This window comes from Peromyscus californicus, unplaced genomic scaffold (assembly GCF_007827085.1).
Source record: "Peromyscus californicus insignis strain IS unplaced genomic scaffold, ASM782708v3 Scaffold_23__1_contigs__length_62951481, whole genome shotgun sequence".
NCBI classification, from domain to species: Eukaryota; Metazoa; Chordata; class Mammalia; order Rodentia; family Cricetidae; genus Peromyscus; species Peromyscus californicus.
The window spans coordinates 55,918,402-56,062,580 of record NW_026294534.1 but is presented as its reverse complement, the minus strand read 5'-3'; the positions used below and the strand labels follow the sequence as shown (position 1 = coordinate 56,062,580).

Below are 144,179 nucleotides of genomic sequence, written 5' to 3'. Positions count from 1 at the left end.
GGTCAAAGAAAATGTTAAATATAAGAAAATCCTGGCACAAAATATCAGGAAATCTGGGATACTATGAAAGACCAAATCTATGAATAATAGAGATAGAAGAAGGGGAAGAAGATCAAGTCAAAGGCCCAGAAAATATTTTCAATAAAATCATAGAAGAAAAATTTCCTAACCTAAAGAAGGAGATGTCTATCAAGGTACAAGAAGCATACAAAACACTAAACAGATTGGACCAGAAAAGAAAGTCCCCTTGACACATAATAATCAAAATAATAAACAAACACAACAAAGAAAAAAATTTACAAACTGCAAAGGAAAAAGACCAAGTAACATAAAACAACAAACCTATTAGAACACCTGACTTATCCATGGAGGCTTTAAAAGCCAGTAGGGCCTGAACAGATAGATGCTCTTCAGACACAAAGAGATTACAGATGCAATTAGCCCCACTTACTTTATCCAGCAAAATCTTCAATTATAATAGATGGAAAAAAATAAAACATTCCATGATAAAACTAAATTTAAGCAATATCTATCTAGAAATTCAGCCTTACAGAAGGCACTAGGAGGAAAACTTCAATCTAACATGGTTAACCAAATCCAGGAAATTGTAAAGAATAAATAATCCCAGACCAGCAATCAAAAGAGGGAACACACACACACACACACACACACACACACACACACACACACACGAGTGCACATGCATCATAACAACAAAATAACAGGAATCTACAAACACTGCTCAGTAATATCTCTCAACACTATCATCTCAGTTCCCCAGTAAACAGACACAGACTGAGAGAACAGATGCAAAAATAGTATCCATCCTTCTTCTGCATGCAAAAAGACAGACATCACCTCAGAATAAAAGGATGGACAAAGATAGCCTAAGCAAATGGACCTAAGAAGCAAGCTGGTGTAGCTATTTTAATATCTGACAAAATAGACTTCAAACTAATCGGAAGAGATAGGGAAGAACACTACATATTCATCAACGGAAAAATGACATTGCAACTCTTACCATCTATGCTCCAAACACAAGGGCACCCAAGTTCATGAAAGAAACACTACTACAGCTTAAAAAGTATACTACAGCATGTTGACCCTCACACTGATAGTGGGGGACTTCAATTCCCTGCTCTCACCAATAGACTGATGAGAGCGATACTTGCTGAGAGAGTAAAGACTATATAATGGTTTGGCTCCAAAATGTTGCCAAAAGGCTCTATGGTCAAGACATGGTCACCAGAATATAGCATAACTGGAGGTGGCAGAACTCTGGAGGCAGAGCCCCCTTGAGGAAGCAGGTCCTTGGAATCACACCTTTCAGTCTATGACTTGTCCTGAAGATCTCTCCATCCCTTTCTTCCTCTCTCCTAGTCTACAGAGCTTTGTTCTACCATGCCCTCCATGATGTTGAATTTTGGCACTAGCTTGAAAAAACAGAACCAAGCAACCACCAACTACTACCTCAAAAACCACAAGCTAAGTTAACCCTTTCCTTCCCTGTGTTACCTTTCTCGGATATTTTGTCACAGTGATGCGGAATTAACACCCAGGAGGAAAATAGGAGCTAGAGAAAGTCTCTAGGTAATTTTTTTTCTCTTGGAAAGAAAAGTGGGCAGGGGATGGGGGGTGGTGAGAAAGTCTGGTATGTTTTTTTAAGCGTGATGATACAGAGTTACTTTGCCAACTACCGTGTAAATAGTAATGTGTTGAGGGAATGGTGCTGTGAAAGATGCCAACAAAATTAGCAACGAATGAGTGTAGTAGGTCCACCAAGACTGGTTAAAACTCTTATACAAGACTGGTTATAATCTTACATGGGAGAAAGGGCAGACTCTTGTGTGGTGGTATTTTACTTGTACTGAAATGTGATTTTAATTGTATGTTAATAAATAAAGTTGTCTGGGGGTCAGAGCTATTAGAGTCATAGCAAGTGCGTGGCGGCGGTGGCGCACGCCTTTAAGGACCTGGAGGGCGGTACATTCAGGCAGTGACGAGGCAGTCACATGTTTGGGTTTACAACCAATGAGAAGGCAGAACAGGAAGACTTTAAAGACAGACACACAGGAAGTAGGTTTTTTTGGAGAGCTCTCTTGGCTGGAGAGGATCCCTGAATCAGGAAGGGTGAGGCTCTTAGCTCTGACCTCTTGGCTTTCTTCTCTGAATTGGCTCTGTGTTTCTTATTTTACAAGACCGTTGGTTACATCTACACTCTTGTAGCAAGAGTTGATGGGTAATAGAATTTGCATAATCAAGAAGTCTTGTTGATTTGCTGAATGTGGTAGTAAAGACAAAGGACTGAAGGACAGCATTTCCTCATATTACCCTGGGCCGATCCATCTATATCCATGCCTTGGATGGATCTGAACATCAGCACATGGAGCTATTAAGTCAAAGGACTTGGAGAGAGTGAGTTCAGTGAGATGAGGGGGAAATATCAAAGCTAGCCACATGAAGTTTGGGAAAGCAAGGAGAGAATTATCTGGGCACCTATTTTCAGCTTAAAGTCTTTTCACTCATGAAACCAGCATCTTGGGGTCCTAATGAATCCAGCACTAACCTCCTTCCTTGAGTCTTGTGAGGAAGCTCAGGAGGAAAACTCTAGAATGATCCTCCTGCTAGAAAAACAAAACAAGGCCCCTGGCATTGTCTTAAACACAGTTCCCCAAAGCAGCCTAAAGTAGATGTTACAGAAAAGGTGCAAACTGCTCCTTCCTCCTGCTGGCCTTCCATTGACTTGTCCCATGTGGAAGATGATGAGTATCTCACCAACACTGGCCTCTTTTGTCTCCCAGGTCTCTCAGATTTACTGGCAATCAAAGACAATTACATACAAAGCAAATCAGCACTTGGAGCATTTTTTTCCTGTAACTCCTTCAATTTGATCATTTTGGTTTAATTATCCCTTGGATTGGTGTTGCTCACAAATCTGCACTCAAACAGAGGTCAAAAATCCAAATTAAGGCTCTTTTTGATACAGGAAAACAGTTTGTTACTCTGAACATATAAAATGTTTTGTTTTCCTTGAAACTATCTTTTGTCAGTGTCATAGTTTGAATGTAATTGGCCTCCATAGGTTCATAGGGAGTGGCATTATTAGGAGGTGTGGCTTTGTTGAAGTAGGCGTGGCATTGTTGGAGGAAGTATGTCACTGTTAGGGTGAGCTTTGAGGTTTCCTTTGCTCAAGCTTCACTCAATATGACACTCAGACCATTTCCTGTTGCCTGCAGGTCAAGATATAGAACTCTCAGCTCCTTCTTCAGCACCATGTCTGCCTACACGCCACCACATCACACCATGATGATAATGGGCTAAATCTCTGAAAATGTAAACCACTCTCAATTAAATGTTTTTCCTTTCTAAGAGTTGCCATGGTCATGGTGTCTCTTCACAGCAATAGAAAGCCTGACTAAGACAGTCAGTCTTCTTTTATTCATTGATGGGTTGATATCTCTCTCTCTCTCTCTCTCTCTCTCTCCTCTCTCTCTCTCTCTCTCTCTCTCTCTCTCTCTCTCTCAATAGGGTCTTTCTGTGTAGACCTGGGTGGCCTGAAACTCTCTATATAAACCTGACTGGCCTCAAACTGATAGAGATCCATCTACCTCTGTCTTCTGAGTGCTGGGATTAAAGGTGTATACCACCTCTGTGACTGGCTTGGATTAATTATTTTATTAATATTAAGCAGGGTTACAAAAGGCCATTTTGATGAGTATATACTGTGTTTTGAGTATATTCCCCTCTCTAATTCCTCCTTGCCCTTCTACCCATTAGTCTTTTGCCCCTGGACAGTTTCTCTTCTACTTTAAAAAAAAATGTTATAGCATTTTATCTCGTTCATTGTGCATGTGTATGTGGGGTGCATATGGAGGTCAGAGAACAACTTTCAGGAATTGGATCTCTCCTTGCACAGGTGGGACCCTGGACCCTGGGACTGAACTCAGATTCAAACACCTTTAAGTGCTAAGCCATCCTCCTGGCCTTTGCTTCTACTTTCATGTCCTCTGTACATATATGAGTTTATGTGTGCCCCTAAAAAATCTAGGACACATAAATTAGAGAAAACATGAAATTTGTCTCATTCAAGACTGACTTTATTCAGTTGTGATCTCTAGCTACATCCATTTTCCTGCAAATGACGTAACTTCGTTGATGTTTGGAAACAATCCCATTGTGTATGTAAGCCCCATTTCCTTTATCCATTCCTCTGCTGACAATTAAGTTGCTTCCGATGACTTAGCTATAGCGCCACTCTTACAAAATGATGAAAATATTTTAAATGTTTTTAAATTTATTTTTAAAACAAAATCAAAATATTCTATTTTATTCACCCAATAAAATTCAAATTTATTATCTCCAAATAAGTTGAATCTCTAGTTAATAAACTGACTGATAGACTTGAGAGAAGACTTTAAAATTAGTATTTCTTCCCTCTAGCGAATCAGTTTTGAAGAAGTAAGTACACAGAAAAGTTTACATTATACAGAAGCAACTACTATGTATCATTAGTTATCAGGCCCCCTGAAAGTCTCGTGGCCTGTAGGAGGTTGATCTGAAAGAGGAGGTGGAGAATGAAAGTGGAGACTGGGCCATCTTTGCAAGTCACCAATCTTGGCAGCAAGTACCTTTACCTACTGAACCTTATCACTGGCCCCATTAATCTAATTTTTAAGGTATTATTTGATGTGCAGTGCTAGAGACTGATCCTAAAACCTTGCTCATGTCAGGTAAGTCTGTGCCAAGGTCTTACACTCCTACCTATAACATTTAGTTTTATGGACTCTGTACAGTTACTCACGATAACTTTCCTGATTTGCATTCCTACCCACAATATGCAGGCCTTACCTTTCCTCCACTTCCTTAGTGACATATATCTTTCACTTTTCAGTAATGGCTTTACTGACTGGTGGATATTATGGGGGACCCCAAAACAGCTTGATAACACAGCTGCCATGACAGGCTTAGAGGCCCAGACACAGCTTCTGGCAGGCAACACCTGGACCCAGGAAGAGCCATGTGCTGACCCTACCCAAAAAGGGCCTGTATCTAAGAAGAAATACCTGACATCCCAAACATTTCTTATACCCCTAGACAAATGTCAGCCAATCAGGGTCCTGAACCCTGGAAATCCCCTCACCCCAACCTCTCTATGATCAAAACTGACGGGAGCCATAAGCCTAAGTGACCTTGACACACGTGCTGCCATATTTGGGTTTCTCTGCTCTTTTCTTAGATCTAGACTTTGCTTAAGTCTCCATAGCACCAGAACGTCTTCCCACAGATACCAGAACCTCTTCTCAGATATCAGGTGAATGAGCTGCAGTTAAGCAATTAGGCAGTTAGACAAGGGTAGATAGATATCCTTCAGAGCAACATTTCCTGCTGGCCGAACAGCCCACAATTAAGTCCCTTCCTGCTTGCAACCCCCATAGTTAAGTCCCTTCCTGCTTGCAGCCCCCATTACTAAGTCCCTTCCTGCTTGCAACCCCCATAATTAAGTCTCTTCCTGCTCACAACCCCCTTTGCCTACCTACATATGCCTTGTGAGAAAAATAAAATTTTGGAGCTTGATCAGACGTCCTGTCTTGCTCTCATTCTTTGTGTCTCTTGTCCCTCTCATTCGCCGGCCCTCCCTTTCGGTTCCCATTGAGAACTCCACTGGCCGGGGCACAAAACCCCACCCTGCCTAGGCTCTGGGCTCTCTGCTCTCACGGCTGTGTCAGACAGACAGAGAGACCAAGCTCAGAGCTTGAAAACAAAGGCTCTTTGTTTTTACATAAGGGATTCAGTCTCCATGGTGGTCTTTTGGGAGGCCCCGTGATCTGGGCATAACAGATATCACACAACATCTTCTTATGGCTTAAATTTACTTTTCACAAACAGTTATTTCCGAAGAGCTGTTGTTCACTCTTGGTCATTCAGGTATCTTTTTAAAGACAAATGTGTATTCAGAGTCACAGGATTCTTTTCCCTCATCTTGCCTCCTTTCTCCCTTCTCTGCAGATGAATTATCAGATATCTTTATAGTCTGTGGTAATTAACTGTTTAGTGGACATATACCTTGCCAATATTTTGTTCCATTCCCTGAAGATGAATTATCCGATGTCTTTATAGCCTGTGGTAATTAATCCTTTAGTGGACATATACCTTGTCAATATTTTGTTCCAACTATGGGCTGTCTCTGAGCAATTTTGTCCTTTGAAGAAGTTTTCACTTAGATGTGGTCACATTTCTCTGTGCTTACTTTTTGTTTACTTACTATACATTTTGATTCAAATTTTAATAAAAGAAAAGAAAATAATATTTTGTCCAGACCAAATAGCATGTAGTAATTCCACTATGCTTTCTTCTGATAGGTTTACAGTTTTCGACTTTATGTTCAAATATTTAATTGATATTTGTTTTCACTAAAAAACAAAGTCTAATTCCATTATTCTGCATGTGTACACTGATAATGTTTTGAAGAAATTGCTCTTTTGCTATATACTCTTGGCAACTTTGCCAAAACTCCGTTGAATGTCGCTGTATACATTCAGTGCTTCATTCCTGCACTTTCCTGTTTTCCATCTGTTGGTGTGACTGTTTTATCAGTATTCAGATGTCTGAATTACTATAATTACTATTTAATGACATTTTGGAATATTTTGAAATCAGTCACTATAGCTTTGAAACCAACATTGTTTTTGTTTGTTGTCTGTGTTCATGACACACTTGGACATTTAGAAATTGTTTTTATTTGTGATTTCCTATGTAGGGTTTTCTCATTTCTATGAAAATTCATATTGCAATTTTAATTGTGGTGACATTAAATCTGTGGCTCACTTTGGACAGTATGGACATTTTAACCTTTATTCCTTCACATCACAAGTGTGGGATCTCTTGCCATTTCCCTTCAACTTCTTCCCTTCAGTTTCTCTTCAAGAAACAAGCTTCCATATTCCAGGTTAACTTCACTACTAAACAGTTTGTTTTAGTCTGTGGTTAGTGCAAACTGAATTTCTGTCTTTAGGAAGTTCATTCTCATTGTTTAGCAGTCCTACCAACTTGTGTGTGTTTATTTTGTGTCCTGAAACTTAGTTTCATTTGTGTATTATTTCTATCAGATTTACAGTGAGCTACTTAGGGCTTTGTGCACCTAAGATTATATATACTATCAGCAACCGGATCAACTTCACTTTTTCACATCCTCGGTGGATGTCCTTCATTTGTTTCCCTGTCTGGGCGCTGCCACAGAGACTTACAGTATGACCCATGGAAGTCCTACAGTTCCTGTGGAGGAGCACTTCAATCAGTAGCAGATTGCACATATGATGTTGGCCCCATCAGTTAGACTTCCCAGTGACCTTGTCACCATCTTTGTGTAGGCCATTCAGTCATGACCACTCAAAGGCAAAATCACTCAGTGGGGCTTTTCCCAGTACACCTTCATCAGTGCTGTGCCCAGATTGCGACTCCTAGAGAGACCACCGAAGATGAGCATACCAGAATGCAAAAGCAAGGTTTTAATTTGGGATATCCACAATCAATACAAGCCTAGGCAGGGACTTTGTCCAAATCACCCAACAAAGTGGAGGCTGGAGGAAGTGCCCTTCTCTCTGTAAGCTCAGTTTTTAAAGGCAAAAGCCACAAGGTTACATCATTTAGGGGTGCTACTATGGGTACAATTATGATTGGCTCACTTCTAGGGACTTTCTAGAAATCATGGCCTAATCTTACTTCTAAGATGGTGGTTGCCCATCACCATTTCTCATTGGCTGCCCTCAAATGGGGACATTTCTGTGGTCAGTTACCCTGGAAACCAGGGTTGGAACATTCCTTGGTTAAACAGTCATCACTGAATGAATACTTTGTGACCCTGTACTTTGCACTTTCTAATTTCTGGAATCTGGGTTGACTGGTTCCAGTAACTCAAGGCCTATACCTAAAATGGAGAAAGCTTAGGCCTTACATCTAAGAAGCATTTTGTTCTCATTTTGGTCTCACAATCAGTAGCATGCACATATCTATACCATGTTGAATAAAAATGGCAAAAATTGGCATCCTTGCCTTGCTAAAATCTTAGGAGACCTTCAGTTTTTCAGCATTGAGTATAATGAATGCTAGCCTTGGATTTCTTATATTTGGCCTCTTTTTTGTTGAGATACATTCTGTTTATATACAATTTTTTTGTGAGTGTTTTCACTGTAAAAAAGATGCTGAATTTTGCCAAAGGCTTTTTTTCCTTTTGTTTTGTTTCTGTATACAATGAAATGATCCTGTGGGGTATTTGTCTTTTTGTTGTGTTAAAGGTTAAATCATGTTGCTTAATTTGCATGCATCCTCATATCTCAGGGATGAATAAACATACCACTTTATTTAATTATTTTAGTATTTTTTGTTGGGGAATTTTGCATCTGTTTTTATCAAAAACAACTGGCCTATAATTTTCCTTCTCTTGAAGTATTCTTGTTTGCCTTTGATATCAAATGTATACTGGCTTTGGAAAAGAATAGAAATATTTCTTCCTCTTTAACTTTTGAAAGTCTAAAAATAATTGCTGTATGTTCTTCAATGTTTGATAGAATACAGTGGAATGTAAAGCAGTTTGGGGGCTTTTTTATGGGAGAATATTATTTTGTCTTGTTTCATTTTGTTGGAGACAAGGTACCTAGGCTAAACTCAAATGCACTCAGTAACTCTTGCTAACCTCAAACCCACAACCTGACGGACTCAACCTCTTCGGTGCTGGGATCACAGAGATGTCACACCACAAAATAGCAAAGTACAAGAATCACTCGCTGGCTCCAGCTCCTGCCTCGTTCTTTTATTTAGCTTTGCTATTCCTTCGTGGATCCAAGAATCAGCCCATTTTTTTCCCAAGGTGCCTGTCCAATTTATTGGTGTGTAAGTGCTGAGACTACTTTATTACAGTCTTTATTTCCTTGGCATAAGTTATGTATCCTCTTTATCTGTCTGAGTTCTCACTTTTTTTCTAATTCAGGCTCAAAGTTTGTTATTTTTTCTCAAAATTTCAATTTTTTTCATTAGGTGGATCTTCTCCAATGCCTTTCTAGTCTCCACTTGGTGTCTAATCACTAATATTCCTGTCATTCGGCTAATTTCAGACTTAGTTTCTTCTTCTGGTTCCTTAATGCTTAAAATTGGGACGTAGACTAAGCTCTTTCCTCCTTTTGATACAGATTGTAACGGACATGAACTTTCCTCTTAGCATTGCTCTTGTTAGTGGAGCATGGGGGTTCACACTGCCAGCACTGAAGAGACTGAGGAAAAAGATTTCCAAGTTTGAGTTTATCCTGAGCTACATAGTTCCAAGGAAGCCAGCACTATGTAACACCTGATAAGCCTCTGCGCTGACGCAGCAATCCAAATCAGACCGAATCAGAAAAGCCCTGGTTTAATGGGGAAGAGAGACCTGAAAACCAGGGTCTGTTTTCTGGGATGCAGCTTATATACCCTGTGGGAGTGATCTTGAGCCTCTCTGGGGAAGGAGCTGTGTTTGGTGGGCTTTGAAGGGGTGGGTTTAGGGAAAGAGATAGGGGAGGGGAGTTAAGGTAGATCCTCCACCCAGAACATTCCAGACTCTTTGGGTACAAGATGCCAGGGTGCCAGGGGCTGAGGTGGAGCTCCCATCCAAACATTCCCGACTCTTTGGGTATAGGGGCGCCAGTTCAAGTCTGGCTACTTCCTGTGGTCTTGGGATGGCGTGGGGAAGTGGGGTGGAGTCAGGAGTTGGTGGGTTCACATTCAGCAGGATGTGTGAGTGGAGGAGCATCCTGTCTCACAAAATCAGAGACAAATATAGAGGCAGGAAAAGGGAGAAGAATGGAGAAGGGGTCGTTTCTATATCCCATGATTTCACTTGTGTTTCTGTTTTTATTTCTTTGACTTTTAAATATCCTCAAAACTGTGGCTCCCAGGAACCCTCCGGATCTGAGGTTGCACCAGCTCCAGAGAGGGTGAGGAGCCTCACTGCTCTGCTTACCCTTCTATTGCAGATCTCAGTTACTTCACAGACCATCCGAAGGCTGGAGAGTGTGCCAGTTTTTCAGGCATCCCTGTCTGCAGCTGGCTGCTGCTGGAGTTGGGGACTTTCTCTTCACTCTCTATAACATGTTACTGCTCTCACTTCCATTTTCAAAAAAAGAGCCTTCACTGAACCTAGCCTGTTTGAACACAGTCGTCTGTCCAGGGAAAACAAAGAAACCTCAGAACCCACCTTTATGGGCTAGAGAACTGGCTCAGCAGTTATGAACAAATACTGCTCCCCCAGGAGGATCTTAACTGAGTTCCCAGTGCCCACACCAGACGACGTAACTACCTTTAACTCCAGCACCAAGGGATACAATGCCCACTTCTGTCCCTGGAGGGCATTGCACAGACACACGTGGGTACATCCTTAAAAACAAATCCTTAAAATTGAAAACCAGTAAGTGCCCTCACTTAGCTTTTGTTTGGGTTTCTCATTGTTTACCACATTTCTTGCCAGCTTCTGAGAAGTGATTTCGAGCAAATCTGCAGTTCTGACCTGTCTGGCTCTGCAGGACAGAGAGGATAGAGAGACTCCTTCCGGAGTGCATTCCTCGGGGCTTTATTCACTCTGCAGGCTGTGACTTGAAACTCGGTTTCTTCTTCTTTCATCTATGACAGGGTGAACTTGGAAAGAAAATGACTTGTATCTTTCTGGTTATTTCTCTCTAGAGCCTTGCTTTCAATGTACAACGCAAATAGAAGAGTGGAAAAGTTATGCAGCTGAATTAGGGAGAAGGCTCAGTGGGTAAGGCTTCTGCCTTCACAAAGCCCGGCAGCCTCAGTTCCGTGCCCAGAACCCTCCGGAAGTGGAAGGAGACAAGTGACCACCTAACTTTGTCCTCTGACTCCACGTGTGCACCATGGCACATGTGGCCATACCCATTATACACTATCACAGGATAATAGTGAACATTGAAAATTTTTAAATTAAAAAAAAAAAAGCTGCATGATTTCTTATATACTAGAAGGTCCAACCATTGTAAGCCTAACCTACAATAATTTAAATTTTAAAATGACTCAACTATTTACAACTTTATATTTCTTCTTCCTTGTCAAAATTCTAGCTCAATGAAGTCTTTGTCAACTAGTCTGCCAACAAAACAACAGCTGGTCCTCTTTGTCTGAACTCCGGAAGTTGTGACTTTTATAGCTTTCGTGTATTTACTTGGAGTTTTTCTCTAATCATTTCTTAGCTGTTTGTTTACAAAGAGATTGTAACTTGAATTTTAGGTTTTTTGTCAAGCGATTTGCTCAGGACAACAATTTAATAAGCTCCTTTGACGTATGAATGAACATGTGGTTTAGATAGCAGTTTCTACTGCTGCCAAATTTGGTGTCCTTAGCATTTTTTAGAAGCATATTTTTAATGAAATTGATGCTGTTGGAGGGTCTGGGGAAATTGCTCATTGATAAAGTGTCTGCCATGCAAGTGTAAGAACCTGAGTTCAGAAACACAGCACCCATGTATAAAAATCTGGGTGTGGTGGCACATACCTGTAAACCCAGTGCTTGGAAGGCACATGGAGGAGGCCAGCCAGTCTTGCAAACATGTTCAGTGAGAGAGAGAGAGAGAGAGAGAGAGAGAGAGAGAGAGAGAGAGAGAGAGGACTTTTAAAAAAAAGTAAGATAGAGAAGGTTGTAGAGATATCTATAATAGCTAATTGCCCAGCATTTTGTTATATTTCATACATGTGGTTTCATTTTGTTATGGAAAAGACAGGTACAAAAGATACTGATGTTTTTACTCTGACAATTACTCGTCTGTACTGCAGTGGCAAGGATGGACATTTTTATTTAAGGAGATTTATCTGGCCTACCTTCCAAGCTCGTTGGTTTATTAGCCAGAGTTATAATGAAAGACCACTAAGAAACAATTCGAACAGAATGGAGATTAACTGTTTCCCTTTCTGGATAATGTCAGCGTGAGGGCTCCTATCAGAATGCTGGAGAATGCATGTTCCAATTTAAATAGTGATCACTTGGGACTTGTGAAAATCCTGGTGATTTGGTATAAATAACCAGGAAAGCTTGTGTATAAAATAAATCCACTTTAATCATATCCTCAGCTCAACAGAATGTGCAGCATTTCTTCATAGGTTGGAAAATTCCATGTCTCAGAAAGCCAAACAACACAAAAGGCGGCAGTTGGAATTTTCATCAGGCTCAATACGAATCTTTCTTTATTCTGATATTATTCAAAGTTACATTCTCACAGTACTATAGGGAGATTCCTCGGAGACATGGCTACCCCTCCCTTTTAATCACTAGTTTGCAGAGTCCCTGTGGCTATTCCTGGCATATACTGTTGCATAATGGGAAGCTCTTCGGGGTAGCTGCTCCTGAGGTTCATATTTGAGCCATGGGATCTGGATGGAGATAAAAGCTAATGTAGGTCTCAACTCTGCAATTTGCTAGCTGTGTGAGCACTGGAAAATTATTCACTATGAGCCGCAGCTAAGAATAGCTCTTAGATAATAGCATTCTAATAAGTATCGAGAAACTCTCTATTAAATTGCAGTTAGAATACCCAATGTATAGTCTTGAATGCTTACTAAATGTTACCAATAATTAAACTACCGAGTAGAAATTGGAGAAAAACAAGAATAATTACACGCTGAAGTTTATAGCTTTTGAACCTGTTCTCTGTTATTCTTAACTCAAATCTGTGCTCAATATTTAATATTAAACATATACTCTGAATATTCTTTCTCATGTTATCTCCGGACTTTATTAGACAGCCTTTTATAGTGCTACAAAGTTCTGTCAGAAATAGTTATTTTTCTTAGGAACTTCTTTGGTTTGCAGACAGAATCTAGTAAGACAACAAGTCCACTGGCTGGCAATTTTGTTTTATCATTCCCACAAAAGGAAGCACTAAGAGGAAAGGAAAGTAAATTGTCCTCCTTTGTCTAGAGGTAGGCATGGGTGAGGCTGAAGTGTGTCCACTTGCTATGGTCAGACTGTGCCCAAAGCTGGCTCCTCGAACCTGACCCTTCGGTCTGGGAGTCCAGGAACACCGGGCTCTCATTGCAATTTTCCATCTCGGTCACAGAGTTCTTCTTTCTGCCTTGGGTTTAGATAGTCCTGCAGAAATGACTGGACTTCAATTCAAACAAGAGTGACCTCACTTTAGCCTAAGATCGCAGCACATGTTGTAAACAAGCTTTTACCCGAGAGCCCTGCACTGGCTCAGCCACTTAAAAAACTGGTTCCCATATTGCTATTAGTTTGCTACAATTTGTTCCATTAGCCAGGGCCTGGGAGAGGATAAAAATCTTTAATAAAGTAAAAGCACAAAGCACAATAGTGTTCCTGGGTCTTTCATCATCATCATCATTACTGTTACTGTGCCTCCCAAGAGTCTCTTCAGATATATTTTTTCCTAATCTCTTGCCATGAAATTTCAATACACCAAATATGGTGTGTGTATGATCATTGTATTAGATGTATATTATACAAGAATATTCTCCCTTCCAAAAATCCAGGTTTACATCTTCAGGAGCAACACTGCCCTTTGATAATGCTTGAGGCATAGAAACAGGACTTTATAGACAAGTAGCACATCGGGAGCCTTTGCTTGTGTCTCATTGCATTATCACACACTTGTTTGAAGGGGAAAAAACATCAGGAAAACATTTTCTCTGCATACATCATAACCTGCATACACTGACATTTTTATTTTGTAGATAGCCTCTTTGGAATTTCTGAGAAATCATGGTATCTGAAGTCACTTGACCTTGATCTAGGAAAGCTCATGTCATTATTGTCCAAAATTTTCATTGACACTGCTTAGAACCAAGGGAGGATCATGGAGGTCACAGGAGGAAAAGGGAATGAAAGGGAGGACACCAGACTATACACATGGTGAATTCTAAGTTTCCCAGTAGCCGTTTTTTTCCCCAAAGCATTAGCCAACCACTTACCCTTGTTTTTCCTTAAAAGCCCTACATTGAAGGTTGGCTCTCTAGAATGATCTTCCATTTTCCCAGTCTCGATGATTAAAATCTCCCACAATTTCCAAAACACAAAAATTCTGTTTAGATGTCAAACCACTAAATTCAATATAACAGCATCATCTATGTTTTAAAACAATAGTTTCTAGGGCTGAAGAGATGGCCCCACTATGAGAGTACTTGCTGCTCTTGCAGAGGACCAGAGCTCAGTCACTGGACCCCAGTGAAAGAAGAGGGGACACCCTGTTCTGGCCTCTGTGAGTGTGCATGCATACACACACACACACACACACACACACACACACACACACACACACATACACATTAATGAAATGAATCTTTAAAAATATTTAAAAGAAAATAAGAAATGCTAAAGGTTTGTATAAGCCTATATTTTTCAGTTAGCCATGAGTTTTTTTCTCTTTTGATTAACCAAGAAATGTCTATAATTAAAGCAACACACATGCCTGTTTCATTGATGTTTTGGTTAATTATGCTTCATGTGAATAACAAAGTGAACTAATAAAATTAACTATGGGGATCATAAACCACCATGTGATATATCCTTTTTTTAAAATTCTTCTTCTCTCATACATTTCATCATGACTGCAGTTTTCCCTCCACCCACTCCTCCCAGGCTCTACCTGCCCCCCAACACACTTCCCAACTCCTCTGTTTCCCTTTCAAAAAAAGAGCAGTTCCCTCAGCGATATTAAACACACACAACATAACAACTTACAATAAAACTGGGCACAAACCCTCATATCAAGACTGGATGAGGTAATGCAGGAGGAAAAGGGTCCCTGGTGGGAATGTCATTCTGTATGCTGTGAATGTGTGTTGATAAATAAAATGCTGATTGGCCAGTAGCCAGGCAGGAAGTATAGGCAGGATAAGCAGACAAGGAGAATTCTAGGAAGAGGAAGGCTGAGTCAGGAGATGCCAGCCTGCTGTCCAGGAAGCAGCATGTAATGGCACACAGGTAAAGCTATGGAAAATGTGATGACATATAGACGAACAGAAATCAGCTGAGTTTGTGCAAGAGCTAGTCAGTAGTAAGTCTGTGTTTACTTGGGTCTGAGCGACTGTGGACTGGGCGGGACACAGGAAAACTTCTGTCTACAAATGGCACCAAAATATGGGGCAAGGGTTTCCACCTAAAACCTGAGAAAGCCTTAAAAAAAAAAAAAGATTCTAAAATGGAGCTAAAAACAACTTCCTAGTTGTCTCTCTCAGGCCAGTCGCAGCCTGCGGGCTTGGGCTACTCTATGGCAGGTTTGTGGCATGCGGGCTTGACCTGCAGCATGGCTGCAGATTCCCGCCAGGGTACACAGTGGTGTCTCCAAGCCAAACAGAGCACTGTGTGACAGATTTAGCTTTTGCTAGTTAAAAAAAAAAGAAAGTTTTCTGGGCTACACACTGCTTTAATGGAGGCATAGACCCACTGTAAGAATGATAAGCAGTACTGGTTACTGGCACTGGTTACTGCACTGAAACGTCATGGCCATGACAAAACCCAGTATCAGTATCAGAGCTGTATTAGGAGGAAGCAGGGGCAGAAGAAGCAGGCCTGGGGGAGATGCACATGCAGAGAGCAGAGAGAGAGAGAGAGAGAAAGATGATGGGGGGAAGAGAGAACAGAATAGAGAGAGGAGGTGGGGTCTGTGTTCGACTCTTTAAGGCACAGGTGGGCTTACAGAGCTACACCACACATGCGCAGATTGCATGACCACACCATGCACACATAATCACCAGCGCACACTGATGACGTAAGACCCAAGACCCCTTGCCTAGCTCCTGAACTGCGCATCTACGGTCATGCATTTGGAGCATGGCAGAATCCTAACACCCACTGCTTCTGAGAGTTGGTGGTACACATGGCTCCCAGAGCCAGAGCTGGAAGTAAATACACTACCGCCATGTTTGAAAGCTGAGGTGGGCAGAGCCAGCAAGCAAAGCTACTATTTCAATCCTAGAAATACTGCAGTTTAAAGCAATAGATTCACAATAAGACAGATGCAGATGAAATAAACCTCTAAATGGTTTACACTATGTGTAAAAATATACGTAGGCTTGAAAGAGAGAGAAAAAGGAATATAGACAGTTATATTAAAGAAATAGAAAATTTTAAAATATAAAGTCTTTAAAGAGAAAATAAAAGTAATATAAAAAATAAGCCATGTAAAGATGGATATTACACAGAGAATCTGGATTGTGTTGTCTTTGGTATTTTTAACTGCAGAAAAACATTTGTAAAGGCTGCTCAATATGTAAATTTTACATATGTATATTGATAAAGGTATCTTGACTTCAAAATTTGGATCTAAGGATATGTTGCTTTGGAAAGGAGGCTCTGCTTTTGTTTCAACAGGAAGCAAGAGGCTATGGATTTGTTCTAGGTTAAAAGATGGATCAGGTTTGACAGCTAAGATCCCCCTGAAAGGTCTCTGATGACACCATGGCCCGGATCATCCAACATCCAAAATCAACTTCAAGGCAACTGGCTCAGACAATACAGCCTTATAAACTACTCCAGTCAGTACTTGACCATAATTCTGAAATTTTTTTTGTGTCTCCATAAGATTACCAGCACCCTCTATCAGCAGGAAGTAGCCTAGAAAACTACACCCACATTCCCCCCACCCCAAATGGATTATAGATGTTTGTCTTTGTTTAGATTGTTGGTTGCAAATTGTTATTGGGCATAGTCAAACTCTTTCTAAAACAAGAAAGGGAGATATGATATAGAAATGTAGGATATAGATATGATAGGGTGAAAGGGTAGATTATTGAGCCTACTTTTAAAGAGTAACAACTTGTTTAAAAATGTTTTACATTGCTATAGATTTTAGTTTATTGATACAAATTTGAAGTTAATTTTGTTATACTTTATATATATTTATACTCTCATTTAAGGTATCATATTTATGTAACTCATTTAAATTGTAATGGATAATTAAGAAATACAGATTAATTAATAGTCTTCTATGACAGTCAAGTTTATAGTCATGTTAAGTTTTCTAGGTATACATAGATATAATTCAATTAGGTAGTTAATCTTCAAACACTTCAAAGACCTACAGAATATGGCATTTAAAATGTTTTAAGAACTTTGACTTTCTAGACATTGAGACATGTCTGCTCCTGGCAGCACCAATATACTTCAGAGAAGATAATGGGCATTGAAGAAACTCATTATGGAGTTTGCTTTATTTGTGGCAAAAGTTAGCCACTGGGCAAAAAAAACTGCCCTTGCATTGACTGCTTGATGATATGTTGTATAAACTAGACATGCAAGACACATAGGAAGATGACCACTGAACTGTGCAAGGCAAAATGGTCCTTCAGTTTCCTGCTTTGCAGAAGAATCTACCAGACATTCTATAGGACACAGAGAAAAGTGACTGAGAGACTCTAGGCCTGTGGGCTGAAGATGGATGCCCTAACGTTGCAGAGAAACTTTGGGTGACTGTCCAAGCAGCCAGCTCTCTCTGTCATTCTAGATTCTTGGAAGTTGCTTACAATGCTCTTTCTGTTTATTTAGGTAATATTATATCCTTCTGGGGTCTTTGATATAGTTGAAGACTAGATAGTTATAATTTTCTTTGGTTATGATAAAAGATAAATTAGAAATGAAACTTTAGACTCATAAATATGGGATAAATAGAATATTTTCTTTAATTTTACAAAATACAAATAGACTAGATATTGTAACTGCAATTCTTGCTTGATAACTGTTCTATTATACGTAATTTTACTATATTGAAGTTAAAACCTCCCTTTTGAATAGAAAAAAAAGGGAAATGATGGGAATGTCATTCTGTATGCTGTGAATGTGTGTTGATAAATAAAATGCTGATTGGCCAGTAGCCAGGCAGGAAGTATAGGCAGGATAAGCAAACAAGGAGAATTCTGAGAAGAGGAAGGCTGAGTCAGGAGACCTCAGCCTGCTGTCCAGGAAGCAGCATGTAATGGCACACAGGTAAAGCTACAGAAAACGTGGCAACATATAGATTAACAGAAATCGGCTGAGTTTAAGTGCAAGTGCTAGTCAGCAGTAAGCCTGAGCTATTGGCCAAGCAGTTTTAATTAATATAAGCCTCTGTGTGTTTACTTGGGTCTGAGTGGCTGTGGACCAGGAAAGACACAGGAAAACTTCTGGTTACAGGTCCCAAGAGCCAACAAAAGAGTCAGAACTATCCCTACTCCCACTATTAGGGGTCCCACTGGAACACCAAACTGCACAACCATAACATATATACAGAGGGCCTAGCACAGTCCCATGCAGGCTCCATGATTGTTGATTAAGTCTCTGTGATCCCCTATCAGCTCTTCTTAGTTGATTCTGTGATCCAGTGTTCTTGTGGTGTACTTGACCCCTCTGGCTCCTAAAATCCTTCTTCCTCTGGCTCCGCCTAGTGTTTGACAATGAGTCTCTGCATCTGCTCTCATCAGTTGTTGGGATTATAGGTCTATTTAAATTGTTTATCTGATCTTGATTTAACTTTGGTAAGTAGTATGTGGTGATATTTTATCTGTGTCCCCCAGTAAAGTTTATCTGAGGATCAGAGGAAAAAGCCAGCCACTATAGTAAACATAGAAGTCAGGCAGTGGTAGCATAAGCCTTTAATCCTATCACTCAGGAGGCAGGCATCTGTCTGGATCTCTGTGAGTTCAAGGCCACACTGGGAACAGAGCCAGGCATGGTGACACAAGCCTTAAATTCCAACACTAGTTAACCATAAAGGTCTGGAGGTCTGTACAGATAGACAGGAAGTGACAGAGCTGGTCTGGAAGAGGAAGTGATGTAGCTGGGTGGAGAGAGGAAACAAGTTAGCAGAACAGAAAGGAATATAGGCATGAGTATACAGGAAGTAGGTCTCTTTGGAGACTGAAGGCCGGTGAGGTGAGGTTGGCTTGTGGCTTGTCCTATTCCTCTGATCTTTCAGCTTTAACCCCAATTTCTGGCTCCATGATTTTTATTAATAAGACCACTTAGCAATTCATCTACAGTGGTATCTATTTAGAAAATGATTCATTTCTTTTAGATTTTCCAATTTTGTGGAGTACAAGTTTTTAAAGTATGACCTAATAAATCCCTGGATTTCCTCAGTGTCTGTTGTTATATCCCCATTTTTGCTTCTGATTTTGTTAATTTGAATGTTCTCTCTTCATCATTTAGTTAGTTTGGATAACGGTTTATCTGTCTTGTTGATTTTCTCAAAGAATCAATTCTTTTATGAATTTATTCTTTGTATTGTTTTCTTTGTTTTTATTTTATTGATTTCAGGTTCTCAGTTTGATTATTTCCTCCCATCTACTCCTATTGGGTGATCTTGCTTCTTTTTGTTCTAGAGCTCTCAAGTATGCTGTTAAGTTGCTAGTGTGAGATCTCTCCAATTTCTTTATGAAGAAATTTAGTGCTATGAACTTTCCTCTTAGCATTGCTTTCATTGTGCCCCTTAAGTTTGAGTATGTTGTGTATTGATTTTCACTGGATTCTAGAAAGTCTTTAATTTCTTTCTTTATTTCTGCCTTGACCCAGTGGTAATTCAGTAGAGAGTTGTTTAGTTTTCACAAGTTTGTAGGCTTTCTGTTGTTGTTGAAATACAGCTTTAATCCATGGTGGTCTGAGAGGATGCAGGGGTTCATTTTAATTTTATTGTATCTGTTGAGACTTGCTTTGTGACCAAGTATGTAGTCAGTTTTGGAGAATATTCCATGAGGTGCTGAGAGGGAAGTGTATTCTTTCATGTTTGGGTGAAATGTTCTGTAGATATCTGTTAGCTCCATTATTTCTTTGTTTATTAAAAGTCTGAATGATCTGTCCACTGGTGAAAGCAGGGTAGTGAAGTCTCCCACTCTCAATGTGTGAGGGTTGATGTATCATTTCAGCTTTAGTAATATTTTCTTTGCAAATGTAGGAGCCCTTGCATTTGGAGCATACATGTTAAGAATTGAAAGATCATCTTGGTGGATTTTTTCCTTTGATGAATATGAGGTGTCCTTCCCTGTCTCTTTTGGTTAATTTTTGTTTGAAGTCTAGTTTGCTAGATATTAAAATGGCTACACCAACTGGTTACTTAGGTCCATTTGCTTGGAAAATCTTTTTCCAACCATTTACTGTAAGGTGATGTCTATCTTTGAAGTGTGTTTCTTGTATGTAGCAGAAGGATGGATCCTGTTTTCACATCATTCTGTTAGTCTGTGTCTTTTTAATGGGGAATTGTGTCCATTGATATTGAGAGATATCAATGACTAATAATGGTTAATTCCTGTTATTTTGTTGTTGGTGATGGTGATAGTATGTGTGTGTGTGGTGTGTGTGTGTGTGTGTGTGTGTGTGTGTGTGTGTGTGTGTGTGTGTTTCCCTTCTTTTGGTTTTGCTGGTGTGAGGTTATTTACTTCCTGTGTTTTCATGGGTGTAGTTAACCTCTTTGGGTTGGAATTTTCCTTCTAGTACCTTCTGTAGGGCTGGATTGTGGATAGAGATTGTTGAATTTTACTTTATCATGGAATTGTCTTCTCCATCTATGGTGATTGACAGTTTTGCTGGGTATAGTAGTCTGGGCTGGCATCTGTCGTCTCTTGGAGTCTGCAGGACACCCTTCTGCCTTTTAGAGTCTCCACTGAGAAGTCAGGTGTAATTCTAATAGGTCTGTCTTTATATGTTATTTGTTCTTTTTCCCTTGCAGATGTTGATATTCTTTCTCTGTTCTGTATGTTTAGTGTTTTGATTGTTATGTGGCAAGGGGACTTTCTTTTCTGGTCCAATCTATTTGGTATTCTGTGAGCTTTTTTTACCTTTATATGAATGTCCTTTTTTTTTTTTTTAAGATTTATTTATTTATCTGCATGTACACTTTTATTCCAGAAGAGGGCATCAGATCCCATTACAAATGATTGTGAGCCACCATGTGGTTGCTGGGAATTGAACTCAGGACCTCTGGAAGAGCAGCCAGTACCTTTAACTGCTGAGCCATCTCTGTGGGCCTGAGGCATGTCCTTCTTTAGGTTAGGGAAAATTTTTTTTATGATTTTGTGAAAAACATTTTCTGGGCCTTTGAGGTGAGATTCTTCTCTGTCTTCTACTCCTATTATTCTTACATTTGGTCTTTTCATAATGTCTCAGATTTCTTAAGCATTTTATGTCAGGAAATTTTTAGATTTGACATTTTATTTGACTGATGAATCTATTTCTTCTATCGTATCTTCAACACCTCAGATTCTCTCTTCCATCTCTTGTACTCTGTGGGTGATTCTTGTTTGTGTCTGTAGTTCCTGTTTGCTTTCCTAGGTTTTCCATTTCCATGATTCCCTCAGTTTGTAGGGGTTCTCTTGTTGTTTGTTTGTTTTGTTGTTGTTGTTGTGAGTTTTTTTTTGCTTCAATTTCCATTTTCAGGTATTGAACAGTTTTGCTTCCTTTAACTGTTCATTTGTTTGTTTGTTTTTTCCTTGGCTTCTTGCCTTTCTTTAAGGAATTTATTCATTTCCTCCTATTTTTTGTTTGTATTTTTCTTAATTTCTTTAAGGGATTTATTCACTTCTTCTTTAAGGATTTCTATTATCTTCATAAAGTTGTTTTTAAGGTAGTTTTACTGGTACTTCAACTGTGTTGGGGTATTTAGGGCTTGCCATACTATGATATCTGGGCTCTGGTGGTGACATATTGCCCTGGCTGTTGTTGACTGTGTTCTGACACTGGCATCTAGGTATCTGTGTTTGGGGGTAATTATAGATCTAGATGCTGATTTCTGAGTTTGTCTTTGTTGGATGGATGTTTTGTTCCATGGTTTCATTTTTCCTCTCTGGTCTTCTGGCAGGAGTGGCCTGTGATTGAATAGAGGGTCTCTATTGCCCCAAGTTGTGGGACAAATTTCTGATAGCCTGTGTGGCCTCTGGTTAAGCAGGGTGTTTCAGCAATAGGGGCAGGAGTTCTTGCAACTAGTGTGGCCTCTAGTCCAGCAGGGGGTCTTCCCCAGGAATTGGTCAATTGGAGGAGTGGGGCAATTGGAGGAAGGCTAGGTGGGCAATGAGTGGACAGTGATTGGGCTGGCAGGCTACCTGGGGTTCTGGTGGCTGCTGTGGCCTCCTCTGCTGGAGATGGTGGGTGGGATACTGTGACAATGAGGGAAGGGCCAGTGTGGGGTGGGCTGGGCAGACACTGAGAAAATCCTGGCATTCTGGAGGCCTGCTTGGCCTCCAGTGGAGCAGGGGGCCTCCACCAGAGTTGTGGGCCTGCATATGGCGATGAGGAGAGCAAGGGCTGTTGGGGGTAGGCTGGGCAGGCACTAAGGGAGTGTTGGTGGTCTGTGGGTGTGGGGAGGTGCTTATCTGGGGTTCTGGGTGCCAGCATGGCCTCTGGCAGACAAGGGGTTATGTGAGATACTCTTAAGGTTTATCCAGTCCAAATAACGCGGACAACACTACACTGCCTAATTTGTTCTGTTATTCATCCATTCATTCAACAGTTATTCGATGTGACCTTTGGATTCTTTCTCTTTTTTTTTTTTTTTTTTTTTGGTTTTTCGAGACAGGGTTTCTCTGTGTAGCTTTGCGCCTCTCCTGGAACTCACTTGGTAGCCCAGGCTGGTCTCGAACTCACAGAGATCCACCTGGCTCTGCCTCCCGAGTGCTGGGATTAAAGGCGTGCGCCACCACCGCCCGGCTTGGATTCTTTCTCTTTTAGGTTAGCTCGTTATGAAAGAAGAATTAGTGTCCCACCTCTACCCCCATTAGTGTCTTTTACTGGACCCAGGACAGTTTTCTGTTTTCTCCTTTCTCTTCCCATATCTAGCTGTGTCTTGACAACAAATTAAAACTTCCTATCTGTACTTTTGCATTTGAAAGCATTTTTGTTTTCATTAAACCAAGTCAAGCTACCTAGAGGAACAGGGTACTTTCCTTCTTCTTTTGGCAAACTGTAAAAACAGTCTTGCCAGGCATGAGAGAATACAGTCAGACTAACCTACATTCACATACAACTCAAGAATAGTTCTCTTTTCTCGTTCCCGTCGACCTTTGCGTTATTTGTGACAACACAGACTCCATAAGAAACTCATGCCACAAATCAACTCAAGGTGAACTACTTAATTTCATGCTTTAAAATACAAATATAATCTGGCTTGGCTACACTGAAATGATGACCCATAGCGGTCACTTATTTATGTGGAGGAAGAAGAAATAAATCATTTCAATTCATCTAGGGAGAAAAAAGTAACCTGACAATACAGCTAATGATTGCTCATGAGTTATTGGATAAAGTGATGTAGAGAAAGCATTCAGGTGCTTATGAGAAGAGAGAATAATGCAGCTCTGTCTTGCAGAACTTAGAAAGGCATAGTGGGACAGCGTTCTGTGAACTCCACTGCTGGAAGTCTTCTATAAGAAGCTAAAACCCATCTTCATTTTAACAGAAAGGTATTTCTCAGAATCACCTCACACACTGCATATGTTTATTATTTTTGTCCTTGACAAGTTGTAGAGGAATCTATAACAGGCTCAGGTCTGAATGGACAACAACACATATCTGGTCTTCTGATTCCACGTGCAATGAAAATTATTCCAACACCGTATTTTTTTTTTCAGTGTCTAGGTGTAATTTGGGCATTGCTTTTGCCCTTTCTTACTGCAAATGTAATGTGCGCAGCATCCTCCCTGTTTTCTATAGACACAGTGATGGTTAATTTGGTGTGCAAAAATGCTGCAGGAATGCCGGCCTTACCGCTCTTGCCACCAGCCACTGCATGCAGCATTTAACTTGAAGAGTGAAGGGGAAGGGTCTGTCCTCTTGCTGGTCTACACTTTGACACTGCAGCCCAAGTCGAGTGTCTGTGTTTCAGTGTTCCTTCTGGAATAAAGAGATGGATCTGAAGCTGCCTTTCAGTTTTGCTTTGGGTTTTGCCTGGCTGTTTGCATCAGTCAGACTCAAGTTTAGACTTTCGGAGCACACCGCTGGTGGGCTTTCGCCACTTCAGAACACAGATGTTTACATTTGCAGTCGTAGAAACTGACCATCACCATCTCTGGACAGAGCTGGCTCAGCAGGTCAGCTCAGAGAGCAGCCTGCTGTACAGGCCTGGAACCTGGCTCCCATCTGAGAGACTCACTTAAAGGTGGAAGGAAGTAGCCGACTCCATGGGGTTGTCCTTTGACCTCCATATGTGTATGCACATTAAAATTTTTCTACAGAACTACAATCTCACGGGCTCAAATCACATTCAGAAAAACAGATCAAAGCCTTATATTAACTTGTAGAGCCGACTGAGTCCACTTCTCCCTCGACCGTAACTAGGACTTACATTCCATTTTCAGTTATCGACAGAAAAACATCTTAAGGTTATCCCCAGAAATTACTTTCTGAAGGCTCCTCACAAAACTCCTTTATCTAAATTGATGTGGAAAAAGAGTCTGGACATCGTTGATGGCACGGCTGTCTGCCAAAGTGTCTCCAAAGTGGCAAGGGCCAGATCCATTCTTCTACATGTAACACTGTCCCGATGATAAACAAAGAGATGCATCCCAGCCAAGCAAGAAAGGAAGGGGTGCAAGAGAGAAGTAGATGGCGCTCTGGTTTGGTTTTCTGATGCTGTGATAAAAGCAACTGGGCGCGGGTGGTTATTTCATCTTACTGGTTACAGTTCACTGAGGGAGGGGAGGGCAGGAATTCAAGCAGAAACCTGGAGCAGAGGCCATGGAGGACCGCTGCTTGCTCACACACACCCACTCAGGCAGCCCACCTGCCTAGGGATGATAGCAACCACAGTAGACTGAAGCCTCCTCCCTCAATTAGCAATCACAAAAATGCTCCCAAAGGCATGCCTCCAGGGCTGTCTAATGGAGGTAACACTTCAGTTGAGGTTGTTCCCTTTCCTCTTGTATGTCACAGTTGACAACCAAGATTAGCCATCACAGACAGTGAGTGACTTGCTCGGGTGGTTGGGGACTCATATAAAACCTTTAATTCAGAGAGTGACTCCTAAAATGCTGGAAAAGAGGCCAGTTTTCCACTTTAACCACTGCTATTCACTCCCAACCCGAAAACACAATGTAAAAGGAAAACGCAGTCTTTATTGTTTTTCCATTTTGCTTTGTTTGGAATCGGGTGCCTAAGGCTCAGGCAGCTGGAAAGATGGAGTTACTAACCATGAGAGCAGACACTTCTACTAAAGCAAATTTTAAACGGGAGTTTCTGGTTCTGTTTCGGGCATGGCAAGTCCTCTGTTACAAATCTAAATAAAGATGCCTGGATTTAAGAGATGTATGGAACAGAGAGATGTGCCCCCAGAACTGGGGGCTGGGGAGATGCCTCCGAGGGCAAAACACTTTGCTGTGCAAGCCGGATGACCTGAGTTTGGGTGCCGCAACCCATGTAAGGCCAGCTGCACACAGCAGCTTGATAATCTGGAAGCAGGTGTAAAAATTTTCAGAGACTTAAATGTCTCATCGATCCTATAGAGATGTTAAATCAGTTCAGATCTCTGAGGTTCGCAAATGTCACTCACGAGCTTGACAAAAGCTGTCTCTGTAACCAGTGGGGAGCAAAGGCCTCAGTGGCATAAACTACAGAGAACGTGGCAGAGACAACTGAAGACAAGGCTCACAAGGATGGTTGAAGTAGAATATTTTAGCAAAACAGAACAGAGACGTGGGGACAGCGGCTGGCAAAGAGGGCCAAAAGTAAGACTTTAAAAAATATTAACATGAGAGGTGATTTTCCAATAAAGGAAACATGATAATGTTTGGGGAGCAGAAGGAAAATTATTGGAGTTATTGGTATGGTATACCAACCTAGATTTCTAGTGTGAGTCCTAGGTGGCAGTGTTTCATCTTTTGAAAAACATACCCTGGGTTCATGTTGTTAATTCACCATACTCTGTAGAATTTTTATGTCTATACTGCTAAGGGAAATAAACCTGTAATTTCGCTTTCTTAATAGTGTCTTAGTCAGATTTTAGTATAAGTTATACTGATCTCATAAATAAAATTTTCTTTGTCTAGTTTCTGGTAAATTTTACATGAAATTGAATATTTACTCTTAAAATGCTTAAAATTTCTGTGTGAAGCTATCTGGCCCTAAAAGTCTCTGTGGCAAAGGTTTCTTGTTGCTGTTGCTTCTGCTTAATAATTAAGGGGCCTCTCTGACATTTTGTTTCTTCGTGTGCCCATTTTCATATTCAGGTTTTATAGAAATTTGATATTCTGAAAAACATATTAGCATGAAGGATTTTGAGGGCTAATATTTGCTTATATCCACATATACAGAATTATGGTTATTTTAACTATATGGATATGTTTGTCATGTATATTTTCTCATAGCGTCATCAATTTTAAAAAATAGAAATACTGGAAGCAACTGCATGAAAGAGTACCCATTTCACTGCTACTCTATAACGTTCAAAACTGTTCAAGCTAGAGAATAACCATTTCTGCTGTTTCTGCCAAACTCAGCATGAATGTCATTTATCATCTATTTGTTGACCATTTACCATGCTGAAAGAGTATTCTTTTTAATTAACATTTTTCCAAAAGTTCTGACAAGATGGACATTTCTGGCAAATTCTGACTGAACAAGTGGCTTTGATTAGCACCCTATAGGTTACATGTTGTACTTACTTGTTGTTTGTTTACCTGTGGTAACAGGGATTGAACACAGGGCCTTGCTTGGTGTTGCTACTAGGTGGCACTATTCTTTCTTATTTAAAATAGTACAAGTTGCATCGTTTTAATGTACATAAATGCAACAGAAATTCAAATGTTGTCATTTACAGACTGTTCCCTACTAATTGCTTAATGAGCCATTTTGAAAGTAAAACAAAAGATTACATGTTTGCCAAATTATCAACTAAATTGATGTCATCATTATGACCCCAAATTGTTTCTTAAAGCAAAATTATCTTTTCTAAAATAATAAAAAATTAAGAAACAATAGATTCATTCAATGCAACAGACCTTAGAAATCTAAACAGTCACTGAAAATATTCAAAATTAATTCCTCAAATTACACAACACATGAACAGACATATCATGACCAGTGTTTGATATTGGAGCTGGGTAACATTATTGCCTGTATATTTATTCATGCCTACATAAGTTTATATGCATCACATACATGCAGGTGTCTGTGGAGTCAAAAAGAAGGTGTAGGTTCCTCTGGGGCTGGAGTTACATAGATGGTTGATATAGGTGCTGAAAAACAAACCCAGGTTGTTTGCAAGAGCAGCAAGTACTTATAAACACTGAGCAATCTCTCCAGCCCCACCCCATCCCGTAATCTTAAAACAATATTCAATATTGCTTTTTGTTTGACATCAGTTTTGAAACTAATTTAGAACTAATTTTTTAAAAACTCAATTTCCAACTAATTGCTTTAATATGTACCATAATGTTATAAAGTACTAGATCAATAATGTAGATAGATAATACTGATAGATAGATAATAGATAGATAGATAGATAGATAGATAGATAGATAGATAGATAGACAGATGATGATAGATAAGTGTATAGGAACAAAATTCTTAGAAATGTGAAGCTTAACTACCAAATTCCTATCACAAGAGCCTTATTATGGAGTCCTGAGAGAAACAGGTAAAAATGCAAGTGACTCAAGAGAAAATAATATCAATGAATTGTCTTTGAACTATTTAAAGTGTGTGAGCTCTATCAGAGTATGTGGATGTTAAGTATGTGCTAATAAGTTTCTCATACAACTCACTAGCAGTCATGTCTCCTTTCAAACATATTTAATGGTTATTTTCCCAGTCTTTGCTGTAACACTTCTGCTATCATTCAATTCTGACTCCTGAAAATCTTGTATTTCACCATTGTTTGTAAGGCATCCTAGAACACTGATTGCAAGATCAGAACCCTAGATCACACAACTCCATGTTCAAGATGATGTCATCAGTTACAACCGCAGAGCCTTTCATCTCTATAGGTCCCTGTTTTCTTTTTTGTAAGGTACTAATTAATTTCCTACCTTGCAAAATTATTGGGATGATTAAAATAAGACTTGTGCAAAATATATCCCTTTCTTAAGAAGGATGCCTTACCCAGTAACTCAAACCCTAAGCCTGAAGGTCCTTTTATGTTTCTTCCTTCTCACACCCCTCAACTCCTGTCATCCCCATCACTTCATCTTAACCATGTGGTCAGTCTTCACCAGCGCCTTCTATAAGGCCTTTGTCAATCATTTCTGATGGAGCTCTCTTTATTTTGTCCTTTCCCCATGATTCTCTAGGAGAGTTACATTTCTAGGCCATGGAGTAAAACCTGTCAACAACCCAGTGTGGCTCCAAGTGAGGCTCTTCATTCCCTCAGGATAAATTCCAACTGCTCAGCAGGGCTCCCCAGAGGTCCTTGCCAATGTGGCTTTAATTCTTTCCAACTTCAGGTATTTGTTTCTTGTATTCCATCTTCAAACTCTCTTATTCCAGCCATCCTTGTTTGTTTAGAAATTTAAAGAGCTTTTTTTTTGTTTCCTTTTATTTACTTACATATTTACTTGCTTGTTTGTTTATTTTTTATTGAGACAAGCTTAACTATGTATCCCAGGTAGGTACTGAACTCACAGTTAGCCCTGCCTTCTCCTCTTTCCATCTCTATACAAGTTAGAACTCTCACTTCTAGTTCCCACTATAGTTGGCACAAACGTTTATATTGTATGATAGCACCTGGTGTCCTTTTGTGTGTAATTCCTACTACTGAACTCTAGGATTTGTACCCTAGCATCAGACAATGATGACAAAACAATATTCTTTGAATCAAGGAGGTGACAGTTCGAGGGTGCTCTAAACCACCTGTACTAGAGTGACTTGTTAAAAGAAACATTAGCCACAAAGTATGTGTACTCCTCCAGTGGTTGCTCCAAGAGATGTACAGATTTGTTCTTTTAATATTTCTTTTTTGTATTTTTATAAGTAAATCTAGTGCACTGCCCCCAGAGTCTTCCTCATCCTGAAGCTATTGTACAAAGTAGAGAAAACCCAGAGGGAAAAGCAAATCTCTTGGAATGCATCATCTTATCCTTTAAACTCCCCCAGAAACCTGATGTATATATAGCATCCGTAATTCTTCACCAACTGTAAAGGTCAGTGCTCTAGATGGCATCATTAAAGGTCAGCTGTCCCAGAGGTGTCCTTACAACAAATACAGCAGCTTGGGTAGTCTTACAGGGAATATCAACCTAAAGAATTGAAAACCTTTCAGACTTTCATCTTCCTTAAGTAAAGAGTTTGGTGGCCTTGTTTTGACAGAGACCAACTGTGGTGGTTGTAAGGATTAGGTCCTTAATTGCATCATCAGCCTGCGCAATGGTGTCCCAGCCTAAAAAGCAGGTAGGCCCTCTGTGCGTCCCTCTCTTTCCTTTCTGCTCTCTCCTTCTGTCTGCCCCCCCCCTCTCTCTCTCCCTCTCCCTCTCTTCCCCCCCTCTCCCAATAAAGCTCTAAAAAGGTAACCATGGCCTTGTGATTCTTCTGATCAGCACTCTCCTCCACCGGCATGGCCACCGCGGGCGTCGGCCAGTCACGAGCAGCACACCGTTTAACTAACATTGGTGCTGTGACTCGGATATACCACCGAGCACCGAGGACCTGCTGTGCCCGCTGCTGCCTGCCACCTCCTCCCCATTCAGCGAGACCACCTGCGAGACCGCTAGACCGCGCACGTCCCTCGCCTCTGCTGGACCCCCACACAGCTACCGCTGTCATCACCATAGTGAGTCTGCCGTTCTCGTGGCTGTAGTCTGAGCTATATTCTTTGCGACAGACACCCCGGGGTTGTCCTCGGGCTGTGCTGGCAACAGCAGGCACACTTTCACTCCTGACTAGGGGGTAAATGCTGTCTAGGGTCCAACGGTGGACCAACTGCAGTGCAGCCACAGCCCTCACGATTCCTTGACGAAGAGGACCCGTGACTTGAGCTGATTCATAGATCTCTCTCCAATCTTTGGGGACACCCAAGATTGTAGTCACGGCACCAATGTTGGTTAAACGGCGCACTGCTCATGGCTGGCCGCCACCTGCGGCGGCCATGCTGGCAGAGGAGAATGCTGATCAGAAGAATCATAGCCATGGTTACCTTTTTAGAGCTTTATGGGGGGGGAGACAGAGAGAGAGAGAGAGAGAGAGAGAGAGAGAGAGAGAGAGAGAGAGGACAGATAGAAGGAAGGAGCAGAAAGGGAAGAGAGGAAGGGGGGGCACACAGAGGGCCCACCTGCTTTTTAGGCTGGGACGCCCGTCTCAGGCTAATGACATAGTTAAGGACCGAATTCTTATAGTGGTATGAATGAGAATGGTCACAAAAGACCCATTTGTTTGAATGTTAGTGGACTATTAGGAAGGATCAGCATGTGTGACCTTGTTGGAGGAGTTGTGTCAGTGGGGGATAGGCTTTGAAGTTTCAACATTTAGCTCCCTCTCTCTCTCTCAACCCCTCCCTCCTTCCCTCTCTCCCTCCTTCCCACTCTCTCTCTCTCTCTCTCTTCTCTCTCTTTTCCTGTCCTTTTCCTTCCCCCGCACTCTCTGGCTCTAACTTTCAGATCAGGATGTTTACAGCTGTTAGCTACTTCTCCAGTGCCATGCCTCCCTGCCTGCTGCCATGATGCTCATGAACTCACCCACTAAAACTGTTAAGTCCCCAAATAAATACTTCCTTTTATAAGTTGCCTTGGTTGTGGTGTTTTAACATAGAAATAGAATAGTCACTAAGACATCATCTGAATTCTTTTCAAGCAAAGTTTACTATGATAAGGGTAAAAAAACCACATTGACTATGTTTTTCTAAGATATGATTTCTATGTCAGAGTCAATAAAGTCCTCTCAGAACCAGTCCCAGCCCATGGCATTAAGCACAGTGTGAGAAAATATAACATTGACCACAAAAGAGCTGAGGGGAGAATAGTGGGTCCCAGAGGCCAGTCAGGGCTAAGGTGGAAGGACAGGCTGGCCACCTTTACCTGGATTATAGACTGGAGCCTGAAGTTCTGTATGGAGTACCCAGGGGTCCCAGGGTTTAGCTGTGTCTGTCGTCGGATATCGGAGGGAAAAAAAAAAATCTATGTACACTATGTTCTTACGTCTGTTAACTTTATTCCTCTAAGACAAAATTCTATCAGTACAGCTATAGCTCCTTCAGGCATTCAGGGTAGGAATAACTCTAGACATACCAAGCTCTATACCCATCTACTTTTTCTGGGATGAAATCCTGTCTCCATAACTACAGTTCCATCCAGTTCCCTAGCTCATAGCCTTGCTAATGACTAAACTCCTGTTTTCGGCCTCATCTTCTTCATGTCCACTACTCTCTACTCAGAAAACTCTACCCGAGATCTGCTTACCCTCTGTGGAACCTCTGTCATCCTCTCTTCTCTCTTACCATGCTGTTCTGTCTGTTTCTACAGAAAATGCTTGCCCTTTCTTTTCCTGGGCACATGGTTTTCTGCCTCTTCAGGAATGTTGTTTTACCTCTCACCTTGATATGTAAAAACCTCTTTTTTTCTCAGTTAAAATGCTCTGGAGAACCACTAGGCCTTCTCAAGGCCAGAGGATGGTCAGAGCTTCACTAGCACAAGAAACAAAGCTATGTGTCTCCTGCCAGCTTGTCTCCTAAACTCAGCAGGGGAGTTAGTAACTTAGAAGTTCAGCAGGTCTAGGGAGCTGAACTGTTTGCCAATTGGTCCGGGCATGCAAGGACTTCATAGCAGAAGACAGCTGGAATTTTTTTTTTAAATGTTGCATTCTTTTCTTTTTTCTTTTTTTCTTAAAGATTTATTTATTTATTATATATACAGAAGAGGGCGCCAGATCTCATTACAGATGATTGTGAGCCACCATGTGGTTGCTGGGAATTGAACTCAGGATCTCTGGAAGAACAGTCAATGCTCTTAACCTCTGAGCCATTTCTCCAGCCTGACAGCTGGAATATTAAAGGCTGGTTATCACCAAATATTCATAATAAATGGCTTGCCTTTTGACAGACCCTTGGCCGGTCAAAGTATAGCTTTAATACACAGCTGAATCTCTATAATATACTCTTGAGGCCTGCAAGAGTTCTGGAGTGCTTATAGGTAACTATTATTACTGTATATTGTGAGAAGGGAAGCAGAAAGAATCCCAAACATTTTCATCTTAAAGAAATAATAAATGTGTAAGGAGACAGTCTGAATCAAATCCAGCCATTACACAAAGTATAAATGGGTTGATATAGCACCCTGTGCCCTGTAAATATGTACAACTTTCATATGTAATTTAAAAGCAAATTTAAACATTCAAAAGAGTAGAAAAGAAGGAAAAGGAAAACAAGGAGACAGTGAAACCATTTTCCATTGGTCTAAGCTAGTTTTGAGAAACAACTGACCTGATTGCTATACTAAAATAGGCTTATGATGCCCTAGAAATAAATACCTTCCAGTCGTTAAATAGACAGCCACCCATGGTGGTAATGTTCTGGAATCTGCACATGTTAAGTTCTACACTTAGAAACACAAAGGAGACTCCTAGGGGTGACAGTCAGCAAGTGATGTCTAGAAAGCGAGTTCAGTGGCTGTCTAGGGCTAGGCATAGATATTCACGAATAGTGCTGGCCCTGGAGGAGACGCCAGAATTGGTCCTTCCTTGTGACGCACGTCATATTTACAGGCAAAATTTAAACTTTTTGTGCTGTATGTCCACACTGGGTGTAGCCATGGTGTCCTATCAAGTCCAAATAGCTTCATGTAAAAAGGTTTGCCTAGAAGTTGTGTTGGCTAGCACAATTGAATACACTTTTTTTGTACAGAAAATCTGCCTATATTACTTTCCCAGAATACATGCTCTGCAACTGTGTGAGTTACATATAATCGTGAAGGTCTCTGGGAAGAGCTGTTCTCAGAGATGCTGTGTGTAGTTTGCCACTGTCAATCAAACTTGACCCTGCCTGTAACCACGTTAATGCTATGCTTGGAGATCCTTCACAGCTAAGCATTCTGCTTCCATGCTGTGAACTCAGTCTGTTTAGAATGAACTTTTATGAAAACCAATGTAATCGATCCTACTACATTTTGGACTCCCAATGTTACTAACACCAAGCTGAAATCATAGCTTTGATCTCATAGCTTGTTCTTCATGTCTGACTCAGAGCAACACATCTGTGTGTAAAGACGTGCTGACCATTTACTCAAAGTACCAAGTGGCAATACCCTTCCCCACTCATAATTTTGAAAACAACCTGTGGGCATAGGTTGATAATATTTGCTTATGGCTTTGTGTGCTGTTGTGAGTTGATATGGTAACAACAATCTCCTCCCTTGGGAAATTCCTGTAAGACTCATTAAGACAAAATTTCCTCATTCCTTTTCCATATTGTTTGTATTTTCTGGGTTATTCCATAGAGAAGATGCCTTCGCTCAGATCAGATCAGAGCAATCAGAACGCTTCTAAACAACCAGGCTCACTCTTGAGTCAATGACACCAAGGGTTAATTTCTTTTTATGTGGTAGCACTTCATACATCATCTACCTCAAAGTCACCACACATTGGCCAATCAAGCTCAAGAGAGATGCCTCACTCTGCCCTCCTCTCCATTTCTGTTCTTCTAGAAACTTCCCTGATTTCCCTTACTCTGAATCTTTTCTATTCCTCCCTCCCTCCCTCCCTCCCTCCCTCCCTCCCTCCCTCTCTCCCTTCTTTCATCTGTAAATGTCCAACAGACTTTGGAAACTTGCATGAATTTCATCCTTTACTACAGTCTGCCTGGGATAAATTCTGAGCAGTAGAGAAAGACAACTAAATGTATGGAGCTGAAGCTTTGTTTCTTATCCTCTCTCTTCTGAAAACAAGTTGAGCCACAGACCTTGTCTTCTGCAAACTTTGCAATACATGGATTTAAAGGAGTTTCTAGAAGATTGGGTAACAAAGGCCATAAGTTTGGACATATGGACTCCACCAAAGAATAGTCATTGCCTGGGATCTAATAATTATCTTCATAGCAGGATGAGGCATCTCTGAGATACACATCTGTTTTAATTACTGTTCCATTGCCATGAAAAGGATGCCATGACTAAGGCAACTCTTAGAAGAGAAATCATTTAATTGGAAGTTTGCTTACATCTCTGAAGGCAGAGAGGGAGAGAGAGGAGGAGAGAAAGATCCAATAAAGTTATACCTACCCCAACAAGGGCACATCTCCTAATCCTTCCCAAACATTTCTACTAACTAGGACCCAAGCATTCAAACATATGAGCCCATGAGGGCCATTCTCATTCAAATTAGCACCTTTCCATGAATTTCTGCCAACCATCCTGATAGCACTTTCCAATGTGCTGTGGGGCATTGGGATAGGGAATGTTCTATGAAGAAAAATATATACAGAAAGCAATATACCTCCGGAACCTATACATTGGGTTGAACCCTATGCAACTGCCACCTTGTAGCCAGTTTTGGCTCAAAATTAACAGTACTGGAATACATTAACAAAATTAAGGCCTTCAGCTATTTTCTTCTCTTCTTAAATCCATTTCTGCCCCAAACTTGTGAACTGAATTCATTTGAACCTGTATTGTTACCAACAAATATACCAACAATTATACGTCAAAATCCAAAGCGTTAAAATTATCTACATCGAATGAATCATACACTGAGGCAGTTTCCATAATTGAGTCTGATGGTGCCAAATCATGTCTGGAACAAAACACTGCATGATACATCATCAAACAGATATTTTCAAGAGCTGTTACAGGGGGAAAGAACAAATGTCCCCCAGCACTTCTTAATGTCATAGGAGCACACCATAAAAGCTTTAGAGGTATGCTAACAGGTTTTGTCCAATGACTGGCAATTAGGACCAAGAACATTTTAATCCATCTCTACCATCGCCACACTACAGACTGCCACCATCTACTTACCAAATTTCAATGGACAGTACCTGCTAATAGATTCTATCCCTTTGTATCTGTTCTAGTTGTTATCTTTGGGGTCATACCTTTTGTTAGAAAAAAAACACTTGGCTCCTCTCTCCTCAATATAAACAAAAGCTTTTACCACACGAACAAGGTCAATTTATTCTATTTGGGGGTAATGAGATGAACTGTAAGGTATTGCAGTGCAAAATGTACCCGCCTTTCATCAACCTTACAAAAGAGGACTGAGAGGCAACGAACAACTGAGCAGTATGTCATGGTGAGGCTTTTCAGACTAGCTTTCAAAAAACAAGCACACATAGCAGCATAGAAATACAGAACACACAATGGTATTTTGTTACATTTGCAAAAAAAGAATATTTTTCTTACTTTTAATTACATTATTCCTTTACCGATACACAAATTCGCACCTTGTTTCCAGGACACTAAGTAGCTAATTCACTACACAATTTAGGTACATAGTGCAGACAGTAAAAAATGTCATCTGATGCGATTCCTGCTAGAAGCTTATAACAAGTATCTGCTAGAAAATACTGAGGAGGTAATACCCAACTTTGGTTTCAACTATAGTATGTTCTTAACATCCTAGGTTCCAACTGAATAGAATGTCTGTTGTATGCTAACATAGTCACATACCTAAGGATCAGAAAAGTAATCAAAACAAGCAGAGTACTGGCACTCTAATGGCCGCAAAGGACACTGCTGTGTGCTTTCCTTTAGAACCCTGAAAGAATTAAGCCATAAATAGCTCAGCTTGAACAGTACCCAACAAGTTTTTGCAAGATTTTCGGTATTTCACATTTTCAGACCAGACTGCATTGAGTTTCACTCTCTCTCGCATGTGTGTGTGTGTGTGTGTGTGTGTGTGTGTGTGTGTGTGTGTGTTTTCTCTGATGTCAAACAAGCAGTGTCTGAGCATATATTTTAGAAGGGCTCATTGTGTAAATATGTAGATTAATTCATTCATTCTGCAAATGTCAAGTTTTGACTTTTAAGGACTCTTATTTCAGAAGGCATTAACTTACTGTCCCTAGCACATCATTATAGCAGTACATGACTACTTTAAAGAAGTTCTAAGCACCCGAGTATGTAATGATAGCACTCCATGTGAAGAATTTGCTCAATTTTGGGACCTTGGCTAAGGGAAATGGAAGAACACAGGAAAAAGCTGTTACTTCTCTCAGTTTATACTCCCCAACTTTAGTCATGTGTAGGTGAGAGAGACTAGAGTGGAAACTCAACAATGGGAAGTTGTGTAAAAGAACAGAAATATCAAAACCAAACCCATTAAAATGTAAAAATCCATAAAACCAAATAAAAAAACCAGCCATTACTGTTGGAACATAAATCACTATGATACAATTTGATAACATGATGCCTGAGCTTGTGTCTTCTCAAAACAACACAGGGCTTGAAAATGCTGCTTACATGAAGTAAACCCTTTAAACACTGGGGCCTTAACCCCTTATTTTAGAAGTTAAAATGACAACACTCAGATTCTCATTAAACGGTGTTTATTAGCAAAAACAGTAACACATAAGGGTAACGAATAAAAAGCATCTTAAGTGGGGAGTACAGAGTAGAAAAGAAGAAATACTGCTCCTGGACGTTTCTGTTCCTTCTCCACTTAGCACTGGTAATGAGGAACCATTACTAAACATCTCACCACATAGTGACATGGACACATTTTGAAACTTTGTCACTTTTGTCAAATGTTCTGCTATGGTCTGACTGTCCCCTCCAAACTCATGCTGAAATTTGCTATTGGAACAGTACTAGTAAGTGGGATTTTTAAAGATGGGCTTAAGACTATGGCATGACGTGGTATGATAACAAAAGACCCCATCCTCCCCAGTTGCCTTCTGTGATGAAACAGCAAGAACGCCCTTGCCAACTATTGACCCCGATGCTGGGCTTTCAGGACTCCGGAACTGTGAGGCATTCATTTGGTTTGATATGAATTACCCAGTCTGGGGCATCCCATCATAGCAGTCCACCGTCAAATAAGGCATGTCCCTCAGTAAATTTTCAAAGTTTTTTATTCCAGATGTTCAAAAGGCAGCCTCACCCACTTCTTTCAATATACATGTTCAAAACTCTAAGTTTGTGGATGTCAAAAGAGGCCAGAAGGCGGCATCAGTTTCCCTAGAGAACCAAGGCATAAGAGTTCCAGTTGGTTGTGAGCAGCAAACATGGTTCTGGTCCAAACTCTGGTCCTCTAGAAGAACAACAAGTGATAGCCACTAATCTTTCCAGACCTCCACACCCATTTCTAATCAGTGCACATCTGATTACTATGAATTGCACTATCTTTTTTTCTAAAACAAAATTGAGCTTAATAAACATAGTAGCTTAGTCAGCAACAGTCCATTCTATATTTATTAACTATAGACTGCAGATATAATTAGCTGCATGAAACACTGACTATCCTGATTTAGTGCAGGAAAAAAAATAAGGATTTTCTATTTGAAGTAAGAAATAATACATTTACTTTTTCAGGTTGGAGTTTAGATATAGGGCCAAGGTGATTTTGAATGTACTCTATTAAAGTGAGGATAACAATCCTGCAACATTTCTCTCTTCCAAAAGGCCGTTTGTCTGTTAGTCTGTGTATTGCTTCAAAATCAACAGACTGAATTGCTGTGGGATGGTCTGTATGTCAAATGTGTTGCTGATTGGTCAATGAATAAATCACTGATTGGCAGTGGCCAGGCAGGAAGTATAGGCGGGACTAACAGAGAGGAAAATTGAGAGAACAGGAAGCTGGTGGGGGAGACACTGCCAGCCGCCATCAGGATAAGGAAGATGTAAAGTACCGGTAAGCCACAAGCCACGTGGCAAGGTATAGATTAATAGAAATGGATTAATTTAAGCTGTAAGAACAGTTAGCAAGAAGCCTGCCACGGCCATACAGTTTGTAACCAATATAAGTCTCTGTGTTTATTTGATCGGGTTTGAGCAGCTTGGGACTGGCGGGTGAGAGAGATTTGCCCTGACTGTGGGCCAGGCAGGAAAACTCCAGCTACAAATGGCGTCCAACGTGGTGGCAAGAGTTTCCACCTAAAACCTGAGAAAAAAGATTCTAAAACGGAGCGAAAAACAGCTTCCTAATTGTCTCTCTCAAATGAGCGGCAGCTGCCGGTTTGAGCTACTGGCAGGTTGCTGGCGTGCGCGCTCGACCTGCAGTATGGCAGGAATGAGGCCTCTGCAAGTGGCACATTAAGCTACATTGTGGATTTAGCCTTTGCTAGTACAAAACAAAAAAAGAGGTTTCTGGGCTACACGCTGCTTGGATAAAAGCATAGACCCACGCTAGCTCCCAGAGCTGGTGGTAAAGTACCACGCCATGTTGGGAAGCTGCGGTGGGCGGAGCCAGCAGCCACAGCTGCTGCAGCTTAAAGCAATAGATTCACAATAAGACAGATTCAGATGTAATAGTTTAAAATGTGTGTAAAATATACGTAGGCTTGAAAGAGACAAAAAAGGTGACATATACAGTATAGAAACAAATACATGGTTTTAAAAAATAAAGTCTTTAAAGAGACAGTAAAATTAATATAAAAAATAAGCCACGTAGAGATGACTATTACACAGAGAGTCTGGATTGTGTTGTCTTTGGGATTCTTAACTACAGAGAGATGTTTGATTGTAAAGGAAGCTGAGTTAAACCAGTACGTATATTTTAAAGATACTTTGACTTCAAAATTTGGATGTAAGGATATGTTGCTTTGGAAAAGAGTCTCTTTTGTTTCCACAGAAAGCAAGAGGCTATGGATTTGTTCCAGAGTAAGATACATCACGTTTGACCAGCCAAGACCCCCTGAAAGGTCTCCGATGACACCATGACCCAGATGATCCAACATCCAGAACCGTTTCAAGACAACTGGCTCAGATGATACAGCCTCACGGACTACTCCATGATCCTAAAATTTTCTTTGGTTCCCCAGAAGATACAGCGCCCCCCTCCAGCAGGAAGTAGTAAGAGAAGCTACGCCCAAATTCCCAAATATACCAAGCTGACTTTGGAGATGTGTAAAGGTTAAAACCTTCCTTTTTAAGAAAAGAAAAGGGGAGGTGCTGTGGGATGGTCTGTATGTCAAATGTGTTGCTGATTGGTCAATGAATAAATCACTGATTGGCAGTGGCCAGGCAGGAAGTATAGGCGGGACTAACAGAGAGGAAAATTGAGAGAACAGGAAGCTGGTGGGGGAGACACTGCCAGCCGCCATCAGGATAAGGAAGATGTAAAGTACCGGTAAGCCACAAGCCACATGGCAAGGTATAGATTAATAGAAATGGATTAATTTAAGCTGTAAGAACAGTTAGCAAGAAGCCTGCCACGGCCATACAGTTTGTAACCAATATAAGTCTCTGTGTTTATTTGATCGGGTTTGAGCAGCTTGGGACTGGCGGGTGAGAGAGATTTGCCCTGACTGTGGGCCAGGCAGGAAAACTCCAGCTACACTGAATAATTTATAAACAATACAAATTAATGATTTTAGTTCTGGATGCTGGAAAATGCAGCATCTTCTCTGATGTTTGTCCATTTCTGCTCCAAAGGCAGTACTTGTTCCCAGCTCTTCCAAGGGAAGAGACGTACTCCCCACACATTAGAGGATTAGAAGAGTTAGAGGCCCAAAGCAGTCTCCTCCAGCCACATTCCACGGCATGCATCCACTGACAGGTAGCTTCTTTCATGAAGAATCACGTCTAAAAGGCCCCACAACCTTAATACCACCCACAGCTAATTGTATCTAACCACTCATATTGGAAGAACAGTAAAACCATTTTTTTTTTTTTTTTTTTTGGTTCCACTCCAAAGATGAAGAGTTGATTACAAAACAAACTCTTCAAGGAAATAATCCTCAGATGCCAATCCATACTTAAATGCTAAAGATATAGAATTTGTAGCTAGTTTTTCTCACTGGTACAACCTCACCTCCATGCTACCCAAACAAGTTCACTCAAGTTTAAGTGCATTGTCAAGAAAACTATAGTAATGTGTTTGCCCTGAAATACTTTCAGATTAAGATTAAATTCTGTGCCAGACTAGTATGTACTCTTAACTGCTGAGCCATCTCTCCAGCCCAAATACAATCTATCAACCAGAAACACTCTACAAACCAGACATACATACTACCAACTATAAAGATCATTCCTAAAAAAAACTTCTGAGAATGATGAAGAAACTCCAACGTAATAAAGTTGACATACACACTTTCACAGAAACTAAGAAATAAAGTTTCATGCCAAGGCAGAGCTCTGCAGCTGTCTACTACAAATGCTGCAGCTGTCTCAGTCTGTAGGGAGCAAAGTGGGACCTTGATGCAAACAGCTGACAAGCTTGGAATAAGTGATCTGCAAATTCCCCATGTGCTGCACAAACACAGTATTGTCTGGGAATGAAGGATCAGGAAGCACCAATTGAGTAGAAGGTACTGAGAAAGAAGAAAAACCTGGATTCAGCCACTGTAACAGGTAACCGGCCTCTGTTAAATTAGAGCCTCTACTGAGCACACAGGCCTCTCAATAAATGGGAGTGGAGAGACTTTGCTGAAAGCCTACTTAAGATCCCAAATTCCTTGATTACTCTTTGTAGCTAGAGTTTTCCTGCCTGGCCCACAGTCAGGACAAATCTCTCTCACCTGCCAGTCCCACAGCCACTCAGACCCGACCAAGTAAACACAGAGACTTATATTGGTTACAAACTGTATGGCCGTGGCAGGCTTCTTGCTAACTGTTCTTTCAGCTTAAATTAATCCATTTCTATAAATCTATACCTTGCCACATGGCTCGTGGCTTACCGGCATCTTCACATGCTGTTTGTCATCGTGGCGGCTGGCAGTGTCTCTCTGACTTAGCCTTCCACTTCCCAGCTTTATTCTCCTCCTTGTCCCGCCTATACTTCCTGCCTAGCCAATGGCCAATCAGTGATTTATTTATTGACCAATCAGCAACACACTTGACATACAGACCATCCCACAGCAACTCTTAGCGTTTACACCAATGCTGGAAAACAACACTCATTTAGTTAAAAACTTTAAATTCATTTGGTCATTCAATATGCATTTATTAGATATTTCACCCATGACAGATACTGGAGAGACCAGGAAGGCACATTTTATATATATATATATATATATATATATATATATATATATACATACATACACACACACACACACACACACACACACACACACACCCACACCTCTTAATGTTCAAGTGACTCAACAGTAAAGCTTTCGACGTATGTGTAAGTAATGAAGACCTACAGAGCCAATGTGTTTGTCAACACAGAGTTAATACTAAGCAGCGAGGTAGAGCTTCTGCCTATAGTGTCTTCCTCCTTCACACTTGTAACTTGCTTAAAGAAATTAAGTTTAAAAAATTCTTACACTCATAATTAATTCCAAAAGTGTCAAGTTTATAAAAAATACTTTATTTTAAAGACTCTTAGTAGGACTTCAACATCTATCTTTAAGATTATACTAAAGACAATCAGTGTTCGGCATATTATAGAGGCGTATTTAACAGCCACAACAAAATCTGCTCCATAACCACTACTGTGCATGTTGTTTATTGGATGGGGGTAGTGGAGGACATGATTCAACATTGTACTTAAATGTTACATAAATTGGATTTTTCTCTAAGAATGAGATTAACTGTCCCTATGAATACTATCTCATAAACATTACAAATATATATGAACTTACAACTGAGTTATTTAAAATATATATGAACATACAACTGAGTTCTTTCATTTAGTATTTTACAATGTTTTTTAAAAAAATCTAGCTCCATAATAGATTTTCTTTAAAAAAAATTCTTTAACATATAATCTGAACAGTTCATATTTTTCTGAAATACAAGCACATATCTAATAATAAGGCCCAAAATGAGAAGAATTATTCTCTCCAGGAGAGGGAGGGGGAGGGGGTGGTGGAGGGGGTGGTGGGGGCAGGGAGTATGGTAAATTAAGCAAGGGATGAGAGGCCATGTTAGGTGGAGCCCACCCCATGCTTACAGATGGGGGTGGGGGTGGAGGAGGGAGTGAAAAGTTATGCATATCAAACATGGGAGGGGGATAGGGATAGTGGGGCAGGACAGGATTATCTTGTCTCTGAGGTGGAAATCCCAAAGTCTTTTGAGATGCCATATGATCTGAGTTATACAACTGCTGAGGTGGAGGCCTGCTGTGGCTTCCACGGGAAAATCGACCCCTGGGAAAGCCTCTGGTAAATTCTCTGTTGTGATACCCCTTTGAGTACTCTGAAGAAGAGCCATAAGCATTCCAATTCTGATGCACTTCCCCACAGTCTTCACCTTTGAGGGAAGAAACACATAAAAGCACAATTAAAATTTGGTTTATAGATCCAGATCATTGTTAAAAAATGATTTCTACTCTTTAAGTTACTAACATGACAGAAAACTCAATTTTAAATGAATTAAAAAGGCACAACTTAATGCTTAAGGATTAGGAAAGCCCAGCAAGACAGAAAATATTTACCAATAACTGCATCCAAACACCACAAAAAACCCACAGCACCATTCCCACTCACACTCAAGGCTGAGAAAGAAGGCTGCATTCCTGCTTAGCATTTGTTCCAGAGAAATGAAAATTTATTAAAAAAAAAAAAAAACACCAAGCCGGGTGGTGGTGGTGCACGCCTTTCTCAGCACTCGGGAGGCAGAGGCAGGCGGATCTTTCTGAGTTCGAGGCCAGCCTGGTCTACAGAGCGAGATCCAGGAAAGGCGCAAAGCTACACAGAGAAACCCTGTCTCGGGAAAAAAAAAACAAAAACAAAAAAAAAACTGTACAAACATATTTATAGATGATTTATTTCTGAGAAAAAAATGGAAATAAGCCAGATGTTCCTTAGTGGATAAGCAGTTAAACAATGTGTGGTCTAATCAGCCCACAGGACAGGACTCTGTAATGAAAGAAACAATCTACACGTCTAGAAACCTGGATGGATTTCCAAGAAAGCATGATCAGCAGCAAAGCAAATGTGTGATTTTAAACACTCGTGTGATACACTACGTGTGTTTCATTTCTGTAACACTCCTGGAACGATCACAGTAAAGAAATGGAGAGCAGCACTGACAGTGAAACCCGGCAGAGTACTTGCACATGCAAGGCCATGAATGTGATCTCTAGCATTACAAGATAGACGAAGGGGAGGGGAAGCAGAAACACAGACAGACAGACAGACAGACAGACAGACAGACGCTTGTCATGCTGAGGTGAAAAAGACGTAAACAGTCACAACTAGAAAGCAAATGAAGGACTAAGGAACATTCTGTTCTGGTCACAGAAATATTAAGCCTTGAGGATAATAATTCCAGATGTAAGACATCAAGTTGCAATTGAAAGAAATAGGGTGAAGGGTATATAATAAACATATGTGAATCTACAATTATCTCAAAAAGTTTAATTTTAAAAAAAGAAAACAGATTATAAAAGGGAAAGTCAAAATAAACAATGTGATTTGGGTGCCACACTACTGAATTCTAAACATGAGCAAATCTTTTTTTTTTTTTTTGGTTTTTCGAGACAGGGTTTCTCTGTGTAGCTTTTGCAGCCTGTTCTAGAACTCACTTTGTAGACCAGGCTGGCCTGATATTCACCTGCCTCTGCCTCCTGAGTGCTGGGACTAAAGACGTGCACCAGCACCGCCTGGCTGCAAACCTATTTCTTAAGAAAACCACTATGTAAGCACAGCTGCCTCTAACTGTTGGTTAGGCTGGTTACCCTACAAGACAACTTCAGATCATCAAATAACCCAAGTATTCCTGGATACTTCTTGTGTAATGCCTCCAACAGGAGGGGCATCCAGAGATAAACAGAGAGAACCCAGATGTTTTCTTTTACTTTTGCTTACATATTTGTAGATGCAAGTCAAAAATGACTATACAGAAACAATATACTCACTTGACTCATTCAATTCTGATTTGAGTTTTTTCCGCCCTTGAATCTGAGATTTCTTCCTCTGTTTGGCTTCTTTTTCTTTTTCATCATCACTGAAATCCAAGGCCTTTCAGATAAAAGTAGAAATTCAAGTTTCACTTGTTTGCCAATGAAACAGTAGGCGCTTGCAGGTGAGGCTCAAACTGCTACTTGCCCACTAACCGTAAGAAAAGGTTGCTCACTTCAACTAATACTTCCTATTAATTAATTAATATGTGGATTCACATCTACAGTAGTAATAGAAAAAAAAATCAACTAGGTTGTTTGTTTTTAATCCCTAATGAGTTTAATAAAGCTAGATACTCAAAATTTACCTCTAAAAATTTGCCTATTTAATTCCTAGAAAGCTTCAGATAGATAAATAACTTTAAAATGCCAAAAAAAAAAAAAAAAAAAAAATCAGCAATCTTGAGCTATGGAATACACATTCCCTGGCCTGAAGTCTAACTTCCTGTTTAGGTTTAAGATTGATCACCATGCCAGCTGCCAAAGAAAACAGTAATGAAAACTAAGCTGTTTTTATACGCACAGACATCATTCCATGATTTGTTCACTCAAAATCAGACACACATCTTGTCCATCAATCTTGTCATAATCTCAAATTTCATTCTTTACAACAAGCAATACAACAACCAAATACCATGACTTCGTGCTAAGAGGAGTGTGGGGCTGGGTAAGGAGAAAGCAGAAAAGGAAGACTTCTTGGCAGAACAGGGAAGAACATGCAGAGTATACAAAAGAAAAATGCTCTGTACGGCAAAGCACGGCCTCTCTTCCCTACGGCAGAATCACAACACTGCAGTGTGAGGGAACGACCTTCTCAAGAGGGAGAGGAAGAAAGTCATGGAAGCAGCTTTAGAGAATGCTTTCAGTAAATTTTGCTATCATCCCTTAAAATCATTTTTCTTATACAAATTCAATTTTGATTCATGGAATATTTAAGTCAACTATAAAGTTTTCACATATACATTAAAAGTGTAGATAAAGGTGAGATTTAAATTAAGAAATCTTTAAGTCTTTTATGCGTGCCCAGCATTTTGTCATGGGGTAAAATTAGAGAATTCTTATATTTTTGGTTGTGAGCCTAGCCTTTAACGGCTGAGCTATCCCCCCAGCCCATTCAGCCGGGCGGTGGTGGCGCACGCCTTTAATCCCAGCACTTGGGAGGCAGAGCCAGGTGGATCTCTGTGAGTTCGAGGCCAGCCTGGGCTACCAAGCGAGTCCCAGGAAAGGCGCAAAGCTACACAGAGAAACCCTGTCTCGAAAAATGAAAAAAAAAAAAAAAATTAGAGAATTCTTCTGGACTGTAAAATGTCATTAACAACTATATAAAATTAAACTCCAACATTTTTCATGAGGTAGTCTGCCACCAACTCCTGCCCCGACTCCACCTCAAAATACCCATAATCACACAGCATGTGGGATTTAATTCTGTAAAAACTAAATCAAATCAAACTAATGTCACAAGAACTTAACATTACCAAAATTATTAACTTTAATCCTCAGGCTTAAAATGGGGTTTAACAATTGACCAATTTTAATAATGACCAATTTTAAGATCTGCACATGAATGTCCAAACATTTCAAAACGTGCAATTTCATTATGAAGATGCTCTAAGCATAACAGCTTAACAGAATGTGAGTAGTTATCAATATCAACATCACTAGCTAACATTTCAGTAGATACCAAGACAGACTACTCCCTGAGCTAAGAGATTCGTGCCCGTAAAATCTCCTTAAGTGGGCATAAACCTGACTCACACCAGGATTTTCAGCACTGTTTGAGATATCTTAAGTATTCAGAAATTAAATCTTCAATTAAACCAAAGCCACAACACTAAAATCTTTAGAACAACCAACTCTACATCACTTGGAGTGGGAACAAATAATCCTGACACATTTGTGTGCAATTCCCACATGAATTACACAGCTCCAGACAGATTCAATTAATTAGCCTACCTTAGGAGATAAAAGTTAGGCCCCAGTGACATGAACACAAACATAAAATCAAGAGATGGAGTTTCAGAAGAGTAAGTCTGTTACACAAACCTTAGAAGTAGAGTCGGCAGCAGCTCATGACTCTACCCCACCCCCCAAAGGACAGCATACTAAAGGCATCACAGTCATCAGGTACCACTGACATTCACTAAACTTAAGAATAAACTCAATATTAAGCAATACCATTTTGTCTATCAACAAAGCTGATAAAAATGAGAATGACAAGGTAAATAAGTTGTAATCAGTTAACAGTGTGTATGATTAAGGCATGTGTTGCTCTGTGAAAGTGGAAATAAAAAAAGGCTCATACTAACTTCTGGAGGTGGTTCCTGATCATTCTTCCAAGAGGCATCCGATCCCCTGTCCCTAGGAAAGATTAGACTTTGTTAAGTGCTTATAGAACCTAACACAATGGGAAATTAGATGTGCTCAACCTGCACTTGTATATGGAAACAGGAATAAACTAAAAGACTAGCTTTTGTGTCCTTTACTGATTTCAGATAATGTGGGCATCTTACAAGACACAAAAAACCTGGGCACACATGTGTCAGCACTGGGAAGTGAGAGGAGAAGGCTCCACTGCGCCAAGTGGTTTTGCACTTTTGGTTCTCACTTTCAAGATGCCTGACCTTTGGATAAAATTTTGTTCCATACCCACGTAAGAGAAACAAGAAAAACAATAGAACAATTCCCTTTCTAGGGCTTCAGGGAACAGGCAGAGGCAAAGACACAAGTTCTTGTTCCTCACCTCACCTAAGAAATACCAACAATTCTCTGTGAGTGATTCTCGAATCAAAAGATTTGTAAAAGAAAGACTGATGAGTTTAGGGTGGAGGAGGAGGAGGAACACTGAATATTCTAAAGGATGGTGTAGTGTATCAGACGCCCATATGAAATGAGTCATTAGAGATGAATTTAGTAACTTTTGGTGGGAAGTTTTATAATGTGAAAAAAAAAATAAGTATCAGAGTAAAATTTCAATTTCTGAAACCTCATTTTTAAATCTGTTTAATCTTAACCATTTCATGGTTTCAGCCATCTTTGTTACTCAACTATATTAATACAAATTATTCTGACCAGATGTCCTCACTACTTTAAATTAGATCTTAAAAATAAGTGAGATTCTCTGGAATTAATGCCACTAAAATCAGTATGACAATGATACCAAGTTGTCACAAAATGAAAACTAAATTGCTTTAAATTTTTCACTGCGATATTTGACAATGAATATTTTATCATCTGGTCAGCGGTTATTAACATGTTCACCTCACATCAACCCAGTGTTCCTTTTTCATATACTCAGTATTAAGAAATGATGTGTAAGATCCTTAGACTAGAGTTTACAGAGATACCAGGAAAGTTCCTTAGCTGGTGTGTCCACTGCAAAAAACCTAAATTTGCCAAGGAAAAAACAAGCAACAAGACAGGAAGTGGGCTCCAGGAGTCCAATCGATGAGAGAGGGAGGGATTCTATGAGTAAGGGACATGGAGATCATGATGGGAAAACATACAGAGACAGCCAGCCAAACTAGTGGAAACGCATGAACTGTGGACCAATAGCTGAGGAGCCCCCATGGTACTGGACCAGGCCCTCTGGATAGGCGAGACAGTTGTTTACCTTGAACTGGCTAGAGGGGAACCCCAGGCAGTGGGATCAGGATATGTCCCTGGTGCATGAACAGGTTTTTTGGAGCCCAATGCCTATGGTGGGACACCTTGCGCAGCCTTGGTGCAAGGGGGAGGGGCTTGGACCTGCCTCCACTGAATGTACCAGGCTCTGTAAACTCCCCATGGGAGACCTTGCCTTGGAGGAGGTGGAAATGGAGGGTGGGTTGGGGAGGAAGGCTGGGGGTGGGAAGGAGGAGAGGGGGATCTGTGGTTGGTGTGTAAAATGAATAGAAAATTTCTCAATAATAAAAAAAAAAAAAAAAAAAGATGTCACACAGGCTAGCAGTAGCCCTCAAGAGTCACAGTGTCGAAAAAGAAAAAAAAGACAGCAAATGTACAGAAAGCTAACTAAACCAGTCTTGCCAAGGGGCTGACCCACTCTACTCCAAAGCCAAGTTCTGCACACAGGCAGGCATAAGGAGACATCAAAATGAATGGATGCTACTTCTCAGGTTTCTTCATAGAATTGAAAATCAAGAATAAAAAGCTGTTTTTGTTTAACTATTTTGTAAGCATTTTCAGAAAACCTTTTTGGGAATCTGTTAAAGGTTATGTATGGGGCACATATACTGGGTACCATCTTAATATTCAAGAAAGAATGAAATGGCCATTGCTTAAGCATTATCTAAAATATAAAACCTTTATGACTTATGACTTAGTATCTATTTAATTCACTCATCCTGTTACGAATTCATGTAGGAAAATTAACCATACACAGCTGGAAAAATAATTAAGGCCAAATGGTTCTACTTTAGATTCTTAAACATGACTTATCCATTATGAAGACCAAAACTTTTACCTCTGAAATAGTAAATGAAGTTTAGAACCCTGATTTAATATAAAAAATGGTAGAGAACTTCTTCCATGGTGCAGCTAGTATGTTTTATAAGGCTAGACACAGTGGAACAAATTTGTGAACTCAGCACTTGGGAGATGGAGGCCAAAGGATCAGGAATATGAATATACCCAGCTAGGGTACATGACACCCTGCCTTAAACCAAAACAAACCAAACAAAAACAGTTCTTTAAACTCTTAAGTTTATTAGAAGTAATTTTTCCTATGTAGTAATACTAATATTGAAGTAGTTTGGATAATAATATATGTGATAGAAAAAAAACCCAATGAACTAAAGAATTCAAAAAGCTTATAAGTTCTTCCAAATGCTGTGATCCTAGTGGCTTATTTGGGTAAAGTATAAAAATACAGAAGGTCTACCTGTTAATACTAATGACAAATCATAGCTCTCAAAGATGTTCATAGAAAGAAAAATGAGCTCTCTGGAATACAGCCACCATTTAACTATAAGAAACTAGCATCTATGGCAGTGGCTCTCAACCTTCCTAATGCTGCGACCATTTAATACAGTTCCTCACATTGTGGTGGCCCCCGACCACAAAATTATTTCCTTGCTACTTCATAACTGTAATTTTGCTACTGTTATGAATTGTAATGTAAATATGTGATGTGACCCCCAAAGGGTCAGATTCTTCAAATAGAGATGACTGACACATGAAGGACATAGCAGTGACGCACTTACTGTTTGAGTTTTTCTGTGAATATGTACTGAGTGAAGTCTTTCATTGATGGAGCAAAATACATAGTGTCCTTTATTTTGATACCTTTACTCTCAATGTGATCTGAAGAATTAAACCGTAACACATAAAACGGATGGGCAACAGGTCCAAATATCTCAAATATCTACAAAACAGAAGACACAGAACATGTATCTTTCAATAGTGATTTGAAAAGTCGCAAGATTTTTTTAAACCACTGATAATTGCTAAAAACAAGGCAATTTTATATGTTACAGCAATAAATTATTTTCCTTTTTACACTCGAAGTTCTCATATTTTGATTACAAATGCAAAAGCTTTATTACAAACTTTTTTCAAATAAAATAGTATGCTTTTTTGCCAATTCAAATAATTTTGGTGGTACATGCTAGATGCAAACAATGAATTTTTCTCTCCATGTTCATGACTTATATGCTACACAGAACTATAGGACGTAGTCAAAAATTGGAATATGATGGAAAATATAAGAGCAAGCTTCTGAATCAAAAGATAAAGGGTCAATTAATGTTGTTTTCATAAAATGCTGGCACTTCCAAGTGAAGCCCTGGCTTTACTTTGTTTCAAAGGCAGAGCAGCTGGCCCAGTGCTGCCAGTCAGAAGGCAGTCTAGACTCTTCTCCACAGCTGGTGAGTGGACACATAATCCTCCTTTGTGACCGAGCATACTTCATTAACTTGTACTAGTTAAGGCAGTTTCAAATTTGTTCAGTATCATACGTGATACCATGATGGAATTTTGGAAGAGCACGATGATTAAAGAATCTCCATTGTTTCTTTACCAAGTTACCGTTGGGTACTTGATTTTGGTAAGTGTTCTCATTTTGCAATTCAATCTTATATTCACCATCATTAAAGAGCAAAACTGCTAACCTAGCAAGGTAAGACTATTCTTACGTTTATGAATAAAAATAAGCAGTTGTAATTAAAGTAATAAAAATGAAAACGTTCTGAAATATGCTAATGCTTCTTTTAATTTAAAAAATAAAACCAACTTAACAAAATAGCAAGATAAAGCTTTGAAAAGGTTTAGAAAAACAGCAGACTTCTTCCAATGAGCGCTGCGCGGGATGAAAGGACTGTCAGCACTGCCACTCTCACTGGCTTATACTATGTGTGTCTTGAGTAATTCATCATCTTACCTTCTTCAGCAATTAAAACACAACTTCCTGGATAAACATGTTTAAGACAGTGATAATCTACATCATGAAAGAAAATTCCCATGACTCCAGTAATATATGGTAACCACTGTACTATATGGTACCATGTAATAATACATGGTACGTAAGGCTCACTCATCTCCAGGGTCTTATTCCCTGGATAGTGTGGTTCCATTTTTTTCCTTAATTGTGGATTCCTATGACAACTTCAGGCCTATGCAGAGCTTGGTTTGCACTATAACTGCAACACTGAAATTCTTGCACACATTTCAAGTAACCATTTCCTTGGGATCTGAAGTGTTTGTGCTTCACAGCTACAAGTAAACCATTAGGAAGTTTTAAGTAAAAAAAGTATCACCTGGCAAGTGCAAGGAAGAGTATGACAGATTTAGCATGCACAAGTACTGGTAGGCATTCATGGTCCAACCTAAATCACAGGAAAACTTGGCTGAGTTCAAATTAAGCAATTTACCTAATCGGGATTATTTAAAAGAAGGATGTAGGAACATTGTTTTACAAAAAAACCCTTATGATCCTCAGAGTGTAGCTCTGAAGCTAAGCAACATCTGGGGGTGAAAGTGAAGAGCAACCTCTGGGTAATGCACCTTCTCACACAGTTTCCTGTGAGTTCTCTGCACCTGTGCTAACAGTCTACTCAACTTCAGAAAGTTTGTAACTGCACATCACCTAGCATGAAATTACAACAAAGGGCCTTTACTGTGAGAAAAGCACAAAAAGCCAAGTTTAGAGGAGTAAGAACAGACATTTACTTTGAGCCACCTAGAAGCATCTTTCTACAGAGAATCTGTGAGGAAACAACTGAGGAGCAGTAACAGTGTGCAGTCCCTAAATTCTCCTCTCCCAGCCTTGCAGAATGCAGCATGGCAAAGATTCTAGTGGAGGGTGAGCTACACCACCCCTTCTAGTCACTCAAGAGGTCAGAGTTCGTCCACGCTTTCTCCAAACAGAAATCTACCAGGAAATAGACCTACAATAGCTTATACTTCCTATTCTGGCCACTGGTTTGTTTCACAAATATCTAGACTCTCTTCCGCTCCAACCCATTTTGGAGGACAGGTGTTCAAATCTCTAACTACATTCTATTTCCTTCTATGTCTGAGTAGGATCTTACTCAGTTCTGTTCAGACTGTTGAAGGCTGGGCTTACCTTCCCCTTTTCAAGTTGACAAAGTTCTCGAGGGAAAATTTAAACATAGATGGCATTTTTGCTCCATGCACAACTTTCATCTAATGCCTATTAACGTTTATTAGTCTCACTTGTAAGTCTGAAAATTCACATATACATGGGGCACAAAAATACCATTTTTTTTAAAGATTGAATTAGCAAAGCATGTATTCTGAAATTAAAATTACACAAAGAAGTCTATCTTGAGAAAAAATCAGATGTCATGAAAATCATAATAAGAACTAGAGAAACCATCACTTTTCATAATTTTATTTCAGGTTAAAAGAAAAATCAAGTAACGAATTTCCCTTCCTTTTCCCTCTCTATTCTGTTCCACTTCCTTGTGGACACCAACAAGCATTCTGTTTTTGTTAGGGCAAAACTGGTTTCTTCTGAAACAGTGCAGCGGGCATGGAGAGCTACCCACAGCACAGTCATGTGGCCTCTCCCACTGCTTTCCTCTCTGCAGCCTAAGGTTGTTTTCTCCCCAAGTGTATGGCGATTTGCACTGGCACCAAGAATGTCCAGCCTAAGTTTTCCAAGAAGGAAAAGCACAGCATCCTCCTCCACACACCAATCTCCTCCCCCACAGCCTTTCCCCCAAATAAAAACAGTTCTCAATGGCAGTAAGTTCTGCCACTGACTGCTTTGTAATGCCTGCGGGAAACTAGCCAGCCAAATTAAACATAATGTAGGTGGTCAAAGGTGGCAGGACTTGGTAAAACTTGATCCTTTCTAAGCTGTTTTAAAATTAAAACAGTATGGAAAGCAGAGAACTGAAAAAGGTATGTAAGTTCACCCAAGAATAGTTCCTTCTTCCTGACTGAGTGTAACTCACTTTGATCTCCTGAAACAAAAAAAGTTCATCTGGGAAGAACTAAATTCCAAAAGCATGTTGCAGAGAAGAACCTAAAATGTGAAGAATTTCAAAGTCACTAATGTACAAAACAAAAATGATAGCTATTACTACCCTGTACTCAGCTCTGAGTACCTGTGGGGAGAACAGCAATGTCATATTCAGGGTTTAGAACCTCTGCCCTTGAAGTCTCTGACAAACACGGAAGAACAAAAATCTTCACATGTGAATTCACTGATCCATGCAGCAGAGAATTCTAGGGGACAGTAAGGCAATTTACAACACACACGAAGAACTGAGAATGACTTAAAACTTGATGACTTTTCTACTTAAACTCTTAAGACAAACAGGAGAAAACAACACAGAAACAACAATTTGTATGATGAGTTTTCACAAACCTTCCCTGCTGCTTGTCGATCACTTTTGAAAACGACAGTATCCTCATTAACTGGAGGTATGTTAGTCAGGGACTCAATTATTACTGAAAAACAGACAAAGAACAGGTTACGGCTTACAAAGAAGATATGCCATCATTTAGTCACAAAACTTCCATCATAGAGCACTGGAATTCGTTCCTATCAACTTTTGCTTGTTACTGACAAACAGAGATTCATGATTCATGACGCATCTTCCTCTGAATAAATGAAAGGAAGGTGACAACAGGCCCACTGTCCTTTCTCTTACAGACCTCTCTTCGAAAGAAGCAAACGAATAGGATGCCAAGGGTTTAGTTAGCATAATCCCCAATTCTTGTAAATGATACAGATTTTAAATTGGTCTACACAGCAATATGCAATACACATACACCACAGTAACACAGAATATCATACTATACAGATAATGCCATGGTCACTGGAAAGGGAAGCTCATATTATTAAGAGTAACTCAATTTTTTTCTTTTGTATCTCAATTTAGTGCTGCAATTAGTAGTTCTAAGTTCTAAATATAAATCCATGTCAAATTCAGGAGACCTCACAATTCACATATATACACATAGTAAATAAATAAAATATAAAGAAATATATATCATGGAGCAAATGTAAATGCAGTAAATGTAGCAATAGGAGTAAGTTTTAGAATTATCTTTATAATAAAGGCTTTTACTCTAGTCAAAATTTAAATTAAAATATTACAAAATTATGGTAAATACGAATTTTTTAAAATATTGATACAGCTATTGTTTAGAAAAGGGTCAAAAAGAAAAGTTTCATTTCAACCACTTATACAACTGATCAGGAGTAAGACTTGAATTCTGTGTTATGTAGGTTCTCTATAAATTAAGAGGGCTTGTAATTTAGTTGCTTTCCCAAAATTCCAAAACGCTATAGCTTTCTCAGCTCCTAACTGTAGTCTTAGGTTTATCTCATTGTAAGAGTTAGTGGTTGTTCTTGGTTGATTACCATAACTTTCCCATCACTAGATCCAATTGCCAAAGACTCTACATACTATGGTTGCAGGACAGAAAAATTAAGCCATATTCTGTGGGTTGTGGAAGGGAAAAGCTCTTGGTCCAGGGCCTTGTAGGGTCAATCGCTTTATCCTTTGGTTGTTCATCTTTCTATGAAAATCTGTCCTCAGCAAATCCAGGGTTAATGGGAGTGGATGGAGTTCATATTCTTGAAGGCAAATCTCTATATTCCCCACACATAATATGTGCCTAGAAAGAAGTACCAGTTTCCATGCTTTCTCATAGCTTTGCAAAGAGAAGAAGCATGATGTGAGGTGCTTCCTCGTGATCAGGAGATACTACTGATTCTACTGTCTTGGCTGATTGTGTATTGAACCTTTCCAAGGGATAGGCAAAAACAGATGTAATGATGGTGAAAGGATCACACAGAGGATAAATTCCTGGCTCTAACAATGAAGAAGCCAGTGGTGTTGGCACAAGTCTTTGATTTGATCCCAGCATTCCAGAGACAGAAGCAGGTGAATCTCCGAGTTTGTGCGGCAGCCCAGCTAGGAGACCGGGTCCCACATTTTATGATAAGGTACTCTTGAGGAGTGAGGGATAAGAGATATTAGATAGAATAGAGGGGAGAGAAACAGAAACACAGGATAGCCTTGGGAGGGCCTGAATCATTATCCACCAGCCCCTTCTGTCTCTTCTAAAGGGCTATTTATAGGAATGCCAAGGGGTGGAGCAAAAGACCTCCCCCTAGCTCAGCCAAGTGCAGACCCTTTCCAATCACTTGGTAACTACACATGTAGTCAAGCAATCCTCTAATGCAGCATTGCTGGGTAAAGCAAGCTCAGATCAGAAACCTATGTGGACCTCCACAAGTTTGAGGCCAGCCTGGTCTACAGAGAGAGTTCCAGAAGAGGGCTACACAGAGGCCATGTCTCAAAAAACCAAAGAAGAATGAAGAATAGAGACATGAGACAGGAAACATGTAAGTTGAGTCTAGAAACCAAAAAGCAACAAAAAAGGAGATCCTCCAAAGAGTCTAAGAATAGGGCTCAGCATTCTTGGATATCTGATTTTAGCTTAGGACCAGACCTGTATCAGACTGCAAGTTCACAAAGATGTTATATAGGAAATTTGTGCTGTTTTATGTCATGAAACTTTTGTCAACTTGTTACAGACAATAAAGCAAACCAAATCAGAGAAAATTCTTAAAACATGCCAGCAAAGACAAAAAAAAAAAAAAATTAACTAAAAACTCAGTATTATACAAATGACTAAGATTCGTTTCAAAGAAAATTTACTACATCAAGTCCTTGACCTATTGTTAGTGCATGCCTGGACACAGATTTTGTTAATAAAAGTTACTTACACACCTAATTGTTCAATAATGCTTGAAACCTTCCCAAGAGGTTTTAGTTCAATGTCTTCTGGCAGAATAACAGTGAGTTCTTCAACAGATGGCAGTTCCTATAACACAGGGAAAAGCATTAATCATTGTCCAGCTTCAGTAACTTAAAAAAAGAGAAATATTTTCCATTTAAAGTGTGACACAGATTGTTAAAGATGTAACATTAAGGGCTTAAGGCATTCCTTTGATGTTTCCTATGCATAGCTGATTGAACTTCTGATTACATTTCTGCCACTTACGTGGCTCAGTAACTCTAAAATATAAATCCAATGAGATGAAGAATGTAGACTTAAGTACTATCAATCACACTTGACAAGATGACCTCCTTAAAGAAAAGCTTATTAAGGAATCCAGAGACATCCCAATTGAAGAGTTCTACTAAGAACTACAATTCTTCCACAGCAGGAGAGCTCTCTTTGAGCTGTTTTGTTAATTTGTCTAATTAATTAATGTGACTTTAATTATAGTAGAATAAACCACTAGCAATCTTTCCTGTCACTATGTGAAGAGTATAAGTCTGACAATAACATCAATCAAATACAGAATTCTTGGAAACACATGTGGCCTGTAAAAGCTGAGAAGGTGGTGTTACTGCATACCTTCTCTTCACACGTTAAAAAGTTTCTTTACACACACAGATTTCTTTTTTGACCCAACTGTAAAGCATACCTCAGTTGTTATAGAAATTAAATGCTGAACTAGAGGAAGCAAACGCTAAGAATAAAACTGACACTAGCTTTCCTATTAACTAAACAGCCTTTTGCTCTTGACCCTTAACCGATGATAATCACTCCCAAAGGAAACTGGAAAGCGCAAAGGCCCTGGCAGTGACATCAGTGGCTATTGGTGGGATAATGTTTGGAGAAATGTTGAGATAGATGACAAAAATCTAAATAATACAAAGTATAACGCAAATGAGTAGATTATGGATAATAATTTTTCCCTGCAGGAACTTAAGTTTTTAAAAGAAAGAATCATTATAGCAGCTTTATTCATAATAGCCAGAAACTGGAAACAACCTAGATGTTCCTCAACCAAAGAATGGACAAAGAAAATGTGGTACATTTACACAATGGAGTTGTGTAAACTCAGCTGTTAAAAAATTTAAAATTTACATTATTAAATTTGCAGGCAAATGGATGGAAGTAGAAAAAAAAAAAATCACCCTGAGTGAGGTAACCAGAAAAGACAAATATGGTATGTACTCACTTATAAGTGGATATTAACTGTTAATTAAAGGATAATCATGCTATAATCCACAGACCCAGAAAGGGTAAGTAACAAAGAGGGCTTAGGGGGGATGCAAGGATCTCCCCAGGAAGGGGAAACAGAAGAGATTTCACAGGTGGACAGGGGTGGGTGGGAATGGGAACCGGAAGGATAGGGGTGGGGAGAATGGAAGGAGAGTGTACTGAGATTGGGGGAAGGGGCATTCTGGGGGTGATGTGGAAACCTAGTGCAATGGAAACCTCCTGGAATCTGACTCAGTAATGGGGGGTATAGAGCCATCTTCTCTAACCAGGCAAGGCTTCCAGTGCTGGGACTGGGGCATCAAGCCAGTCACAAAACCTTCGACCTACAATTTGTCCTGCCTGGCAAGATGTGCTAGGTTAATAGTGGCACAGAACTTGAGGGAGATGCCAACCAATGACTGATCCAGGTTGAGATCTATGCCACGAGAGGAAGCCCATCCCTGACACTGCCTGGAGGGCCAGGAACCGGAGTCTGAATAACCCAGAGACCTAAGATAGAACCAAACAAGACTGGTTTTAAAATATAAATAAATAAAAATAAAAAGTCAATCAAATGATTCTGAATGATACTCTGCTACACTCATAAACTAGAGCCTAGCCCAAGAGCCATTAGAGAGGCTTCATCCAGCAACTGATGGGAGCAGATGCAGAGACCCACAGCCAAACATTAGGTGGAGCTTGGGAAATAGTATGGAAGAGGGGAGGAAGAATTGTAAGAGCCAGAGGGGTGGAGGACACCACAAGAACACATCCCACGGATCAACTAAGCAGGGCTCATAGAGCTCACAGAGACTATAAAGCAACAATCAAGGAGTCTGTATGGGCCTCTGCTCTAGGTCAAGTGCAGATACATAACAGTTGTGTAGTTTAGTGTTCTTACGGGATACCTAACAGTAGGAGTGGAGAGTGTCCTTGACTCTTTTGCCTGCTCTTAGGACTCCTTTCCTAGTGGGTTGCCTCGCCCAGCCTTGATATGAGGGTGTGTGCCTAGTCTAATTGTAATTTGCTGTGCTGTGGTGCATATGCAGTTGATATCCCTGGGAGGGCTGCTCTTTTCTGAAGGGAAACAGAGGAGAGGTGGGAAAGGGAGTGGGAGAAGTGGAGGGAGGAGAAATTGCAGTGGGGATGTAATATGAGAAAAGAATAAATACATTAGAAAAAAAGGAATCATTTTAACCATTTATCTAAAATACACTTTCCTTCTGGGATATGTTATTTTTTTTCTAACTCAAAGATTACTTACAAAGACATACACTAAGAGTTGCAGCCAACTCAACACAACAATTTGCCTCAGCATGGTTAAAACATGCCTAGGGTTAGAGGAAATAATTTTGTTTCAACTGTCAGATTTCTTCTGAATATTTTTTGGGAGGACAACCACCTGCTATTTTTGAAATTTACTATTTTTTTTGAGTATGCATTTTCCCTACATGTATGTCTATGTACCACGTGAATGCTTGGTGCCCGAGGAGACCAGAAGTGGGCATGAAATCCCTGGAACATGAGTTACAGATGGTAATGAGTCACCAAGTGGGTGCTGGGAGTTGAACCTCTCTCTTAAGGGCTGAGCAATCATTCCAGCCCCCACTCGCCATTTTAACACAATAAAGACAGAAGAAGGTTTTCTGGTAAGATCCTGCTTTGAAGGTGTTAGCATATATATCAGACACCAACGTCTTTCAAAGTAAGTTCTAATTGTAAAATATAGGTTCGTGTTAAAAAACAAACAAAAAACACTCTTTAGTAGTACAGAATACAAAGCAAAAAACAATTCCTGATCTTATCCTTGCCAACAAGCCACACCAGTTACTATCATATCACAAGCCTGTGTTTCCTTCACATACATTCACTATGCAGATACAAGCTTTATCTAACTTGATACATTTCACTCTCCTGAAATACCCCTGCTGCACACCAGCATTTCCTTTAAAGTCTGCATATTTTCCTACACTAAAATAAGTATCTACCCAATTGTACTTAACACCTACTGCATGGTCTGCAGAGGTGTGCCATAATCTACCACAGTAATCATGTAATTATTTATCTCCTCTCAAAAAATCTTTGTCACACATGTTTTTACATGACTTTTGTGGTAAATAGACCTCTCATATTAAAAAAGAAGTATTTTATATTTTGACACAGACTTGCTAAATTTATTCTAAAAAAACACTATCAATTCACACTTCCTACACTGTGCCATTACTGAGAAGCAAACTAAAAATCACTGCCAGTTGATATAAAATAAAATAGTATCTTGCTTTAAAACTGTTTTCTTTTGAACTTGACACTGAATATCCTTACCATATTTCTTGGTGATCTGCATGTGCTTATGAACTGCACATGTAATTTATGCAGTCTTCTTCTGGAGGATTTCTGTTATTGACTTTTATGAGCACTGTGGATATCTAAGAACACTTTCCTTGTTCCAAATACCCAGGAAATATGCTCCCCTTGGCCCTAGCAGTTTGTTTGGTACACATCTGGCACTTCTGAGTTGTATTAAAAACCCACTGGCATTTTCTTCACTTCTCTAGTTTCAGGAGTCAATTATTTGTTTATCTGACCCATTCATTATTTTATCCTTGTATAAAAGTAAAGCAGGGATTGGCTTTATCTTCACCTAAAATACTAGCCAGCAATCCCCACAGGTTATATCTTCCAGACTGACTGGCAAAACAGTCTTTATCATACTAAATACACTTATCCTTGCACAGCTTTTTACCAAAAATCTCAATTTAGTTCCACTGATCTGTGACACTGTCAGTATTACATTATTTTAACAACTGTGGCTTTCATAACATATTGTAGTATTCAAAAGGAGCTAATTCCCTACCAATTCCATCAACATTTTCCCCAATGACATTTTCCTAACTGCTCTTACATGTTTATTTTACTAGGTAAACTTCAGAACTGTCATATTAGTAATGACTGGGATCACAGTTCAGTAGTTTTGATATCTACATAGGCACTTAGGCTTGTTATAAGCTACTTCACTCATTACTTGCTATCATAAATTTCTAGTATTTAGCCTGCCTACCCCTCCCCAACGTGCTCTCTTCTCTTCCCTCCCTCCCCCCTTTGGAGACAGGGTCTCACTACACAGCCCTGGCATTCCTAGAACTCGCTTTGTAGACCAGGCTGGCTTTGAACTCAGAGCAGCCTACCTTTGCCTCCCAAGTGCTGGGATTGACGTGTGTGCCATTATGCCTGGCTTTCTCTGATTCTTTACAGGAACATAACTGACACACTACTTTGCATTATGTTTTCAGATTCTTTAGAGTCAAGTAAGTATAATAGTGGGCATGATGCCTAATTCTAGGAATATTACAAATGTTAAGAATAATTACATATTGATATGTATCTTGGTAAGGTTAAGAAAATTTGTAACTATTCCTCTAAGGTTAATCAACAGAAGCCCAATGAGTCTTCTGTCTTTTCATCACTTTGACATCATACACACATTTTTTATAGGCTAAGTTTGCTGAGTCTACAGCGTGATGAAGTCCTAATACCCTACTCTAAGGAAGGAGTACCTGCAGGGGAGAAAATAAAATACATAGCCCCAGACTTTTCTAAGGCAAGTGTTAGTCTTGTTGTCAGAAGGGAGTCTAGCAGGTCTCTTACCGCCTTGTTTCAATGAAAAGTTCCAACTGAACATGTGCAAGACATCTGATTTCATGTAGAAACACAGGGAAAAAATAGTGATATTTGTAGTTGTCACCACACTTCCACTTTCAGTTGAGTAATCCTGAGGAGCCTGCAACATGAGAATGTATATTTCCTCAGCTTACACTGAAGGCATTAAATCACTTTCATTCATTCATTAATTTCTGTGTGTGTGTGTGTGTGTGTGTGTGTGTGTGTGTGTGTGTGTGTGTGTGTTTGTGCAGGCATGTGTGGAAGCCAGGGGTTGACACAGTATCCTCTAACATTCTCCCTTTGTTTTTGGAGACAGGGTATCTGAATCTGAAGCTCACTGTTTTGGCTACACTGACTGGTCTGTAAGTTCCAGCCCTGTAGTCACACCCTCCCTACCCAGTGCTGGAGTTACAGAACCACTGCACCCTTTATAGCCTAATACCTCCCTATGAAGTACAGTAAATAAAGTCTCAATTCTAAATACTCTACAGAACACAGAGCATACACAGAGCAAGAGATAAGTAATGGAACTAGGACCACACAGTTCCAATTTGAAGGCTTCGTACAAAGCATGCCTTGGAAAGTCAGCTAAATTCAGCTGCACATAGTTACTTTCAGAATAGCAGACATTTTTTCAGACAAAAACCAAGGGATGATGGATGTTTATTTGTTTCAAATAAACAGACTAGGAGACAGAAAAGAGGGGAAAAAATATTTCAAGTTCTATCAGCTAGAATTCATCCAACAGATATTCTTCCCATGAAAATTCTTAGTGGTCCAAGAAAGCAGAACTTAGAAAGGGTCGCATGGGATAGGTCTCTGGATAATTCCAAAGGTAAGTTCTTTGGATTGCCATATCCAATAGAGCACTATTAAGATCCTGACTTGATGGATGGATTCCAAGTGTCACCATCTCTCCCCTAACTACTGGATCTAAAGAACTATACTACTACCAAGGCTAGTTATTCTTCACCAGATTACTCCTTTTCCTCCTTCACAACATACTAATATTTTATCCTTATTTTTCACAAGCCCAATGAGAAAATAAACCCAGTATCTAGGACTTAATCAGCTGGAGCATGCAGAATGATGACCAGCACATTCATTATATATTAAGTGAACTGATCCATGTTACCACTCCAATCTAATCAAAGATCTCAGAAGTCAAGGTTCATTTTAGTCAGAGGAAAAATCAGAAAATGAAAATATAATTTAATACACAACCCTCAAGGAAGGAAAAACACCTGAACCCAACCACCTCAAAATAAAATAAAGCTGCCTAGGAAAGCTGACTGCCAAGAATGATGCATAGATACCTCTAGCTTGCAACAGCAAGCATTACTACAATTAGATTAGCACCTGGCTTCCCTGATAACAAAGCAGCTGCCCTAGTCAGACAATACGTAAATCTCCTCAGAGGCATATTATCCTCATTAAAGGAAACAGAAGCCAATCACTGTATTTTTTTTTGGGGGGGGTGGGTAGGCAGTAAAAAGGTATACAGTACCAAGAAATAAAAACACACTAACATCAATAATGGGGGGGGGGGATACATATTGATGGATATAGGGCTATTTTAATTACATACAGAATTTAAATAATTGGAAAGGATCTCTGCATCAGATAATGTAGAGATAATGAAAGGAAAACAGGACAGAAAGACCTTCAACAAGTAATGAACAAAATTCCAGGACACTGAAAAGGCAAGAGCACGTAACTGCAGATTAGGAAAATTAAATGAGCTGAGATCAGCCTTCATCCACTTCGGAACAACTATAAGCAATCCCTTTCATTTCACATATCCAAATAGGAAGAAATTGGTTAAGTTTAAATGTAACTGATTTACAATTAAATTTAATTAAGAGCCAATCTCAAGTCAGACCGACCACATTTAAAATGTTTAACAGCTTTAGTGTTAAGATGACATGGATAGAACATTCTCATCACTGCACTTAAGTCTTCAGCATAACCTCATTTTACATTCTCACACAGAAACAGAGCCCATAACTGCAAGGCACATACACAGGTATTAACATGTGTCTACTTCCAGCCAACACAGGTAAAAATTTAAAATTACATCTCAAGAGCATGCTGAGGAATCATCATCAAAGAGGCAGCATAATGAACATGGAAACTATATACCAGACTGGAACAAAATTACTATGACTTTCTGATAAATTAGTATAAGCAAATCATAAGAAAATTACAAGACTCTGGAAGACACCTGCCATTAATACCAGCACTTAGGAGGCAGACACAGGTGGATCTTTTATGAGTTTGAGCTCAGCATGGTCTATATTGAGAGTTCCAGGCTAGCCAGAGCTAAACCTTAAGACTGTCCAACATACAGCAAATCAAATCAAATCAAAACAAATAAACAGACAGACCTTATCAACACTTCTGAAATAGTCATGAAACAACAGCTGCAAAAATATTGTGTTCTGATTCTCTAAACATACAAGGTATCTGTTCAACAAAATGCTCAATGAGCAACACACAACATTCAAAATGCATCCTTTTAAAAACAAAACTTCCAGGCTGGAGAGATGGTTCAGAGGTTAGAGCACTGGCTGCTCTTCCAGAGGTTCCAAGTTAATTCCCAGCAACCACGTGGTGGCTCACAACCATCTATAACTTGATCTGGTGCCCTTTTCTGGCCTGCCAGCATACATGCAGGCAGAGCACTGTATACATAATAAACAAACAAACAAATAAATAAATCTTAAAAAAACAAAAGTGAAACTTCCAGAACAAAAACAAAGGAGCTAGTTCCAAAAGCAGACCCCTGAGAAGATAACCTTCATCCTTTACAATGGCTTTGACTTCTCTAGCTTTTTTGAAGGTTTACTATTGAAAAAGGTGGGAAAAAGGCAATTTGATGATCTAAGGTCTCACAAATATGGAGTAAGAGCAGCAGAGGGTTCTGGGAGAAAGTAGCAAACATTCCAAATAGAAACTAATCCCTTCTGGTACTAGTTTGGGCAGAACTGAGAAAAGTGGGGAAAATGGAAGAAATTCTCTAACCACTCTCTTATTACCCGGGAGGAACGCATGCACGTGGCCACCAGTTACCTGATGCTATCAGGTGAGCCTTCACTTTTCAGATATGGGTATAAAGGAGGATCCAATCTCTGGAGTATTGAGCCATGACTGAATTTTTATTTTTCCTATATCTGGTAAAACATATTGGAAAAAGAATGGATTAGGTCTGTACAGTGTGTGTCAACTATGACCATATTTAATATTTGTTTATAATTTTTCAGCTTCTCTAGGGGAAGCTTCAGAGATTTCTGTAGAATTCAGCTATCTCTATATTGCACCATTAGTGCCCTCATTCATTATTTTTATATAATACAAAACAGTCTCAGGCCAGCTCATTAAATAGTTGCACCTAAGAAAGTCAATGATTCTTGGAAATATCTTAAGTTTTTCTTTTCCAACGATCATGTTTCCGTACTATTTTTCTCTAAAATGATGATCAACAAAAACAAAGTTCCAGGGTGGGCATGGCAGCACACACTTTTAATCTCAGGGAGAGGCAGCAGATCTCTGAGAATTCAAGGCCAGCCTGGTCTACACAGAGTTTGAGGCCAGCCAGACAGGGTCTCAATCAATCAATCAATCAATCAAACAAACAAACAAACAAACAAAAACCTACAAAAAGCCCAGACTTCGTAAGAACTCTGCAAAAGACTGAAATATAAAACTGAATTAAAATTATACTTCAGTATGAAAAATCTTAAAATAAGAACCAACTCTAAGCATTCCTGTTACCTGAGAATTATATATTTCACCTAAGATCTTACATAAAACTAAGAGAAAAGGCACTGTCAAGTAACTGTGAATGCCACAGCTCACACATTTCTAAAAATTTTAAAGGTGAAAAAGAGTTCAGTTTAGAACTAACAACATTAACTGTGTGGATGATCAATGAACAAAATAATCACCTGAGTTCCTAATAATCATCAGACTCCAAGTGGACTGTGACAGAACCATCCTTCCTTGGGCAAGTTCACATGCTCTTCACTTCTCCCTCCTTGCCAAGTCTGTTCAGCCCTGATGCCTTCCTTCCCTTAACACTGCAAGGTAAGCTGTCTTCCCCTTTCTCAGTCCTACTGCACACAGCACTCCCTGACATTCTCTCACTAACTCTGTTATCTTTCAATTCTCCTCACACTCCCGTAAGACAAACTTTCTTATTAGAGTCTACCAGGAAAAGTAAAAATATGGAATGGTTCCATGTAATTATAACCATACATATGTACATACACTAGAAATGTATGGGTACTACATTTATACATCTAGTGCATAAAATCTTCATTTGAAGCGTAACAAATCATTCACTCACTACCTTGAATAACTGTGTACGGTGCTAGATGGAACCCAGAAACCTGTGGGTGTTAAGGCAGATTAAGGCTTTAGCCCAGTGCATTATGCTGCGTACAGGCTTTATGTAATCATTTGTACAGTGAAAGACAAAATTCTCCTTTTAAAAACATTCTGAGTATCATACAACAAAAATACTAATGAAAAATACATCTTCCTCCAAATCTATAAAAAAAACTACTTAAAACCGGGTGGTGGTGGCACATGCCTTTAATCCCAGCACTAGGGAGGCAGAGGTAGGTGGATCTTTGTGAGTTTGAGGCCAGCCTGGTCTACAGAGTGAGTTCCAGGACAGACTCCAAAGCTACACAGAGAAACCCTGTCTCGAAAAACCAAAACCAAAACAACAACAACAAAAACCAAACAAAACTACTTTAACCTCAGGCATCGTGTTAAGTTTCATTAGTATCCAGGTTAGAACGTAGTAAATCCCAAATCTACCCATTCATAAAAAGCTTAAACTTAAAAAGAATTCTTTCCCTATATTTAGGACAAAATGACAAATAAATCAGTCCTTGAGAAACAATATATTCAATTAGAAATGATGAGTGTAGACTACAGTACAATACAATTTCCCACAAGAGCTAGGACATCAAGCAGGTATAAAATATGTCACTGCAACTTCTAACTACCTGAAGTAGCCTAGGTATTTCTTTCCCTCATGTGAAGATGCTTTAAATATGTCTGAATTAGCAAAATCAGGTGAATCAGTGTCCTCAACCCAAATACAAAGTACACTTCTTTTTTTTTAAAGGGCAGTCTTGATGGAAAGTTAAATTTCTCATAAACTGCTGACAGCATTTAACATTTTCTTGGTCATGCTGTATCACAAGCATAAGTATAGGATTGTTCCTATTGAGTATTGTCCACTTTTTATCCTCATAAGCACTGAAGTCACAATTTTAAAATGTGAAAGTCTTTCAGGTTTTCAGACAAGAAAAAAAGCAATAATGTATAAAGCTAATTTCTAGATCATAGATTAGAATATCACACCATATCTAATGTTTTTAATAAATCAAATTTTCACTTACATTTGTTTTATTTGAATGAAGAGCTCAGAGCATAAGTTTTTGAGAAATTTTTCAAAAGGAATCGAATTTTCTAATTCAATGACACACAATCAATGCTATGGGGCTTAACATAACTCCAAGGCTGTAATGAACATGGTGTTCTACATTCGTACAGGTTCTATAAAAGCCTCTCAGCATTCAAAGTTTACACTGAAGAAATTCAATGAGTTAAATCACACATCAGAGCCTGTAACTGATACATCATCAAGAGTGCCAACTGGGATGCCCATTTCAGTTCCTCTATGGCTCACTAATCTTATTTTCCCTGTTCCCTTAACCACCTCCCCCCTCAGCTTTTGTTTTTGAGACAGTATCTATACAGCTCAGACTGACTTAGAATTACAAGCATGTACTAACTACTATGCTTGGCTTCCTTTATTTTTAATTTTCTTTGGATGATAAGATTTGGCTATAATCCAATTTAAAAAAAAAAAAAACCTGCCCATAAGGTATAGCTTTGAAAGAATAAGTTCCAAGTTACTTCACTGTAACTCCCAGATACCTGTAAGTAATGAGTCACACAGTAAAGACTCAGTGTCCCTCACAAGAAACTCTTGGCACCAGAAACACCCTGGCTTTCTAATTTCTGACAAGTTGCATACTAATAATGAGATATGCTAAGGATGGAACTCAAAACCTAAACATGAAATTCATTTACTTAATGCATACCTTATACACATAGACTAAATGTAATCTTACACAGTTTTTCAAATAACTTTGTGCATGAAACAAAAGATTCATGTCAATATTCAAAAAGTTTCAGATTTCAGATTTTCAGTTAAGGATGCTCAACCTATAGCCAGATCACTGAGTTCAAGTTTTCAAATAGGAAAGACTTAAGGAGACTGAGTTGGAGGCAGCATTCTTGCTTGAAAGCAGACTGACAGGAAGTAAAGAGAAGCTCTGCACATCTGTAGAGAACACTCCTAAAAGATGAAATATGTCAAAAGCAGATAGGACATAACATTGCAAGAAACAAGGCATGTCCATAATCTAGACACCCCTAAGACCTATACAAACTATTTGGAGCATTTAACAAAAACAACTAATTTTCTTCAGAACTTCACTAGGTATTAAATTAAATAAACTGCATGTATCCAGCAACTTCATGCTAAGACATGCAATTAACACTGCCTAAGAGTGCAAGTGACCCATTCAAGGTCTTAACAAAACAGACCAAAGCACATGGAATTAGTTCTAACAAAGGGGGACTCTTCACAGAAGAATGAATTGTTATTTAGTAAACAAAATAAAAACCAAATAGTACTGTCCCAAAATAAAAGAAATAAAACTGCTAGTTCAAGGGAATCTACAAGAAAAAGCCATTATTTAGAGCCAGAGATAGAGAAGTCCATGAAGATAGAATGAAAAAGTTCAATCTAGAGGTGAATACGGGAAGCCAATGTGGAAAGACAGAATCACATGACATTCACTGAAACTGGAATATTCAAGAGGCATGCAAAATAATGACCTAATAGCTACCTTAGTTCCCATGACTTTCCACCTCAAGTTTACAGTAGATCTTTCTGTTCTCTTGGTACTTCTTCTCCCTATACTGAGTCCAACCTTAGCCAAGCATCACAATCACTTCCATGTACTTGCCTCTATCAGTTAATACTGATAAATTCCTACTGGTCAGAATCTCTTTTTTGTCAGAAAAACCATCCCACATGGCTTATAAAGTACAATAACCCAATCCCCACCCTCCTCAAAATACATATTCACACTCCTTTACTGCCACCTGGCTTGTAGGCACTCCCACTATCAATACCAGTTCATGTGCTTTTCAAGCTTTCACTTCCCTACACATTCTCACCTCCTACAGACTTGCCCACACAAATAGGATTGACCACGAGGCTCACGTCCCAAACAAACTCAACATGCATTTCCACTGGCTCCATTATTTGTTCAAGGCTGTGGAACAAGATATAGGTGGCAGGGTTTTTATAAATCCCTCATAAAAAGTACATATTGTTGCCCAAACTGCCACCCTACAGAGCAACAGAGGCAGAGCAGGAAGGACACTGAGGTCATACTATCCCTCGAATTAAGGACCAAGCTACTCTCTCTCTCTCTCTCTCTCTCTCTCTCTCTCTCTCTCTCTCTCTCTCTCTCCCTTTTTCCAAGCTACTCTCATGTCTTGAACTTGAGAGTCAAAATAGATGCTTCCAGAGTCAGGGATTTAGGGCAAACCAGAGAAATTACAATATCTCTACTACCTCTAGCAACAAAGTGGTAGTGTTGTTTCCCTAATACTATTAATATAAAAGCAAGTTAATATCTAAACAAGAATCCATTAATTTTAAAATTTAAAAAATTGTTGGGTGTGATGGGGTGTGCCTTTAATTCCAGCACTAGGGAGTCAGAGACAGGCAGATCTATGTGAGCTTGAGACCAGCCTAGTCTATCTAATGAGTTCCATACAGCTAGGGCTATGCAGAAAGACCCTGTCTCAAAACCCTAAATAAATTGGGGCTGGAGAGATGGCTCAGTGGTTAAGAGCACTGGCTGCTCTTCCAGAAAACCCAGATTCAATTCCCAGCACCCAAATGGCAGCTCACAACTGTCTGCAGCGAGGCCCAGGGCTTCTGACACCCTCATAGATATACACGCAGGCAAAACACCAATGCACATAAAGTAAACTGTAACTGCCTCTCTTGTCTTTCCCAAAAGATCCCTTAGAAATAGCATAAAAAGGACATCAGTTATTGTTGAATTCTAAAAGACAACAATGTACTTTCCAAAAATGCAATTTTCTTCTGAGCCAAATACACATACTTCAACACCACTCCTAGCAAATATATTTGTCTCTGCTCTCTTTACTGTCTTTCCATTATATAATATGAAAGTAGAAACATGACTGGTTTTGTTTAAAGTACCTGGCATATGTTACAGATGTTTTATAATTTCTTAAAAGAACAAAGAAAAGACACCTAGTCACACATTCATTCTGTAATTATCACGACTGCTGACTATGAACCTACTATCAGAGTCAACTATTTCACTGAGTACCAGGGAGACACAAAAATGAGTTATAAACTCAGTCCTCAAAGAATATGGCTCCCGACCTGTCTAGCCAAAGATCCTGTCTGATTTCTCATGAATGTCTGAGTATTCTGTTTACAAAAACACCCCCCTACCCCAATACAGTAAGATTTTGCATTAAATTTCAAAGGACTCCCAATATTAAGAAATTCAGACTCAATAAGGCAAATAAAACTATACAGATAAATCTCTAAAATATTGTGGTCTCCTATTTGTTGGTTTTATAATCTGAGAATTACTGAAAGATCATCAGTGTGGTAGTTTAAATGTAAATGGCCCCCATAATCTCATAGAGAGAAGCACTATTGGGAGGTGTGACATTGTTGGAGTGGGTATGGCCTTGTTGGAGGAAGTGTATCACTGTGGGGTGGGCTTTTTGAGGTTTCCTATGCTCAGGATAATGCCCAGTGTCTCAGTCAACTTCCTATTGCCTGCAAGCCAAGATGCAGCCAGCACCACGTCTGTCTGCATGCTGCCATGTTCCCTGCCATGATAATGGACTGAATCTCTGAAACTGTAAGCGAGCCACCTCAACTCAATGTTTTCTTTGTAAGAGTTGTTGTGGCCATGGTCAAGAGACAGCCCGAAATGACCTACTCTGGTGATAGGATGGCCAAATGCCCTAATTGTTGTTCTAGAAACCTCATCCAATAACTGAGGGAACCGGATGCAGAGATCCATGGCCAGGCCCCAGATGGAGCTCCAGGAGTCCAATTGGCAAGAAAGAGGAGGGTTTGTATGAGCGAGAATTGTTGAGACCAAGGTTGGAAAAAGCACAGGGACAAATAGCCAAACGAATGGAAACACATGAACTATGAACCAATAGCTGAGGAGCCGCCAACTGGATCAGGCCCTCTGGATAAGTGAGACATTGATTAGCTTGATCTGTTTGGGAGGCATCCAGGCAGTGGAACTAGGACCTGTCCTCAGTGCATGTGCTGGCTGTTTGGAACCTGGGGCTTATACAGGGACACTTGGCTCAGCCTGAGACGAGGGGACTGGACTGAATCTACCTTCAGACCTGCCTGGACTGAATCTACCAAGTTGAACTCAATCCTCAGGGAAGTCTTTGCCATGGAGGAGATGGGAATGGGGGGAGAGCTGGGGGGAATGCGCATGGGGGTGGGGGGAGACAAGGGAATCCGTGGTTGATATGTAAAATTAAATTAAATTAAATTATAAAATTAAAAAAAAAAAAGAGTTCTTGTGGCCATGGTGTCTCTTCACTTCTAAAAGCAATCAATTAAAAAGATTTCAATTACTATGGAAGAAACTGATTTGTGGATAAAAACAACAGCAATAAACAATGAAGGAGGGCCATGAAACTACAAAAGTAATTTTTCTCATGTTTTGGTAGTGCTGAGAATGAACACAGCATCCCAGGTTTTTTACACATGCTAAGCAAGTGGTCTAAAACTGACTGGCCTGTGCCCAACCTCGAAAGTCTTCTAAAGACTTGAAAGCCAAGAAGTTACTAAAGCGAAGGCAATGCCTCTACACAATTATCAGTTAAGTCTCAAGTGTCAGGTTAGAAGCACCCTTAGAAACTTTCCACATGGCTCTTTATGAAAGAATGTCAAAGCATGGCAGAGGTATGTGACAAGGCTGAGAAGAGGCACCAAGTTTATGGAGCAATCAATAAGTAATACAAGTAAGTAATGTAAGTAACAAACCCAAGCACTTACATTAAGAAGCAACTCATCTTTTGTTTTAAGAGGAAAATTCTTACTTTCCTTCTCAACTTGTGCATCTTCCTCTCCATCTGACAGCACTGGAGGAAGTGATACACAGGAGGAAGATGAAGACGAGGATGAAGAGGAGGAGCTTGAACTATCTGAATCTGTTTCACTGTAGAGACAAAGTTGAAAACTTGGTCAAGTACTATCATAATTAAAACAAAATCTTGTTTCAAACAGGAAACAATTTACTTCCTCTTCTACTGCTTGTCTAATTCAAAAGCTAACACTACAAATCGACTTTGGTGAATACTACCATTTGTCTGTTTGTTGAGACAGGTTTCTCTTTGTAGCCTTGGCTTAGAACTCATTCTGTAGACCCTGCTGACCTTGAACCAGTGATCCAACTGCCTCTGCCTCCAGGAATTAAAGGTATGCACCACCACCCTGGACTTATTTTGTCCATTTAAAAAAAATCCCTGATTTAAAGCAAGAGCAGGGCTCCTTATAATGGAAGGTCATAGTAACAGCAGCGGGATGAAGACTAATTGTGGAGAGAGGCCATTTTTGACGCTGGATATATAACTATTACAGACCTAAAACCTGGACCTTCTCTGGGCCAACAGTGTCACATGTTATAAATCTCGGTACAATTAAGCATGTGACAATCAGTGACTAATGGTAACTCTAGGTAAAGCAAGTGTCTGAGTCACCTATAATGAGACCACTTAATTCAATGAGAAGTTTCTTCTCAGTCATCACCTTAGGGTTCTTCAAAGTTGCCGTGGTGACCCATTTAACTCTGAAAACTTCTCTGGCTCTTGACTCAACCAGCCCCCTTACTTCAGCCCATTTTATGTACTATTTTTAGGTGCTTGACCCATAGACACCTTGTCTCTGCACTCTCCAGGAATATAATATTCATTCCAATGATCTCAATCCACGTGCAGATAAATGCATCCATTTTCAGCCCTAACATTACTAGTCTATAGTCACAAGGTACAATCACAACTGTATGAATGGTACACACCTCATATTTCTCATAAGTTAAAAATCAAGAGAAAGAAAAAAAAAATCATGGGTTTCTTTCCCTCAATGTCTATTTTTATTTCACTACTCAAGTCATGGTAGGTGGGACCCTGCTATCATTTGAAAACTACTTCATGCTAGGTCATCCATGAAAGTCCAATCTCCTAACCAATCCTATTCCACTTCTGTATCTTCCCCACCATTTCAGGACATGGTTTCTCATCTTTTCTGTAATAGCTTTTCAATACCAAAAATGTCCTCTCCCCACAACTATTCATCCTACCGCCGTTACTTACACCTTCTCATGATTTTACACCCAAACGGGATCCTGCTCTAGCTTTAAAAAAAAATTAGGACTGGACAAGAGATCAGAATAATTTTATAAGACAGTACTTATGCTCTGGTTAATAGTGTTGTATCTATATAAAAGAATGTCCACTTTAAGTGATACATGCTTGAAACCTCAATTCTCCTGGAAGCGGGAACACCAGAAATTCAAGGTCATCCTTGGCTACATAGCAAGTCTGAAGCCACTCTTAGCTTGGAGAAAATATTCTCTATTGGCCTGTTTTCTACAGACACCAAGAAAGAAGTTGTGAACTTGGACCAGGGAGGAGGATCTGGGAGATGACGGAGGGAACTATGTTGAGGATATAAGAAAAAAATTATTTTCAATTATAAAAAGAATGCTGTGCTGACATATTTAAATGACATGATGTCTGCAGCAAATTAGTTTTAAATAGTCTAAGAACATTTAACTAGTAGTATCAAAATACTAATAGATGTTAAATCAAGACAGTAGCTGTATGGGTTTGTACTTTTCGCTAAGAAAATATGCAAACATACAGAAAAATATTAATTTCCCCCCAAAACATCTTTACTGTGGACAAGATAAAAAAACATGCTCCTTAGTATGTCAACTTTACATTGCCTCAAAAATCAGGTTTCTAGCAACATCCAGACCCTAGTTCCTCCCACTCCTCACAGAGCCTAACTCCACCCTCGTATTCACTACTGTGAAATTATGCTACTTGATCTGCCCCAAATACCTTCATTAGAGGCTCAACTCAAATACTATCTGCTCTGCAGCCACCCCCCCTACTCACCAAATCACTTCGTCCCCTATTCCCCATTCCCCATAGCACTCTTCAAACTGCTACTGGAGGCTGTTCACAACTTCTTAAAAACCACTTTGGGTTACTGTTGTGTAGCTATTTCCCCCCAACTGAAACACTGCCTCCTAGATGGAGGAGAGAGGCCCAGAAGACTCAGGAAACTCAGGCACCAGCCCCTCACCTAAAGGTATAAAAGCAGTCAACTGCTGGGCAGAGACTTCTCACAGAGCTGCTGCCACAGCAAGGAGCTCCGGGGATACAGCCTTGTCACCCAGGTGACATGGGCTTTTCCATGAGACAGCTTCCTTTGCTCCTGTAAACAAACCCCATAAATGCACTGTCTCCCTAAGCTGGACTTGGCGGAACTGTTTCTTTGGCCTGTTACCGGTGCACCATCTGAGATCAGAAAAGGTCACACAATTACCAAACACTTGACATCAATGATCTATTAACAAAACACTATTTAGGTCAGGCAGGTGTGGCACACGCCTTTAATCCCAGCACTAGACCGTCGGATCTCTGTGAATTTGAAGGGTCTACAGAGTGAGTTCCTGGACAGCCAAGGCTACACAGAGAAACCCTGTCTTGAAAAACACACAAAAAAGCCAAAAGCATTATCTACCTAGAACACAGGCAAAAAGTTGTAACTTTTTTCATTTCTTCAAATATTTGGTACTCTCTGCCACAAAGAGTCAGAAGTCATTTCCCAACCCTAAGTGGTCCCATGTTTCACTTCAAACCTGGCTCCTGATCAGTTTCCCAGCAGCACAGGCTCTGATTACAAGATGACTACCATCTTAAAACTGCCAAGGAACCAAGCTGCTCAGACCTGGCTTGGCTCCTTCCTGTATCTTCGCACCTCTCCCTCTACTAGAAATCACTCTCCCTTGTCCTAGTCAATGGTCTCCTAAACATGCCACACCTCCCCATCATGCGTCTATCATGTCCACCTGTTCAGAACCCACTCACCCTGGGCTTACTCATATATCTGTAGACAATGTTCAATGCAGTTTGAAAACATTCTATAGTTTGGATCTTCTTCCACCGAGATGGACACAGAGAGGAAATGTCTGTGTAAAGCATGGAGCCTCAAACACCGAGAAATTGGTTAGCAAATTTTATAGAATCCTGCTTCCTATGAAGATTTCCTGGAGTAACATTAACTGTCAAGAAACAACTACAAGAGGAGAATGGTGGTGGGTGCATGTACAACCCTGAACTTGGGAGGTGGGGGCAGGAGGATCAGGAGTTCACTGTCATCCTTCCAGGCTTCAGTTTGAGACCAGCCTGGGCCACAGGAGACCCTTTCTGATAAAAGAGAGAGTCAACTATGAAACATATTTCCTGATCAAAATTTGAAAAAAAACGTGGACTCGATGAAAAAAAAAAAAGTAGCAATTCTGAACTGAAACAAAATTCATGTCATAACCCTGAAGTACACGCTAAACTTGGATGTTATGAAAAGAATCTAGAAATGTCGGGTGTTTCACACTGTAAACAGGTTACTACCTCTACTTGTGACTTTGCGGACTCTCAAGTTTGGGAAGGAGGTGGCAACTCCTAGAACTGAGCGGACACCACGGGCAAGCGATGCTGCCGGGCCCAGGCAGGCAGGTAGGTAGGTGGGTGCAGGTTCCCGGGGCGCACGTGCGCACCGACCAGCACCGGCGCCGGCCCGCAAAGCGCGCGCGCACCCACCACGAACCCAGGCCCCGGCCCACCCTTCCCCACCCTCCCCTCCCCCGGTCCCCGGCAGCCCCGGGGGCTCGCCCCTGCACTCCACCTGTCCGAGTCCGAGTCCGAGGAGTCCGAGGAGTCCGAGGCCTGCAGGGCTTGCGGCGGCTCCGCGGCGTCCGGGCCGGTGACGCAGGCCTCGCTCGGAGGCGGCCGCTCGGGCTGCGGCGGGCTCCCGCCGGCCTCGGCGCTCGGGGGTGCGGGCGGCGGCGGCGGCGGCGGCGGCGGCTGCTCCCCTGCCGGCGGGGCCCGCTCCGCCTGCTCGGCGTCCGGGCGCTCCTCAGCCGCGGCCGCGGGCCCCGGGCCGGCGCCGCCGAACTGCAGCGTCTGCAGCTGAGCCGCGGCCTGGTCCACCACCTCCATGGCGCCGCTCCCGGGCCGCCGAGCAGCTCGAGGTCCTGCTCCGAAGACGCGCTTCGCCTCCGCAGCCGCGGCCGCACCGAAACTCCCGCGTCTCTCAGGTAACTGCACGCGGAGCGACCTGGAGACACGCCCCCACCCCCACCCCCACCCCGGCGCGGTCACGGGACTTCCGGGGGGTGGGGCGGGCGGCGTCACGTGACCGGACGCGGGTTTCCCAGGAGCCCGCGGAGTCTGTGGACTTCGAGAACTCGGCTTCCGCGCGGTCCTAGGTCCGCCGGTTTCCTTCCCGGCTTCTGCGGAACTATGACTCTGACTGAAGCTGGTTTCCAGGCCTGGGTATCAATCAGGGATTATCGTACTAGTTTCTGGACATAAGAATCTTGATCCAGGAACACTTGAAAAGGCACTCTTAGTGATTTCTTCAAAGTTAAATGAAGATGAAAATCACATTTACATTCTCACCATAAAAGAAAGAAAAAAATATTATTTCATTTTTCTTTCTCCAGTACATTGAAAAGACAACAGCCGTGATTTTGCTATTTATGTTATGGCAGTGTCTATATCGTAGTTGATGCTGCTTTATAGGAAGGGTGGGGTGACCCTAACATGTAGCGTTCAAATCTGGGTATCCTTTAGTCAGACTGTAAGACGCTGAAGCACAAGGGTCTTCAATCTGATGCATCAATAATAATAATAATAATAATAATAATATTGTAACAATTTGTTAGGCATGCATATTTATGAAAGACTATGTAAAATTTTATATATTATTTACTGACAGTTTTTTTGTGGGGACTCCATAGAAGACTCTCATTAATTAAAGGAAGACGTAACCCAGGCATCCTTGTACATTAAAGTGTTTACAATCCAGTAGAAGTTTTAAAAGCAGAGGGAAATCTCTGAGAGATAATTGAAGTGTGGCATAGAAGATTCAAGAGCATAACATTGGGTGGACTATGTCATGGAAATTCTTCCAGATGAAGCAAAAATTCAAGATGTTAGTACTAAGACAGCAATTAGGCAGTGTTCAGACTTCCTAAGTAAATATACATGTGTTAAAATCTCGATTCTACCATTTTTTCCTTAAAATATACAACCTGTTATAACTAAATTTCCATTTTCTTATCTGTAAAATAACATACAAAAATACTGTCTCATTTAGTTTATGGAACATTAAATAAGGTTGCATGGAGAAAAATGGTTGTCTAACATGCACTCAGTATGCAGAAATACCTTCAAAGTGGACCACAACATGAGTTTATGAATAAGATGTATGTGTCATTGAAAATGATTAATATTGGCCAGGAGACGGTGGTGCACGCCTTTAATCCCAGCATTCGGGAGACAGAGGCAGGCGGATCTCTGTAAGTTCTAGGGCAGACTGGTCTACTGAGCAAGATCCAGGATAGACTCCAAAGCTACACAGAGAAACCAAAAAAAAAAAAAAAAAAAAAGTAAAAAGAAAAAAAGAAAATGATTGATATTGCAGAGCTACGCAGCTGAATTTTAGAAGGGAGGAAATTTTATTCAGAATAACACTCTAGGCAGAAAAATGTCTGCTGTATTTTTTCAGAAGTTAGATAATGGCAGTCTAAACTAGGGTTTAAGTCAATAAGGTGGAGTAAATGGCAATTCAGAATATTAAGACTGAAACAAGGTACTATAAAATCTGTGACCTAGGAAAGAACAAAGAAGTTGGTATTGTCTATAAAAGTGGAGAAGCTGGAAAAAGCTAATGAGTGTGTGAAATTGAGTCTGAGGAAACACAGCAGAGTCAATTGAAATGCCAAAAGGAATTTAAAGCCAAGAGACCAGCCGGTGGTGGTGGTGGTGCACATCTTTAATCCCAGCACTCGGGAGGCAGAGCCAGGCGGATCTCTGTGAGTTCGAGCCAGCCTGGGTTACAGACTGAGTTCCAGGAAAGGCACAAAGCTACACAGAGAAACCCTGTCTTGAAAAACCAAAAACCAAAACAAACAAACAAACAAACAAACAAAAAACCCCAGGAGATCAGCATTCGATAGAATGTTAGGATGAGAAGGACAGTTTAAGGACAATTCCAGAACTCATCTGTGCATTCCAAACTTGTTTACTTAGCATTATTGTGAGCAATGCACTGCTCTATAACCGGTGTGTACAAGAAGATTAATGAGTCACAAGATTACTCCGAATGTTAGGATCCTGCCGCCACTCCAGCTGCATGACCACACATCCACAGTTCAGCAGCTAAGCAAGGGGTCTTGCATCTTACGTCATCAGTGCGTGCTGGTGAATACATGTAATGCCGTGGTCACGCAATCAGTGCATGCATGGCGTAGCTCCGTAAGCCCACCTGGGCATGTTCACGGGTATCCTTAAAAAGCCAGATACAGCACACACACCCTTTTCTGTCTCTCTTCCCTCCATTACCTCTGTCTGTCTGTCTGTCTGTCTGTCTGTCTCTCTCTCTCTCTCTCTCTCTCTGTTCTCTGCACGTGCTTCTTCCCCAGGCCTGGTTCTTTTGTCCCCCCACCCCCAATAAAGCTATGATACTGGGTTTTGTCGTGGCTCATGCCTCATGACCTCTCCACACAGTAACCAGTGCCACTTACCATTTTAAAACAACACGGAAGGAATTAATACTTAAGGAGAAAAGATAAGTTGGAAAACGAGATATTCGTGTAGTAGAGGAAGGAACTGTAGAAGCATACACTCTGCATTTTTACAACAGGGAAATGCAGAGATAGGGAAATCGAGAATAGAGAAGACACTGGTAAGGTAAAAAACTCAAGTATGCAGTCTGGGAAATACTGTGACTGTAAGATTCATGGTAGCTAGGTAGCCACAAACCTGACTCAAGCATCTTGCAAGGTCCTTGCTACAGATCACTTAGTCTGACCCTCCTGGCCTCGGGGATTTCCAGAAAACAAGGCCTCTTCCACACAGATGCAACTTTCTTGAACCTTAAGACAAAGCTGACCCTTGTAAGAACGGCTTGAACGTTTCTCTGTGAAGCCGCCATTTTGTAACTGACCCACATCAAATTCAAAAATAAGAAAGGGAGAGAGGATCACGAAGCCTGATAGTGGACTCCAGGTAGAGACTCCATTAATCCATAGCTCATCATATCTGACTGTACCTGCCCATGCTGCTGATCTACCAGTGTCCTTTGCAGTACTGGAGAGTGACGACAGGACAGGCTACTCAGGTACTCTACCACTGAGCCACGCCCCCGGCCTTACACTGTCCATCTTGTCAGAAGAGAAGAAAATTGGTGAGTTCCAGCCAGTGCCTTAGATCGTCTTTGATAGAAACGGAAACCAAGTGAAGAATTGGCCCCCAGGATAGCTTTGGAGCCCCAGAACCACCCAATACCCACCCAGTATTTTAGAATGCTTTTCCATGAATATGATGGTAAGTGAGCTAGGCCTTTAAAGAGATCCACGAGTCTGTTAATCTGGGATAACTTAACAAGGAGGAATTGAAAAGAATCAGACAATTTCCTGCTTCAAACCCTAGATGTTTGCACTAGCAGTTTTAAAAAATCCGAATTGGCTTAGGTTTCAAGCTCTCCTTCATCTAGATGCTACTTCCTCTCTTGTTTTTATCTTCCACTCGTCCCCCTCCCTTGTGCCCCATGGTTTCTGGTTGTGAAGTCCTTCAGTCTACCAGATTTATTCTCCATATATGACCCTTTCCTTTGCTGGTATCTTTTCTCTGCATAATAACAAAAATTATTTACTCAGTTTACCCAGGTAAATGGAACGCTCTAGAACAGACCAACTACTCAGCCTTAGTACTCAAGTATAGTCACTGCCTAAATTGTTGCTCATTATTTTCTGCCAAATGTGCTTATCTTCATGTTATACTTATGATATTATGTACTACTTATTATATTTATTATTCTTTTTTTTTTTTTTTTTTTTTTTTTTTGGTTTTTCGAGACAGGGTTTCTCTGTGTAGCTTTGCGCCTTTCCTGGAACTCACTTGGTAGCCCAGGCTGGCCTCTAACTCACAGAGATCCGCCTGGCTCTGCCTCCCGAGTGCTGGGATTAAAGGCGTGCGCCACCACCGCCCGGCGATATTTATTATTCTTTATTGTCTCCTTTTTTCCTTAAAAATGAAGTCTCATGAATCTAAGAACTTCTTGTCCAGATTATAACAAAAATTATAAAGGCTTTTTTTCCCCTTTGGTTTTTCGAGACAGGATTTCTCTGTGTAACAGTCATGGCTATCCTGGAATGTGTTTTGTAGACCAGGTTGGCCGCAAACTCACGGAGCTCCTCCTACCTCTGCTTCCCAAATGCTAGGATTAAAGGCATGCACTACCATGCCCAGCTTTTTCAAATGTCTATTTTGTGTGTGCACATGTGTGCGGGCAGACCAAAACTTAAGAAAGCCAGTTCTCTTCTCCCACGGTGTGGATTCTGGGCATTGAACTCAGTTCCTCGGGCTCAACAGCAAGGGACTTTACCCCCTGTGCCATCTTCCAGCCCCCATAAAGATTTCTGAATGGAAGAATGAAAGAAAAACATAAAATTTTATTAGGCAATCACAGTAAGAAAGATGGTTCACAGACAACATCTAAGATGACACCACAGTTACTCACCACTTTAAATTGATAGAGCGATATCTAAGAAAGCCACTGTTGCAGATACAAATCTCTTGTTTCTGAGGTGGGGACAGTCTGGATTTAGTATAAGAATAGCTAGCTGTACCTGTGCCTAGCTTTGAAATAGGTCACTCTTTCACAATCGGTACTATTTCTAAGTTCTTGAATGTTTCAAAATGTCCTGAATTTGCTTTCAGTACTTCCAGAACTTTCCTGCCTCCTGCATTATTTCTAAGAGCGGATAAACTTAGCCTCAAGTGTTTAGCCCAAGGCCAACTCTAACTTTTTAGAATATCTGACAGATTTAGCAAAATTTAGAGAAGAGGATTTTTATTGTGTTGAATTCCAGGTCAAAGACCAAATCCTGTTTCAAAATGACACATTACTTAATGTGTGAAAATAAAATTTAGGAAAACAATCTAGCAAATATACCATTCTTTGTACACTACTAAGACTGAAAAATTCCATTACAAAGAAACCAAATACAAACAAATAATACAACCCTAACTAGTCTTCAAGGCCGTTTCCCTGGACTGTGTATCTTGCTGTTAATTGTAGAAGGAAGCTGGCACCTGCCATGGGGCACTGCTAGAACCTTGGGCCTTGCCCCAGCCCTTCTGCATTTAAATCTGCATTTTAATTGAATGTGTGGCTCCTGCCTGTAATCCTAGCACTCACTGGGAAATTGAAGCAGGAGCATCCTAGGGAGTTTAAGGCTGGTTACCGCTAGCAGCCTTAGTAAGGGCCTACTTCAACACCAAAAACCAGGCCTAGGGAAATACCTCAATGGTAAAAGTACTTGCTAATGCAAGTATGAAGGCTGGAGTGCCATCCCTGAAACCCACTTAAATAAAAAAAAAAAAAAAAAAAAACAACTAGATGCCAAATAATAAATAGATAGATAGATAGATAGATAGATAGATAGATAGATAGATAGATAAGGAAGAGAGAGAAAGAAGAAAGAAGTATCAGTCAGGTTTGGTGTCATGCACATTAGTGATTTCTCTGAGGAGAAAAAATGGGCAGATCTTGTGCTCACTTGCCAGTCAGCCTAGCTCTGCACAGTCAGTTCCAGACTAGTGAGAATCACTGTCTCAAAAACCAAGGTGGGTGCCCAGCCAGTGAGTAGATACTCAGTAGGGGTACTGCGTATCTTATTGTTGGCTAACCCATGTACTTGGATTAGCTACATGTTCCTCAAACTCCCACATCCACAATGCTCAGCATCTCCTCCTCATACTTCTCCTTTGGTCCCCGTTCTGATAATGATTCCACTGTCTTCTAGTCACTCACTATGTCCAATGTCCTAGCCTCACAAATATGCTGAGTGATTTGGTCAGAGTTACTTAGTTTTCTCTGTCTTCTATTCAGTCATTTAATTAGCAAATCAACAAATCTGTGTTGAGTGTACTCCTAGATACCAGGAAGAACGTGATTAAGTGAATTAGAATGTTCATGTGCTCGAAGAACTGACAATGTCATTTTCAGTTTTACATGGGAAATGGTTATCCTTAGGTGCCAGGAAAAGACTAGAGTCAAGAGAGGCTGGGAGGTGCCTTAGACAGATAAAACATATTTTATTCACCAACACACTGACCCCTGGGCAGGCAGCCTCCTGAAGGAATCCAGGCACATGTCAACACACAGGCCCCACACAGGCAGGCACAACACACACATATAGACTGGCACACAGGCCTCAAGGAAGTAGGCATCCAGACCTTCGGACAGACACACACAGGCATGCTAGAAAAGTAAAGGCCTCTGACCTCAAGGTCATATTTATACAGAATCACACCAAAGTGTGTGTCACTCTGCCCAAAACAGTTCTACAACAGATTCCATCATTAATTATTCTTAGGGTCCTTAGACATATGATGTTGGCCATTTTGTGCTGACTCATTCAGGTCACTGCACTTACAGCCTGTGTTTCCAACAACGTCTACAAGGACAAGGATTAATGAATGTAGTAGAGTGTTTCAGAAACCCCTCAAAGAAAAGATAAAAAAAGGGTGAGGTCCCAGACTCCTTGTGTATTTTGGGGTTCTAGTAAGACTTCATTTGCAGCAAGCATTTAATCACAAAAGTGCAAGAACATGAGCAAGTTGATGTCTGGGTCCATGGCTAGAAATTTTATGTGATCTGGTTTTAATCTTCATTGATTTTGAACTCAGAAACATTTGGCGATGACACTGATTGCTTCTGGTTCATGTCAGTGTGTTTAAGGACATGAGTGGAAGGGTGTACAGTTCAGCTTGACACCTACGCTGTCTTTAATGGCAATGAGAGGTTTTCTAATGCTGATCACCTAATGCTAAGAACAGGCTCTGTGATTGATGTCTTAGCTGAGTCACTGTTTGTACACTGATGTATTCCAAAGCTAAGCTGAAGTCAGGTTCTAACATTTGCCACAGAATAATAGAGTAGGGGAAAGTGAGGCAGGAGTGTTGGGTTTTTTTTTCCCCTAAGCATTTTACTGGATATGATCCTTAGTGTTAACTGTCAGCTCAACCGAAGTTAGGATGACCTGGGAGATGGGCCTCTGGACATGTCTGTGGGGGAATATCTTTATTACTTTAACTGAGGTGGGAAGACTCAGGTACCACAGGCTCCTAAATGGGAATGTCAGGACATAAGAAGATGGAAAGTTTGGGATGAGGAGGTTTTGCGAACGCTGTGGCTCATGCAAACAAGTTTATTAAGTATACTATTTTCAGGAGAATGATGGGACAGAGCCAGTGGAAAGCTACCATGCAATGGGACGAAGTCAGCAGGGGGCTAGTCAAGCAATGTGCACAAAGGGAACACAGATCTCTCAAGAGCATCACAGACTGGGCACACAGTGGTCTTGGGACTGAAACTCCAGTCTCTTCAGGGGGAAAAGCCAAGTTCCCAGGAACTGAAACCTTAGCTCCTTCCAGGCCCAGGCCCCAGCCTCAGACTGGCCTTGCCAAGTCTGCCCCTGGGCAAGGACAGAGGACTAGGTTCCCTTTGTCCTTTCATCAGGGCCTTTAAAAGCCTTGATGGTGGTGGCTCTCACCAAGCTTCAGTGTCATGTTTTCACAGAAGGGTTGCCACTCCATTCCTCTGGACTGAACAGCAACTCACCAAAGGCTCACTGATGAAGTGTGCTTGGTGCTTTTTCAGAGGACCAGAGCTCAGTTTCTATCACCCACTCCAGGCAGCTCACAGCTACCTGTGACTCCGGCTCCAGGAGATCTGATGCCCTCTTGTGACATCCAAGAGCACCTCCATGCATGTACATACCACAACACACACACACACACACACACACACACACACACACACACACACACACACACACACACTTCCTACCCTCCTCTACCACGTGATTCACCTGACTGGTGAGCTTGGAGTGACAGTTGAACATGTTGGCCGGGTACATCTAGGCACTCCCCTAGCTCTGTGTTCTTGCAGTTACCCTCCATTCTGTAACACTAGCAAGTTCGAACAGACAACAGCAGTTTGCTGTGGGCAAGGCACTGTTCTAAGCACTGTATTAAATTCACTTCTCTCCACAAATATTAAATGGATAGAATTATTATCGCTTCTTTTATGAATAAGGGAACTGAAGCTTGAGGAGGCTTAATTAGGTTTAATTAGTTTCACAAGGTTATATAGCTGGAAAAGATTTTAAATATTCCTCCAGAGGAATCTTGAAAATTCTAACTGGTAGAGTGACTGGGTAGAGAAGCCTCGCTAATCTCAAAAAGGCCATTTTGCTGCAGATCTAAAGTCAGGTTTTCCAAACAACCCGTTGTGATGGTCTCCCCCTCTCCCCCTCTTCCCCGGCCCCCCCCCCCCCCCCCCCCCCCCCGCCTCCTCATGTGTACGTGTGTGTTCCTGTATCTGTGTGCTTGGAGTGTGTGCATGTGGGGGTGACAGGACAGCTTCAGGTACAATGCACCCTGTTGTATGAAACAGAGTCCCAGTAGACTGCTCACGTTGGCTTCAAACTTGACATCCTCCTGCTTCAGCATTCTGAATAACTGCAATTATGACTATGCAATTTTACCAATAACTAAGGTAATTTTCCCATCCAAGCACTCCTGAATCTTATTTCTAGATTGCTCTGTATTCCAGTGGAAACAAGTACATGGTGTTTATTGGAAACTCCAGAAACTACCACTGATGACCAGATTTCATGAAGAGAAAACTACATACAAAATGAAAATTTCGGTGCTGAATATGAACACCTCTTCCTTTTAGAAACAAATGGCCCATGTGAATGTAACATTTTCCAAGGAGGCTATTCTGAGTTAGCACTGGCTGTTGAAATCTCTTCATTTATGGGAATGGCCTATCTCTGTTATTGATCAAGGAAGAATTCACCAGCCACACTTAACTCCTGAGAACATGAAATGTGGATAAAATGGCTGAAACTGAAAAAAGTTACTTGTGGTGATATTTTATTTGTATGTTAATAAATAAAGTTTGCCTGGAGATCAGAGGTCATAGTGAGCCATAAACAGAAGTCAGGTGGTGGTGGCACATGCTCTTAATCCAATCACATGGCAGGCAGAGTCTTTGTGTGTTCAAGGTGACATATGCCTTTAATCCCAGTACCAACCATAGAGACCTGGAGGTCTGTATAGACAGGCAGTGATATGGCTGGGCTTAGAACCCATGAGAAGGCAGAACAGGAAGGCAATAAAGGTGTAGCTTAGATAGCAAGAAGCTCTCTTAGGAAGCTACAGCGAGGTGGTAAGCTACAGTTAGCTGGTGGCTATTGCTTTGATCTCTATGGCTTATACCCTTGTATTTGGCTCTGTGTTTCTTATTTAATTATAAGACAGTTTAGAAATTCATCTACAGTTAACTGCTACTTAATATTAATTAGTTTCAATTTACATATCCTCCAGGTGAGGTATAAAGAGTATATATACACAAACTAACCTATGCAGACCTGTACAGGTTCTGTGCATGTTGGCTGAGTCTCTGTGAGTTCATAGGAACTTTCATCATGTTGATTTAGAGGGATTTGTTTTCTTGGTGTCTTCCATCTGCTTTATTACACTCTTTCTGCCTTCCTCTTTCACAGTATTCCCTGATCCCTGAAGGGAGAGATTTGATAGAGACATCCCATTTAGGGCTGAATGTTCCAAGGTCTCTCACCTCGGCATAAGGCCTGGCTGTGGTTCTCTGTATTTGTTCCCATCTGTTGCAGGAGGAAGCTTCTCTAATGATGTCTAAGCAAGTATAGCAGACTGCAACCAGCAGTTATTGTACTGGATTCATGCTACAATGGTGTTTTTCTTTTTTGCACCAGTAGTATTTGGTTTTACCCTAGGTCCCTGGGCAATCTAGTCTCTGGTTTTGGTCACCCAAGCATTGTCAAGTGTGGGTTCCATCTTGTGGAGTGGGCCTTAAGTCAGATATTGGTTGGTTATTTCCACAAGTTTTGTGCCACCATTGCCCTAGCATATCTTGAAGGCAGGACACCAATGTAGATCAAAGGGGTTATGGCTGGGCTAGCGTTTATGCTTCCCTCTTAGTAGCCTGAAGAGTACCTTCCTGTAACAAAGACACCAGCACATAGTCGTGAATGCTTTATGTAGGCACCAGGTCAACTTCTGCATGTACAATGGGTTGTTGTGGGAGTCCAACTCCCACCTTTTGAAGGGTTCTTAGGTGGAAGAGAGAGGTATTAAAAAAATATCAGATAGAAAAATAGCAATGAAGAGAAAGACAGAGACACAGGATGGCTTTGGGAGGGCCTGGGTCAATAACCAACAGCCTCGTCCTTTATTGAAAAGGTCTTTTTATAATATGCCAAGGGGAGAGGCAAAAGACCTCCCCCTTGCAAGATCAAAGCATGCTGTACAGACAAATGTAGACCCTTCCAAACACCTGGTAAACATGCCCATGACCAAACCATCCCATTATGCAGCCCTGCTAGATAAAGCAAACCCAGATTCTCTGACTCTGAGTAAGGTCTCACTAGATAGTCTCTGTGGGCTCCCATAGGTTGTGTAGGTATTGTCTTAAGCAATGGGGCCTTGCTGTCGGTTTGTGGAGGGTAAGCCATAGTGCTGGCAACAGCATGGGTTGTTTGGCCAACATCCCAATTAGGTGTACCCCAATTACAATATTGGAAGTTTCATTTGGTGACAAGAGATGGCCATTTGGGGCTCTGTCTCCCCATTTACTTAGCAAATTTCATATATATATATGTGTGTGTGTGTGTGTGTGTGTGTGTGTGAATATATATATATATATATATATATATATATATATTAGGAAGTAGGAAAATATTTTTTTACCAACTGCACATCTGATAGAAGGCTAATAGCTGAAATATATAAATAGCTTAATAAATTAGATATCAAAAGAACAAAGAACCCAATTTAAAAATGGGTTACAGATCTAAACAAATAATTCTCAAAAGAGGAACCTCAAATGGCTAAGAAACAAAGAAATGTTTAACATCATTAGCCATCAGGGAAATGCAAACCAAAATTACTTTGATACTTCATCTTACACCTGTCAGAATGACTGCAATCCATAAAACAAGTGACAGCTCATGCTAGTGAGGATGTAGCACTCCTCCATTGTTGGTGGGAATGCAAACTTATATAGTCACTATGGAAATCAGTGTGGCAGTTTCTCAGGAAGATGGGAATTGATCTACCTCAAGATCCATCTATATCACTCTTGGGGATATACCTAAAGGATCCTTTCTCTTACCATAGAGACACTTGCTCAATCATGTTTATTGCTGCTGTTTTCATAATAACCAGAGATCAGAAACAACCTAGATGGACCTCAACAGATGAATGGATAAAGGAAATGTCATACATTTACACAATGGAGTATTACTCAGCATAAAAAAACCATAAAGTATTTATTTTATATATATGGATGTCTTGTCTACATGTATGTCTGCACACCAGAAAAGGGCCTCGGATCCCATGGGACTACAGTTATAAATGGTTGTGAGCCAAAATGTGGGTGCTTGACGAAACCAAAGTTAATGAGGAAGAATGTTCAAAATGAGTAGTCTGCTTCATTTATTTAGTATCAAGTTGAATAAAATAAGTTTTATTCATATCAGAGTCTAAAGTACACATTTTGAATATGTGCTTGTTTGATACTGTTTTTAACTCACTCCTGTGCCAAGAGTTACTAAATTCTGACCCCTGTAACCTGCACAAGCCCCACATCTGGCAGTGCAGAACCAAAATATGCTATCTTAAAGTCTTAAGTTGGGAAATCTTGATGTAATTAGTCAATTAGTAAGAGGATTCAGTTATTGATATTGAGACCTCTGATTCCAGCTTTATGATCAGAAGTAAGGATGAGTTTAGTGGTAGAGCAGTTGCCTAGTGCCCAGGTCTTGGGTCCAGTGCCCTCCACTACAGTAGGAGACCAAAAGCTCAAAATGTAATTTCCATCTAGAGAGGCCTTAAGGACGTACCTCCAAAGGTAATCATTTGCTGTGTTTTAGCCCTAACAAGTGTAGAGCTATGATATATGTGACCTTAAGACAAACCAGATTGGATCAACCAATAGTGTAGATAATTTCTGTTTTTCATATAAAATAAAACCTTTCCCTTCATTGCAAATTGCATTATAATTAGCTAAAGAAATAGATAGGTTTTCAAAGTGTTGTACATATTAAAAAGTTTTGTTATAGTCTTTCATGGAAAAAAAAAGACTCATGAAATTTGCAGGTAAATTGTTAGCATTCAGGCATATGCACGGCCTGCCCTTAGGGTCCTGACAGGATACATCATCAACTGCAGCCACTAAGCATCCCCTGTGTGCATTTGCTATTTCCCCTTATAAAAGAAAGGCCCTGCCTGGTTCTTGTCTCTTTCTGTTTCTCTTCCTTCACTCTCATCCCCAGGGACCAGTCTCTGCCCCTTCTCTGCACTCCCCTCAATAAACCTCCCAATGGAGGCCCTGTTATATGGTATGACTCCTTCCCTCCATTTAAAAAATACAACATAAGCCGGGCGGTGGTGGCGCACGCCTTTAATCCCAGCACTCGGGAGGCAGAGGCAGGCGGATCTCTGTGAGTTCGAGGCCAGCCTGGACTACCAAGTGAGTTCCAGGAAAGGCGCAAAGCTACACAGAGAAACCCTGTCTCGAAAAACCAAAAAACAAACAAAAAAAAAAATACAACATAAACGAACGGACCTAGAAAACAATCATCCTGAGTAAGGTATCCCTGACCTAGAAAGACAAATATGGTATGTAATCGATTATATGTGGGTATTAGCTGTGAAGTCAATAATAACCAAACTTTGGTCCTTGGAAGAACAGAAGTTGGCTTATAGAGGGAGGGACTTGGGGTGATGATAGATCTTGTTATGAAAGGGAATTAGAAAATGTGTTTGTAGACGGATGAGACAGAGGCTGGCACAGGAGGATCAAGTAGGGATTGTGGGGAGAGGGGAACGAACAAGAGAGCAAATAAGGACAGAGATGGCTAACATAAAGGGCCATTCGAGGGGCAGTATGGAAATCCAATACAGAGATTCTTTTATAGCCTGGTAATAGGCCAATTAAGTCCCACCTGTATGTAAATTAGGTACCCAATTGGGATGAATGTAGTCAGTTAATTTGAAAGCTCATGGGGGATTGCTGATTGGTCGGTGGGTCCCTGCCAGCAAGGGAGGGGACCCCATTAAAAAGTTCCAAGGCGGGGCTGGAGAGATGGCTCAGAGGTTAAGAGCACTGACTGCTCTTCCAGAAGTCCTGAGTTCAATTCCCAGCACCCACATAATGGCTCACAACCATCTGTAATGAGACGTGGCCCCTTCTTCTGTGTACATAATAAATAAATAAATCTTTAAAAAAAATAAGTAAAAAGTTCCAAGGGGCAAGAAAAACCAGGGAGTAAAATGAACAGAGCCTTGAATGTTAGTTTCTTGCCTCAGATTTGGTGTTACAAGTTCATTGTTAAGCCTGGCTGTCTCTGAGCTGAATACAGGCTCCCTCCGGATGTGTATAGATGTCTTGTTGTCTTTGGGTCTGTAATCCTTGACAACTGCCAGACAAGGCCAGGCTGCCTTGCTCCTCTCTCCTGTCACTACCTTGGATAGTCCTGCTTCTTAAATTCTGCTTTACAGACACTACAGAGTCCTTAAGCTGCAACTTGCTGTTATGAGCCTGGCTACCACCCACCTGTCTGCTTATATTCCACAACATAAACAAATGCAACACAGTTTTTACATAGTTAAACAAACGCAACACTTCTTTACATAGTTAAGCAAAAGCAACACATCTTTGCATAGTTAAATAAATATTCTTTGACAAGATAACATGCAGCACCTTGGTTGTGTTTGGGTTTTTATTTTTGTTGTTGCTGCTGTTCATTTTCAATTATCTGGTGTTAATCCCCTTTTCTAAACAGTAGTTTGCAGAATAATCTGAGTTTTTCCGTGTATTGACTGTAATTCAGCTTTGGGGTTACTAAAATTGATTTTCCTTTTTAAAGCAAAATATAAAGCCACATCACAGTTAACCAGAGGTCAATCAATAGTTGAATGGTTTCACAAAATAGCAAATGTAGCAGCTGTCAGCATTTCCAGTCTGGGAAAGATGCAATCAAAACAGATGTTTTGTGGTTTGTTTGCTGGATGGAAGAAAGTTATTTTCACCCTGATTTATTGAGATTTGCTGATGATTGAGTGAAGGTTCTTATAGGAAACATTGTATTTTTCTCTGTATTTAAAAATCAAATATGGCTTTTATTCTCAGAAATAGATTCTGATGCCAATCAGTAGATTAGTTAGTGCAAGTATCACTGGAAATATAATCATTGACTGACAGAGAGAAGGAAACATACTTTGGCCTAATTAACCGCAAAGTTTTATTACCATACATGATCTTACGTTCTGATGAAATTAAACAGCAGCATTTCTACAGGCTTTCTCCCCGCCCCCGAGATCCTGTGATTAACTCACTTCTCAGTACTTTTCAAATTCTTTTACTTACATTTATTGTGTGTGCATACATGGTGTGAGTATGTGTGTGCTTGTCATGTGGCCGTGCCGTGGATCTTGTGTGGAGGTCAGAGGAAAGCTTTTAGGAGTCAGTTCTCCCCCTCCCCTCCCCCGTGTGGATTCTGATGATTAAATCAGATCATCAGGCCTGGCAGCAAGTGCCCTTCCCCCTGACCCATTTTGCATCCACTTCTCCGTTCTTCTGAACCGTGCCTTCATCCAAAGGCGGTATCCCTCCTACCAGCAACCGTTTTCACCTTTCACCTGGGAAGTATCAAGTTAAGAAATAGTGGCTTGTTAATTGCATGCACCACATTTCAACTACATACTCAACTTCTTCATGAAGTGGTTGGCATAAATCCTTTCTAAGAGCTGAGCTGAGTGGTGCATGCCTACAATCCCAGTGACTCATGAGCCTGAGGCAGAAGGATCATGAATTCAAGGCCAATCTCAGGTACATACTAAGGTACTCAGCAAATCAAAGCAAAACCCACTAGAATATTATTCTTTGTAAAAAACATTTTTCCATGCAGATGTATATCATATGGGAATTTCTGCCCACTTCTTGTTTGTCCCATCATTTCCCTAGACAATTTCATTTCTGCTTTCATTTTAAGTGCTTTTTATGTGATAATGTAAAAATCTAAGAGCCACAAACGAGAGAGAACATGTAGTCTCTGTATGACTGGCTTAAAATCGCTTGGTATGATTGCCTCAAGTTACATCTATTTTTCTACAAACATAAATTTATTCTTTTTTAGAGTTGAAAAACATTCTGCTGTGTATGTAAGCCCCTTGAGGCATGAGTGGCCAGGCCCCACCCCCCAGTCTACTTTAAGCTAAGTGACTAAGCTCAGTCCTATGGAGAAAAAAAAATCCAAGATTAGAACACAAAATCCCATCAGTCCCTGCGCTTGCCCCAAGATCAGGCCACAGAATCCCACCAATCTCAGGCCACCCTGAAAAGCTCAGCACTCCCCCACCCCAAGAAATGACATATAAAACCTGTTTCCTTCTCAGTTCTTAGATGCTTCTCTCCCAAATGAGGGCAGCCACCCTCTTGTATCTTTCCCGATCAGCTTGTGTAAAGTTTGTTGTGCTGTGTGACTTTGCAGTATTCTTTTGTTCCTGACTGCCAGGATACCTTTCCCCTCAGAGCTGTAACACTTACAGAGTATATGTGCCATGTTTCCTTTATACACTCCTTTATTGTTGGATACCTAGCTTGGTTCTATAACTTAGAAAATATTTCTTTAATAAACATCAGTGTTGGGCGGGCGGTGGTGGCGCACGCCTTTAATCCCAGCACTGGGAGGCAGAGCCAGGTGGGTGTCTGTGAGTTCGAGACCAGCCTGGTCTACAGAGCGAGTTCCAGGACAGCACCAAAGCTACGCAGAGAAACCCTGTCCTGGAAAAACAAACAAACAAACATCAGTGTTCAGGTATCTCTGACACAGGCTGATGTGAGCCCTGCAGGTCAATACCCAGGGATGGTGGTGTTGAGTTCCATTTTTAGTTTTCCTGGAAGCCGTCATACTGATATCCATCTAGGCTGGTCTAGGTTACATTTCTACAAGCAGTGAATAAAGATTTATTTTTGTCCACATTCTCACCATGATTTTTTTTTTTTAATGAGTGACATTGGCTGACATTCTAACTAGGGTAAGATGGAATCTGAATGTAGTTTTTGAATCTGTTTCTGTGGAAGTTGATAGAGTATTGAAGGTAGCTTGCTAACTCCCGGGGCATTGGTCTCTCTCTTTTGTTTAAATGTCTGTGCACCCCATCAGAAAGAAGTTTGGAAATGTACACTCCTGTGATACACAGGTTCATTTACTTAATTATATAAATTTTATGTTGAATTAAAATTTATAACAAAATAGTACACTGACAAATTTTAGATGAAGCTTTGGATGATATAAAATATACTATTAATGTAACTCAAATTTTAAATGTAAAAACTTAATGGTACAGAAACAGTTTTATTGACCACATAGTTTCTTTTTCTTTAAAAAGAAAATTTTTAGTCGAGCTGGGCCTGCTTGACATCTCAGTAAATGGAGGCCGAGGCAGGAGGATTCCTACAAATTGAAGGCCAGCCTAGGCTGCATAGTGAGTTCCAGCCCAGCAGATACAGAAAAGAACAAAATCTACCCCGGGAGGAGACGAGACATTGTCCATTCCCTTAAGAGTGAATCAAAGATCAAGCACTTGGCAAGGGAAGATGGCTCTGCAAATTACACTATAGAGGGCAAAGGAATTATTATCCCTTTAAGTAGATAATGGACTTTTCCCTCTTAGAATTCCTGCTGCCTTGGGCTGACACTCTAGTGTGACCACATGGTTTCACTGAGTCTGCCTGGAGCAACTTTCTTTTCCGTCTGTCTCTTTTTTTCCAACATTTCTTTTGGATGCCACTCAACACCTAAGCATGTTTTCACTGGTGCTGTGGACCTTTTACTCTGTCTCTGAAGCTCCCGTCCATGCCATGCGACCGCTTGTTTGCCGTGTGGCTGACCATCACTCCATGCTGATTTCACTCAAACATCTCTGTCTTCCTCCTCCAAGCAGCTGCCAAGGTTTATAGCTTTCCTGTCTGATATTTAAAAAAAAAAACAACAACAACTTAGTAAAACTGTCTTTGAACTTCTGATTGAATGCATTCTTAAATTGTCTTATTGAGACTAAAATCCCAAAGGGGGTACTGATTTTCCAGTAATGCAGCCAGGGCTACATAACAAGAACTTGTGTGTTTATTAAAACTAAGAAGGAAAAAAAGAAACAGAGAGAAGGGTGAGAAGGAGAGAGAGAGAGAGAGAGAGAGAGAGAGAGAGAGAGAGAGAGAAAGCAAGTGAGCAAGAAAGAGAAAGGGAATAATAAAAGAAGAAAAAAAAGAAAATAACCAGTTTGATAAGAATTTCCCAAACATAGTTTAAAAGAAATTATCATTTTCACAGTGATATTGGAATTCCAATTTCCAAGTCATAAAAATAATAAAAATTGATAATGAGCTGTGTCTGAAACCCACGTCCTGTACATTGGTATGGATATTTCACAACTACTTTAGACAAGTTTTTTCCCCCATTTTTATTGCTAAAATGTGTATACATTTATTGTAGACTCAAGATTAATTGAAATATTCATATATTTGGAGTGGCTGAATTCGGTTAATCAATGCAAAACATGCCCGTTTTCCCAAATCAATGAGAGCACCACTAGTAATTACAGTGAGCATGCTCATTTCTTTGGAATATTTTCTTATGTAATTCAGTAAAGTGTTTAAACATTTTATAGATTCTTTGAGAGTTTTAGTGAATGTATTAAAACATATTCACACCCACCCCTCCCAGGTCCAACCCACTCTTCCCCACTTACCTACAATTCTGTGTGCCCATTTTCACTTCTTGGTAACCCATTGGGTCCAATTCCTGCTGCCCGTATACCCTTGGGTGTGAGGCCGCCCATGGGAGTGAGGTTACCTACCAAAAACCACACCTTTAAAGAGAACTGATTCTCCTTTCCTCAGAATGCATCAACCGTCAGCAGCTCCTCAGTTAGAGGTGGGGCTCGTGAGCCCCTTCCTGTGGTATTGTGTTCCCCAAAATATTGTGCATGCTAATAAACTTATCTGGGGTCAGAGACAGAAAAACCACAATATTAAACATAAAGGATAGGCAGTGGTAGAACACGCCTTTAATCCTAGCATTCCAGAGGCAGAAATCCATCTGTTCAAGGATACAGCCAAGCATGGTGACACACGCCTTTAATCCCAGAAAGCCAGCCTTTAATCCCAGGGAGTGAGGCAAAACAGAAAGATATATAAGCCGTGGAGACCAGAAACTAGAAGCATTTGGCTAGTTAAGCATTTGGCTGGTTAAGCATTCAGGCTTTCGAGTAGCAGTTCAGCTGAGACCCATTCTGGATGAGGACTCAGAGGCCTCCAGTCTGAGGAAACAAGACCAGCTGAGGATCCGGTGAGGTGAGGTAGCTGTGGCCTGTTTTGTCTCTCTGATCTACCAGCATTGACCCCAATAACTGGCCTCGGGTTTGATTTTATTAATAAGAACTTTTAAGATTCATGCTACACCTTCCCCTTCACGTTAGACTGTTGCCTGCCTGGCTCTTGTGTAGGGCATGTACAGGCAACCACAGGTACTGTGAGTTCCTGAAGGCAGCTCTCCTGTCCTGTCCAGTAGACGAGGTTTTACTCCCAACCTTCAGTAAATATAAGGTGAAGTTGGAAATCAAGGTTTTTCTCTTTTTTATTATGAAAAATTTTAATAGAGAGTAGAGGAAGACTGGTGTCGGGGTCAGTGGGTAAATTACTTGCTGTGCAAGGGAAGCATGAGGAGGAGTTTGGATTCCCACCACTCACATTAAAGAAGAAGCTGGACGTGGTGGTGGGGAGGGTTTATGATCCTCGTGCTCAGGGTGGGGTTGGGGACAGAGACAGGTGCATCCTGGAGGCTCACTGGCCAGCAAATGCAGCCAACATTCTGAGAGGGTTTCCTCATTAGATCCTTTGAGGTGGGAAGACCCACCTTAAATGTGGGCTACACTTTGTAGCGGCAGCCCACACCAAAGGACATGTAAAAAGAAAGCTTTTGCTTTTTGCCTGCTTGCTGTCACCTTCGCTGGCAGGTTCATCTGTCCTTCAGTAGGAGAATGAACTGCCTCAGGATTCCAGTGTAGACTCCTCCAGGACTCCAGCAGCAGATTGGGACTGCTCAGACATCCAGTCTTGAGAACTGGACAACTACCAGATTCTCAGCCTTTCCATTGCGAGACAGCCACCATATCATGTAAGCCAGTCTAGTAAATCCCATTATATATACCCATTCTATCAGTTCTGCTCCTTTAGAGAAATCTGACTGACAACACCTTCTCAAGCACACAGTGAGGAGCATGACTGTGGCACACGAGTGCCTGTGTGTGTGTGTGTGTAACACAAACAGTACATTATCTGTCAGAATAAGTTAAATTAGGAAGGACAGTGCATAGCAAAGCAGGTTGCTTTTTTTTTTTTAACCATTTTTGCCTGGTCTTCTGGGATTGGCTCAGACTTGGAGTTTTTACTAGGAAACTGAGCCATGCACCCCAGCTACCTTGTGGCTTCCTGTTCAGTTTACTAAAATTGTTCTCAAACCTGGGCTCTGTAACCCTTTGAAGTCCTTTATACATGTTGTAAGAGCTTCTCCAGTTAAAACTGGGTCATATAAGCCATGAATCCGTTTAAGTCCTACTTATATTTTTCTGTGCTCCCTGTCCCTTGTGTACTGTGGAGATGTTATTCTTTCCCAGAATGCCCTTCTTATAGGGAACTTTTGACGAATCTAAAGAGAGAATCAGAATACTGGGATTAATCCATAATGTTATCACTTTTGGTCCCCTCCAACCCTCCCCCCTCCCCCCGTTTTCTTTTTTCCTCTCTCTCATTAAAAAATAAATGCAGAGGGCTATAGAGATGGATCAGCAGTTAAGAGCACTGGTTTTTCTCCCAGAGGACCCAGGTTCAATTCCCAGCACTCACATGGTATTTCACAAATGTGTGAACTCCAAACCTTGAGGATCTGATACCCTCTCCTGGCATCTGTGGGTACCAGGCACACACATAGTGCATGGACATACATGCAGGCAAAACACTCATCTGTGTAAAATAGTTTTTTTAAAAGTCAGTGTGGGGCTCACAACTGTGACGCTAGCACCCTAGCACTCAGGAGGCTGCCCAGTCAATCAATGAGTGGTAGTTGTAAAACCGTCTTCCTGCTTGGTGGGTTGCCACACAGGTATCCCTTTCAGTGAACGTAAAACGTGTGTTGGTATTCTCTGAGCTTTCTGGACAGGTGATTTCTCTCGGTACTTCCGAAATGGCCCATGGGTCATACTATTTCAACCATTTCTTCTATCCCCATCTCTCTTTTCCGTATGGCATTCAGTCCAACTGGACCTTTCGCCACTCGCCACTCTAGAAACTGCCCCTCAATGCTCGTTTGCTTTTCATTCTCTTTGCATTTCCTTTGGGGAAGTGTTTACCTGTTGTCTTTAAGCACACTGAGAAGCCCACCAGTGGAATTCTTTGTTGTTACAGGCTTTCTGGTTCCAAGTTTACCAACCTTACTAGTTCTTACAGCTTCCAGCTCCTCCGGATACCACCTGCCGTGACCACCTATTGTCTACTTTTTTCAAGTTACTTATCTCATGATTTCAACCTCAGCACCTCATCTAAATCTATCTCTGGTGCTTGTTTTGTCTCTTCTCACAGATTTCCTTGCCTTTTGCTCTACCTTGTCATTTCTTGTTAAAAGCCAGACATGCTGTATTTCTGTGACAGAGCAGGTCAACAGGTTTTTAGAGGGCCTAGGACTTTGGCCAGGCTTGAGGTCACCTGTAAATGCTAGAAGCTTTGCTTTCTCTGGTCTGCTGTGTTTTCCTCTCCCTGTTGGTCCTCAGATTCCACTTAGTCTGTGTCCCTCCCCTTGCATTAATATAGAGGAGTTTTGTTGATGGTTGGTAGGTGTTAGGAAAGGCTAGCGCTCAATAACTTTATGAATAGATCACAATCTTTTTGTTGTTATCCATGTGTCAAGGCTGTTCCTTCTCTTTTCTACAGCCCTTTATGTGAGCTAGAGACCCAGAAGGGACTGAAGTGAAATGCCCCCTTATAGCCCCAGCATAATGACCTGCTGAAGTCATTTCTTCCATGAAGGAAGTCTTGCAATGGAGAACATGCTGCCATTTCCCACAATTACTCTACCTTTCCTCTGCCGTAGTCACAAGAGGAGCTTTCTCAACTTCATGCTGACACCACTTGGGAAAACTGCCTGAGGCATTATCATTACAAATATCAATTTTGTCCATGGTCTTCCTCTGCTCTAAGAGTCCAGTTTCCTACCTGGTAGACTGTTTTATTACACCATATTTCTTCTGCTCTTTTATGTCTCTCTTTTCTTTTGTGTGTACGCTTTGTGTGTGTGTGGTGCATGCACATAAGGGTGTGGGTATATGCATGCATGTACATATGGAGGCCACAGACAGTTGTAGGGTGTAGTTAGAATTTTCCTGCCTGACCCAGTCAGGACAAATCTCTCTCACCTGCCAGTCCCACAGCCGCTCAGACCCAACCAAGTAAACACAGAGACTTATATTGCTTACAAACTGTATGGCTGTGGCAGGCTTCTTGCTAACTGTTCTTACAGCTTAAATTAATCCATTTCCATAAATCTATACCTTGCCACATAGCTTGTGGCTTACCGGCATCTTCACATGCTGTTTCTCATCATGGCAACTGGCAGCGTCTCTCTGACTCAGCCTTCCACTTCCCAGCTTTATTCTCCTCCTTGTCCCACCTATACTTCCTGCCTAGCCAATGGCCAATCAGTGATTTATTTATTGATCAATCAGCAACACTTGACATACAGACTATTCCACAGCACTTCCCCTTTTCTTTCTTTCTTTTCTTTTCTTTTTTTTTTTCAAAAAGGAAGGTTTTAACCTTAACAAAGTAAAATTACATATAATTTGGGAATTTGGGCGTAGCTTCTCTTACTACTTCCTGCTGGAGGGGGACGCTGTATCTTATGGGGACACAAAGAAAATTTTAGGATTATGGAGCAGTCCGTGAGGTTGTATTGTCTGAGCCAGTTGCCTTCAAACAGTTCTGGATGTTGGATCATCTGGACCATGGTGTCAGCAGAGACCTTTCAGGGGGTCTTGGCTGGTCAAACCTGATGTATCTTAATCTGGAACAAATCCATAGCCTCTGGCTTTCTGTGGGAACAAAAGCAGAGTCTCCTTTCCAAAGCAACATATCCTTAGATCCAAATTTTGAAGTCAAGGTACCTTTAAAATATACATTTTGGCATAACTAAACAGCTTTTACAATCAAATGTTTTTCTGCAGTTAAAAATCCCAAAGACAACACAATCCAGATTCTCTGTGTAATATTCATCTTCACATGGCTTATTTTTTATAATAATTTTACTGTCTCTTTAAAGACTTTATTTTTTAAAACTATGTATTTGTTTATATAACTGTATATATCACCTTTTTTGTCTCTTTCAAGTCTATGTATATTTTACACACATTGTAAACTATTACATCTGAATCTGTCTTATTGTGAATCTATTGCTTTAAACTGCAGCAGCTGTGGCTGCTGGCTCTGCCCACCTCAGCTTCCCAACATGGCGGTGGTACGCCAGCTCTGGGAACCATCAACTCTCAGAAATAGTGGGTCTATGCTTTTATCCTAGCAGCTTGTAGCCCAGAAACCTCTTTTTTTGTTTTGTACTAACAAAGGCTGAATCCACCATGCAGCTTAATGTGCCACTTGCAGAGGCCTCATTCCCGCCATACAGCAGAAACTACCCCATCTCCCATTGTGGTTAGAGCGTGTATTTCCTATCCTTTTGCTCTGCTACTAGGCTCTACCACACATGTAAATATCTCTGCTCTTGGGTCTAACTCATATCATGTAACTTGCTTTAGATGCATTATCACTAATTGTATTTCACCAAGGGAAAGACAAAAAAATGCAGATTATGATTGTGAAAAGACCACCTTTTATAATGATGCCTGTGCAATTACATAACATGACTTGGTATGATAATTCAGCTTTACAGGTACTTAGACAGCTTCATGAATTAATAAGGCCAAAAAGATTTGTTGCAGCGTTGATATTAGGGATAACAGCATTAATATCTATTATTACTGCTTTTGCCATTGCCACCACCACCCTGGTTCAAGAGATTCATACAGCTCAATTTGTAAATGATTTGAATAAGAATATTTCCTTTGCATTATCTGAACAAGCAATTATTGATAAGAAATTAGAGGCAAAGATTAATATATTAGAGAAAGTAGTGTTAGCCTTAGGACAAGATGTGGCCAATATTAAGAAACTTTTGGAAACTAGATGTCATCAAGAATACAAAGCTATTTGTGTGACTCCGCTTCCCTACAATTCCTCTGAGAACTGGGATAAAGTTAAGCATCATTTGTTAGGGGTATGGAAGGATTCTTCCATTCTACTCATGATTTAGAGGCTATTCAAAAGGACATATCGGCCATGAGCCAAGCTCATATACAAGCTGGCTCGTTGAATGTCTTAGCACAAGGATTACAAGAAGACATTAAAGCCATGAATCCCTTAGATTGGATTCAATATTTGATTTTCATAGGCATTCTTGCCTTAATTGTAGTTTGTGTTATCATGATTTTCCCTTGTCTTTTCAGGACGATAACCAGATCTCTGGGCAGTGTACGTGAGGACCTGTATGCCTTCCGCTTAAAAAACAAAAAAGGGGGAACTGCCAAGCCCACGACGGTGTCGCCCGCGTGACAAATGCCTTGGATGAGGTGGTTACGTGGGAAAGGGGGGCTTGCGGCCCTCGGGTCTATGCCCCTGGTGACCCCTTATTAATCTGCCCGAATCATGGTGCCAGGCTACACGGAACCACGCAAAATCTGCTTGCAGAGGCTGGCTGGCATTCTGCCTTTTTTCTCTTTGCAGCTGTGACTATTGCTGTTTCCTTGTGTATTGATTTCAGGGAGTTAGCTCTCAATGTTCCTGATGTGCCCCATAAAGAGAATAATGATTCCTCAAAAGTGGCCTCAATACCCCCACCTATAATTCAAGCTTTTAGGCAAACAGTTAAAGAGGGTCCTAGAAGTTTGGGGGAATTTATGAATGATTTAGAGCAAAAAGAACTTATGACTCAGAGGGACAAAGATTCTAGCGAGGAGAGATGAAAGTAAAAGTCCAGGAACTCATAAGCAATCCACACGCGCAGCCAACAGCAGCTGCAAGGAAGCAGTTACAGGAACTAGCCATTCCTACAAGAATTATCCAGGGACAAATAGAGTTTCTCATTAAGGGTCGGTGGTGGCAACCCCCTAACTTTAATACTAGATATAATAATTATTTGGAGCCATTGCCCTTTACAGGAGCTTATGATAAACATGGGAACCAATGGGTGAATCATAATAGTATGAAAACAGAATGGCATAAGTTACAGTTCATGGAAAGAATAGCTAGGTCCCAACCCCCCTGGTGCCTTCTCACCTGCAAGCAAAGGTTAAATATTTTCACACAAATGAAACCATGGTTAGAACGATGGTGGGAAGGGTTTAATTTTGATACAAAACAGAGGTCTAATAATTACGTAGAAGGAAAAACTTCAGCTAGTGCCGTAATGTTCTCTGTCTGGGTGAGGAATCACAATAGAGGAAATAACACCTGTATTCATGAGATCTATTAATCATTCTGAGAAAATTGTGTGACCACATTGTTGATTCTAGGTCTATTGCCCTACTGGCCGATTGCCTTGTTTTCTTCAAATGATTGTATAAAAAACACTGCTAGATCTGAGTAAAATTGCAGCAGTTTCACAGCATACTCTCGTGTCTGTGTCTGTCTGTCATTCGCCGAATCTCACTTATCCTGAGTACCTTCAACCTGTTCTCCCTTGGTCTGGTGTTCCTACTGAGACCCAGTCCTCGGCAAGTGGCGTAGGAACCCGCCAGTAGCTCAAACCCGCAGGCTGCCGCTCATTTGATAGAGACAATTAGGAAGCTGTTTTTAGCTCCGTTTTAGAATCTTTTCTCAGGTTTTAGGTGAAAACTCTTGCCAACTCGTTGGGTGCCATTTGTAGCTAGAGTTTTCCTGCCTGGCCCACAGTCAGGACAAATCTCTCTCACCCACCAGTCCTAGGGCGTCTTTTACTGTTTTCCACCTTATTCCCTTGAGATAGGGTCTCTTACCAAACCAGAAGCTTACCACCATTTCAGCTAAGCTGGCTGATCAGTGAGTCCCTAGTGCTATGGAAAAATGCTTTTGTACACTGATTTAATAAAACACTGATGGGCCAGTAGCCAGGCAGGAAGTATAGGTGGGATAAGCAGACAAGGAGAATTCTGGGAAGAGGAAGGTTGACTGAGGAGACGCCAGCCTGCTATCCAGGGAGCAGCATGTAATGGTCTGCCAGTAAAGCCACAGAACACATGGCAACATAGAGATAGACAGAAATGAGCTGAGTTTAAGTGTAAGAGCTAGTCAGTGGTAGGCCTGAGCTAATTGCTGAGAGGTTTTAATTAATATAAGCCTCGGTGTGTTTACTTGGGTCTGAGCGGCTGCAGACCAGGTGGGACACAGGAGAACTTCAGCTACACCATGGGGTCTGCCTATTGCCACCCCCAGGATTATAGTCATGCCCATTTTTTATGTGGGTCCCAGGGATTTGAACTCAGGTCCTCAGTCTTATGTAGCAGTTACTTTTACCCCTTGCGCTTTCTCCTCAGCCCTTTCATGTCTCCCATACTCTGTCTAGACTTGTATGATCTGTATTACAATGCATTGATTTGCTTCAACTGTACTTATCCTGTTGTTAAACCTGTCCACTGAGCTCTTGAACTTGGTTGCAATATTTTTCGTCTCGGAGCTTAACCTTTGCTTCTTTGTGGTTTAGGGTTCTCTGTTAAGATGACCATGGTATTTCCTTTAATGTATTGAATATATTAATGATAGTTATATCTAAATTTGTGCCTGATAACTATACTGTCTGGATCTCCTGGTTATTTTGCTCTCCTTATTATATTAATTTTTGTTGCTGTTGTTTGTTTGCTTTGGTATAGCTAGTCATATTTTTAATGCCAGAAATAATAATCTTGTGATGTTTAATCTTGCCAACTTGCTGGGATTTGTAGTGGGTAGCCATTCCAGCTTTGATCTGGAAGCTCCAACCGCCATTGAGGCTTCGGTAACTGTCATGCGTACAAGGTGGGGCAAAGAGAGGACCCTCAAGACCCGAGATCTGGATGCACCAGGTCTCTTAGTGCCTGGACCCTGGACGCTGGAGGTAGACCGAGCAGAGTTCTCCAGAGAACACCACCGGACTGCGTCATACCTTTCCCAGACCCTGTAAACTATCCCTTCACTTATAAGTTACCTCACAAAATAAACCTCCCTTTTAACTATGTGGAGTGGCCTTAATAATTTCACCAATAGGGATTTAGATTTAGCTAGATGACAAACCTCAGGGTCTGTCTCTAAGTATGTTTCTCAAAAGGTCTTGCTGAGGTGGGAGGACCCACCTGACTATGGTTGGCACCTTCCTGCTTGGGGTCTGAGATTGAATTAAAAGGAAATGAATGGGATAGCAGTACTCAGCTCTCTCTGCTTGCTGACTGGGGATGTAGTGTGATCAACTGTCTCAGCTCCTCCTCAATCCATGAGCCAAAATAAACCTTCCTGTAATGAGCCTTTCTCTGTACTGCCAGCTCTCAAATAATGACACAGAGACTTATTATTAATTATGAATGTTTAGCCATAGCTTAGGCTTGTCGCACTAGCTCATATAACTTAAATTAACCCATTTATTTTAATCTACCGTCTGTGTGGCTTGGTACCTCATCTCTCCTTACTGCTCATGCTGCTTCCTCTGTGCCTGGCTGGCAACTCTGCCTTCTTCTTCCCAGAGTTCTCTCTCTGGCCTGAAGTCCTGCCTCTACCTCCTGCCTAGCTATTGGCCATTTAGCTTTTTATTACACCAAATACAGCAGTACATTTTCACACAGTGTACAAATATCCCACAACACCTTCCTTAAGTTGTGTTTCAGCTATTTTGTCAAATGGGAAAAGTAATACTGAATCCTAAGTCATCTCACACATCGACCGAGATGGGTCTAACTGAAGCCTCATTTCTGATTTACTCTTGGTTCCTAAGGTGTGGCCCTCAGGAGGTAACAGCATGTTCACTCCCAGGGACTGTAAGGTCTCCGTGCATTGCAGCTTCTGTAGTCAGATTGGATCTGGCAGATCTTGAGTTAACCTCTCACAACATTCTCTTTGGGATCTTAGTGTGACAAATCTGTCACTTGGCAGCTTTTCTTGTGGCTTCAAATAGATTTTATTTTTGCCTGGAACTTCTAGTTCTGGGTTGGATTGGAATTACTAACCCCACCCCCTGTTTCCCAATAGGACCATAGGGAATAATAACATTTGTTTACTGTTTGTATCTTTGTATTTTAGTAATCAGGAGTTTTGGTCTCATTGCAATTACCTTATCAGTTTAGGGCTGGTCCAGAAAGGAGATACCTAGTTTTGGCAGAATATTAGGATTTTTTTCCCTTCCTTCCTTCCTTCCTTCCTTCCTTCCTTCCTTCCTTCCTTCCTTCCTTCCTTCCTTCTTCCTCTCTCTCTCTTTCTCTCTCTCTCTCTCTCTCTCTCTCTCTCTCTCTCTCTCTCTCTCTCTCTCTCTCTCCCCCTCTTTCTCTCTCCCTCTCTCTCTCTCCCTCTTTCTCTCTCTCAGACAGTGACCACTCTGTGTCTGAATCTGACAGACATAGTACTTGCTATGGAGACCAGGGGGACCTCCAACTCTTGACAATCCTCCTGTCTCTACTTGTAAGTATTGGGATTACAGGTATATACCACCATACCTAGCTAAAATACCACAAAAACTAAATCAGCTAGTTTTTTGTGATGACTAATCTTGGTTGTCAGCTTGACATACCTGGAAAGAGGGAACCTTAGTTGAAGAATAGCCTCCATGAGATTGGCCTGTGAACATGTCTGTGAGTACATTTTCTTGATGTAAGAGGGCCCAGCCCACTGTGAGCAGTAAAATCCCTTGGCAAGTGGGCCTGGGTATATAAGAAAGGTAGCTGAATGTGAACTTAGATGCAAGCCAATAAGCAGTTTTCCTCCATGATCTCTGCTTTGGTTCCTAATTCTACATTCCTGCCTTGAACACCTGTCCTGGCTTTCCTCAACGATGGTCTGTAACTTGTAAGATGAAATAAACTCTTTCTCCCACAGGTTGCATTTGGTCAGAATATTTTATCACAGCCACAGGAAATCAAACAAGGAAGTCACCTTTAAATTTTGTATTGAATATTTCTAGTTATCACATGCATGAAGTTTCTTTTTTGTTATTTTCCATGCAAATAGCAGTTCTGGCTGAGGCAGAAAATTTTTATGGTGTATAGCAACTGCAAAGCAGTTTATGAAGTTAAGTACAGCGCTCAGGGAATTCTGTGATTAAGTAAGCCCTGTAGGTGACAGCTTACTCTTTAGGAATCTACAGTTGATTTTCTTGGTGTCTTGAGTCTACAAACACTGCTATTAGTCTTAATGGTTTTATATATTGTAGAGGTCATCTCAGGGGAAAACAAACAAGCTTTCTGAGCTGTCATATGTATTAGGCAAGGTTCTCTAGAGAACAGAACTTATTGAATCAGCCTATCTATCTATCTATCTATCTATCTATCTATCTATCTATCTATCTATCTATATTCCATGTGATTACAGGCTTTAGTTCAGGTAATCCAACAATGGCTGCCTATGAATGGAAAGTCCAAGCTTCATAGACTGAGGTGGTCTTCAGTAGACGCTGGAATTCTAAAGAAGTAGGCTCTAATGCCAGTGAAGGAGTGGAGTTTCTAGCAAGGCTAGGGCAAGCAAAACCTTCCTACTTCCATGTGCGATTATAGGCTTTCAGCAGAAGGTGTGGCCTAGATTAAAGGTGTGCCTTCCTACCTCAAGATCCGGATTAAAGGCCCTGTCTTCTTACTTCAAAGATCCAGATTCAAACTGAATCTTCCTACTTCAAATTAAGTAAAAATCCCTCATAAGTGTGCCCTCTATTTTTGGATTTTAGTTAATTCCAAATGTAGTCAAATTGACAACCAAGAATAGCCATCACGCCATAGATAGGTTCTGAACTTCTAGAAAGGATGTCTCCCTAGCATTTATGCTCCCCAGACCATGCAGATACTCAGTCTGTACTTAACATAGCAGATGGGGACAGTGGTAGTTTGGATGTAACTGGCCTCCATAATAAATATCATAAGGAGTGGCACTATTGGGAAGTGTGGCTTTGTTGGAGTGGCTATGGCCTTGTTGGAGCAAGTGTGTCACTGTGGGGGTGGGCTTTGAGGTTTCCTGTGCTCTAAATACCCTCACAGTGAGTCAGGCAACTTACTGTGGCCTGCAAATCAAGATGCAGGACTCTCAGCTGCTCCAGCACTACGTCTTCCTGCATGCTGCCATTCTCCCCATGGTGATGATAATGGACCGAACCCCCGAAACTGTAAGGGAGCCACCCCAATTAGATGTTTTCTTTGTAAGAGTTGTCATGGTCATGGTGTCTCTTCACAGCAATAAAAACCCTAAGACACCAGTGCTTTCTTTTAGCATGTTCTACCTATTCTCTAAAACTTCTTAAAAGTGACAAAAATAATAATAACTAATGAAGAACTGGTTCTTTGACATGTTGTATTTAGAACAGTTGATCGTTTCTTTACATTTTATGATCTTTATTAAAGCAGTTTTGCTTATAAAAATTCTAGTCAATAAAAAATTTGTGAACTTTCTAATTAGCTTAAATATATAGAAAATGTAATAAATTGTCCTTTTAAAAAAAATAGAGGGGTTGGGGATTTAGCTCAGTGGTAGAGCACTTGTGCGCTAAGGCCCTAGGTTCAGTCCTCAGCTCCGGTAAAAAATAAAAAATAAAAAATAAAAAAAGAGAGAGAAAAGAAATAGAACATAGGTTTTCTATTTCCAAAAGGAAATATTTCAATTGGATCCTCTCTGAATATATAGCATTCAATGTGTGTAATGAGTGTGTAAATGCAGGTGCCTGTAGATGTCCGATCCCCTTGCAGCTGTCATGACAGGTGCCTGTGAGCTGCCTGACTTTGGTGCTGGAAACCAAATGCATCCTCTGCAAAAGCAGTACTTAGTTTCAAGCACTGAGTCATCTCTCCAGCACAAGACACGGATTTTTAATAGCTACTTTTAAGAAAAATTTGGATAAGATCTGGAACTGTCTGAACAGTTAAACACCTTCAGCACTTCAAATTGAATTTATGTTTAATATACTTGATTTCTTTCTTAAATGCTTCAGTTGCCTTCAGACAGCTCCAGTATAACTATTTAAATAACTCATAAATCAAATTATTAAATGCAGTGAGCCTCTGGTTCTCCTAAACATCATAAGCACAAGCTTAGTAATACCTCCACTTAAAAACCACTAGTCTAAATTAATTGTCTGATTTTCCATATAAAATTGAAATACTAACACTTCCATTCTAACAAACCAAATTCTCATAAATTTTCCAGACGATAAAATCTTAATGTATATTTTCCTTTTACATGAAAAGATATTAATCCAAATATTTTACTCACCCAACTCTTTTTTCTCATTGAAAACAGAGTCTTCTCTTATACAATATATGATTCCCCTCCCTTCACTCCTTCCTGTTTCCTTCCACTGCCCCCTCCCCCAGATCCACTCCCCCTCTGTTTCCCTATAGAAAGGAGCAGACCTCCAATAGACAACAACAAAATATGACAATTAAAGATACAATAAGCAAGGCAAAAGCCCTCATATCAAAGCTGGACAAGGCAATCCACCAGGAAGAAAAGAGTCCCAACAACAGGCAAAAGAGACAGAGACACATCTGTTCCCCCTGTTGAATCACACACACACACACAAACAACAACAACAAAAAACAACACTCATAACATATATGCAGAGGACCTGGTATAGATCCATGCAGACCCCTTGCTTGCCACATCAGTCTTTGGGAGTACCGAAAACAATAAAAGGTCCAGCCTTTACTGTTTTCTCCCAAGGTCCATGGAAGAGTCTAACAACCAGCTGTGACTTCTAATCTGAGGGACATTCAGATTAGAATGTGAATCTAAGCACACTGAATTCTTTAGTCCATTCACTTTATTCTTCTAAGTCAATTCTATCTACACGGTTTCTTTTCTGTTCTCATACTTAGCTCCTCTCAGTCCCTCCTGGTGTTCTCTCATCTCTGTCTAGTTCTTTCCGTCTCCATCCTCATCTTTGTTCTTCTCAGTCAATTCTCCCCAGTGCTCTCTGAGAACCAGTATATATAGGCAAACAGTAATTCTTTGGCAAAACAGTTTGAGGCTTGAAGTTTTCAGGGTGATAAGGATCCACACATAAAGCAATAGTTGTCAGCTAGATTAACAACTCAAAAGGAGAGTTCTCTGGTAGGGTCAACTAAAGGCTAAGATCAATTACGGAATCTAAGAATAGCACCTGACTGAGGAGGAATTAAAACTTAATTTGCACAAAAAAGAAGCTTGTCACCTATCACCTATCTGGCCTTGACAGCAATCTCCTTGGGTCAGTGAGAAGTAACTGTCTTAACTCAGTAACTAGCCAGTGGCTAAAACATCATCCCAGGATTGTGAGCAATAAATCTCTTAAGTTAGGGTCTTGTGTAAATAACCTGGGGTGAAGGTAAGTAGTTGAGGATTTAATTGCTAGTGGTTATTTTCTCTATCTGTGAGTGAGATGAGGTAATGTTTATTTCTCTGCATTTGCTCTTGAAAAAAGGGTATCTTAGCTGAAATACTTTAGTCCAGAGAATGGCTCTGGCCAGATTTATATTAATGAAAAAATAAACACAGCTGGGGACAGTTATCCAAATACCCCAGATGTATAGGGAAAGTTGTGCCCAAGATTGTGACGCAATCGTGAGATTACATGTACACATAACATGGAAATTCTCAGTAAATGGGGAGAATCATAGCTGTTATTGCACAAGAAGTTTACAACAAGAGACAGCCAGTTCGTTCAAAAGACAGTAATTCCATAACACCTTACGTGATGGTTTCCTCTAATAAAACCTTAGCTCTGATAGGTTGACCTTCTGAACTCTAGTTGTCACTGCTGTATACTCCCATGATCTTTTGCTACCAGCAACTCTCAATATGTGAGACCATATGTGCCCTGCTTAATTAATTCAGTGGGTCGTGTTCTTTTAGTATCCTCCATCCACTCTGACTCCTACAGTCTTTTCTCCCCTTCTTCTTTGGGGTTCTGTGAGCTCCAAGGGGAGGGACACAGTGGAGCCCTTTAATTTAGACTCTCTCTCTCTACATAATATCTGGCAGTGGGTCTCTGCACTCACTCCCATTTGCTGTCAGGGAAACCTTTCAGGTGATGACTGGACAAAACACTGATATGTGAGTATAGCAGAATGTCATTAGGAATCATTTCATATGTTTTTACTTGACAAATCATGTTAGGTTCTATCCTAGGTCTCTGGGCTATCCAGTCTCAAGTTCCTGGCTATTTAAGTAGTGTTTTGTTTTTTTTTTAAATTTATTTTGCAATACAATTCAGTTCTACATATCAGCCACGGATTCCCTTGTTCTCCCCCCCTCCCGTCCCCCTCACCTTCCCCCCAACCCCCCCCCATTCCCATCTCCTCCAGGGCAAAGCCTTCCCCACAGACTGAGGTCAACCTGGTAGACTCAGTCCAGGTAGGTCTAGTCCCCGCCTCCCAGGCCGAGCCAAACAATCCTGCATAGGCCCCAGGGGGAGCGGGAGATCCCAGCTGGATCAACAACAGAGAGGGAGAACAAGGAATAGGAGACCATGGTAAATGAAGACCACATGAGAATAGGAAGAAGCAAAGTGCTAGAGAGGCCCACAGAAATCCACAAAGATACCCACACAACAGACTGCTGGCAATGGTCGAGAGACAGCCCGAACTGACCTACTCTGGTGATGGGATGGCTAAACACCCTAATTGTTGTGCTAGAAACCTCATCCAACTACTGAGGGATCTGGATGCAGAGATCCATGACTAGGCCCCGGGTGGATCTCTGGGAGTCCAATTAGCGAGAATGAGGAGGGTTTATATGAGCGAGAATTGTTGAGACCAAGGTTGGATAAAGCACAGGGACAAATAGCCAAATGAATGGAAACACATGAACTATGAACCAATGGCTGAGGGGTCCCCACTGGATCAGGCCCTCTGAATGGGTGAGACAGTTGATTGGCTTGATCTGTTTGGGAGGCATCCAGGCAGTGGGACCAGATCTTGTGCTCATTGCATGAGTTGGCTGTTTAAGTAGTGTTTTTAAGTAGGCATTGGCTCCCTCTTGTGCAGCATACCTCAAGTTAAATGAGGCATTGGTTGGTCACTCCAACAAGTTCTATACCATCATTGTCCCAGCACATCTTGCAGGCAGGACATATTATAGGTCAAAGGTTTTGTAAGTGGGTTGGTGTCTGCGTTTGTCTTTTGGTAGCCTGCAGAGTACCGTCTTATACCAAAGAGAATAGAACATAGAGGTCAAGGTTCCATCAATGAGCTGTATGGATGTTGTCCTTGGCAATCAGGCTCTGCTGTCCATTTGTGGAGAACAACCCTCTGTCCTAGCATCAGCCTGGGTGGTTTGGAGGATCTCCACAAGACCCCCTGGGCCAACTACTCAAGTGAATGCAACCCAGTTCCGCCCCTGGGAGCCTACAAAAGATGGCCAGTTCAGACTCTGTATCCTCCATTACTAGGAGTCCCCACTAAGGTCACCCTCATAGATTCTAGGAAGTTTCTACTGCACTAGGTTTTCATACCATCTCTAAGTAACCCCTGCCCCTAATTCCAGCCATTCTCCCTGCAATCTCTCCCTCCATCTACCCCCATCTGATCCCTCCTGCTTCCCACTACAACTGTACCCAGTCCACCTGCAAAATCTATTCTATTTCTACTCCTGAGGGAGATCAATGTGTCCCCTGCAAGCCTCCCTCTTTACCAAACCTCTCTGAGTCTATAGATTGTGGCATGATCTTCATTTACTTAACAACTCATATCCACTATGAGTGAATGCATACCATATTTGTCTTTCTGGGTCTGGGTTACTTCACTCAGGATTTTTTTTTTAGTTGCATCCATTTCTCTGCAAATTTCATTATGTTGATTTTAATTTTTTAAGAGCTGAGTAATACTTCACTTGTAAATGTACTATGTACCACATTTTCTTTATCTATTCTTTGGTTGAGTGACATTTAAGTTGTTTCTAGTTTCTGACAAAGCAGCGATGAACATAATTGAGCAAGAGTCCTTGTGGTAGGATGGAGTGTCCTTTGAGTATATTCCCAAGAGTAGTATAGTTGGATCTTGAGGTCAATCAATTCCCAGTTTTCTGAGGAACTGCCATATTGGTTTTCATAGTGACTGTACAGGTTTGCACTCCCATCAATAATGGAGGAGTGTTCCCCGTTGGCCACATCTTCGCCAGCATGAGCTGCCACTTGTGTTATTGATCTTAGCCATTCTGATATGAGTAAGATGGAATGTCAAAGTACTTTGATTTGCATTTCCCTACTGACTAAGGATGTTGAATATTTCTTTAAGTGCTTCTAGGCCATTTGAGATTCTTCTGTTGAGAATTCTCTATTTAGATCTGTACCCCATTTTTAAATTGGATTGTTTGGGGCCATTGGTATCTAGTTTCTTGAATTCTTTATATGTTTTAGATATTAATCCCCTATCTGATGTGAAGTTGGTAAAAATCTTTTCCCATTCTGCAAGCTGCCTCTCTGTCTAATTGATGATGTTTTTGCATTAGAGAAGCCTTTCAGTTTTATGAGGTTCCCTTTATTAATTGGTGACCTTAGTACCTGTGCTATCAGTGTTCTGTTCAGAAAGTCTTCTCATATGCCAATGTGTTCAAGCCTGTTCCTCTCTTTCTCTTCTATAACATTCAGTGTATCTACATTTAGTTGAGGTCTTTGATCCACTTGGACTTGAGTTTTATGCAGGATGATAGATATGGATTTATTTGCATTCTTCTACATGCAGACATCCAGTTATGCCAGCACCATTTGTTGAAATGCTTTCTTTCTTCCAGTATGTATTTCTGGTGTCTTTGTCAAAAAACAAGTGTCCAAAGGTGTCTGGGTCTTCAAATTGATTATATTGATCAATGTGTCTGTTTTTAATGACAATACCCTGCAGTTTTCAAAACTCTAGTTCTGTAGTATAGCTTGAAATCAGGGATGGTGATACCTCTAGCAGTTCTTTTATTGTTCAGAATTGCTTTAGCTACCATGGGTTTTTTGTTTTTCCAGATAAAGTTGAGAATTGTCCTTTCAAGGTCTGCAGAGAATTATATTGGAATTTTGATGGGGGATTTCATTAAATCTGTAGATTGCTTTTGGTAAGATGGCCATTTTCAGTATGTTAATCCTACCGATCCATAAGCTTGGGAGATCTTTTCATCTTCTGATATCTTCTTCAATTTCTTTATTCAAAATCTTAAAGTTTTTATCATATAGGTCTTTTACTTGCTTGGTTAGAGGTGCTACAAGAGATTTTATATTATTTGAGGCTATTGTGAAGGGTGTTGTTTCCCTTATTTCCTTCTCTGTTATTTATATATAGGAGGACTACTGATTTTTTTTTTTTTTTTTTTAGTTAGTCTTGTGTCAAGCCACTTCACTGAAAGTGTTTGTCAGCTGCTGGAGTTCCCTAGTGGAATTTTAAGGGTCACTTACATATACTATCATATCGTTTGCAAATAATGATACTTTGACTTCTTCCTTTCTAATTTGTATCCCCTTGATCACCTTCAGTTGTCTTATTGCTCTAGGTAAAATTTCAAGTACTATTCATATTTGAATAGATATGAAGAAAGTAGACAAACTTGCTGCGGGATAATGGTCTTGTACACTGGTTTAATAAAACACTGATTGGCCAGTAACCAGGCAGGAAGTATAGGTGGGGCCAACAGAAGAGGAGAATGCTGGGAAGAGGAAGGGCTGAGTCAGGAGTTGCCAGCCAGACACAGAGGAAGCAAGATGACAAGGCAGAACTGAGAAAAGCTACCAAGCCCAAGCTACGTAGCTAAACATAGATAAGAATTATGGGTTAATATAAGTGTAAGAGCTAGTCAGTAATAAGTCTGAGCTAATGGCTGAGCAGTTGTAATTAATATAAGCCTCTGTGTGTTTACTTGGGGGACTCAAGTGGGAGAGATTTGTCCTGACCACCAACCGGCCCAGGATACAGGAAAACTTTCAGCTACACAACCTTGTATTGTTCCTGATTTTAGTGGAATTGCTTTGAGTTTCTCTCCATTTAATTTAATGTTTGCAATGGGTTTGTTGTAAATTGCTTTATTATGTTTAGCTATGTATGTATTCCTAATCTATTCAGAACTTTTATCATAAAGGGATATTGGTTTTTGTCAAAGGCTTTTTTTTTGGCATTGAATGAGATGATCATGGGTTTTCATTCCTTAAGTTTATTTATATGGTGGATTACAATTACTGAATTTCATATGTTGAGTTATCCCTGTATCTTTGGGATAAATTCTACATGGTAATGGTGGATGATCTATTACGTGTTTGTGGATTTAGTTTGCAAGTATTTTATTGAGTATTTTTGCATCAATGTTCATAAGGGAAGTTGGTCTGTAATTCTATTTCTTGAATCTTCGTGTGGTTTTAGTATCAGTATAACTGTGACCTCACAAAATGACTTTGGCAATGTTTCTTCTGTTTCTAATTTTGTGGAATAACTTGAGGAGTATTGGTGTTAACTTTTCTTTGAATGTCTGGTAGAATGTGGTACTAAAGCCATCTGGCCCTGGGCATTTTTTATTTTTGGTTGGGAGACTTTTAATTACTGCTTCTATTTCACTAAGGGTTATAGGTCTATTTAAGTTGTTTATCTGATCTTGATTTAACTTTGGTAAGTGGTACCTATCAGGAAAATTATCTGTTTCTTTTAGATTTTCCAGTTTTGTGGAGTAAAGGTTTTTAAAGTATGCCATGAGTCTCTGGATTTTCTCAGTGTCTGTTGTTATGTCTCCCTTTGAAGTGATCCTAATTAGTCTTATCAATAAAAACCAAAAGTTAAATATCAGGGTAATAACCTGAAAGATCAGAGAAGCAGAGCAGCAGCTACTAGAGACTTCTTACCTCTAGGAATCCTCAGACTGAAAGGGGACTGAGAACCTGTCTACACCTGCCTTATATGACAATCATGAGCCTCCCAAATTCTGGGATTAAAGACCTGTGCCACCATTGCCTGGCTTCTATGGTTAACTAGTGGCTAGCTCCGCCCTCTGATCTCCAAGCAAGCTTTATTTGTCAGAACACAAACAAGATATCATACAACATCCCTTTTTGTTCCTGATTTTGTTAATTTGAATGTTCTCACTTCATGTTTTAGTTTAGATAAGGGTTTGTCTATCTTGTTGATTTTTTTCAAATAACCAATTCTTTCTTTCATTGATTCTTTGTATTGTTCTCTTTGTTCTTATTTTATTGATTTCAGCCCTCAGCTTGATTATTTCCTGCTGTCTACTCCTCTTGGGTGAGCTTGCTTCTTTTTGTTCTAGAGCTCTCAGGTGCGTTGTTAAGTTGCTAGTATGAGATCTCTCCAATTTCTTCATGTAGCCTCTTAGTGCTATGAACTTTTCTCTTAGTTCTCCTTTTATTGTGTCCCATAAACTTGGGTATGTTGTGCACTAATTTTATTGAATTCTACGAAATCTTTAATTTCTTTCTTTGTTTCTGCCTTGACTCAGCATTAATTCAATAGAGAATTGTTCAGTTTCCCTGAGTTTGTAGACTTTCTGCTATTTCTGTTGTTGAAGCCCAGTTTTAATGTATGGATGATAGGATGCAGAGGGTTATTTCAATTTTATTGTATTTGTTGAGACTTGTTTTGTGACCAAGTATATGGTCAGTTTTGGAGAATGTTTTATAAGGTCCTGAGAAGAAGGTGTATTCTTTTGCGTTTGGGTGAAGTATTCTGTAGATATCTGTTAGGTCTCTTTGGTTCATAACATCTGTTAGCTTCAGTATTTTTCTGTTTAGCTTTTGTCTGGCTGACCTGTCCAGTGGTGTGAGTGGGGGGTATTGAAGATTTCCACTATCAGTGTGTGAGGGTCAATATATCATTTAAGCTGTAGTGTAGCTTGAGTTTTTCTGCCTGGCCCAGGGTCAGGGCAAATCTCTCTCACCCGCCAGTCCCACAGCCGCTCAGACCAAGTAAACACAGAGACTTATATTGGTTACAAACTGTATGGCCGTGGCAGGCTTCTTGCTAACTGTCCTTACAACTTAAATTAACCATTTCCATTAATCTATACCGTGCCACATGGCTCGTGGCTTACCAGCATCTTCACATGCTGCTTGTCATCATGGCGGCTGGCAGTGTCTCTCCCACCCAGCTTCCTGTTCTCTCAATTCTCCTCTCTGTTAGTCCCGCCTATACTTCCTGCCTGGCCACTGGCCAATCAGTGATTTATTTATTGACCAATCAGCAACACATTTGACATACAGACCATCCCACAGCACTGTAGTAGTATTCCTTTTATAAAACTGGGTACACTTTCATTTGCCACATAGATGTTAAGAATTGAAATGTTATCTTTTTGTTTTTAATGTTATCGTTTTGTTAGATATTAAAATGGCTACAGAAGCTTGCTTCTTAGGTCCATTTACTTGGAATATCTTTTTCCAAACTTTTACCTGATATATGTCTATCCTTGATGTTGAGGTGTGTTTCTTGGATGCTGCAGAAGGCTGAATCATATTTTTGTATCCATTCTGTTAGAATGTGTCTTTTTATTGGTAATTTGAGACAACTAATATTGAGAGATATTAATGATTGTTAATTCCTGTTATTTTGTTGTTGGTGGCGATGATAGTGGTGTTGATGGTGTTGTTGGTTTTGGTGGTAGTGGTGGTGGTGGTGGTGGTGTGTGTGTGTGTGTGTGTGTGTGTGTTTCGCTTGTTTTGATTTTGCTAGTGTGAGATTATTTATTTTCCTCTGTTTTCATGGGTGTAGTTAACCTCCTTGGGTTCCTCCTAGTAATTTCTCTAGGGCTGGACTTGTAGATAGATTTTTAAATATTGTTTCAATTTGACTTTATCCTGGAACATCTTGTTTTCTTCTATGGTCAAAATTTTGTTGAGCATAGTAATCTGGGTTGGCATCTGTGTTTTATAGGACATCTGTCCAGGCTCCTAGCTTTCAGAGTCCCAATGAGAAGTTGGGTGTTATTATAATAGGTCTACCTTTATATGTTCTTTGCTCTTTTTCCCTTGCAGCTTTTAATGTTCTTTCTTTGTTGTGTATGTTTAGTGTTTTGATTATTGTGTGGTGGAGGACTTTTCTTTTCTCATCTAATATCTTTGTTGTTCTGTATGCTTTTTGTACTTTTATAGGCATCTTCTTCTTTAGGTTAGGAAAATTTTCTTCTATGATTTTGTTGAAAATATTTTCTGAGCCTTTAAACTGGGACTCTTCTCCTTTCTTTATTCCCATTATTCTTAGGTTTGATCTTTTCACAGTGTCCAAGAGTTTCTGGATGTTTTGTGTCAGGATGTTTTTAGATTTAATGATTTCTTTGACCAATGTATCTATTTCTTCTATGGTATCTTAAGTGCCTGAGATTCTTTCATCTCTTATCTTCTCTTGGTGAATCCTGCCTCTGGAATTTCTGTTCATATTTCTAAAATTTTCATTTCCAGAAATCCCTTAATTTATGTTTTCTTTATTGCTTCCATTTCCATTTCAGGTCTTGAACAGTTTTATTTGTTTCCTTCAACTGCTAGTTTTTTTTCTTGGCTTTCCTTGGGGATTTATTCATTTCCTCCAACTATTGTTTGTATTTTCCTGGCTTTCTTTGAGAGATTTATTTATTTTCTCCATATTTTGTTTGTGTTTTCCTGGATTTCTTTAAAGGATTTATTTATTTTCTCCTGAAGACCTCTATCATTTTCATACAGTTGGTTTTAAGGTCTTGTGTTTCAGCTGTGTTGAATATTCAGGGTTTGTTGGGGTAGGATAGCTGGGCTCTGGTGGAGACATTGCCCTGAGTGTTACTTCTTATGCTGGCATCTTGGCATCCGAGTTTGGGGTAACTACAGATGTAGGTGCTGATTTCTGTGTTTCTTTGTTGAGTGAGTGTTTTATGTTTCTTGATTTCTATTTCCTCTTTGTATTTTCAGAGTTTGTGTTGGCTGTGAATTGCCTGTTTTAATGGCCTGCTTTGCTGATATGTTCACGGGAAGTACTTGCTAGTGTTGGAGGCTAGGGGAACGGGAGCCCAGAGGGGTCAGTGGAAGGATGATCTGTGGCATCTACAAGAGGTGTGAACAGGGGGAAAGGGAGCTTGCACCTGGTGTTCAGTTGCAACTCTAGTGACAACCCTGAGGATTGTGTCTGGGGGAGCAGAGAGAGTGGAGAAGGTCCTTAGGCAGCCTACCTGGTCTTCTGGCAGGTGTGGCCTGTATCATCTAAACCTGTAAATGTTTTATCATCTTACCCTTTTGTTGTTGTTGTTAATGCAATCCATTGAACCCCTCATTCATTCATCCAACAAACATTTTCTGCACAGCTGCCACACTGTTGTAGGCATTATGTAGACTAATGAACAAAGCAGGAGAAAACTGTTCTTGTGGGGCTTAACTTCAAAGGAAAGAAGACAAATAATAAGAGACACAAGTACGACTCATAGTATCCAGAAGGATAATACCTGTCATGGGTTGGGGGGCAAGCTTGGAGAGGGGGATGAAACAATTTAAATTATCATCTCCAGAGACCCAAGAGTAGAAGTTGCTTAAAGTTGCAGATGTGAGTAGAGAAGGAAGCTGGATCAGCAGATATTCAGAAACTTTGGGCTTAGGGTCAACTGACACTGAGCCTCCCTCTTGGTCATTTATGTCATAAACTACTAATTCATGTAAGCCCTGGTCTCAAAGCTGCACTTTACCTAGGATTTCTGTGATGGTTTGAATGTAATTGGCCCCTATAATCTCATAGGGAGTGGCACTTTTAGGAGTTGTGGCTCTGTTGGAGTGGTTATGTTGGAGGAAGTGTGTCACTGTCAGGGAGGGCTTTGAGGTTTCCAATGCTCAGGATACTGCCCAGTGTCTCAGTTGACTCCGTGTTGCCTTCAAGATGTAGGACTTCAGCTATTTTTCTAGCACCATGTCTGTCAGCATGCCACCATGCTCCCCACCATGATAGTAATGGACTGAACCACTAAAACTATAAACGAGCCCCCTCAATTAAATGGTTTTGTTTTGTTTTTTGTAAGACAGTTCCTTTCACTCACTTCTAATGGGTTTTGCATATCTTAGGGTTGTAAAAAGGTGGATAAAATTACCTCTTACAGACCTAAAGAATTCTTTCCATATTTCTAGGGCCTGTGGTTACAACTATGAAATTATTCTATCTTTAGAAACATATTATTTTCTTTTTAATCATACATCTTAGGGTTTTCATTGCTGTGAAGAGACACCATGACCATGGCAATCCAATTTAAAAATGGGGCACAGATCTAAATAGAGAATTCTCTACAGAGGAATCTCAAATGGTCTAGAAGTACTTAAAGAAATGTTCAACATCCTTAGCCAGTAGGGAAATGCAAATCAAAGTACTTTGAGATTCTATCTTATGAATGTCAGAATGGTTAAGATCAATGACACAAGCTCATGCTGGCAATGTATAGAGCAAGGGCTACAACTCTTCCATTGCTGTATGCAAACTTGTACAGATACTATAGAAATCAATATGGCAGTTCCTCAAGACCCAGCTATACCACTCTTGGGAATATACTCAAAGGACACTCCATCCTACCACAAGGACATTTGCTCAATTATGTTCATTGCATCTTTATTCATAATAGCCTGAAACTGGAAACAACCTTGATATTACTCAACCCAAGAATGGATAAAGAAAATGTGGTACATTTACACAATGTATTTACATAGCTGTTAAAAAATGAAAATGACATCATGAAATTTGCAGAGAAATGGATGCAACTAGAAAAAAAAATCAACCTAAATGAGATACCCTAGATTTAGAAAGACAAACATGTATTCACTCATAAGTGGATATTAGTTGTTAAGTAAATGAAAATCAAGCTACAGTCTATAGATCCAGAGAGGTTATGTAAAGAGGAGGGCTCTAGGTATAATGCCTGGATCTTCCATGGAAAGGAAGTAATTCTATTCTATTGTATTGTATTCTATTCAGATTTTGCAGGTGGACTGGGGGCAGGGAGGGATGGGAGCAGGATGCAGGGGAGATGGGATGGAGTGAGAGAGTGCAGGGAGAGATAGATGCAATTGGGGGACATTTGGTGGCAGTGTGGAAAACTAGTACAGTAGAAACTTCCTGGAATCTATGAGGGTGACCCTAGTGAGAACTCCTAGTAATAAAGGATACAATTTGAACTTTTGTAATAAGGCAAGGGTTTTAGTGGTGCAACTGCGTTACATTCACTTGAGTGATTGGTCAAGGGCTTCCCATGGAGATCCCTAAACAACCCAGGCTGATACTAGGACAAAGGGTTGTTCTCTACAAATGGATAGTAGGGCCCCACTGCTGAGGACAACATCTACATCGTTGAACATGGAGAGGTTGAGCTGGTGCCTGCATGGAGCCTTCACCCCTGCATTCTACTCTTTGGTGTGGGAACATACTCTGCACGCTACTACAAAAGAAATATGGACATCAACCCAGTCACAGTACCCTTGACCTACAATCTGTCCTGCTTGCAAAATTTATTGGGGCAATGGTGGCACAGAACTTGTGGGAGTGGACAACTAATGTCTGATTTAACTTGAGGTCCTCTCAGTGAGAGGGAGCCCATACCCAACCCTGCTTGGAATGCCAAGAACTAGAGACTGGGTAGTCCAGAGACCTGGAGTAGAACCAAACATGACTGGTCTAAAATAAGACAGAAAAACAGAGAGAGAGAGAGAGAGAGAGAGAGAGAGAGAGAGAGAGAGAGAGAGAGGAGATGATTCCTAGTGATATTCTCTTGTACTCATAGGTTGTTACTTTGTCCAGTCATCATCAGAGAAGCTTCCCCCAGCAGCAGATGGGAGTGAATGCAGAGACCTACAGCCTGATATTATGAAGATAGAGTCTAAATTAGAGGTCTCCACTGAGTCCCTCTTCTAGGAGCTCAGGGAACCCCACAGAACAGGGATGGGAAAGATTGTAGGAGTCAGGGGGAATGGAGGACACCAGGAGAACATGGCCCACTGAATCAACTAAGCAGGGCACATACGGTCACACAGAGACTGATGTGCCAAGCACAGGGCCTGCATGGGTCTGTACCAGGTCCTCTGTATATATGTTATGGCTATTAGCTTAGTGTTTTTATGGGACTCTTTTTCAAACTTTCTTTTTATTTATTCTTTGTGTCTTTCACATCATGCCTCTCAATCCCATTCATTTCCCATCCCTTCACATTCACCCTCCGCCCTTACATCCCACCCCCCAAATAAAATAAAATTTAAGAGAAAAAAAAAGGAAAAAAAATCAGTCACATCATGGAAGCTGCAGTGTGACACAGTGAGTCACATTGTAAACCCTTTTATCCATATGTCTTATTTGCAAGTCCTCATTCCAAAGAGTCATTGGTCTGGTTTGAGGCCTCTGGTTTCTGCTACACTATCAACGCTGGGCACTCATGGGGACTCCTCTTGGATATCCTGTTCTTGCCCTGTGTTGTGGAGATCCTGCAGTTTTGGGTCTGCAGGATCGGCCCCTTCACATGCTCCGGCAGATCATAGATGGGGTGGATGTTGAGGTGGGCTTACTCATAACCCTGGTTGCAGGGTTGGTCAGCCCTCCAGTTCTCCCCTGTCCTTACCACCAGGGTGAGCTCTCCAGCACTGCCCTGGCCAGTTCCTCTTGCAGCAAAGTTCTCCTGCTTTTGTTCCCTCAGGATAGGCTCTTCCATACCTACCCCATCAGGACCAACTCTTCTGTGTTACCCAGGTGAGGTGCAGGGCCCACTCTCCTGAGTGCTGCAGCTGTGAGGGGCAGGCCCAGTTCTCCCACTCTTATGACCTCAGGGCCAGCTCTCCCACTAGCTACAGGTGGTTGAGGGGTAGGGGGGAGCATTTCTCCCCTAGTACACCACCATATGGCAGATGAAGGGTGGGGCCAGATTTTCTATGCTTATGTTCTCAGGCCAGCTCACCACTGCTCTCCCCTCCCCCCGTCAATAGGGTCAGCTCTATGGTGCTGCCCAGGAGAGGTGCAGGGCCCAATTTCCTGAGTGCTGCAACTGGTAAGGGGGAGGGTCAGCTCCCTCAACCACCACAGGTGGTAAGGGCAAGGGAGGGCATCTTTCCCTTACCTTCACCTCCACATGGCAGATGAGGAGGGTGTGGCCAGTTATCCCACTCTCACACCCTCAGGACCAGCTTTCCTGTGTCTCTGCCAACAGGGTCAGCTCTACTGTGCTGCCTAGGCGAGGAGCGGGGCCCACTTTCCTGAGTGCTGCAGCTGGTAAGGGGGAGGGTCAGCTCCCTAGTCTGTCACAGGCATCAGGAGCTAGGGGTAAGGGGAAGGGACCACCTCTTCCCTGTCCATGCCTCTGCCTGACAGATGAGTAGTGGGGACAGCTCTCCCATGCTCACAACTTAGGGGCTAGCTCACCCACACCTCTGTCAACAGAGTCAGCTCTATCGTGCTGCCCAGTCTGTTGGTTTTATGCGGCACTTTTACCCTTCGAGGAAAAGTCACGAGGCACAACAAAACCCACTGTAAGAGTTTTATTAGGAGCGGGGAGGGACAGGATAGAATGTGTGTCAGGCCTGCTGAAAGGACATGTGTGGAGGGGGGGAGGGTACATGGGACCTGCCTTTTATAGACTACCCTGCGCATGCGCACATAGGCCCACATGGCTACTCCACACATGTGCATAGATTACATGATCACACTGTGCACAAATTACGTGACCATGTAGCACATGGATTACATAGGACGTAGAGCCCGGAAATGACTAGGTGGAAGTGACTAAGTGTCTTGCCAGGGCATGCACGATCATGGGGGCATGGCTAGAATTCCTATCATCCCGGACTCTTTATTTTTGCAAAAGATGGCAAATGAGTGGGTATGGGTGTGTAGTTTCTCCTGGAAACTGTTTCCAGCTGACTTGGTGGGCATTGGTTGACTCTTGGGGGGTTCGAGAAGGGGGCTTCTGAGGTAGATAGGCATCTTGGGATGGTGGATTGTCATCTGCTGCTTTGGAGCTGTCCATCTTTCTCAGCTTGGGACTCTGACTGCTTGTGTCTGAGTGAGTGCTAGTGAGACAGAGAAAAGCTTAGAAAATAAGAATTATATATATTTTTTCCCCTTTGGGAAGTCCCAGAGTGAGGGAGGAGGTCCTGGGACCAGGAAAGTTTGGGTTCTACTTATCTGAAGCAGATCTGACCTGTCCAGATGGATTCAAGCTGGTTTCTGGAGCTTGGAAGAATTTTTAAACATATTAAGAAGCAGCCATGGGAAATTTAAAATCTTGAGCTGGTTACCATGATATTGTAATGTTTTAGTACTCTGCTGTATTGGTTAATGTTAGAGAGAGAGAGACAGAGAGAGACAGAGACAGAGACAGAGAGAGACAGAGACAGAGAGACAGAGAGAGAAAGAGAAAGATTTGGAACATGTTTTTAATTTTTACTTGAGATAAGCCTTATCTGAGACAGATTATTTTAAGGCACTTTTTTTTGGTGTTGTTGTTTGCTTATTTATTTATTTACTTTTCCTGAGACAGGGTTTCTCTGTGTAGTTTTGGTCCCTGTCCTGGATCTCGCTCTGTAGACCAGGCTGGCCTCGAACTCACAGAGATCCGTGGTAGTGCTGTGTTATTCATTAAGCAGTGCTGTTACCTTGCGAGAAAGGCCATGAGGCATGATAAAACCCCACTATCAGAGTTTTATCAGGAAAAAGGAGGGACAGAAGAGAACGTGACCTGTGGAAGACATGTGCAGAGGGGGTGGGGAGAGAAGAAGGGGGAGGAGTCTGTGTCCCGCTTCTTATGGATTCCCTTACACATGTGCATATAGGCTTACGGAGCTACACCGCACATGTGGGTAGATTGTGTGATCACACTGCGCGCAATGTAGGCTGCAAGGCCCCTTACTTGGCTACTGAACTGCAAATGTTCGGTCATGTAGCTGGGGGAGTGGCCAGGAATTCCAACACAGTCAAGGTGCAGGGCCTGCTCTCCCAAGTGCTGTGGCTGGTGAGGGGCAGGGGCAGCTCTCCTGCTCTTATGACCTCAGGGCCAGCTCTCCCACCTGCCATAGGTGGCAAGGGGTTGGGGGGCATCTCTCCACATGCCACTATATGGAAGATGAGGGATGGGGACATATCTCCCATGCTCATGTTCTCAGGCCAGGTCATCCTCGCCCCTGTCAATAGGTTCAGCTCTACTGTGCTGCCCAGGGGAGGTACAGGGCCTACTTTCCTGAGTGCTGCAGCTGGTGAGGGGGAGGGTCAGTTCCCTTTCCAGCTGGAGACAGTAGGGGCCAGGGAGGAGGGCATCTTTCCCCCAGTCCCATTACACACTGCAGTCAAGGGAGGCAGTACCAGCTGTGCCCCTCTCACACCCTCAGGGCTGGCTCACCCACATTCTGTGGGCCTCCTAACTGTGGGAGCTCTTGGGGCTCTTTTCCTCCTGCTGGGTTGCCTTGTCCAGGCTTGGTGTGAGAGCTTTTGCCTTGTCTTACTGTATTTTGTTTTGGCATGTTTTGTTGTTGTCTCTTGGAGGCCTGCTCTTTCCTGAAGGGAGCCAGAGGGGGAGTTGGTCCCGGGAAAAGGGGAGGAGCGGGAACTGGGAGAAGTGGAGGGAGAGGAAACTGGTGAGAAAGTATTGTATGAGAGAAGAATCTATTTTCAATTTTAAAAGTTGTTTGATAATAGCTAGTAAAGAGGATTTAGATTTTCCTCAAGTGGTAATTGCAAGACATTACTTCTGTTTTGGATTTTTGAGAAAGGGTGTCTTGGAGCCTAAGCTGACCTCAAACTTGATTATATTCAAGGGTGGCCTTGAACTGCCCATCCTCCTGCCTCAGCTTTCCAAGAGCTAGGATTACAGTGATAAGCTAACACATCCAGCAGAAAGAACTTTTTAAAATTAAGCATTTCTTGGTTCATGTTTTATGTTTGTCACTTATTTGGAGAACTCTGAGACTTGCAAAATTTCCAAACAAAAAGACATTTCAAAAAAGCTTAGAATCTATGACAAATAAAAAGCTAGTAAATGAATGAAGTAATTTGTAGGAAGCAGATGTCCATTCCAGTGACCTATTTCACTCCACTTTATCTTTGTCTAGTCTAACAATGGGAATGTGATGTGCACCTAATTTTTCTCTATCATATATCATCGATCTCTTGAATATTGTCTAGGTAAATTTCTTGTCTCTAGAAATCTATATCCTGAAGTTAAAGATTCTAAAGTGTGCCAGAAATCATCATTTGGATTACAAAAAAATCAATAGGCCATTATTCTACCTAATAAAATTTTGCAGAAGATAATAATGCATAATGCCCTGTTGAGACATGTGGTACCTGTATATAATGTATAATATTTCACAGGAAACAGAAGCCAATGAGCCTTCAAATGGCAAAAAGTATGACATTGAGTTGAGTATGGAAATTCTTGAAATTTTCATTAGTGAAACTCATTCATTCATGAGTCTAGAGATAGTGAAATTTTTATTTCTTTATATTCAATATGAAGAAATAACATGTTATGTTTTTGTTTATTCACAACATTTATTGGACATCTATTGTATGTCAGAAATATCCTAAAAACTAGGAGTAGGTATGTTAAGCAAGGCAAAATCTTTGCAAGATAAATGAAACAAACTCCATAAAGTAGCATTTGACAGAGTTTGTATTTCCCCAGCCCAGCCTCTCTTGGTTCACTTGTTTCTGATAACTTCAATATACCTTTCTGTCTAACTTCAGATTACAGATGCCAGAGTTCCTTCTTTGTACTTCTTTACCTACACTCACTCTTTTGAAGATCTCAGGTAGGTAAGCATTTAAACATCTGTGTGTGTTTGACACCCAAATGCATTTCTCCGACTTTGAATCTCCTCCATGAATTGCCCACCCATAGTCAACCACTCACTTCATATCTCATCTTGGATGTCTAAAATGTCAACCAAACATATGCACAAAGCAAACACCATGGGACAGTGGGAGGAAAAGAGGTTGTAAGATCATTTGGATTGAGCAAATAAAAGACTTTTCAAGTTAAACCAAAGAATTAAAAACTTACAGAGAGTTTTGCATGGGTCTTAGCATGTTTCACAGGAAGTGAGAAGACTGGCCCTACTAGCAATTGGGTTGCATTCTAAGGAGGACGGACTTGGAGCAGAATAGTTAAGTTTAGATATGGTTGAAGAGAAGCAAACACCTGTCAGCCAGCATGTGCTTGCTAAATAGATAGTGGAGATTCAGAAATCCTAAAGGACAGTTAAGTGGACAGTAAAGCAAAAACCAAATCAGGACAATGCACCCTGTGCTGATAATAGAGCTCATCATACACAAGTGTAATTTCATCATTAGCATCCCCAACGGGACTGAAAAGAGGCTTAGGTCAAAGACTTGGAATATTTTATATTTCTTTTTTTAATCTCCAGCTATGAGTGTGTGAGCATGATAATAGCATTGTGTGAATACCTAATGAATGAATGAACACAAATGGAAGCAGTGACAGAGAAGGGATGTGAATGAGTGGTCTGAGAAGACAAAGGGAAGATATATCAAGTTACAATTTAAAAAAAGTGACCAAGAAGTTTGGCATTTCAAGAAGATAGAGCAGCTCAAAGAAATTTGGAGCACTTTATTTGGGCTTGCAAAATACAACTTAAAATGTAAAAAAAAAAAAAGAGAGAGAGAGAGAACAAAATAGACTTTTATAGGAAGATATCATGTCAAAGATGGATGTATTTGTAAGCCACCCTAAGATTTGTTTGCAACCAGGAGGCCACAGAGAGTTTTCAGCAAAGAAGTGACATGTTTAGGCTTACATGATAGAGCACTGATCTGGAGGTGGTTTTGACTATGCAACACAGGATTTAAGAAAGTTAGTTATTGCCTGGTTTAACAGAGTAGTGAGATGTTCTGTTGTGCATTAACGTGGCATCTTGGAGTGGAATCAAGTTAGGACATTGAACTGAAGATCTCCCTAATTACTTCATTTGTTGTATTTGCACCATTTGACCCATACCTACAGACTTGCCTTTGCTCTGGGCTTCTGAGCACTGCTCTATTCATAGACGTAATTAAGAAGGAAGACCCAAGAGCCCAAAGTATTGAAAAGCAGGGTCAGCTTTGCTGTTCTCTCACCCTAACTGCATGCCCTGAATTTTTTATTCCAGATGCTGCCTGAGTTCTATAATCACACTTCAAGCTCCAGCTGTGGATCCAGGAAAACTGAGACTGTGTCTCACTGCGGCTAATTGCCCTGATTACATGGTTATTGTTAGCCTGTAATGTTTCGTATGAATTACAAAAGAGTCTGTAGACTCACAGAACTAGAATTTCACACTTACTTCCTAGCTGAGTACTTTATTTTCTTAGCCAACTGTATAACTTAGATACTTGCCACATCATTGGATCTCAGCTTCATGGCCTTTATCTTGCTACCCACTGAATCTTCTGGCTGCAGGACAGTTTAGGATTTTAAGAGAAAATAGTTTTAGTTCAAGTTTCATTTTCGAGTATCTATGTAAAAACATAGGTCTCACCCGAAAGAGAGTAAGAGACAATTTTTTCTAAAGCCCAATATAAGTGACCATGCCCAGGGAACACAGATTCAAGTAGTTCCATGTACCATGTTCCATTGGGAATGTGGTTACATGAGATTTGGGGCTTGCATTAGAGAAGACATCAGGTAGGTGGGTTTTAGCAAAATGGGAAAACAGTTCCCGATCTCTGATGTTATCTGGTGACATGCTCAAGCGTTTGGATCCTTGATACAGAGCAGTTTACTAAGAATACATTTTAAAGTTTTGATAGTTGAAGAATGTTGAGCCAGACATAGGTGTAGGCTTTGGAAGGGGCTAAAAAGATCGCAAGATAATTTGTCTCTAATCTGCAACTGCAGTGATGTAAACTGCAATAATATCAGTTCTCCATAATCAGCTTGTTCAGTCTTTATATTTGACCTTGTAGAGTCTTTAATGCAAGTGTGACATTGTTTTCCCCTTCTGGAAATGTTCATTCACAAGACCAGCACTTAAAATTTTCAGTTAAGATTTAGGAATCATATGTCAAGAGTTTAATTGCTTTTCTTGTGTAAGTTTCTTACACATAGTGTTATTAGCATTTGGCATTAGCTAGGCGTGGTAGCATGGAGGCTGAGGCAAGAAGATCATGATCATGACCATGACTGCCTACGCTAAATCAGATTCAGTCTAGCCTGGCATACACAAAATATTTGGTCTTAAAAAATAAATGTTACCAACAGAAAAAAAAAAACAGATATTACTGGGAATATCACTCAATTGATAGAGTGCTTTCCTATCATGCCAAAGTCCTGGGTTTGAAGTCTTGGGTCGGATCTCCAGCACCACATAATGGTTCACAACTAAAATCCTAGCACTTTGGAGTTGGAGGCAGCAGGAGAAACAGGAGCTTAAGATCATCTTGTTGTCTTTTACTATATAGTGAGGTCTGGGCCATACTGGTCTACATAACAACATGATTAAAAATATTTTTTTTAATTTTACGAAAAAAATGAAAGAAAAGACTGGTAGTTTTGTCATATAATTAAGCTGCTTTTCTGTAATTAATTTAAATCTGTTTGATTTTCTTCCTCAAAGTTGCCATCTAAATCATAAATCTGATATTCATGTGTGAGGAGGATCTTCTCTAATATTTATTTTACCCTATTGTATAAAATGCATTTTTTTAAAACCAGGACTGTATACATTAGTTTCTTAGCTTTGCAATAATGGTATTATGTGTGAGACAGTCTAGCGTAGGAATTGCTTAGCAAGCTCAGACTCTGCTTAGCTTGGGCTGTGCACAGATTGCTTTTCTAAGAATGCGCCTGGCAACCTTGGATCCCTACCTGTTTCAGGCTGCAACACATCCAACTTCAAACAGTGGGGTAGTTTTCCCCTCTCCACATAGTAACTCCCTTCTTGTGCTCAGTTTCTATTCAAACATATTCCAAAAAAATATTCAGTAATGGTAGGCAAGGCACAAGCCAGCTTAAATTAGTATTGGGTGCATGAGCTATTAAGGCAAGCTGGGTCATCTGAGTGAACTATTAGGGACAAATCTCTATTTACCATCTTACACCTCTGCATAGCCAGGCACACATGTGATTAAAATCAAATACATCATGGGAAGAGACATGTGCACTGAGCAAAGGCTTACGTAAATAGAAGCCTGTCAATCAAAACAAAAACTGCTCGCACTAAGCCTCTTGGCAACAGCTCCTGCTCTCAGGCCCTATGAAAGAAATAACCCCAGGCTTTAAGTATGGAAGGACCCTACTGTTCTCTTACAGCACATCTGATCTGTACCATCGTTTTCCTTTTTAATATAATTTTCTTGCCTCTGGTTTGCCATCCATGTTCAACTCTTCAGTCCTATGAATAAATGCCAAGAACTTGGAACACCCTAGTAAAAATAGATAGCAACCACAGAAACAAAAATGTGAGGTGTGTGTGTGTGTGTGTGTGTGTGTGTGTGTGTGTGTGTGAGTCCTCTGTATTTGTAGTAGAGTTTTATAAATTTTTTATTAAATCTATTGGTTAGATTTTAAAATACACAAATCTTTTTGGAAATATTTATATTGTATTTTAATATCTTTTTCTTTAATCTTTCAGGTTTTATTTGTTTGTGTTTCAGGACAAGGTTTCTCCTTGTAGCCCTGGCTATCCTGGAACTCACTCTGTAGACCAGGCTGTCCTCAAACTCAGAGATACATCTGCCTGTACTCCCGAGTACTGGGATTAAAGGTGTGCACCACCACCTCCCCAATTCACTTAACCTTTCGATGTCTATTTTGTGTGAAAATTTTGTGAGCGGTTTATATGGGTATGCACATGCCGTGGCATATGTGTGTCAGAGGACAACTTTGGGGAGTCAGCTTTGTCCTTCTGGGGATTGAACTCAGACTGCCAGTCTCGCACAGGTGCTGGGACATTTTGCTGGCCTTTTCTGTCATTTCTCATTAGTAAAGTATTTGCTTTCTCTGTTCTTTCTTTGTTTGGCTCTCATGTTCATAATCCAGGAGGTCCAAAAATGCATGATTGAAGTTACTTTAAAGGACCCTCTCACTGTAATACAAGTGTTCTTGAAAATATAGGACTCAGGGTTGGAGAGGTGGCTCAGTGGTTAAGAACACTTGTTCCTTCACAGGACCCAAGCTTAGTTCCCAGGTACCCATGTTTAGTAGTTCACAACCACCTACAACTCTAGCTCCAGAGGGCCTGACAGTCTCTACTGGCCCCAAGGGCACCACACACACATACCTATAAGTAAAAATAAATATTCTTTTAAAAACAGAAAATACAGGACTTCTACAAACATAGCACACTCTTTGCATGAACACGATGTAACATAATCAGGAGTTTGAGGAGACCGGAACTGGAGAAACAGTCAGTGGGTGGCTGTTAAGTTGTCAAGTAAATATTAAGAAAATGTTAGTGTCTGTTGATTCCCAGTAATGGAGGGACTGAGTGACAGCTATTAAGAGTGTCTAGTTGTCAAATGCTGAACACTGAGATGTTTATCTACTATTGAAATTAAGCATCGCCATTGGTTGGTTTGAACTGTGCATAAGACAACTTTATAATCATAGTATAGCAATATTTATTTTATGTTAAAGACCTGGTGGATAAACTTCTAGGCTTCTTATCAGAGGTATTTTGATATATAGACATTTATTCTGTGGTCCTGAAAAACAGAAAGAATAACTACTTTCGATAAGTTCTGACTTGCCCAGAATAACACATAGAAATAGACAGTGACATTTAAGATCTGGAATGAAATTTGTATACTGTCATTTCTATCCACATTCCAATAAGGAAAACAAGTCATAAGGAGAAGTATAACCTCTCCAGAGAAAGGAAGGCTTTGGAACCATTATCTGCTGGGTAGCATCTAGCCAGAAGATGCTCTTACAGACACCATTATTTCTTTGTGCTTCCTGCTTATACAGCAACATTGTTACCCTTAGGCTTCTGCACCTTGTTCTGTTGATCTTTATGAATTTTTAAATGAAATCTGGAGAGCAGCTGGATCTTTTCTTTAAAATTCAGCTTGAAGTAGACTATATACATACATTTCAAAACTTGAAAATAAAATTGTATATATTATTGTATAAGTTATTGGCTCCTGTCCTCCTTGTCCCACAATGGGAAATTCTACAGAGGTTCTCAATTGGAAGAAATGTGTATTTCAACAGACAGTCTCAGGTTCCATTCAATGTTGGAATCTATGGTTGGTCTTTTGAATGTTTGTGATTAGAGTCTGAATTTTTACTATTGTGAAACTGATTAATAAAATGGGTATTATAATAGTACAAATGGATATAAATATATGAATATTGGTTTTAATTATTTTATGTATTCGTTTTTTTTACTCCTTGTTTTTACCCTATTTTCATGTTATATATTTAATTTTTTTCTGTTTGGTGATCTATGCATAGTGTTTGTATATATTTAAGAGTACAGCAATTTAATTTATAACTTAATACAAGTGTCATAGCCATATCAGAGTGACTACTATTTTATTACTTTTAATCTTAGAGAAATATAACAAATAGCCAAGTATTGGAAATTTTTTTATGGTGAATATGAGTCATTTTCAGGAATATAGTCACAAGAATCATAATTCATACTGCCAGGAATACAAATGTGATACCTCTATGTATGAGAATCATTTGAATTAAAGATTAATATAATGGGTTATATAACTAAAAAATCGTAAGCAAAATAAAAATTTCTAGTCCAATCATGTAGAAAAACCAAAAATTATAGAATAAGGTGCGAGAATATGGAGATTTTTCACTATTACTTAATAATGATGGTTAATCTTGATTGCCGACTGATGAGACTTAGAATCGTTATGGAAACCAACTTCTGGGCATGTCTGTGAGGGACTTTGTAGATTCCGTTAACTGGTGTGGGAATACTCACACTGAATGTGGGCAGCATGATTCCAAGGGCTGGAGGCCTGGACTGGAGACAAGGAAGAAAGCTAGCTGTGTTCCAGCATTCATTGCTCTCAACTTCCTGACCAACATGCAATGGGACCAGTTGCCTCCAACTCCTGCAACCATGCCTTCCCTACCATCCTGGATTCTACCCTTAAACTGTGGGCTAAGATAAACCCTTCCTACCTTCAGTTATTTTTATCACAGCAATGAGAGAGAATTCACAAATACAAATATACTATGATGAAAAAGAATTTGTACCAGGTACAAGAAAAAAAAATAAAAGAATAGTAACTGTAAAACAGATATTTATCACAATACTTAGAACATTGCTGCTTTTTAATTCTAAAGGAACAAAACACATTCAATTTTAGTGTGTGTGACTGACCTAGAAGGGCTGAACATTGTGGAATGTCAAGGAGTAAGAAGCAGCAGAGAGCGCATAGCAACTATCTAGAAGGGACGGTAACAAAGAAATTGAGAGATGTAAGAATTAAATAAGAAAAAGCAAACCTGTTTGAATTTCAAAGGAGATAGAGAATGGAGGGGTGGAGAAATGGAAGGAAGAAAGGGAGGCACAGAAGAAGGGAAGAAGGAAGGAGTAAAGAAACAATGGAAGGGAGGAGAGGTAATGTCAGTCAGACCCAAAGTGATTACCAGCTTGAACAAGTTCTATAGAGTTTCGCCTTGTTATTGATTGTGTTTTGGAGATTTTTCGCTCCTTTCTTTGTCCTCTCAGTAGATTTCACAACTACATCCAGCATTCTACATGTGCTACACTGGCAAATTCTTACCCACCCACTGAGATTCTCTACTGCCAGGAATGAAGTTCCTGCTTATGAAAATCCTTCAAAAGTTGAGGGAGGAAATTAGATGCCAATGTTACCATGCACTTCCAAGTCATGCTGTTGTTGGCCTGAACTGCTTGGGTTCTTTCCAATAAATTTCTTTTATTTCAAGATTATTTGCACACGTAAGTTTTTTTTTAATTGAAGAGATTTTCTATTTATTTTACATACCAACCACAGATTCCCCTGTCCTCCCTCTTCCCACCCCCCAGCCTTTCCCCTCAACCCACCCTCTATTCCCACCTCCTCCAAAGCAAGGTCTCCTATGGGGAGTCAGCAGAGCCTGGTACATTCAGTTGAGATGGGTCTAAGCCTTTCCTGCACCAAGGCTGTGCAAAATGTCTCACCATAGGCACTAGGCTCCAAAAAGCTGGCTCATGCACTAGGGACAGGTCCCAATCCCACTGCCTGGTGGCTCCCTAAACAGTTCAAGCTAAACAACTGTCTCTCTTATCCAGAGGGCCTAGTCCAATTTCATGGGGGCTCCTCAGCTGTGGGTCCACAGTTCATGTGTTTCCACTAGTTTGACTAGTTGTCTCTGTACTTTTTCCAGTCACGGTCTTGATATCCCTTGCTCATAGAATCCTTCCTTTCTCTCATCAATTGGACTCCTAGAGCTCCACAGAGGGCAATGGACATAGCTAGTAAGACAAAACGGCAGCCTATAGAATGAGAAAAGATCTTCACCAACTCCACATCTGACAGAGGGCTGATTTCCAGAATATATAAAGAACTCAAGAAACTAGACATCAAAATACCTAACAGTCCAGTTGAAAAATGGGCTACAGAGCTTAACAGAGAATTCTCAACAGAAGAATCCCAAATGGCTGAAAGTCATTTAAGGAAATGCTCAACATCCTTAGTCATCAGGGAAATGCAAATCAAAATGACTCTGAGATACCATCTAACATCTGTCAGAATGGCTAAGTTCAAAAACACTGAAGACAGCTTATGTTGGAGAGGATGTAGAGCAAGGGGAACACTCCTACACTGTTGGTGGGAATGCAAACTTGTACAGCCACTTTGGAAATACGTTGTTTTTTTTGTTTGTTTGTTTTGTTTTTTAAATACACTACGTTAAACAAATCTGTAAGTTGTCTCCACTATGGTGAAGGACCATGGTGGAGTTGATACCTTACATTTCTTAAGGGAAGTTAGTGAAGTGATATACAAGTTTTACCCTATTCTGTTTAGTTTTGGAGCCCTGATTTAGGATAAACAATATGCAAAACCTGTCTCATTCTCTCCCACATTCAAGTCTTCAGGTCAGAATATGACAATGGGCACTTTTAACTATTCCTCCCCTTTTTAAAACCATGGTTCTAGAACACTTGTATACTGATATACCCACCCACCTACAGCATTTCTACCACCCACCATTTTCTGAGTCATTCTCCTTTGTTACTAGATAAATTGAAGTTCCTCTGTTTCACATCCATCATTTTCAGAGTGAGCTATGTTGATTTCTCTGCCAGTACAATTACTCTAATATCCTGAATTCTTTCATTTTAGCCAATCAGCCTACACAACATCTCTATTTCCTGTATCTTTCAATTTCATTTTCACCCATGGTCAGTGATTGCCACATTAATGTCAGATAAACACCTCAGAAATCTTTTACTTTTCTAGGAAAAAAGTGCCCTGTCTTTTGTGGATTCCAGCTCTTTATGCTCTACTTGTACCAAATCAGTACAGAAGAGAAAAGAAACTTATATCTCCACCTGCTGTGATTGAATGATTATATGCATAAAGACTGAGGCTCATAGACTGGTATTCAAAGGTATTCAGAAATTATGTCTGGCTAGAATTTACTCTTTCCTGTGAAATGACTAATTCCGTTCGTAGCATCTCAGCCTGCTTGTCATTGCCTTTTCTCCACATTTTATTTAAAAAGTACAAACACGTAATCAAGAAATAATCAAAACTACATGTATCCATATTAATACTGTGTGTGCCTTCCTGTGAAAAAGCAATGTGTTTTTCTGCAGTTACAGTTGATTGTGTAGAAGTAGCACAAACAGAACCAATTAACATTCAGTCATGGATGGAGGAACAGCTCATAAGGCCCTACCCCAGCCTGGTGATCTAGATGCATTCAAGGGCTTCTGGGGAAAAAGAAGTGATATAGTCACTTGTCTTCAGTGATATAGTTACTGATGAGTACTCCTGCTTCAGTGAATAGCTTCACACCCATACCCCCCCACACAGCACCCTTTAAACCTAACAGGCCACAAAGCAAAATCAAAAAGACATGAAAATGAGATGGAAACTTGTTGAGGGTGGGAGGAGATGAGAATAGAAAGATAAATATGAGCAGAATTATACATGCATAGAATTGTCAAAGAATGGATTAATGCAAAGTTAATTAAAATGAAATTTTAAATGTTATTCTTAATGGTAGCTAACACATTTTGTGCTGATTTTAAAGATAAAATCACACAAATGTTATTCTTGTTAAACAGACTATAACTTTTTATAAACATTGTCATACTTCCTAATAGTTTTTAAATCATATAAAATGATAGCTGGTAAATGTTTCCAATCATCTACAATACCACATTAAATGAGCTTATTTGCTTTCCTAAGGAGGCAATTCTTTCCCTCAGTTTAAAAAATAAGGTTGGCAATGGTTAGATACTATGGATGTTCTATCTTCATAGTTCATAAATATCATTCCCATTCAAACAGTCCCAAACCTAAAATACAATAGAGGAAAATCAAACAAAAGACCATGGTTCTGTTCTGTTGGGAGCATAGCACAGAGGTCCTTGCACCCACAGATCTCCAAAGAGACAAGGAATGTTAAGCATACAGGGTTGTCTTTCCAATGGGAAAGATGAAAAACCTGTTCTTCCATCCAGAAGCTGAGAATTGGGAGTGATTAACAGCCTGGTGATCTGTGTTATCTGTTAGGCCAGGCCATATCAAGCTCCAAAAACCAGAGCTGGAGGTGGTTAGTAATCTAAATGACTCTGATAGCAGAGGCTCCCCCAACCTGCCACAAGCCATACAAGAGGTGGCTAATAGTCCTAATGACCTCTATGCTATCTGTATGACAGAGACCAGGTCAGACCCTTAGGCCCTTAAGCTAGTACAGGTAGCCTGTCTCTAGAACCCATCTTCTTGAAGGAAACAGCATGTACCCTGAGTTGAGTTTCAATGTAATTATGCTTCTTTGTGCACTGGAAATTGTATTACACCAGGAAACTTTTTTTTTTTTTCAAACTGTACTAGGCTCAAATACATTGGGAATAAACTGCCTGTTATTAGACTCCCTGAAGTCTGATCCAGGTTGAGGAAGTGAATCTACACCATGTTTTCATTCTTACCTTTTTGTATGGTTTGTTTCCCTGTGTGACACCTGCAGGGACCACCACCTCAACTGGTACCACAACTTTGGGCACATGACCCTTGGATGTGGAAGCCCACATAGGTTTTCTAGTGAGATCTGAGCTTGCTTTACCCAGCAGGGCTGCATTAGAGGATTGCTTGACCACATGTGTGGTTACCAAGTGATTGGAAAGGGTCTGCACTTGTCTGGGCTAGGGGGAGGTCTTTTGCTCCAACCCTTGGCATTCCTATAAAAGGCCCTTTAGAAGAGACAGAGGGGCTGGTGGATAATGATTCAGGCCCTCCCAAGACTATCCTGTGTTTCTGTTTTTTTCCCCTCTATCCTATCTAAATATTTCTCACTTCACCCTCCTCAAGTGTACCCTGGGGAAAAAGTGAAAGGGGGCCCCCACAGAGAAATAGGTAAGTTCCCCACACTCAGAGAAGGTAAGAAAGTTTTCTTTAAATAGAAGTTAGGTGTTAGAGAACTTGATACTCTCACTGAAAAGGGGTCACAACCTTAAAATGAGAGTGTGGAACTAAATGTGGGTTCTTCTCAGTTCTCTGAGGCAGAGCGTTTTGTACAATTATTGAAATATTTGTTAAGATCCAAAGGAACGAAGTATTCAGAGCTATACCTCTGCAATTTTATATACATAGGAACTAAAGTAAAGAGAACCCATGAAAGGGGGGATATTAAAGTCCCTGTCAATTATTAAAACAAAAAAAAATGGAGAGAGAGAGAAAATTTTCTGCTGAACACATCTTGGCAGGGCAGGTGGAATGGACTCTGGAACCTTTTTCTTCCAGGCCATCCAGGCATGTTCAGGACTTGCCCTCCTGCATGATCTGACTGGAACTCAGAGCTCTCTGGCTGCAGGCTGCCTGTCAGGCCCCCTCTGCCCAGGGCTTGCCAGTGCAAAGCTGCACGCCTGCGTTCCAAGAAAAGACGGTGTGTGTGTGTGTGTGTGTGTGTGTGTGTGTGTGTGTGTGTGTGTGTGTGTGTGTGTGTCTCCGCTACTGCAACATGAGCTGGCTCAGCTAGCCCAGAACTTAGAACTTTCTTGTTTGTTTGCTTGTTTGTTTGATTTTTGTTTAAATGTTTTTTGTTTTTCCCTAGTAGCAGTAATAACTCAAAAATCAGTGGCCTCTTCGTGGGAGAAAAAAAAATCAATACAAGTCCATTTTCTAGTACAGAAACAGTCACAACCAGGGCATAAAGCACTAAACCAATGCTGTGTAAATTTCCAGAGGTATTAGTCATTTGTTATGTGGAAGATGTTCTCTTCTTCTGGTCGTCTAATTAATGCTGAAATAAATGCTTAATTTTCTAAGTAAATAAACTAAAAGAGTAAAATTCATAATTTTGAGTACTATATCAGTGGGTATGCTCTCATTGGTTTATCACTACTGAGCATTTGGCCCTGCTGTTTTGTTTTTAATTAAGAAAATTTTTACTCATTTTACATATCAATCACAGATCCCCCTCTTCCCCCCTCCCACACCTCAGGCATACCCCCAACCCATCGCCCCATTCCCTCCTACAAGAAGGTGAGGCCTCCCATGGGGAGTCAGCAGAGCCTGACTGGCTCTGCTCTTTAAGTTGCTTTCTGGAAACCGTTAAATTCTATAAAAATGTAACTTAAACAGAGTATGTTATTAGCTTATTAAATATTGTGGCTGCTAAGGCTCATAGAAATAATCTCTTATTTATAAAGAGCCTACAAAAATTATTTTTCCACTAAATAAAATGCAGGCTAATTATTTGTCCCACACTGTTAATAATTGGTAGGTCACATTAACATGTTACTCTGGAGCTGTTAAAAAAATCCTCTTTTTAAGATTTTATAAAAGTGCTCCATGAAGCCTGGCGGTGGTGGCGCATGCCTTTAATCCCAGAACTTGGGAGGCAGAGCCAGGCGGATCTCTGTGAGTTTGAGGCCAGCCTGGGCTACCAAGTGAGTTCCAGGAAAGGTGCAAAGCTACACAGAGAAACCCTGTCTCGAAAAACCAAAAAAAAAAAAAAAAAAAAAAAAAAAATGCTCCATGGGTATTGTGTAAAGTTACATCCTAAAGTCCAATAGAGATTGATTTTAATGCTTCTATAGAGGGCTCTTGAAAAGGACAAAGAGCATGTCTACACACAAATTCCACATGCTCCACAAAAGAGATTGTACCCACTCTGGGCTATACAGCTCAAAAGTCTAAACTTGCTGTAATCCATCAGCTTTTATTAGATGTTTCTCAGCCATTGAATATTTCAACTGACTGCTGTTTATCTAAATTTGGATGATAGTATATTGCCTGAGCTAAGAAGAATCAGATTCTTATAGTCTTCATGAATAGCTTTGCAACCCCAGTTTGCACATCTTCATCCAAATGAGTACCCTTAAAGAAGACTGAGGTCCACATTAACTGACTTCATACATACATTAGCACACGAAGGAGAGAGATGCACTAAGAATGGAAAGTTGTGGGGGCCCACAGAGGCGCCCTAGTAAGACCTTACTCAAGGTCAGAAAGTCTGAGCTTGCTTTGCTCAGCAGAGCTGCACAATGGGATGATTTGGCCAATGGCAGTGTTTACCAGGTGTTTTGAAGGGTTTACACTTGTTGATACTTTATATCTCAACCTTGAAAGGGGGGGGTGCAGTCTTTTGCTCCTCCACCTGCTGATGTTTAAAAAGCCCATCATGATTAAACTCGGGACGACTGGATATTGACCCAGGGCCCTCCAGAAGTTATTCTGTGTCTCTGTGTCGTCTCTGTGTGTATTTCTGTCTAATAATTCCTGATTCCTCTCTCCTCCCTCCAAGAGCCCTTCGACAGGTCAGAGCTGGCCTTCTACAGAAAGTGACCTAACTTCAGAGAAAAAGAATATTGCATAAGGAATGTGAATGTAGAAAGGATATAGTGGAAGGAAATATTTGGAATGAGGTACTTGAGAATGGAGTCTAGTTAACAGAAAGTTGGAATGGATGAGACATAGTTTGGAGATAGAAATGGATTAACCAAAAATACAGTCATTAAGAGATTATTTGGAAGTTTTCACCTAAAATTATTTTTGGTACAGCTTGAGAATCTGTTACATCAAACTACTTAAAAAATGTAGTAAAAACTCGGGAGGCAGAGCCAGGCGGATCTCTGTGAGTTCGAGGCCAGCCTGGGCTACCAAGTGAGTTCCAGGAGAGGCGCAAAGCTACACAGAGAAACCCTGTTTCGAAAAACCAAAAAAAAAAAAAAAAAAAAAAAAAAAAAAAAAAATGTAGTAAAAACTAAAGCAGTCCAACAAGTCCTTCCTCCATGGAACTGTTGTGTGTTGATATTGCTCACAATTTTCTTTCATTTACATTATCAGCTGAATAGACCTTCATGCTTACATGGAAAAAATCCAACTGTTTTTTCCTTCAGGATTCTATGATTACTTCTTTGGTACTTCTAAATATTCTGTGCCCTAGTAAAACGTTCTTCTTAAGCTCATAATTAAAATTGTCCTAAAATTTCAAGATCCTAAAACTTAAAAGCATTAAGTTTAAATCTTTAAATGTTAATGACCATTGTTGATTAGATTGATTTTGCATTTTTAGTTTTATATTTTCCCTTGGTCTGATAAGGAAAACAGTTAAAAGAAGCCCACAAGAGCCTGTCCTTTATTAAAGGCATTATTTATACAGCATACAGACAAATTTTATACAGTATTCCAAACTTCTAATGTATAATTAGTAGTGAATGGACATCAGCTTGATGTCTAAAGCTACGGCCATCTATGTCTAGGACATTCTGCTGTCAGGTGTGTAAAGATCTGTGCTCAAAGTGCACTACAGGTATGCACAATGCCTCTCACCAACTAGTCAGCTACAGAACACAGCCCCAGGCATGGCATGGGGCCCTGGAAACTCCAGCAAAATACCATTGTATCTTTTCTGAAAAGTAACTTTGTTATTGAACAGCTCCTTATACATTTCCTTTCTAAGACCCATTACAACTAAAAAAATGATAATGGTCCTGCTTTTGCTAGCAAGTGATTTGAGAAAATTTAGTGTACTATCCACAGGGTCAAGCTATTATGAAATGACACTACCAAATACTTAATTGGCAAATTATAAATTAATTAATCAATGGGGGTGTTTATATCCACCTAAATTGTTACATACTATTATACTATTGAGCCATTTTAACTTTAATTTATTTTTTCTAAAAAAAAAATCATTTTAAAAGATAAATGTTTGTTCTGCTGCCAAAAAGCATTTGCCCTAAAGGACATAACCTAAAGTAAGTGCTAAATTAAAAAAGAAGAGCCCAATGTTCTAACATTGAGGTGACGTTATATTGTGCCTTTTCAGAAAAAGAATAAAGTCCAGGTGGCCCCTGATCTGATGCATCTGACCAAGACATCCAGAGACCACTGGATAAATGAAGCATCTAAAACATCAAGCCAGGACATCCAGAGACCACCAGATGATTAAACATCTGAAGGCAGATGACAAGTCCATCAGGAGGAGATGTCCCAAGAGGGAGAGTAAGCTGATAACTAGGGGAAACACCAGGTCTTTAACTCATCAAGCTGAGACTTTTGGGAAACAAGGACTAACTCTAAAAACAATAGTTATATTTAATGACTATGTTGTATATGAATTCTTGTCAATGAAGACTCAAATGCCTACTGTCAGAGGGGAATAAGACACACCTGTGATAAGAGCCATGCAAAAGGTTGTTTATGAAGGTCTATGTGGAATAGGCCATTTTATATCCATTTTGGTCATAGCAAAAATATTAATTGATCAAGAGATGGATGAATTGAGGATGGCTTTCACCTTTCCTTTGTCCTCTGTTAGCTATTTTTATACTTCTGATGCTTGCATGTCTTAAACTAGCTATAGAGGCAATGCATCCAACCATGGCCTTTATTACAGCCACTATTTTTTCTTTAAAACATTAGAAGCAAGGAGATGTTGTGACACATCACAAAGGCCCTTGCACCCACAAATTTCCAGAGCAACCAGGAATGTTAAGTGTACAGGATTATCTTTCAAAAGCGAAAGATGAAAAACCTGCTCTTCCATCCAGAAAGCTGAGAATTGGAAGTGATGAACAGCCTGGTGATCTGTGTTATCTGTTGGGCCAGGCTATATAAAGCTCTTAAAACCAAGACTATAGGTGGCTAGTAATTTAAATGACCCTGATAGCCAGAGACTCCCCAATCTCCCACAACCAGGACCAAAGGTAGCTAACAGTTCAAATGACTTCTGTGCTATCCGTATGACAGAGACCAGGCCAGACCCTTAGGCCCTTATGCTAGTCCAGGTAGCCTATCTCTAGAACCCATCTTTTTGGAAGAAATGATGTGTACCCTGAGTTGAGTTTCAATGTAATTACACTTCCTTGTGCTGTTGTGGAATATTTGTTTAACTAGGCAAAGATGTGTTACATTTGTTTATGTTGCATTTGTTTAACTATGTAAAGATGTTACATCTGTTTATGTTGTGGAATATTACTTTAAGGATGTAAAGATGTGTTGCTTTGCCTATCTAAGGCATTTGATTGGTTTAATAAAAAGCTGAACAGCCAATAGCAAGGTAGTAGATGGATAGGTAGGGCTGGCAGACAGAGATAATAAGAGGAATCTAGGCTGGAGGAGAGAACGAGGGAGAAAGAAAGGGAGATGCCTGGGACCTGCCAGCCAGGCAGCCACCAGCCAACCAGACACAAAGGAAGCAGCGAAAGTGGGACATACAGAATGAAAGAAAGGTAAAAGGCCCCAAAGCAAAATGCAGATGAAGAGAAACAGATTAACCTAAGTTATAAGAGCTTGCAAGAAATGAGCCTAAGCTAAGGCTGAGCAGTCATAATTAATAAGTCTCGGTGTCGTGATTTGGGAGCTGGTTGGTGGCCCAAAAGAAAGCCTGCTACATTGTGCAGTAGGGATTGTTATTACACCAGGAAACTTTCTTCCCCAAGAATTGTACTGAGCTTAAATACATTGGGAATAAACTACCTGTTATTAGACTCCCCAAAGTCTGATCCAGGTTTGAGGAAGTCAATCTACACCGTCTTTTCGTTCATTTCTTTTCTGGGATTGCTTCCCTGTATGACAGCTGCAGGCACCCCCCTCACTGTTCCCTTCAAAGGCTAGCCTCCCCCCAGGTTACCTTGGACCCTACATCCTTTTCTCCCCCCACCCCCGACGAATTCCTCCTATCCATTGCTTTCCCCAGCATTCTAGAGTTTCCTCAGCACCATCTTCCCTTGATTCGACATTTACGTTGCCTTCCATCCTCTCTGTTCCCTTTTTACTTTTGTCTATGTCATGTTCTCTGTCCCCATTTCTTCTTAAACCTCCTCGTTCGGCCTCCTATTCCCATCAATTGTACTTACATTGCTTTTGCCCAAATCTCGACCAAGTGTCACTGCCGTTAAATGCAGTGAACTCTGTGTTAATACTGTCCGGATTGGCTCTCAGCAGCACTGGGCATCTGTGGCCACTCTCTGATCTCTTGAATAATTTGTTCTCTACTTTTAGGACTTCATTCTCCTTTGCCTTTTCTTTTCTACTTCACAGTCAGCCTCAGTATCCTTTGCAGAATTCAGCGTTTCTATATAGCCTCTAGTGCTAGAATTCTAAGAGCTGATTTTTTTCTTCTTATGTAAGCACTTGCTCCTTTCAAGTGATCTCTATTTGTGTGTTTTTAGAAGCATTGTTCATGTCACCATCTACGTTTAGATCTGACCCCTCTGAGCTCTGGACTCATCTGTCTGTCTGAACTCTTATTATTGTGCACAGTTTCAGTTGGAGAAATATTAACTACTTTAATACTCAGCTTCCACATTTCAATGACTTAATATGATAATAAATGTTTTTTTTTTCAATATATAAAATGTTTTGGGAGATTTCTCCAGATTTGCTTCTACCAGGCAGGAGTCTAAGCCTCCTTTTTTATGATTCCACCCTTTTTAGGGCCGGAGGGCATTCCTCAGTTGTTTAATGGGGATAAAGAATGAATAGAATATATGCATACTTGAATCTCCCTGTGGGGAACAGATGAAGTTCTGAGTGAATATGCATTGTTAACATGGGCATGGCCATGTCAAGGAGACCAATGCCTCAGACTCATGGGAGTGACAAGGCCTTCCCTGGACAAGGCTCAGGAATGGCCAGGTCTTCCTTTGTTCTGAGTACAGATATTGACCAAATAGTTGACCTTTAGCTAAAATCAGTGAAAACAGAGTACTGACCATAGCTTCCTCATCCTGGATGACAACAGCCTGAGACTGCTCCCACACGACTCCATACCAGGATTAACTAATTCTCTTCCTTGTTCATGTGGTATATAATAAACATGCTGAGTTTCTGGGATGTTGCTGGTACACCTTCTGAGTGCATGGCTAGCCTGATCCCAGCTTCATGTTACTTGTGTCAATTATTTCTTCAACCCCCATTGCCCCAGTAGAGTCCAAAGCCATGCATGTTGTAACTTCTCTTTGTTCCTAATGGCATAAAGTACTCTCTTCATTTCTATTTCAGAAAACCAGCCAAATCACTCAATGTGAGTCAAGCTAAGAAATACTGTTACCAGCTATGATTTATATTAAGGGTAATATCAACCTATGATGGACACCTATCTGTCTTTATCACATACTACTTTCACACCATCAAATAAATATACAAACCCTTTCTTTTCCTATAGAAAATACAACCATTGCTTTTTGAAAATGATGAAAATTTTCATACAGCTCCTACATCAAGTGAAGAGTCTGGAATCTCTGAGTGATAGATGATTCACTCCTGTGCTGGTGCAGGTGGTTATTTGTGTTCCGGAAATTTATGATTCCCAAATAAAAGTTTCCATCCACCTTCATCTCCCACCTATGACAACATTCAATAGGTAGTGATGGGTCAAGCTGGGTGGGAGGTGGGGGGGGCGACAAAGCCCATGCTCTAGTTTGACTTTCTACTGCTGTGGTAAACACCATGACTAAAAGCAACATGTGGAGGGAAGGTTTTGTTTCATCTTACACTTCTAGGTCACAATCTATCATTGAGCAGAACCACAGAGAAAAAGATTGCTTACTGGCTTGCTCTCTGGTTCTTGTTCAACTAGTTTTCTTGCACAACCCAGGACCATCTGCCCAGGGATAGGGCTATTCACAGTGGTCTGGACCCTTGCACATCAATCATTAGTCAAAGTAACCCCCACAGACAATCCCATAGTCTGATGAGACAGTGCTTCAAGTGATGTCCCCAGGTGACTTTAGGTGGTTTGAAGTTGACAACAGAAATTAGCCGGTATACCTCACATTCTGGAAAGGCATGTATAACAGCCACAGCAGTCACTGGGCTGTAGCAATGATGAAAAGGAAACAAAGAGCTCTTCCTGGGGAGACAAAGGGAAGTGCTGATTCACCCAAAACGAGAGGACCAAAGAAAGAGTTCTATCCCAGTCCCGGTTGGTGAAGCAATGGGTTTCTTCGGGTCACTTACAGGAGCATGGATGAAGGAAAGGCAGCTGTATCACTGAAAAGTTCCAACCCCCATCAAACACTTCACTCAGGAGTAATCTAATCCATTCCAAGATGCCCTGCAGTGGGTACCTGCAGGATAAGGAGTGGGTGGTGACTCGAGTCTCAGGTGGGGTTGATGACTAGCTCTCCAGAAAGGAGATAATGTTCATAGTGTAAGGACCATTACACTAGGCTTGGGCACAATGAATGTTTAACATCTTTTAAAAGATAGGAAATTTTCTGTTTGTCCTAATATTAAAAATATTAAATTTATGGTAAACAGACCATTAAATAACTATAAATATAAAAGCTAACTCAGCCTGGACTAAGGATAGTTTAAATATAATTATTACTTTATATGTACCAGTTCATCTTCACGTTTGCCCTGTAAGAAAGCATATGCTTCTGTGAATTTTCCATTGAAACTGTTTGTAAACCTTATTGATTTCATGGTCCATCTACTTGAGATAGGAGACTAGGACAGAAAGAAAGAGAACTGAGAGGAATAGAGAAGAAAGTGAAAGCCAGAGAAAGGAGGGAAGAACAAAAGGATGAATGACAGATAATACAAAAGACTATAGAAACATGAATGCTTGTCTAAAACCTATTGCCCTGCCTTATGAATTGACTCAAAATGAATGCTCTAGATTCTCCAAAGCTCAGACATATTCTATCACTTTGATTTTTGATCAGAACCCTGATACAGGACAGAAATCAGGCATGTGTGTTCGGCCCATGGAAATGAGACAAAAATTTATCTTGGTTTAAGCTGTCAATTTTACCATAGAATTTTACACAGAATATGAACTTATTTTAAGTGCATATTATATGATTCTGCTACCAGAAGCCCAGGCCAGTTACTGGATTCTTAAATGTGAAGATGGGGTAACAGATTAGATCCAGCCATTTACCCAAAAACCAAACAGAGAAAACAATAGTTTAAAAAGAAAAAAAAAAAGAATCAAACACAGGAAAAATAGTTTAATTATTCTTGGGTAAATAATTTTCTGTTACTGTAACAAAAGACCTGAGGGATAATCAACCACAATAAAGGCTTATTTTGGCTCACAGTTTTCAGGGCCCATGCTCAAAAATCCATTGCTTTTGGGTCTAACACAGCAAGTGTTTGTTAGATAGAGTATGTTATCCATGACATAGCAACTAGAAAACCACAAAGATAGCAAAAGGAAGGGGTCAAAGTCCTAGTATTTCCTGTAAGGGCCTGCCCCACCTACCTAAGTACCTTCAACTAGGCTTCATCATTTAAAGATTCTGTAACCTCCTAATGTGACCATGCTGAGGACCAACCCTATAATAAATAGGCCTTTGGGGAATTTTATAGAACTAACCTGTAGTGTATGGTACAATATTTTGTTGTTGTTGTTTGGTTTTGATTGTTAGGTAATAGCCTTTCTTGTAGTGAATTTCTCTTGATACATAAAGCAACCTAATTTCCTTCATGGTTGTGTAAGTTTCTTCTGTATATGTATGTGTGTGTGTCTGTGTGATATTTTACCCATTGACTTTAACCATAAATACATCTAGTTGGCCTCCAAGAGCTTGCCATTGTATTGTGTCTGTGGCCATTCAAATACATTGTAATTTCCTTTTATTAATTAACAGCTAGCATCAGTTGAACTCTTAGTACTTAGCATTGTGTAAAGTGCTTCATGTAACTTATGTCATTCCCTTCTCCAGTGGACTCTATGAAGGGCAGGTTTTCAATACTATTATTGTTGTCATTTTTGTTTTGTGATGTAGAAAATGAAAATTGAAAATTGTTTAATGTGAGAGAAATGAGAAGTGGCGGAGCCAGAATCTGTAACAGAAAGTAGATGCATAGATGTAGAGGCCACAATATCCTGTTGCTCACAGATAAGCACTAGAGAAACCAGGAATGTTAAGCACATTGGCTGTCTCTTCAACGGGACAGAGGCATGTACCTGTTTTCTACCCAGAAGGCTGATAATTACCTGGTGATCTTTTGCTATCTGTAGAGCCAGGCTTCACCCAGACTACTGAGGATTGTTTCTTAGTCAATAGAACCTATTCTTATGAAAGAGGTCCCATGTACTTTGCAAAAAACTTTACTATTATACTTATTCTAGACCTTTCCTCCCTAGACCCATATCCTGAGCATTGTTACTCTGTTGTAGAATATTTAACTATGTAAAGATATGTTACATTTGTTTAATGCTGTGGAATATTACTCTAACTGTGTAAAGGTGTGTTACACTTGTTTGTGCTGTATTTATTTAATTATGTAAATATGTGTTGCATTTGTTTCACCTTGCCTGCCTAAGGCACCTGATTGGTCTAATAAAAATGCTGAATGGCCAATAGCTAGGCAGGAGAGGGATAGGTGGTGTGGCTGGGCAGAGGGAATAAATCAGATGAGGAGCCGGGCAGTGGTGGCGCACGCCTTTAATCCCAGCACTCGGGAGGCAGAGCCAGGCGGATCTCTGTGAGTTCGAGGCCAGCGTGGGCTACCAAGTGAGTCCCAGGAAAGGCGCAAAGCTACACAGAGAAACCCTGTCTCGAAAAACCAAAAAAAAAAAAAAAAAAAAAAAAAAAAAAATCAGATGAGGAATCCAGACTGGAGAGAGAAGAGAGGAGATAATGAAGGAGAAAGAGAGGGACATGCCACAGGCAGAAGCAACCAGACATGGAGACAGCAGGAAAGTAAGATATATAGAAGGAATAAAAGGTAAAAAGTCCTGAGGCAAAACATAGATA

The 144,179-nt window shown here is 40.6% G+C and overlaps 1 protein-coding gene and 1 long non-coding RNA gene across 2 annotated transcripts; one reads left to right on the top strand and one right to left on the bottom strand.

The window, feature by feature from the left end:
• Positions 1–41,301: 41,301 nt before the first annotated feature.
• Naf1 (nuclear assembly factor 1 ribonucleoprotein) lies at positions 41,302–74,558 on the bottom strand. The gene is made up of 8 exons (XM_052752384.1): positions 74,099–74,558; positions 70,181–70,343; positions 55,068–55,161; positions 52,688–52,770; positions 49,056–49,216; positions 46,164–46,215; positions 43,816–43,918; positions 41,302–42,206 (listed from the first exon to the last, which is right to left on the bottom strand). Exons 1-8 carry the CDS (start codon positions 74,410–74,412, stop codon positions 41,761–41,763), a joined length of 1,416 nt encoding a protein of 471 aa, XP_052608344.1. The 5' UTR covers positions 74,413–74,558; the 3' UTR covers positions 41,302–41,760.
• On the top strand, positions 74,399–126,567 carry LOC128119165 (uncharacterized). The gene is made up of 3 exons (XR_008221485.1): positions 74,399–74,510; positions 122,551–122,615; positions 123,972–126,567. It is a non-coding gene; the product is annotated as an uncharacterized LOC128119165 (long non-coding RNA).
• Positions 126,568–144,179: the final 17,612 nt, after the last annotated feature.

What these genes read in the sequence shown, in the direction of transcription:
- Naf1 (XM_052752384.1), bottom strand. Translation starts at nt 74,412, where the DNA reads ATGGAGGTGGTGGACCAGGCCGCGGCTCAGCTGCAGACGCTGCAGTTC. An exon ending in TCGGACTCGGACTCGGACAG is followed by an intron (nt 70,344 to 74,098) that starts GTGGAGTGCAGG and finishes TTGTCTCTACAG; the next exon opens with TGAAACAGATTCAGATAGTT. An exon ending in AAGATGAGTTGCTTCTTAAT is followed by an intron (nt 55,162 to 70,180) that starts GTAAGTGCTTGG and finishes CCTGTGTTATAG; the next exon opens with GAACTGCCATCTGTTGAAGA.